This window comes from Mugil cephalus, chromosome 1 (genome assembly GCF_022458985.1).
Source record: "Mugil cephalus isolate CIBA_MC_2020 chromosome 1, CIBA_Mcephalus_1.1, whole genome shotgun sequence".
In the NCBI taxonomy this organism is placed as follows: Eukaryota; Metazoa; Chordata; class Actinopteri; order Mugiliformes; family Mugilidae; genus Mugil; species Mugil cephalus.
Window position 1 is genome coordinate 15,161,930 of NC_061770.1, and position 122,292 is coordinate 15,284,221.

The 122,292-nt window shown below is 43.7% G+C and overlaps 8 protein-coding genes across 12 annotated transcripts; 5 read left to right on the forward strand and 3 right to left on the reverse strand.

The window, feature by feature from the left end:
• Nucleotides 1-289: 289 nt before the first annotated feature.
• On the forward strand, nucleotides 290-2,908 carry LOC125011664 (potassium voltage-gated channel subfamily A member 3). The gene has a single exon (XM_047590905.1). It carries the CDS (start codon nucleotides 834-836, stop codon nucleotides 2,427-2,429), a length of 1,596 nt encoding a protein of 531 aa, XP_047446861.1. The 5' UTR covers nucleotides 290-833; the 3' UTR covers nucleotides 2,430-2,908.
• Nucleotides 2,909-14,799: 11,891 nt separating this feature from the next.
• Nucleotides 14,800-22,361, forward strand: kcna2b (potassium voltage-gated channel, shaker-related subfamily, member 2b). Of its 3 annotated transcripts, XM_047590977.1 has the most exons (3): nucleotides 14,801-15,123; nucleotides 15,997-16,146; nucleotides 16,817-22,361. In XM_047590977.1, the coding sequence occupies exon 3, from the start codon at nucleotides 16,923-16,925 to the stop codon at nucleotides 18,420-18,422; it is 1,500 nt and encodes a 499-aa protein (XP_047446933.1). In that variant the 5' UTR covers nucleotides 14,801-15,123; nucleotides 15,997-16,146; nucleotides 16,817-16,922; the 3' UTR covers nucleotides 18,423-22,361. The 3 variants fall into 3 exon arrangements, with proteins under 3 accessions (XP_047446942.1, XP_047446933.1, XP_047446925.1); XM_047590986.1 differs by lacking the exon at nucleotides 15,997-16,146 and having other exon boundaries at nucleotides 14,800-15,123; XM_047590969.1 differs by having other exon boundaries at nucleotides 14,801-16,146.
• Nucleotides 22,362-30,711: 8,350 nt separating this feature from the next.
• On the forward strand, nucleotides 30,712-44,180 carry kcna10a (potassium voltage-gated channel, shaker-related subfamily, member 10a). The gene is made up of 2 exons (XM_047590893.1): nucleotides 30,712-31,116; nucleotides 40,159-44,180. The coding sequence occupies exon 2, from the start codon at nucleotides 40,317-40,319 to the stop codon at nucleotides 42,045-42,047; it is 1,731 nt and encodes a 576-aa protein (XP_047446849.1). The 5' UTR covers nucleotides 30,712-31,116; nucleotides 40,159-40,316; the 3' UTR covers nucleotides 42,048-44,180.
• Nucleotides 44,181-50,267: 6,087 nt separating this feature from the next.
• pnpla1 (patatin-like phospholipase domain containing 1) lies at nucleotides 50,268-53,902 on the reverse strand. Its single transcript, XM_047591011.1, has 9 exons — nucleotides 53,421-53,902; nucleotides 53,116-53,348; nucleotides 52,978-53,043; nucleotides 52,681-52,893; nucleotides 52,173-52,233; nucleotides 51,854-52,102; nucleotides 51,576-51,693; nucleotides 51,064-51,186; nucleotides 50,268-50,931 (listed from the first exon to the last, which is right to left on the reverse strand). Exons 1-9 carry the CDS (start codon nucleotides 53,623-53,625, stop codon nucleotides 50,853-50,855), a joined length of 1,347 nt encoding a protein of 448 aa, XP_047446967.1. The 5' UTR covers nucleotides 53,626-53,902; the 3' UTR covers nucleotides 50,268-50,852.
• Nucleotides 53,903-55,915: 2,013 nt separating this feature from the next.
• Nucleotides 55,916-61,997, reverse strand: etv7 (ETS variant transcription factor 7). 2 transcript variants are annotated; one of them, XM_047591110.1, is made up of 9 exons: nucleotides 61,765-61,994; nucleotides 61,391-61,538; nucleotides 61,014-61,178; nucleotides 60,724-60,900; nucleotides 58,074-58,205; nucleotides 57,840-57,983; nucleotides 56,920-57,062; nucleotides 56,703-56,803; nucleotides 55,916-56,613 (listed from the first exon to the last, which is right to left on the reverse strand). In XM_047591110.1, the coding sequence occupies exons 1-9, from the start codon at nucleotides 61,795-61,797 to the stop codon at nucleotides 56,424-56,426; spliced, it is 1,233 nt and encodes a 410-aa protein (XP_047447066.1). In that variant the 5' UTR covers nucleotides 61,798-61,994; the 3' UTR covers nucleotides 55,916-56,423. The 2 variants fall into 2 exon arrangements, with proteins under 2 accessions (XP_047447066.1, XP_047447073.1); XM_047591117.1 differs by lacking the exon at nucleotides 58,074-58,205 and having other exon boundaries at nucleotides 61,765-61,997.
• Nucleotides 61,998-62,278: 281 nt separating this feature from the next.
• On the forward strand, nucleotides 62,279-63,996 carry zgc:194242 (uncharacterized protein LOC100005854 homolog). Its single transcript, XM_047591393.1, has 4 exons — nucleotides 62,279-62,440; nucleotides 62,856-63,112; nucleotides 63,324-63,504; nucleotides 63,630-63,996. Coding segments are annotated over exons 1-4 (636 nt in total). The 5' UTR covers nucleotides 62,279-62,439; the 3' UTR covers nucleotides 63,827-63,996.
• Nucleotides 63,997-64,634: 638 nt separating this feature from the next.
• Nucleotides 64,635-68,597, forward strand: ube2t (ubiquitin-conjugating enzyme E2T (putative)). The gene is made up of 7 exons (XM_047591403.1): nucleotides 64,635-64,805; nucleotides 65,378-65,521; nucleotides 67,229-67,298; nucleotides 67,379-67,484; nucleotides 67,607-67,705; nucleotides 68,019-68,102; nucleotides 68,332-68,597. The coding sequence occupies exons 2-7, from the start codon at nucleotides 65,413-65,415 to the stop codon at nucleotides 68,446-68,448; spliced, it is 585 nt and encodes a 194-aa protein (XP_047447359.1). The 5' UTR covers nucleotides 64,635-64,805; nucleotides 65,378-65,412; the 3' UTR covers nucleotides 68,449-68,597.
• A 54-nt stretch (nucleotides 68,598-68,651) lies between these two features.
• On the reverse strand, nucleotides 68,652-105,920 carry LOC125011611 (leucine-rich repeat-containing G-protein coupled receptor 6). Of its 2 annotated transcripts, XM_047590820.1 has the most exons (18): nucleotides 104,563-105,920; nucleotides 89,564-89,635; nucleotides 83,387-83,458; nucleotides 81,505-81,576; nucleotides 78,400-78,615; nucleotides 78,202-78,273; nucleotides 76,179-76,247; nucleotides 75,630-75,701; nucleotides 75,434-75,505; nucleotides 74,950-75,018; nucleotides 74,518-74,589; nucleotides 74,148-74,213; nucleotides 73,973-74,044; nucleotides 73,404-73,475; nucleotides 72,929-73,054; nucleotides 71,972-72,126; nucleotides 70,985-71,065; nucleotides 68,652-70,865 (listed from the first exon to the last, which is right to left on the reverse strand). In XM_047590820.1, exons 1-18 carry the CDS (start codon nucleotides 104,784-104,786, stop codon nucleotides 69,721-69,723), a joined length of 2,799 nt encoding a protein of 932 aa, XP_047446776.1. In that variant the 5' UTR covers nucleotides 104,787-105,920; the 3' UTR covers nucleotides 68,652-69,720. The 2 variants fall into 2 exon arrangements, with proteins under 2 accessions (XP_047446776.1, XP_047446784.1); XM_047590828.1 differs by lacking the exon at nucleotides 74,518-74,589.
• Nucleotides 105,921-122,292: the final 16,372 nt, after the last annotated feature.

Below are 122,292 nucleotides of genomic sequence, written 5' to 3' on the forward strand. Positions count from 1 at the left end.
GTGTATTGCTGCCTTCTGCATATTTCATATTATTTTCCACGCTGCTATTATTCAACAACACGCGTCTTTCTCTCACATCGAACAGTCGCCTCTGCTCCTCTTCACTTCAACACACATATCAGTTACACTTAAGCTTTCAGATGCAATGTCAATCATGTGTCTTATTGGGCCAATTAGAAAAACTGTTTATGTCAGAAGAGGGTGCAATCTCCCGTTTCCGGATGGGTACAAATTTGAGCATGGCACACCCAAGTTCATTCACATTGGAAAAACGTCTCCGTAGGCGATGTTCGTGTGTGTGTTAGAATGTCCCAGAAAAAAACAAAAAAAAGAAAGAAAAAGAAAAAACGTCTCTCTCGCCTTTGTGAGAAGCCCATTTGAAAATGTCCCCTCTGTGGACAATGACCTTGTTTAAAAAAAGAGACTGTTTGGACTCGGAGTGTGTTCTTTTATGTGGGAGTGTGTGCTTCAGCGCGTCTACAAGACGTGGAAAGGGGCTGGGACAGGCGGGCACGCCCAAACCATGGTGTTGAATGACGCCCGTCTGTTGCTTCTTCTATATATCGGTGCGTCCTGCGATTGGCGGACGACAGTGAAAGGTACCCAGCCCCGGCGCGCCGTGGGCGGGTAAAAGGCCTGTTTATAAACCCAGATCTCTCCCCGTGGGCGGGAACAGCAACAGTAGGGAGTGAAAGTGAAGCGAAGAAAGCGAATGAGGGAGAGAGAGAGAGAGAGAAAGAGAGAGAGAGAGAGAGACGTGGAGGGGAGACGAGGCTGTGGCGGCGGCTGTGGTTGACCAGGGTTCGCGGAGGGGGCGAGGCGGCCGCCCCTGTATGCGTCTTCAACCGCGCATGGACGACCACCTCAGCCTCCTGCAATCACCCCCACCGAGCGTAACCAAAACCCGGGGCGATAACCTGGTGAACCACGGATACACAGAGACTGAGGCCGACGTCATGACGGTTGTGGCGTGTGACAACATGCTGGAAGAGTCGGCGGCTCTCCCGGGCCACCACTCTCTGGACCGATATGAACCAGATCATGAGTGCTGCGAGCGGGTGGTCATCAACATCTCAGGGCTACGCTTCGAGACGCAGCTCAAGACTCTGTCACAGTTTCCAGAGACGCTGTTGGGTGACCCCAAGAAGAGGATGAGGTACTTCGATCCTCTTAGGAACGAATACTTTTTCGATCGGAACCGACCCAGCTTTGATGCCATTCTGTATTACTACCAGTCTGGAGGGCGCATCAGAAGACCCGTTAATGTGCCCATTGACATTTTTTCTGAGGAGATACGCTTCTATGAGCTGGGTGAGGAGGCTATGGAGAAGTTCAGGGAGGATGAGGGCTTCATAAAGGAAGAGGAGCGGCCGTTGCCAGAGAATGAATTTCAGAGACAGGTGTGGCTGCTTTTTGAATACCCAGAGAGCTCCGGTCCAGCCCGGGGAATAGCAATAGTGTCCGTCCTCGTCATTCTCATCTCCATTGTCATCTTCTGCTTAGAGACACTGCCGGAGTTCAGGGACGAGAACAGAGATCCGATCACAATTGCACCCGTGATAAACGGCACGCTCCCCTATTTCATCAGCCCGTTCTCAGACCCGTTCTTTGTGGTGGAGACGTTGTGTATCATCTGGTTCTCCTTCGAGCTGTTGGTGCGCTTCTTTGCATGTCCGAGTAAAGCCACGTTCTCCAAAAATATTATGAACATCATTGATATTGTGGCCATCATCCCCTATTTCATCACCCTGGGCACGGAGCTGGCGGAGAGGCAAGGGAACGGACAGCAGGCTATGTCGTTAGCCATTCTCCGCGTAATTAGGCTTGTTCGGGTGTTTCGCATCTTCAAACTCTCGCGTCACTCTAAGGGGCTTCAGATTTTAGGACAAACTCTAAAGGCCAGTATGCGCGAATTGGGCCTGCTCATCTTCTTCTTGTTCATAGGTGTCATTCTCTTCTCCAGTGCTGTCTACTTTGCCGAGGCAGACGACCCAGAATCCAGTTTCAGCAGCATCCCGGACGCATTCTGGTGGGCAGTTGTCACAATGACTACCGTGGGCTATGGGGACATGCACCCCGTGACAATTGGAGGGAAGATTGTTGGGTCTTTGTGCGCAATCGCCGGTGTGCTGACTATTGCCCTGCCTGTGCCCGTCATCGTCTCCAATTTCAACTACTTCTACCACAGAGAAACGGACGGCGAGGAGCAGGCGCAATACCTACACGTGGGCAGCTGTCAACCTCTGGCAGACGCCGAGGAACTGAGGAAGACTCGTTCCTCTTCCTCACTCAGCAAGAGCGAGTATATGGTGATAGAGGAGCATGGGATCAACAGCGCGTTCAAACAGCAGCCCAACTTCCCCACCACGACCCAGAACAACTCACAGAACTGCGTGAATATAAACAAAAAGATTTTCACTGACGTGTAGCCAACTTTAAAGTCATGACCCTGAACACAGGAAGTGGTGATGTGTCAACACACAGCTGGTTCTGTCGTTGCGCACCGTGGAAGCAGCGGTGGATCAGACGAGTAGGGAAAGGAAAAAAAAAAAAGACAGCGAAAGGGCAAACCCTGTCTGTTCAGAGATGCTGCTCCATTCACAGAATCAGGATTTTCTCATTTCAGTGGTATGAATTCATAAAATCTGTATGGTTCCATTCCCGCTTGCATAGAAAGAAAGTGCTCCTTTAAGTATTAGGCCTATTCTTCTCTGAGTGAGGGGAGTGACCTGTTGTGCGTTGTGCAATAGCCAGTATACTATCACAACAGGTAGATATAGAAGCTTTATAACTGTGACAGATGAGTAGAGATGTATGCTACTCAAAGGACACTCACATTGTATTAACATGCGTTATGAGTCGTGATCCGTCAGTCATAGCCTATGTATAATATTCAGAATCATTTAAATATGTGTGTGTGTTCTGAAAAACTCAGTTCAGCATATATTATCTCAATTAGACCGTTTTGTGCTATGCCTTTATTGTGCGTTAAAGTCTAGTCCAAATGCTACTGTCTTAAAAAAAAAAAAAAAGCAAAGGAAAAAAACAAAAACAATTCCCTGCGGTTCCTGGATATAGGCTGTCCCGGTAGTCTACTTAATGCGTAAACGACGCCATGTAAACACAGAGGCCTGGCGACTGTCAGCATCTCATTATCGTCGCAAGACAAACGTGAGGGAGAAGGAACACAGAGCTCTTTCGTGCGCACAAACGGCGATCAAAGATGGAGTGTGTTTCTCTTCGGATGCCTCAAATATAGCCCGCTGTGATGCAGTCTCCATGGCGACCGCCGTTTCCTCGGTAACCCCAGTCACCGTTGCCATGGAACCCTTGTTTCCACAGTAACCTCCCAGATGGCTTGGAAGCTTTATTGAAGATTCTCATCTAAATAGCTCGTCTCCAGTCTCTATTAAGGCCGTTTTTTTGTGTCGGCACGCGTTGCGTGCGTAAAACGCAAGCCCAAAACATGCGCAGCGCCACTACAGCTACTCAGCGAGCTCACCAACTGGCTTTAACACCGACACAAAAATAAACAGGACTAAGGAGGTCTGTTTATTATTTGCCACGATGAACTGACCCACATTAGACACAGGCACAACTCAGAAAGGTGCTAAGCCGGGAGAGGCGTCACGAGAAGCAGCGTGTAAGGAATTATGAATGGACTGGGAGCACATTGTCTGGCTGTCCTGGGTGCACTACTGTGGACGCTCAGCAGGGGCTGCTGCACTCCCACTGACAAAATTGGTAAGTTCTGAGCACATCCATGGTCCTCTCTCTCCCCTCTCCTTTTCTGTAAAGTCATGGAACCAGGGTTTATGGTGTTTGTAGATATTATCAATTACTTTACAGATGAGTCAGTCAAATCTGCAAAAATAGAAACAGGTGAAGGACACCCCACTGACATGGCATGAGCTCCCCCCACGAGACAAGATTTATTTAAAGTTAGTAGTAGTTAGTATTTACAGCAAATATCGCACAATGTCAGGGTGAGGATAGTGTTTGTCTTCCTTTCAGTAATTAAGTGAATATTACTAGTTGCGTCTATATCTATGCTTTACATGTACACCTTGATTAGTCTGAATGTGGAGGACTTCCTTTGGTACTGGGCATGATTCACATGCAGTGTACCCAGGTTGACTTTCACCTTCAGCTGACTTTGTCTATGAAAGAGGGCCACCAGCATGCCCACCCAGCTAGTCTGAGTGCTGCCCTCTGGTGGCCACCATCCGCTGCCAGATGAACAGGTGGCTCATGCCTGACCTCTGTCTTAGTTTGCCAACGAGATATCGGAGAGCAAAACCGAAAACAGAGCTGATCTTCCGACACTGGTATGACAGAATAAATACAGCTTTCTTACACAACTGTTCAATCTGTCTAGCAGTGGATTATCATTTAAGCCCTTGTAGTATTCATAAATATCGGTATGTGCAGCGTGTTTAAAAGGCTGTTGAAAATAATTTGCTCGTCCTCTGCACCACATTCTTGTCTTTAAAACAGCTGCACTGCGATCCTTGCAGATTTATGTCCACAGCTACGTTCACTTTCCTCCCTGACTACGGTTACTCTAGCTGAAACACAGAAGAGTTGTAAGGGAATAAAAAAAATCAAAAGACGTGATGTGACATCTGTCAGTGTTCTTATTATAGTGTCCCTGCGCGTGTACTTGAAACATAAGGCACATGTGAGTTGTAATACACAGTAACATGCATACATCTCATTTGGTGGCGTGCCCTCAAGGCAAAGTGGGAGTTGCCACAGAGTGACCTCCTCATCGATTATTCCGATCCAATTTGACCCTTGACATTGGCTTCATATGATCTGCTGTACCTCCATATTAGGCATCGGTTAAACGGCCTGCTCATTTCTCAGGGCTCATAAAAATCTCCACTGAGGAGAAACACTGGTCTATTGATCAGTAAGTGAGATATATTATAGAGGAGATGGGAGCTACTTGTTTATCGTCTAACTAGATTGGTGAGTCTGGAAGCTATTCTCCTGGGCACAGGCGTGATGGATTGTTGGAGAAAAAAACACAGACATCGTAGATTACCGCGCGCTCAATTCTTATTCTGTCCATCTCAGTCCACGTGAATCCCTGCAGATGACTGGAGACCAACATCTGTTACTGTCGGCTTTTAATTACCTTTCCTTTTCTCTGGAAAAGTCTTCTGTGAATGTGTCACAGTGTAGATGATTTATGTCGTACGGGTTGCAGTTAATAAAAAAAAAGAAAGCTTAATTGGAAACGTAGCCATCGGTGGGGGCACATATAAGAACACGTCGACCTTCTTGTCATAGGATAGTGTCTCTTGTCACAAAGCTGCCTGCTCCTCCCTTTTCACTTTCTGAACAAACAGTATTTACAGCTAGATTTTTGCATGAGCGGTAATGAGACAGCAGGGAGAAGAGGAGAGGCCTTACTTTGTTAACAAGACCACTGAACTGCATGATGGCCATGCTGTGTGGTTCTAACAATGTTTATCCATTCCCTCCTCCTCCTTCTCCTCCTCCTCCTCTCCTCTCTTTCAGATAAAAGTTTTTCCATTTTCCTGCTCAGACCTCCTGGAACTCCCAACAACCCCAAACAGACTGCGTCCCACTTAGGTAAACAGACTGTGTTTGATTAGGAGAGAAAACATGTGCGACCTACCAATAACATTTAACTAAAATGACTTAGACTAGTTTTTCCCAGTGTATAGATATAACCTGCAGTGACCCCTCTACGTCTTCCTTTTAGGGCTGCAGTGACTCCATGTTGAGTGAGATATGCCAAAGTAAAGAATTGAGAGAGAACCATCTGGGTCAGTTCTTCCTCTTCCCCCTCGCTCTCAACTACTGGTGCCCTCGGACGTGGACTCACACGTGTTGCCTAGCTGTTCTCCGACTCCGACTGGGGACGTCCTCTAAAACAGACATGCAACAAAACACAGTCGCAACAGACGTATTAAATGTTCCACGTGAAATTTTGTAGCTGCAGTTTTTCCACTGCTTTTATTCCGGAGTTAACACACTGTGAGTGGAACCATCACAGGAACAAAAGTGAATCGGACAGAATTCAGCTGGAACTGTGTTACGGACATTTCTCTTGCTCTGCTTTCTATACAAATATTCAGACGGACAGATTCGGGAAGCGGCCGGCATTTTTGCAAAGCACATTTCACACTCCTGGAATTTACAGGGATTTCTACATTCTGTATTCACATTTCTGGGAAGTGACATCCATCGCGGGCAATAAGCGACAAACGTCTTTAAGTGAAAACTGGCGAAAACAAAACGCAATTGATTCCGTCTGTGATTTACTGCTATGAAACTGTGACACAAATCAAAGACTGTTAGCCATATGCCTTTGTAGCTCTGTGTGCTCTGTGTTGCTAACGTGCGAAACACGCAGGTACGTGTGCTTGTTGCTGCTACCCCGCCCCCGCCCTGCCCCAGCCCGCCCCCACCCTCGACGTACGCACGGAGAACGATGTGAAGGCGTTCACGCAGAAACAGACACACAAACATTCACACGCACCTGTTTACACATGACTGTAGATTGTATCCCAGAGTGCACTCTTGATTTTTGGGATGGGGCAGAATGTTGTCGGGGGGTGGGGGGGTGGGGTGGCTGTGTACGCCAGTATTTGTTCTGTGTTGTTCTGTGATGTCTTAAACATGACGTATAAAGAGATTATGAATCGTGCTGTCTTTATTTGAGAAGAGGTGCAGTCCGTTTTCAGTTGATTACCGAGAGCGTCATGCTGCTTTACGTTTGAGAGAACGTCTAGGGTCCGGTTTCACATTATGTCACACTTAAAGGAAAGGAAGACGCACAAATGAAAACTTTCTGATGGATAGTTGTGTGTCTTTTCCCATTCAGTCCAATATATCCATTGTAAATCCGTGTTGTTCAGCATAAAAATGTGGTTTTGTGCCGTATATATATATATAAAAAAAAAAAAGCGACATGATTTGAAGGGTTCAATCATTCAGCGCTGCTTTAATTTTACCGAGTCAATTCGGGAAACAGGTATTCATATTTATGACACTGGCATACAGGAAATGCCGCTGCTTAATAAGTGCTCCTCATACAGCGTGTTGCACAGTGACAGGCTTTCAGTAATGAACCTGGCTCACAGCCTTTGGTTACGGAAAAACACGGGAGAAGACAGAACGAGGCATCCCCTCTGTAGTCACTTACATAAGAGAGAATACTACGTCTGTAAACACCAGAGAAACAGAAGGAAAAAATCCAAAAATAAAGGCACCGTTCTGTCACACAGATCTAAGAACCGCAACAACGCAAGCGCCTCGGATGTATATTTAGCTCGGAAAAAAAAAGGGGGGAAGGTGATTCCCAAATTGAACTCCTGCTTCCTGACCTGCAGTCAGACCTTTAAAGAGGAGCGAACTTTGTGTGAGCACAATGGAAAACTTCATTTCATCTCTGTGCCCAAGAGGTAAATATTAACATTCTAACAGAGGTTTACAGCAATCATACTGTCACGGTGTGTATGAGCAAGTGTGCTTTATTGCTTTCGTAAGCCTGCCACTACCACCACCAGTAACTCTACTCGACTACTCCCCTGGCTATGGCGTGGACATCTTTTCTGTGGTGCTCCCCTCATGTGATCCCCTTATGAGCACAGTTAAGAACAAACCGCTCCTTTTGATTTCTCTGTGCCTGTTTAATTTCTTTATATCTGCTTTCCTGTTAAACATGTCGGCGAAAGGTATAGCGCCGCGTCTCAGATCACCGCGACACCGTCGAAGCACTCCGCCAGCCGCGGCGCCACAAAAGGAAATCTCCATAGTAACAAGGGAGGGCTGGCTGGTAAGTAAAAGAGACAGATTCAGCCCTCTGCAGGTGTACTGAAGACCCCCCCGCCCCCCTCCCCTCCTCATTAGGCTGTTTGTATTAGTGTCAGCAATTAATGTGCAGACGGCTTCGGAGATGAGTGAAATGTATAATGTGTTTGCAGTATGTCATTTTGTGAGTCGTCGTGTTTGTGAGCTGTGTACACTGCGTTTGTGTGTGTTTGTGTGCCTCTGGCAGAAGATCAGTGAATTTATTCCACAGGCAGATTGGGTCTCACCATGCAGGGACTCCTTTTGGACAGCTCGCCCAAGCTGAGTGAAGGGGATGCCAACGCCGTGAGTCAACTTCAGATTGCACGCGCACACAGAGAACATTAAACTAAATGTCTCTAAATGTCAACTACTGATGAACCTAATTACTTAAAATTATTGTAAAGCTGCAAAAACATATATATATATTTATTGTTGCCTCTTGAGTTTAACATTGGATATTTGATTTCTATTTAATTATTTTTCTCTAAACATGTCTGTCTACAATTTGGTGCTGAGAAGGTCGTACAATGGGTTTCTTAAGCTTGTCACTGAAAACGGTGCTTTGAGAAGAACAGAGAGGTTGTGCCCCAGACCACTACATTTACATTCACACTTTACAGAATAATAATAATAATATTCACTCCTCACATTATGTTATGTCCCACTCATGTTGTCACTTGCAGGAAAAGCTACTATTTTTTGTTTTTGTTCTTTGTTAGGAACACATGCAAACAGAAGTAATACACAGGAGCACCAAAAAAAGCCACAAGCCTTTACACAAATCTACAAAAACAAAAATGCTCTTCATGTATGGATGCTATCAAAATATATATACATTTCGCTTATTAGTGGGTTTCTCCATAATATAAAAGTAGATCGTTAACTAGATCCGTCTGTTCATTTGAGCTTTATGTGCCCATCTTAATCACTGTTCTGCTCAGTACCTCATAAAGGTTATTCACCTTATTTTGCGCGATGAGATCACAGAGGCATCATTTTTTTCAAACGAGGTTTTCATCTTTAAACTTCCTCCAGAGTGCAGTTAGAGGTGCAATTTAATAAAAGCGATGACCACTTTAAAGGCCAGTTCATTATCGTCCAGTAGAGTAATGACCGAGTGTGTCAGGGTAAGACTATTACAACAATCAATTTCAATTTTTTCTAAAATTATGTGTTTCTTTAAAATTCTCATTTTTAAGTCTTCAAACCTCCCAGACCATTAACTACTGAATGTGTCACCTTTTTTTTTTTTTTTTTTTCTCTTAACAGTGTTCTCTGTAACTTTCACTTACGTGATATTCCTGTGTTCACCAGCAGAGCCACATCCTTGACAGCACGCAGCACTGGAAGCCCGGTTGCTAAGGGTGATGATGCTGTTGCTAGTGTCTCCACAGAAATCTGATTATATCTGGAAGCTGATTGGCTGTGCACCGTTCAGCCACAGGCACAGCAGACAAGGCAGGACTCCCTGTCCAGACATATGCTCTATATGCAAATGAAACCAAACCAGCCAAGACACACACTAACAAACGCACTCAGAATAATATCCGCAGCATATTAAGAACCAGATGTTAAGACACAAACTTGATTGTTACATTGATTTTTTTTTTTTTTCCCCTAGCTGTTGGAAGGGCTGTCAGTCATCTCAGCTTCTGCTGTCAAAACAAACAGACAGATGGCAGAGAGGGCGATAGTGTAACAGAGAAAGAGAGAGATGCTGCTGCTGGTTTCCAAGGGATGACTCATCACTTTGTCACTGTGACCTTTATCTACTACCCTCTCCACCTCTATTGTTCCATCCCGCCCCTTCATTTTCATTTTCTGCACGCCCCTAACTGCATTTCCTGCTGACTATGTCACTCTCTTCGCTACCCCTGCTACCCGCTCTCCCATATCTTCCTGACATAATTTTAACCTTGTCCTTCCTTTTTTTTTTCCTGACATTCCTCCTCCGGTCCCTTCATTCTTCTGAGGAGAGTTGTCTTTCCCATGGGGTGTAAGCTGTCTCTGAAACAGTGTTTCCACAAGTCTCAGTCCCATGAGAGACACGCGCGCACACACGCCAGACAGAATGGTTGCAGATGCTTGTGGCTGCCGGACTGTGACTTGTATACATTAACTGTTCATTTAACTGAACTGTCCAGACAAACAGCGCTTAATAGCTGCCTGCAGTGTAAGAAAAAAACAGTAGCCGAGCGAAATCTTCTGCACAGTCAGCTGACATTTTAAACTCGGGGAACCGAGCCTCAGTGGGAAGGTGACCTTTGCATTTATCTAATATATCCCGGCCTTCATATACATATTTATGCAAAATAGATGTCATGTCTATATAGTTTTTCAAGTAAGCCACGCCTCCTGACCACTGAAAAAACAAAAAACAACAGAACCTGAAACCAGGTCCAGAATCAATAGAGGAGTACTCTACTCTGTAGGTAAGGACGTGTCCCGTCATGAAAGCAGCGGTCGTGATCAGTCAGGCTGCTTTCAGCAGCCAGGTAGAGAACTTCCAAGGTCAGTCTCTAAATATAAAGAGACCCCAGAGGGAGGCGTGAGGTGAGAGTGAGGGGTGGAGGAGGGAGAGGGAACGAGGAAAGGAAAAAAAAAAAAGAGTGATGAAGGGTCAAAATGATGAGGCAATTCCAGTAAGTACCTTGGCTTTAACGGAGGGGGCATTGTCCTTTGTTGAGTGCTGTTTTAAAGCCCGTATGTCACAATGAAGGAATTTAAGGGTGTTCATGTGTTCAGCCGTTAGAATGACATGTGTCGTCATTTTATGCAGGTGTGTGCATCTGTGTGTGTACAGTACGGATTTGTTTCTCCTGCCTTCGTCAAAAGTGTGTGCAGTTTAATTAGAGGTTAAATTAGGATCACTTGCAGCCAGTTCAACACTGTCCACATTTGGATATATTTAAATGCATATTTTATTCATAAATATTACAGCTGCATGTGGCTTGTTGTCTCGAAGATACAAAGGCACGTGGAGTCAGCACTACTGTTTCTAAGCATGTGAAGCATGTGTTTCATTGTGTTCATCTGTTCCGGTTGTGTGGTCGGACGCATTCCGACACAGTTACAACCAAGCACGTTCGAGCTTTTAAGTGAGTGATTACCTGCTGCAGCGCCAGCAGAGGTCATTTGGGACAAAGCTCCTCCCCTGCAGTCGGCTGTCGTAAGTCGGCTCAACAGCATCCTCTTCTCTCCTTTAGGTTGTCTCCTTCTCACGCGCCGCCTCCCTCTGTCACGTCCACATGTTTTGCTGCATGCAGGAAAGGGCAAAGATTTTAGGCGTGCAGGTGCTGAGTCACACGCTGACACACAAACATCCCACAATCTAATGCGGCTGAACCCATTTTGTGACAGCGCAGTGAAACATGAATTTATTCCCTGAGTATAATGATTGTATATTAAGAGGCAGGATACACAGACGTTTTTGAGAACATTGAACTTGAATGCCTGCACCGGCTAACAAGTAGTGCCAACCAGAAAAAGAACAAAAAAAGAAGCTCAGACGTGGTTAGTGCAGCTATGTGGGATCAATAGTTTGAAACCTTTCTAAAGTTTCTCTATGAGGTTCCATCTGGTCTGCTTGGCTGAACACAAACCACGATCGATGGTCCTATTCTGTTCACACTTGGCACAACCTGAAGGTGAGAGGGAACTGATACAAAGGACTAAAGGGTGAGAGGTTCGGGGCGGTCAGAATGGTGTGGCAGCAATTTTTAACAATTTATGGTGGTTGTTACAGACTCTAAATAAACCTGTGGCAAAAGAAGACCCAGAGCATACAATATACAATATACAATACAATATGCAACACAGCTGTACTACAGAATAATCACTTTCCCAATGCTCACACTGTCTGGATAAGCAAGATGGGATTATGGGCCAAAATAAACAAAAAACTGTCTATTGTTTTGTGTATATACATCGATCAGTCACGACATTAAAATCAATGGCAGGTGAAGGGAATAACATTAATAATCTTGCTTCAGTACTATGTTCTGCAGAGAAATTAGGTCTTGGTATTCATGTAGATGTTATTAAGACATGTCCCACCCACCTGAACACTGTTGCTCACATGTCCAACCACATGTCTCTAGCAGGACAATGTGGCCTTCCACACAACAAAAACTGCATAAGAAAAGCTCCCAAAACATGAAAAATAGTCCAAGCTGTTGACTCTGCTTCCAAACTCCCTATACCAAAAAAACTAATCAGGTATATGTGGGATGCTCTGGAACAAGCCTGGCCTACGAATGCCCTTTCCCTCAATCCACAGGAACGAAAGACTCCCCTAACAACGCCCTGGTTAAAATGCCTCATTTGTTTTTTCACTTTAGTTTGTATCAGTTTGTAACGTGGCCAGTTGACTGTAATAGAAGTCCACCACTGACTATAACACTCTCAGAGGGGCCTTACAGTTATAAGATGTTGCAGAAGAGGATTTGGATGTGTGAACGCCTTGAGCAAACACCTGAACCCCCTTAAACAACTTCTCCTTAATACTACATTCATGACTCGATGGGTTAAATGCAGAGGACAGAGTTCCCCACGAGGGATCAATATAGGATAAAAATAAAAATGTTTTGGGCTCACACTTCCTACGGCACTTACATATAAGTGAGTAGTTTCAAGATGCTTCACAGTCGACAGAGCAGGAAGTGAGGGTGCCAGGGAAAAATTAACTTGACAGGAAGAAACAAAATGCAACTTCTATGGAGGAGGGACTCATGTGCTTAAGGCCTGCCAGGTACAAAGACAAAAAAAAAAAAGAAAGAAAGAAAAAAAAATCAGAAGTAAGCTGAGTAATTCATCCACCTGTATCCATGCTACATGATAAAAACATGATGTTAACTGGTAATGCATGATAGATGCACTATTGATGATGGATCAAAGGGATGGCTGGAGGCAGCAATCAAAGTATAAATTATAAAACAGCTTAGTGGGTCTACAGCATCCTCATTAAGTTCCTCTTATAAGGATAAACAAGAGGGCGAAACAAAGTTAATGACATGCAGTAGTGGTGCACGAAAGCACGAACACTGAAAGGGAGGAGAGGAGCTCAGTGCATCATGGGAGATCCCCCAGCAGCCTAGGTCGATAGCACTAAAACTATGACATGGTCCAGCGTAACCTAAGCCACTCATAACTATAAGATATACTGAAGTAAAAGCTTTAAGGATGAGCTTTGAAGTAGAAAGAGTGTTTGTCACCACAAGTAAACCCGACGAGCTCTGTTTTGGATGTAACCTGAGGTCTAAGAAAAAGGATGGAGCGCGGCTTTGCTTTGATGCCCTAGAATGGAAGGAGAGTAATTTTCTACCGTTCTCTTTTATATAAATATTGCATCTATCTTGTTTGTTGTGTTGTTGTTTTTTAGTAGTTTAGACTATCCCCGATATTTGTACAGTATTAAAAAAACAACCCAGTATTTTATTTTCTATATTGTTCCTAACCGTTACGTGAGCAGTGACCAAGCTTATAGGTGTGATAATGTTATGAGTGGCTTACTGTGCTGCTTATAGGATGTCGGTTAGTCAAAGAAAAAATATTTTCTTTGGCCAAAATGTGTTCATGCTTTAGAACGCTGGATCCCAATATGACACGTGGCCATACTGCAAATGTTAAATAAAATATTACAATCAATAGGTGACTGACCCACCCCTTTCTCAATCCCAGCAAACTCAATCTCATATCCCACAGCCTTCTCTAAGTGCCCTCTCTCCCATCCCTCGAGTAAAACTGCGTTATAGATAATTGCTGTGAATGGTGGTGGTAGAAGTTGAATCATTGCGCCGCTGACACTTAGCCCTGGATATTGGTGGCTGGGCTCTCAGCTGGGTCTGCATTTAGAAATGGGCCCCTCTTCATTAACACTTCCATGCGACGAGGATTTAAGAGTTCCTGGCCATCAATTAGCCTGCTTATGTAAAAGTGTCAATAGGCCCTCGTTGAGACCTTCAGCCCGAGCGGCAAACTGGTTATCAGCTCTGTGCAGAATGACCCGCGGCGGCAGTTTCTGCGGCCCCATGTCATCATCTTAATCATTATTTTGGCACTTTGATTGGAGAAGGATTGCATATCATGTTGAACCTGTCCTTGGGCACTGTAGACAATGGCAGATGAAGGAGAACACATGCTGGTGTGCTATTCCTTATGAACTGGAGTGTCTTTTTCTTTTCAGATACAAACTCTGCCTGGAGGAGACAGATCTAGGTTTTCACCTGGCCTATTTTCAAGTACTGGAGGAAAGAATGTCGGGAAGGTCTGGAGGAAAACTTCCGTTTACCGGTTAATATATAGCGTTATCGTTGGATGACTGTGAATTTCATCTTGTTTGTGGGTGCATTAGGAGCTTTTAGTACCAGTGCTTTGGGTGCGAGTGTGCACATACTTAACATGTCTTGACAGTAATTGGTGGATGGTGCAGTATGCGGTGGTATAAATGATCAGAACATAACCAACAACTCTAACTAGTGCCTACCTTTGAATGACCTCATAGATGACAACACACATATTTGAGCAGAACAGTAACATAATCTATGCCAACAAAGGCACAGGTCTGACAGCCATTCATCAACACCTAATCAAGTGTTTAAACTATAAAAAGAAGGAAGATATTGGGTTATGGCTCAGGTAGAGTGACCTGTGATATGGTTGTTCTCTGTACTGACTGATATCTGTCGCTGTCACATCATAACCCTTCATTCTCTCCATTCATTATAATTAATTTAGCGACACTCAAGAAAACAGTATTTTTAAATGTATATTTGCTATGTGTGCATGTGCTGTCAACTTCCATCTGATACACGGCACAAGTCGCTCACAGCATTTAAGGAAAATCTATATGTCTGTGTCAGTCTCTACCTCTAAATGTTGCCTTATTCTCCAGTCTCCCCTGAGACGCGCACGTTTTTTTTGAAAACGCTTCCACTTATTGGTGGGTGATGCTTCCTCTTTAATGTGCAACTGTGGGCACGGGAGTGTCGAGGAAGGGGGAGCGCAGAGGGATGGGGCGCGGCGCGCAAGAAGCTTTTAGTATGCGCTGCAATACCCAACTGCAGCCCACGCATCCCAACTATGGTGAATTATGGTGAAATATGAGAGACACGGGTAGAACCGGCAGCGCAAAAACAGTTAGTCGTGATGAGATGACACAGCCGCCGGACAGATTAGTCGAACAAAGGAAGGAGGACATGTATGAAGGAATAGACGAACAACCTCAAGGCGCCTTTTAAGAAGAGACAAACTGGATAAAAATACGCGCGTCTGCGCACCAAGAGAACCGCGGTGAATTCCTGCATGCCACTAGCCTATCTGAAATAATGCTGTAGTCCGACAGATAATGCTATGCTGCTTTGTTTAGTGCATGGAGGCTGTTGTGGCTGTCCACGATCCACACAGGATAGGGCTGCAAATGGCTTGAGCATGTCTGACACCTGCCCCTCCAAACTAACTCGCGCTTGCCAATCAACAACATTTCCATTTAGTGTTTGAGCATCCCCGTGCATGAACTTGGCTGCTTTGTCTTAAACAGATGAAACAGTTTTCCTCCTATCAAAGACGCCATCGGAGAACCGCGTTATTTCATGGAATTTGTTGTGAACATAAGCCTCCGTTTGTTATTAATGTGCACCACTGGTGTATTCCTATGGATATTTCCCATGAGGAAAAAAAAAATATTTAGGAATTTACGCGAAGGTGAATTAGACGATAATAATTCACTATTTCACACTTAAATGTGCGAAACCCATCAGGCGATGGGAACCTGTTTGCGGATCAAACAGGTGATTTCGCCTCAGATAAAATCTGCTGAAGCATGGGAGCTCACGAGTAGAAACACTGTTAGCAGCGCCGCCGGCAGCCTCCCTTCCTCAGTAAATCCCTGCAGATACCAGGCTACAAGACCACCTTTGCTTGTTGTTACTGGCACCGGCATATTGTCATATTGTCAATTTTTGCAGCTGTCAGCATTTTTAAGATTTGCGTTCACAAAAAAAAAAAAAAAAAAAAATCACTTTTCCCACCGACGCACTCAGCCAGCTTCAACCTGTAGAGTAGCCGCATCACAACATGTATCTGCTGGTCACTGAGATGAGGGAGGTAACTCCTGCATCCTCACACCTTGTCCCCTCTCACACTCCCACTGCCGCCTTGCTGCAGAGCCGGAGCTTCGGGTGATATATGACTGACAGCCAGGAGCTGCTTTGGCTGCGGGGACTGATTTTGAACCGGACACTTCTGCTGGGCCCTTTACGCACTGCCACTAGAGGACACGCTGTAAACAAGCCATACAAGTGCCAGTGCGAATAGGTAGGACTTATGCTTTTTATTCAGATATGGCTTCTTTTACTGCCTATGTCTCACCTGACATACCTGAATCCTGAAACAGCTCTGCAGCCATCTACCGGGCTATTCGTCAAGCAATAACAACATCCTATAAATATGTACACTGATAAACTATTAATTTGATGAGTAACTTGAGGAAGTTTTTTTCTGAGCTTTGCGGGAGAATGTTTGTCACATCACAAACACACAGAGAGGAAATTCATCTCAGAGACTGTATGGAGCACTCAGCATATAATCTGATTTGTTGGTTGTAATTACGCCCTGTGAGAGTGGATACAGTATTACTGGCTGGCATATTGATCCTGCAGTGTGCTCATACGAGAGGGAACTCATAACCTAATACACATAGACACAATGGAGCCAGTGCGCTCAAATGGTTCTGCCCCTCCTTGCTTGTTATTTTCAACTGCTCTGCTCTTTTGGTCTGTTTGCAGGAAGGCCTTGATATAAGACGGCGTTTCTGGGAAATGCTGGCAATTTTTATTCAGTGACGAGTGCTAGCTTTAATGAGATGAATGGATTAGAAATGTGTGTCAGTAAATACTTGCTGAATGTGCATGCTAAAAATCTAATTTATTAAGATCCTTGATCATCACTTCCCCTGACATCTGTCTTGTTCTGCTCCTCTTTGCAGGCAGAGTTGCCTGTACCGGAACCCACACGAGTGTGGAGCGTTATCTCCTTGTGGCCCAACGTGGCCCCACCCTGTCTGAAAGCTGCAGGTCCCGTCTACTTCCGCCATGACGGTTGCTACCAGCGACCCTGCGGATGAAGCAGCAGCACATCCAGGTCAGCCTCACGATCATTATGACCCAGAGCCGGATCACGAGTGCTGCGAGAGGGTCGTCATTAACATCTCAGGCTTGCGTTTTGAGACACAGCTGAAGACACTCTCTCAGTTCCCAGAGACGCTACTGGGTGATCCTAAGAAACGAATGAGGTATTTTGATCCTCTCCGGAACGAGTACTTTTTTGACAGGAATCGACCAAGTTTTGATGCCATTCTGTATTATTATCAATCCGGAGGGAGGCTGCGTCGACCAGTTAACGTGACCTTGGACATTTTTTCAGAGGAGATACGGTTTTATGAACTGGGTGAGGAGGCCATGGAAATCTTCAGAGAGGATGAAGGTTTCATAAAGGAAGAGGAACGGCCTCTGCCAGAGAATGAATTTCAGAGACAAGTGTGGCTTCTGTTTGAATACCCAGAGAGCTCGGGTCCGGCTCGCATCATTGCCATCATCTCTGTCATGGTGATTCTTATCTCTATTGTCAGCTTCTGTCTGGAGACACTGCCAGTTTTTCGAAATGAAGACGAGGAGAACTATTACCCATTCCAGTCTACGTCCAACACCACGTCTACCTTTGACAGCTCACCATATTTTACAGACCCTTTCTTCATTGTGGAGACTCTCTGCATCATCTGGTTCTCTTTTGAATTCCTAGTTAGGTTCTTTGCCTGTCCCAGCAAAGCTGGATTCTTTGGCAACATCATGAACATCATTGACATTGTGGCAATCATCCCTTACTTCATCACCTTGGGCACAGAGCTGGCAGAGAGGCCAGAAGACAGCCAGGCAGGTCAGCAGGCTATGTCTTTGGCTATTCTCCGTGTCATTCGCCTAGTGAGGGTGTTTCGTATCTTCAAACTCTCGCGTCACTCCAAGGGGCTTCAGATCTTAGGACAGACTCTAAAGGCCAGTATGCGGGAGCTGGGTCTCCTCATCTTCTTCCTGTTCATTGGCGTTATCCTCTTCTCTAGTGCTGTCTACTTTGCAGAAGCAGACGAGCCACAATCACAGTTCAGCAGCATTCCCGAGGCCTTTTGGTGGGCAGTGGTTTCTATGACCACCGTAGGCTATGGAGACATGGTCCCAACAACTATTGGAGGAAAGATTGTTGGGTCTCTCTGTGCAATTGCTGGTGTGCTAACTATTGCCCTGCCCGTGCCTGTCATTGTGTCAAACTTCAACTACTTCTACCACAGAGAAACAGAGGGTGAGGAACAGGCACAGTATCTGAATATCCCTAGTGTGCCTAAAGCCAGCTCAGCTGAGGATCTGAAGAAAAGCGGTCGAAGTGGCAGTGGATCTACTCTCAGTAAGTCTGACTATGTGGAGATTCAGGAGGCCGTGAACCACAGCACTGAGGACTTCAGGCCAGAGACCATGAAAACAGGAAACTGCACCCTGGCAAACACTAACTATGTAAACATCACTAAGATGCGTACAGATGTATAATATGAGCTATGCCATGAACATCTGCCGAGATCTACAGACACTGTAGCAAGAGGAGTAAGTTGCGACTCCCTGTACTAACGAGTATGTGGCGCCCAGTGTGGGAGTACAGTGCAGAGGGGTGAGATTAACTTAGAGAAAGAGTCAATAAAGAGGACCTTATGTTCTCCCACGTAATATAGACTTACCAGTGCATATCATAGAACTGCCAACCATCTTATTTAGGACATTGTTAGTGTCTGCATGGAGTTAACCTGTGTGACGATAGTTGTCCTGCTTGCATCAGTAGCCAAAATAGTAGCCTAACCAGTAATTATCAATATTAACAACATAGAGGGACCACTAGTTTCAAACTTCCTGCTCAAGCTGCTGCAGAGAAGATGAACAGTAACTAATTAAACCATCAAAACTTTTGAAAATGTAACTTATTTACTTGTGATTAAAAACAGGCCATATTTTTAGCATTAGCGTGCAACTTAAGCGCGCTGCTCTAACTGCCAAGGTCCTGACTCAGAGACAGAAAACAAAAAAAGACCACAGCTGATCGGTCAGGGTAACAACACAGAGTTGAGCAACTCAGAAAACAAGTAATATGCTTTTGGCCAAATGGCTATTTTTTGCTTTCTCTGTCAGAGAAGTCATTTAGCATTTGCCTCTTAGCCCTGACTAGATCGCGTATAGTACAAGACAGCAGACTCTGTCGAGATCAACACCTAAATGAATGTGCTGTGATGTAATCGTAGAACACAACAGTACAACATTCTTCTTTTCCTGCCATTTCTTCTTGATGAAGCTAAAGTGAATTTACAGTATGTATATAATATATAAATAACTGTGGAGCCTTTTACTCTCTGCAGACCAGTGCAGACTCGCAGGTGAACAAAAGAAACGTCTCTCGAAGCAGAGTGAATGTCCTGTTAGTTTACTGATGTGCATTCATTTGATTCATTGTGATAGATTTTTTTTTTAAGTACTATATGACAAGTGTGAATTTCTCCTCTATATTTTTATGGTTAATATAATATCAAAGAGAGAGAATATTTTCTTTGTAGTGTTCGGAGTGAGTGCCTATTCATCCATCCTCTTAACTGTTACTGTACCTTTAAGTGTCTCTTTAGTAGCCGCTCGGGTCTGACACATGCAATGAGAAGGGTTTGGTTAGACCCCACTGCCCAGCATCAGTGTTGCTGTTTTTGACTTCATAGCATTCCATGTTTTTTAGTAATAGACCAAAAATGAGATTCTAATGGGTTTTAGTGAGGTTGTATTTATGTCAGCACAGCTTAGGATGGCAGCAAAGTTAACTGGTCTGATGTGCAATTAAGTCTTTAAGGGTGTTAAACCTTAAAAAGAAAAAAAAAAGTTGGTTTTCATAATGCCTGCAACCCAAGAATGAATTTATGGTTAACTAAAATGAATTTATGTGACTTTTAAGTTAACCTGCTGGTTAAAAAGCAATGTGAATGTTTGGAAGCTTCCTACCAATGCCGCTAAAATTAACACAACAGACCGAATCAAAATTTTACTTTATTATTTTTTCCCAGTATTTAACACTGCATGCGATACACCAAAATTAGTGAATTTTGCCTGCCTCTGGATCAAGTTAAAAGTACCAAATGATATATTGCGGTAATTTTGCTGACATACTTATCTACTATGTGGTGCAACTTCAGGAGTTATTCCATCGGTCTGTTTTTGTTTCAACAAACATATTGTATTCTGCTTTTGTAGAGCTGCATGTTCTTTACAGTAGTCACTGTAGCATTGCATTAGTATGAATAATATTTAAAAAAGCAAACTGACTTGATCATATTCGTAAGTCTTTAGAGGAACCAGCGCCCCGTCACCATCAGCGTGGAGGACTTAGCCAGAGGGGGTTGCGTGTGCTTGACGTGTGTACTTGTGTAACTGTCTCTAGTGTGAGGAGGACTGCAGACGTAACGGCAGGTTAAACATAAGAAGAAATGGGAGGTTTGGCAGGGTTAGGAAACACATCATGTTGAGCTAGACTCCCAGTGCAGGATCCCTAAAGCAGTTTGGATGTTAACTAATACTTCGCTACCTTCAGTTTTATAGTCTACTGCAGTAACAGCCCAGTAACTGTGTCTCATAATGAAAGCACAACAACAACAACAGCTACAATCTGCTGCCAGCCCAATGGATGCGCAGAGATTCATAGTTGGTCAGTGAGAGATTTTGCTCAGCCAAGTGTATCATAATGCTCCAAGGAACTGTCTGAGTGCCCTTATCTCTGATATATAGGTCCATCAAACTCTGTGTTGTCTGTGCACGTGCGCAAGACAGACACGCACTGAGACAACAAGATTGGGAGAGACATGGAAAGCTTTTAGTAGCAGTTGTCTATAACGTGGCTCTTTGTGAATCCAGGCCTGAATGACAATAGTGCTCTGTGTGTTCTCTCCCATCTTGGCGCATTGTCGCAGCCTGTGCACTACATGCATTCAGCACATGAAGACAGCGAACACAAAATAAAAATTATAAATAATGTCCTGCTACACTCATGAGAGATGACATCTGCAAGTTATGAAATAAACTCCAGCATCGGCCACTTACTGTAAACTGAAGAGAGGGAATGGGAGCAAGGAGAAGAAACGCTGGAAAGGAAAATGTGGTAATGAAAGATAAGCCCTGCCCGCACCCTCCTGGGCGATGTGTACATGTATTTCCCTAAACTGTTTTTTGTGGACTGGAACACCTATGTAACTTAACGCTTGGCCCGGATTGCTGTCTTGTCTGCTTGTGTCTGCTAAGCGCACAACTGAAGTGACACTCCGTCAGGACAAAAACACTCTCTTGGACGAACCAACAAGGCGGCACATCAGGATCTAAACCATGGAAAATCTTTGCTGGACTCCACGACACAAACAAGTGGACATTAACACATATACAGGTGCGCTGGGTTTTGCTGAACACACACACATTGCTGGTGTACACACACACACAAATGCACACAGCCTATGAACAGTGACCTTTACGGACACATCAGGACAGACGCCTACCTGTGGCTTTATCAAACTCCAAAGCTACAGAGGACTTCAACCTGCTGCTGTTGGGTTTACACACCATGTAGCCATGTACATGTATACAGCTGCTTTCAATGATGTCTTAAAATGCCTATAGCTTCAGCTTTAAAAACAAGCTTCTGCCATGTGTAGATTCCTGTGTAGCAGGGGATCGAGGTGTATGCTTGCTCAGTTAATCAATGAAACTAAAGTTGTGTAGTAGATGAACTATCTCTTAGGTTATAGTACGCCACAGGGACAAATAAGGGATGTATATTAACAATTCATCAGTACATATAATTTCTGTGAGAACCATAACTTATTTGTGTCATCGGACACTGTAAAACTGATCAGTTGTGTGTATGTGTGTTTTCTTTTTTTGTTAGTTTTTTTTTATATATATATACATTTGAATGTCGTCATTGGTTTACCTTTGAGCCTCACACAGTGCAGGGACTGGGGTTTGACGAAAACACACACGCAGGCCTTGGTCAGATAGACGCTGTCATTAATGTCTTATTCCATATTTACCCCCGGACAAACACAGCCACTTTGCATTCTTTGCCTTGTTCAGCAGTCACAGTACGTGCGGACAAAGTTTAGATAATCCTCAAATAGCTTCTTGACTGCATCACTGTCTCTTTTTATGGTTGTCTGTGCTCAGCTATCCGTATTCTGATTGTTCTTATCTGTTATTGTACAGAAAAGACTGAACCAAGATGCAAACTGTATATCGCACAAGGGAAATATGGATCTTAATGCTTGCTATGCCCTTCACAAGGACAGCCCATGAATATAAACTGATCAGTAGAGAATATTTATAGAGGGGTACCTTCATTAAATATAATGGCTGTAAATGATATTATGAATAATGATGATGATCTTGATGAGAATAATAACATCTTTATGATAACCTCAAGCTTCTGTTGTGTTGTTTTCATGCGTATTTAGTGATGGCTTCAATTGGATGCAAGTCCAAAACAGCTGCGATTGCCGGAGAAAGGACTCCTCTCATGTCCATTACGGAAGGTGCGTCCGAATCGACTATAAACCCTCACCCCCTCGACAGTTTTGTGTTCTGCTTTTCTCCTTAAGTTAATTGTATGCCCTCTGTGGATCACAGAGAAAGTAAAGTGGTCTATTTATAAAACCAGCAAGGAGGGAAGTATGGAGGGGAGAGGCGAGCAAGCGGCCCTTGACTCCTGGTTCATCAGTGAGGAGCACAAACATTTGTGACATTTAATGAGTCCTCCAGTTTGTCTCTCTACACATTGTCTTCCCCTTCTGCTCTCGTCGCTGCCGCTGGAGCTTTTCCGTGCTTTATTATTTGGCCCTCTCACATTTCATTTCCCACAAATTCTCTCAGTCTCCAGCAGCTCGCGGCCCAAGTGTAATGTACAACTGGTGATCTGATTCTCCTCTCAGACATAACATTAGGAGTATAATGGTCCCTCTGCACGTCTCAGTTGACTGGGTTCCCGTATGTCAGCTGAGGACATCATCCGTCCACTCAGCCTCCCAGACAACTGATGGCGGGTGTTGTTCCATTGATTTCTCTTTGATTAGCTATGTACATGTATATATATAAATGAGCTCAAACCTAATTTAAGCCGCCCGGCAGCAAATATCCCCCTTTATCTATTCTCGGAAAGCATGTGACAGCTTGTTTTCCATAGTTTAGGAATAGATAAAATGGGTTTTAGTGAGTTTGTATTACGTCAGACGTTAATGTCAACACATTGTAGGATTTATGGCAGAAAAGCCAGTGGTGACAACTCTAAAAGCTTAAAATGTACAGGCTTTTTAAATAGATTTGCAGAATGTCTGCGGCCAGAGAAAGAGCTCTTACGGGTTAAGAGGTCACATAAATGTTTCAATTTGATGCGACTGAAAGCGATCTTTTCTCAGGTTTAATTTAAGGCAGGAACACAACCAACACTGTTAATCCCTTTTTAAAATGCGTGTGGTGTAAAGCGACACTTCAGGCTCTCGTTTATTTCCATTTGATTTAGTGGCTTAAAGAAAATAATAAAATGCAGCCGCTATATTACAAATTCATTTCACTGCCCAATTTCGGCCCTATAGCCTGTCATTGTGCGCATCCATCTGCTGCCTGAGGCAATAACCAATAAGCCAAGTGAATGCCTCACATGCTGGGAACATTTACCCTCTGCAGCAGATCTGATTTATAACCTAGTGCACTGCCCACTTAATAGCCTGTCAACCTGAACTTTCTTTATAGCACAGCGGGTTCCATAGGGGAAGCCTGTGTAGTACGCACATCTGTGCATTCATGTGCAATTGTGTGGAGGAGGGGAAGCCCCCATTTCATCACTCCCGTCTCTGCAGAGGAAGCCCCCTATATTTACCACCGCTATTAATAGCAGCGGGCTTCCCTTCTGTTCATTTGTTTGTGGTTAAAAAGCCAGGGAGAGGACTGCGCATCGCAGGAATGCGCAAATTGCACACTTAATACCTGGGATAAATGTGGACGACCAGATTTTTGTTCCATTTACACAACGGAACGTAAAGACATAAATATTTAGATCAGTCAAAAATATCGGATGCATGGTTGGTGTGTGTTTGGAACTGGGAGGGAATAATGGAGAAGGGTTAGATTTTGAGAGAGGAGATGGTGGACATATGAGAACGAGAAAAAAAAGGGGGATGCCACTAGGGAGCTTCAGTCTTTCAATGTGTTTAATGAACTGAATTGATTTACGGGTTTGGCCTACATCCTGTGAGCCGCTCTACATCATACACCTCTTCTTACAGGGGGAACACAGCACTGTCCTGATTTTTGGTGATCTCAGAAGATGTACTTCTACTAAGTGGAAAAGATTGTTTATAGTCACTGGATCAAAGTAGCTGTTGCTGGACATGATGATACTCACCACCCCGAAGATGGTAACTGATAAATTATTACATTAATTAAATAAGATAAGACTAATTTTGCATTGAGTTTGATCTAATTTCTGCACCTAACATGCAGAGACAACATCTGGTAAATTATACATATTTGGAGATTGCATAAACAAAGTACTCCATCTGTCTTTACGTCAGCCACCGCCAGTATGTGGAAGCAACGCAAGCACCGTGCACCAAGGACACTCCGAGAGTAACAGCAAGGTAAACAGCATAATCTAGGGCTGCAGTGATCTTCAGGGAGGAAAAAAAAAAGAATCTCCCAAGAATTATGCGTGACAAGATACATCAGTAAAGAGAGAGCCCTCGTGCCTCATGCTCCATTTTAGAATAACTGTCGCTGCATAGTAACAAGCGACAAACACTGTCAGTGATACCTGAGACAACCTCTGAAAGCTGCAGAAAGAAATCCTCCCGCTGTGTGTATACGAACTGACAAACAGCATGGCATCTGGAAGCCCTGGCGTGCGCAAGAACAACGTGAAGAGGTAGTGTACTTGCATCAGAGCACGGACACAAACACACACAGAGACAGACACACACACACACACATCAGGTCACCATGAGCTTTGAGACATTTGAACTGAAGCACACGTGACTGTAGGACCCCTCACTCAACGACTGGCTGAATGTGGATTTCTTTTTTTTGCGTGGACAGAGTTCCCTGCTTACAGTAGGCTCAGGTCATTGCTACACTGTCTGACCCCTAGTGTTCATACGGAGACATGACAATTTCCACACTGAACAGGGGTTGTTTGTTCTACAGTGGATGTCAGTTTCTACAGAAAACCTGTTATTTTCTGTCACAACTACTGCAAAAAGCAACTCTCATTTTAAATGTGTCAAATGGTACTAAACACATTTTAAAAAAAAAACAAAAAAAAGCATCTTTCCACTGAATATAAATAAAATTAAATAACTTAACTTACACACATTTCTTTAGTTTCTGTCATACTTGTCATGTTTCTTTAAGGTTAAAATGAGCCAGGCGTTCTGTAACAGAAAATAAGTCTATAAAAGACTATTAGCAGATTGAATGCAACTGTTTCAATATGTGGCAACAAGCCCACTGACAAGAGGAAAGAGTTGTTCTTCTCTGATGTTGGATTGCATTGATGAACATCAAAGATGGATTTTTTTACATTTCCAGATGGGGAAGTAAGATTGGGTTCATATCAGTGTGCGTGTGTGTGTTGCAAAGTACAATAACAGTCACTAGAGTAGAAATAGGCAAATCATATCCACTTCCTCTCCTCATCTCAGTACCTCCACCCACTCATTGCTCACAGACATGATATGGGGGATTAAAATATCCCACCCACATGAATAATTCATAAGCTCAAAACCCAAGCTCTGCCATCTCCCTCAGGTCTTCTGTCTCTGCCTTGTTCTTTGTTCCCTTTTGGTTTTCCCTGTCTTCCTGCAGGTGTGTTTTTCACTCATCTGTCTCACAGGTTCAAGTGGCCTTTATTAAAGGAATTACTTTCAAACGTTGTTATTTGCAAATGTGGTCTCACAGTCTGCAAACACACTAATTTTTCGCCTGTAGCGTTTTAATTCTTCGTGTCTCTCTGTGTATTGATCAAGCGTGCATTAGAAGTGGACTGCATAATGGGGTGCTGATTGGAAAGCATTAGCAGTTGATGGTTGCTTTGCATTAGCATGTCAAAGGGTTCATTTGCTTCCTTCCTCTGCCTGCTCTCCTGCATTCAAAGCCCCCATTCTAAATCATGTCGGGGAGGTTATACATTTAAAATAATAACTATTATTACATATTGACAAGTAACTACTGCAGATCCTTACTATTGATTTTGCACACTGCTCATAATTTTGCAATTAATGCAGTACACCTGGATCCCTGAATGAGGGATGTCTTCTAAAAGAAAAACAAAACATGGATAATTTGCATGTATTTGAAACATTAGAAGGACACTGTTGCTTAAATTACTTTATTTGCTCTCCTTAAGCTAGTCAGTGTATATACAGTACATGAATACTGACCTGTTTTTACAACTTCTAGCCATCTGTTTTTACAAAAATCTGTGTTTATTTCCCACTCTGCAATGTGAAAATAAAGCTAGTACTTTATGCATATCAAAACCTCTCAATCTCATCATGTCTCATCAACATGATTCTATTGAACTGACCATTTTCAAGGAGACTAGGACAGGACGTAGCCACATTATTATTATATATGATATAATTATATTATATTATATTATATTATATTATATTATATTATATTATATTATATTATATATTACTATTATATACAATTTATATGATTCATGATCTGATCAAATTAATATGTCATTTAATTAATATCATTAATATCATTGATCTCATATCTCACGTTTAGACAGACATTTTAAAACAGGCTTTGTATCATGCAATAAAATCCCACATGACGATCCCAGTAAACACCATTCAACACATAAATACCATTTTCTCCTCTGGATCATGCTCACCTGGCCGTACTGGCAACTCATTTCTGCAGCTATTGAGATGCATTTATTTTATTTATTGAATGCATGTTTTAATCGCCATGTCTTTTTGCAATGTGATGTCTACCATTACTCTTTGGTCGAATCAATAAACATTTTGAGGGGATCAACATAAGAGCAATACCCGAGCTCATTCAGTGAATTACCTTGAGTTTTCTGCCAAGTTTTTAAATCAGATCAGGAAGAAGCTCGGCGCGCGCCCAGTTCGCCTTCTTATTCTACTTTTCGGATTTCGAAAGCGTTAAAGCTTCTGGGCGCATTACCTCCCCCTGCAGGACAACATTATTTACGGCACCCGTTTAGGTTCCTTCTGGACGTGCGGTGGCAGTGCAAGTGTATATAGATCATAGGTCTTCAACAGGAGGTCCGCGACCCCTAGGGGTCCGTGGAGGTACTGCAGGGGGGGTCGAAAAATCTTTAGTTGATCGGACATTTTTTTATACATTTTCTTTAATTTTCCCACACAGTGTTCTGACACGGCCATGAAACACTACTGTTTTAATATTTTTATTTCAAACATGAAACAGTAGTGTTTCATGTTTGAAATAAAAATATTTAAACCTGTGTATTATTTGCTTATAATAATAATATATATTTACAAATAGCACTAGGCAGAATTGAATATAGAACACATATAGTAGGTAGGGGGTCCCTACTTAATCTCTCCATCAATTTGGTGGGGTAATACCTTAAGTCTCATTACCAGTTGCGGGCCTCAGCAATATCATAACACTACTCTTAGTATAATATAGCTCTGCATCATGCTTCAACTGTAAAACTGTGATTAAAACCAGATGGTGTTTTTTTATTGCTTTTTTTTTATCCTATAAAAGTTTTGTTTGTTTCTCCGTTTTTTGTCTACTGGAACAGACAACCCAGGAAAGGCATCTTTACTGTTTCAGGATGTCCACATTTGAATAAGGATTCTTTTTCCAACAGAGTGCAAATACTGATTTAGTCCCTGCCCCAGCAAGTTCAATTTCTCAAAATCCCTTCAGGCTCCCAGGAAACACAACAAGTGTGCTATAACAAATTGAAAAATAGTGCATTAATGCACGTGTCCTTCAACCTTGTGTAACACTTGACTTTCCCCCACCTTTGGATTTTGCAACTCACTTTGGCTATAAATGGCTTCTTTCTCAGACTGAGCATAATGATCCTCATGTGGCTAACAGTCTCCATCAACTGATCAGTCATCCCCAAATATTTTAAGTCTCGTCAACCTCCACTGATCAGAATGATGCGGATGGCTCTGAGCAAGAAAGAGGAGCCTTAAAACCCCAGTGCCCAAGGATGGGATTAGAAGATGTCACCAAGTTCTGGCTTGAGAATGAAATATGATGTGATAATAGGCAAGCATACGTTTTCCTGACCAGAAAAATAGTATAAGTCATCCAAGCTGAGGGCTTCATATACATACTTTCAGATTTCCTCCTTCTTTCCCCTCATGTCTCCGGTTTGCTCAGTAGTTGGCTACCACTGCTCTCTCTGACCTATTTTCATGACTCTATGGGGAAAACAGAGCAGAAACAGGGTGCTGATAGCACTGACAGATGTGGAATAAGAAAAACAGATACGCGTGCATAAGTGAGAGGAGAGCAGGAGATAGGGCCTGTTGAAACATGTAGTCTTCTTTCACTGGAAGAAGAAAGCAGTGCTCATGAATATGGACCGATGGGCTGCGCAGGCCAGATTGGCAGTGAGAAAACAAGAAGATACATGTTGTGGAGTATGTCTGATTTAGGGATAAGATAATGAGAGAATAAAGTTGTGTTTAAGACTGATTACATTTAAGGTTATGGCCTACGTATTTATTAATTAAGACGTTAATTGTACTTGATTAAAAGCACTGAAAATAGAAATACATTTGATGCTATTGGATGGAAACAATAAAACAAATACATGCATTCAAATACTGGGTTTATTGTCATCATGAGCATCACGAAGAGAGATTCTTTTGGATAAAATTGAAGGGAGTACTTCACAATAAAACAGTGTGTCTGAAGTCAGTATAAAATGGGTTTCTGTTGGGCATTAAACAGCAGTCCCGCTAGCAGACTGCAGAGGGAAGCCTATCCATACTGTGCAGCTCCCAACATGTGACTGCACACTGATCTCTGCTCAGTCACCCAGCAGTCAGGCAGTGGCTTCTACTCTCTAGCCTGAGGCAGTGTGCAGGTCCAGGGGTCACCGTATCACACATCCATTCAAACCAGTATGATGAGAGATCTACTTTACAGAAGGCAATTGAGGCAACTGAATCAATCTCGCTCGGTCATAGGGTGCATCCTTTTGACCTCAACGGTTCATGTGACCCGATATTCATCACTCCTAGAAAGATGACACGTGGTGTGGGGTGTGGGATGCCCAAATGCAAAAAGGCAAAATGAGAGAAATGCAGCACTAGAGAGGATTAAAGGAGATGTTTACATTTTTCAAGTGCACTTAAAAACAAGTCATGACCACAGTGTGCAAAAAAAATGTGAGTCTATTAGCATCTGTCAATCTGCCCAGTCTTCATGGCCTCTGGCATTTATCCACTCCTACCTGGATGAACAATTCCCCAACCTGCCCGTGAATCCTCTTATACTCTCAAACTGTCACATAAGATCATCAGCTATATCTTGTATTGTTAGATTATACGTGTTTTCTTCAGCCTGATGTATGTATCTATGACAGAAGTTTGTTTATCTCCTGTTCTTCTTTTTTCTTTATCCTCTTTGTTTCTACCCGGCCGGCCTTCGGCAGATGGGTCCCTCCATCCCTCCATCCTCCTCTGCTCAAGGTTTCTTCCTGTTAGAAAGCGAGTTTTTCCTTGCCATCATCACCTTCAGCCTTGCTCTGGAGGTTTCAGGCTCGCTGTTGTAAAGCGTCTTGAGACAATTTGTATTGTTATTGACAGCTATTGAAGCAACTGTCTGTATTGTGGTGTCCCTCCCTCTTTGCTTTGTTCGACTTCCTGGTTCAGGGGCCAGTGGAAAAAAAAGAGGGTAACATCAGAAAGACAACTTGTAGAGTGTCTTGGGATGTTTAGCCACTCATTCAAGTACCTACAGCCACGTATGTGGTTGTTAACATGTGAGATTCCGATTGGCAACACTCACAGATATTCCTATTTTAACCCAAACCCTGCACCAGTACGAAGAAGGTCCTTGGATGATATCTTCAGGAAACTCTATAAGTCCATTTGCCTTTGTTTCAGTTTGCTTTTTGGACATACCACAACCTGAATGAGTAGAACCTTCATGGAGAACAAGAAGACACCAGAGTAACATGGGCCTCAGCCTATATGGACACACCGAGATTTTTTTTTTCCTCTAGTCTTTTCAGTTCTTAAAAGCATCTGCAAAGTTTTGTTTTTTGGCCTACCTCCATAACACAGCAAGTTTTATTTTAGTTAAGTTATTAATAAGTTCATGCAGTATGTCCTTGTTCGTATCCCTGTCTTGTACACACATACAGTGATTATGTGATTATACACATACATATACACGTGTGTGTGTGTGCATAAGATGTAATACACTTTTCAACTTCTCAGCTCAGCAAGGAAGCAGTAAAGGGAGCTGCTGACTGACATCTTGGGAAGACTGCCCACTTGATTTCTCCAAATCCGATTGAAGCTACACATTCATTTAAGTGTGCTCTTGTTATGAAGAGGGACAGAAAGAACAGCTGACGGAAACACAACCCCTTGTATTCTGCAGTCTGCAATGAGCAGCTGGACTACAAAAGGACAATTAGGCGTGACAAAACAAACAAACAAAAAACATAATGTCCCCTTCTCCACCATTCTAGCGAGAAGTGAGAAGAGAAAGTTGCAGTCAAGAGAGCATAGAGCATGCTGGCAGGAGGTCAGGACACAAGCCTTTTTTAATCTCTCACTATCTCTCTCCCTCTCTGTCTTTCTCGCACACGCACTCACTCGTCCTCTCTCCTCCCCTCGAGATGGAGAGACAGCTTTGGTTGGAGGACGAAGAAAAACAGGGATTTTGCACGGTTTAGGGAATTGGCCAAATTAAACGTAACCATGCTGTTGTTATATCACTCTCACATCTGGCCCCCGGGTGATTGGCCGGGAGACCTCGGTCGCGCTTGTTGTCGGTGCGGTCAGGCTGGGGGGGACAGGAGACGCATTGTGGTCTGTCGATCCAGTGCGCACTGACCATGCCTCCGGCACGGCCCGGAGCAAGAAACTTCTGTCACCAACTACGCCCGGAAGTTTGCAGGATCTTCACGGCAGCGCGGGTAAGCGACCTGTGGCAACAAGTTTGTGGATCCGTGTGTGGTCGTTTAAGGTTTCTTTTTTAAATTATATTTTTATTCCACCAGTTCATAGTCGCGATACACGAGCTGTGCTTTATTTAAATGTGCCAACATCTTGTATCCATCCACCTTCATGACACTTTCTGTAGTCCTTCGATTTTAAAAAGGAAATACAACAAATGGGAGAAACTTACCAAATAAATGAATAAATAAATAAAAGGTTGCATGACGGCACATGTGTATTCACAGTAAGAACTTAACTCACAATACATGACAACTGTTTGAGAGCATGTTACACTAGGTCCTCCTCCTCATTGCCACTAATCTGCGAGATGTTTTAGATAAAAAAAAAAAAAAAAGGTAGGCCTGGTGCTATGAGTAACTGCTAGACCTAAGAAACCAAATGAATGTTTCTTCAGTTATTGATCTACACAGTGAAAAGTAATTTTTCACACACAAAACAAAAATAAAAATCTGAACGTTTAACATTTATCCATAAACAGACAAGTTTTGCAAATAGAAGTACTGCTGTTTAATAATATGATTGACAAAAGTGATTCCACCACCATTTATTGCTCTGCTCTGTTTTCCATTTCCATTTACAGCTGGCTCACACAGTTGGGTTGTGTTGTGTATACGTCTACTAGAGCTTTTTCTCCGTAAGAGAAGTTTCAGCTAGATCCAACACTGAAAACATACTGAGAAAGTGACGTTCACGACTAACTGTTTACCTCAAACGTTACAATTTATGTGACTGTCTTAATTAACTTCAGCTGTCATATTTCCGTATACAGTAGTCGACATGTCATGAGTCCAACCTCACTTTCTTTATGGATCAAAAGTATGTGTCATTTGTTAATTTCATAAGCAGATGTGGTGATTCGCCCAACATGCATGGTGTATTTTGGCATCTGCGTGTGCGTTTTTGTGCCTGCGTGTGCATGTCTGTTGCTTGTTTGTACGCCATCAGAGATTAGTTGAGATGTAATAGAGAGTCAGACCAGATGGCCATATTTTCCCCGTCTGGGTCTGGCACAAATAAAAGGTTTCTAAAAAAAATAATGTAATATTTCTGTAAATGAGAAGGGCTTAATCCTCACTGTGGAGGAAGAATGCCAGCAGGAAGAGGAGGAGGAGGAGGAGGAGGAGGAGGAGGAGGAGGAGGAAGTGGCGGGTGACCTGGCTGGATAGTGGGAGGGCTGAGAGTGTATAAATTTCATTGCTTTTTAGGTAAAGAGAAACCAAATGAGGTATATGAGGTAATGTGAGGTGTGGCACGCAGAGGATAATTCACATGGTTTAGAGTTGACCTTTTTTTGTGACAAAATCAAATTTATGATGTAGAGTAGTTAGTTCTTTGTCGCTTCGTCACATAAAAAATGACCTGGGAATGGGCACGTTAATCCTCAAACTAAAGTGGAACTGCAGCAAACCAAAAATATTTATTTTCTCAGTAAATGACCTGTTGTGGTCCTGGTATCCTAGCTGGGTTTCTGCACATGTGTGAAGGATGGTCATAGCAAACTTTTCGTCAGTTGAGGTGCACATCTCAATATTTTATTCGTTGCAGGCACGCCAAGTAGAAGCATTAATTATTCGTGTTTGCTAGAAATATGAGTAAGCATTTCTGCATTTACCTGCAGATATATAAGTTAGTGTTTGTTAAATTCATTTCAAGTGTTTGGTAGACAGTTGCACCAAGATGTGGGAAATACAATATTTTTGGAGACGCCTCCAACCATCGCAGCAGGTGAGCTGGTGTTTATTATTTATTTTTTTTAATAGCAAGTGAGTGACACATGGAAAACTCCCCTGTGTCTCTTTAATCTGTTTAATCTATTTGAGTGGATGATAGTAGTCTGCGGTATGCCTGTTGGCAAGTCCTCTTCTCTAGAGAGCCCTGGCTGCGTGTTAGATGCTCCACAGGAAGTTTTTAATTTATCATGGAGTGATATGTTCTGTTTTGATATTGGGTTATAGTTAGGGTTGTGTAGTGTGTGTGCGTGTGTGTCTTGTCAAAAGGCCAGGGGAGGATTTTGGTCCCAGCTGCTCTCCACTGAGACTTGGCCTGAAGCCTGCAAACACGCCCATGTCAGCATCAGCAGCTTACATCTTACGAATGTCTCGTGGAGTCTGCACGTAAAACCACAAATCTGCTCCAGACAGACATACGGAGTAGTAAAAACAAGGATAAAAATTAAGCAGTTTGTCAGGATAGCTCATCATCGTCAGCCGTAACAGGTCTGAACCCAGAATCCTGGTGTTTAACGCGTAGCAGTCATTAGAGCATGCACCCTCTTCGTCCGTGCTGGTCGTCGTTTGGGTCTTTGTATTTTTATACATCCGACTCTGTGTGTTTCAGCTATGTTCATTCTTCTGTTCAGATAGACTTAATAGACTGGCTTTAATGATCCACAAGGGAAATTACTTGGTCACAGTAGCTTAGTTGCACATAAAAGTATCACAAGTAAAAATAAAGATAAAATAAAATTAAATTAAAATAAATTTTTAAAAATAAGTATTATAGTGTAGTGAAAAAGTAATTGGCAAAACAGTGTCCATGTGTCCCACAAGTAAAAGATTGTCTTTGGAGCTTGGTGATCAGAAATGCAGTGCAGGGCCAAATTCACTGAGGGTCATTTTGCCTCCATTTTTAGCCCTGTTAATGAGAGGCAGCGTTTGGCTCTGGTCGTGAGAACTGCATTACCAAATGCACCTGTGTAATACAATATTTAGGAAGCGGTTTAAAGGATCAAGAGAGAGCGATACGGTTAATTAAAAAAAATGTGTGATGTAATGATGAAATAGATTAATTATATGCACCATCTGGGTCACTATCTGAAAAAAAAAAAAAACAACGACAACAACTGCACAGTATGTGTGACAGTTTGTGTGCCAAATACACATCTGCACTGTATGCGTGAGCTTATAAATGTTATATCTCTCCCTTTAAAAAAATAAATGAATGAATGCGGTGGATAAAATTCCTTTGTCTTTCAACCTAGGTACACTAGGCAGTGGGCATAACTATTCGCAAGCCTGGAAATCAGCCCAAACATCAGAACATTTCTGTGGAGGAATGTTGGTCTGGAGTTGCTCCGTTTGGATGTGCACCAGCAGATCAGCAAACTTTCTGTGGTGATGGACAGAAAAATGACAATGTTGTCATGAACGTCATCTGATTTCAATTTGACTTCAGACTATATTTGTCCCAGAAGGGAGATTTGTTTCCACAACGAAAAAATGGTTCAGGACTTTTCAGTTGCATGTAGAGATATTATTTTTCTCCATGCCTTGTTACCAGGTTTATATTCTAATAAGAGTTGAGTTGTGCCATGACTAGTATCATCTTTGGAGGCCTATAGTTGGTAATACAACTTTTACTTTACAAATTACAGATCAATAAAAAGGATTCAGCAATATTGCCAGCCAAAGTGTATTTAAATACCACGGCTACCATTAAAAAATACTTTAATCTTTTCATGCATACAGCAGAGGAGACAAATCTTCCTAGACTTGACAGCATGGAGCCAGCTGGAAAGAATTTTCATTAAGATAATATTCTAATTTCAAAATAAGTCCATGTAATGAGAGGAGTAACAATGATGAAATTAACTTCGGGAAGGCTATAGGAACAATTCAGGAGTTCTCAAGTTCTTTATTGTCAAATAAAATGAATAAACATGATTAAATGGAAACAGGTGCATTCAATCACCATTTGCAGAATGTGGCAACACAGGAGCGCTCCTGGCACGTAACAAAAGGATTAAAGCTGACTAAAAAAAAAAAAAAAATGAATTAATCACCGAAGTATTGCAACCATAATCGTTTTTTTGTTGTGACACTCTGTACTTAACCCTGTTAAGTCGTAAGCTCAGTCTTAAAGAGGGTGACCAGACATCCTCTTTTTCCCGGACATGTCCTCTTTTTGAGATCAAAGATGTGTCAAACCGAAACTTTAAAACAGTTTCAAAATTGTCTGGGATATTGTTCTGCTAGAGCCTCAGATACTTTTACATCGCATTTGCGTTTATTCTTTATCATGTGAAAAAAGGTTTTTGCAGGTCTAGTGAAAGTTTGACAAAAACCTGAAAAGCTTTGAGTGAAGCAAGTTTGAAAGTGACTAAACATCATTCCTGAGGTTCCTAACAAACCTGAATCTTTAGTCAGTGTGTCTGCATTCTGGGCAATACATGTGTGACAAGTTTTGACAAGGATGTAGAGTGGAATAAATGAGACAGATGCAACTTTAGGTTCTCCACTTATACTTGAAAAAAATAAAAAATAAAAAAAACAAGGTATATAACTTAAAAATGTTCTCATTCAATCTGAATTCTCTTCATTCAAACGCTTTAAAAGTGTAGGAATATCAGTGTGCATGTGTGCTTTCTGTGTTGGTGTGCCGATCTGTTATGACTCACTAGTATCTGTGTTGATCTGACGGAAGAGATCCTCCAGCTTATAGCACTGAGCTGCCCAGCCTGCATTAATCTTCTTAATAGGGTCAAAACTCTGATCCAAAAATATCAGCTCTACCAACCAATGCCGTCACACAAACACATCCCCACCGCACCCTGCCCGTTCCACCCAACCACCCACCTCACAGAAACAAGTACAAGATTAACCATGCAGCGCTCGCTGTGCTTTAAGGGGAGACTGTCCTTAATAGAAGTGCTCTACACAAAAATTAAAAGCCAACACTTACTTTTGTCCATTAAAAGAAAAGAGGCATAAAAATGACTTTAGCCCGGCTGGAGAGACACGGTGCTTGTGTGTGTTAATGAGCACGTTTTTACGTGGTTTTATCTTTTAGTGGTCACATCTTCACAGTGCTCAGGTGGCGTACATGACCAAGTCTCTGATATTCTTCTATCACGCCACATAAGGCCCACGTGAACAATTTAATTGACCCGGCAGATCTTTTTTTTCCTTTGGCATAATCAGTTTTTCTAACTTTCCTACGCAAACAACTTTTGGAAGGTCGGGCTGGCCTCCAGGCTTGTTCACGCCACACTGCTCTACTGAATAACTCAAACCTAGCTGTTAAAATTACAAAAACAATAGTTCACTAATATCCCTATTTGCATGCAGTAGGATTGTTTCCTTATTTTTGTGTTGTGTTTTTTCTTTGGGCAGCACAGTGATGCCTCATAGCAAGAGAGTTCGGTCCCGCCAGCCGCCTGGCCACATGGCTTCTCTCTTGGTATAGCCACTTCCTCACACAGTCCAAAGACTTTTATTTGATAAACTGGTGAACGGTGAGTTGTTTGTCACTTTGTGGTGACCTGTCCAGGATGTACCTCACCACTTACCCAATAACAGCTGGGATAGGCTCCAGCCCCAGTGCTTAATTCAGAAATTTCAATCAGAACATGCCATTTAATCTTAATATCAAATATGAATGTGCATGTAAGTAATGATATTATTATGGAAAGTGGAAAACATTACGAGTTAAATATTTGACATATAAATGCATTTCTTGCCAAACCGCTAGAGAAGGAGCGGGTGTAGTTAAGCTAGATCATCCCGAACATCTGTTTGCACACATGCGATCAAGTCAAAGGGGATAGCTTACTAAAATGTACAGCTCAGCGCAGCGTGCATTAGGCGCACATATTTTTGATGCAGATCCACCATTTTTTTTTTTTTTTTTTTGCCTCCCTGATGTCTTCATCGGTGCATCACATGTAGCAGGCCGTTATCTCTTGGGTTTCTCTCACCGTGACTCCCTGTGTATTAATAGCGGGGCGAGAATAGTTCCACCACCATGGGTGGGCCCCATGCGACACAACGGTTTTACCCTGTCCTGCCTCAAGTGAAGGTCACTCTGCATTTCATCCTCACGTGCTCTGTAGCAATTTAAAACATTATATTTATTATATGCAGTTTTTACTATTCCCGTTTACCTAATTTCCCTTTGAGGATGAATAAAATAATCTATCTATCTTAATGTATGTTGGTTTCAATATCATTATAATCAGAAGAACTTTGGAGTTTAGTTTTGTGCATCCGTTTACTTTCCTACTTTACTGCATATATTTTGGTTGTTTCCGTCCTTTAATTCTCATGTATTTACACACGTATTTATTTCCAATCAGTGCCAGTGTTGAGTTAGCATCTTAGAGTTCGCAGGAATCATCTAGCCTCATATTGTAGTGTCTATGTGTACGCAGAGAACAGAATATGAACATGGCATGATGATTCGTAAGCCGTGTGGCGATGCATTCTTTCTGCGAGCTTCACTGTGTTAATAATTTTGGACGTTGCTAATTATTGAGAACACATTTTGATAAGCGTCCTCGACAGGCTCCATTTGATATGGTTGCATGGGTAATTTTTTAATTCAGTGACAAGCGTGACGAGTCAAACTGAAGGACGTAAAAGAGAACGAGACGTGTTGATCGAACCGTGTTGACAAGGCTCCCCACACTAGCCGTTCACACGTACTCTTGGGATTGTGAAAGTAGAGTCGTGGATCCCGTGCATGCCTATGGGCAGAAATATATTTAACAGTGTGAGGACAGGGCGGTATGGAGACCGTGTGGCATGTGAACTAAGATTACATATGACCTCTGTGGTTGGCAGAGAAATGCCTGAGGACCCCTTAAGATCGTAAATGTCTGATTATTTCAGTTGGAATGGAGCAGATGTTAGACAGTAACTCAGGCTGAAAGTCATTCAGAGTTCATGTTTCTATGGTGTGCAGCGCTTAAAAACAATTTTTTTTTTCTAAACAGGTTAAAAGAGACACCAAAAGAGCTGAAAGTGAAAGGTAGGGGTGAGGAAGGAAAGGAGTTTTGGTTCCTCTTCCCATGTCGCTCTCTCATCATGTTTTCTACCCCACTGCGTTGAACATGTTAACGGAGTTGTTAAATATCAATTATTTAGCGTGATACTGTAAATAAGTTAGATATGGATACGACCTGTGTGTGTGTGTGTCTGTCTACGCTGAGTGCGCAGGGTAAGCGAGTCAATCGCGTTGACATCCGAGGATCTAATCACTCTGTTCCAGTCGAGGAGCCACTGACTACCCCACTCGGTTCCCTTAAAGGGAGCTTATGACACACATGCCTAAACACAGAAGTGCCTGCTCACACCTCTACGCACGCGCCTGCATCCAAAGTGGTCAACCTTTGGACTGGTTTACACAGTATTACGTCTGTAACACGCCTGTTCACATGCTTGTTTGCAGGTGTGTGCATGTGGCCTTTGCAACAGCTCTAGTTTCTACTCTAGCATAAGGTTACCCAGTGTAGTCCACGACTGATCAGTCATTCTGATCCCGGAGGAGAAGGTACCAGAAAGCTGCAGCTCAGGCAGAACTTGCGAGGACACTTGTCTCGTTCTCTCGTTGCTTATTAAGGGCACATTGTATACATGCAGTGTGAAAGCCTCCTGCAAGGTAAGATGTGACTATAAGGTGTTTGTTTCTTGTTTGTTATTATTCTGTCCTTGAGTCTGCTTGGGATGTTTTTAATGTTTCTGTTGCTTCCCATCTTCCTTTAAGGGTCAATGGAGCAAATTCTTCAGACACTGATTTCATGTGTCTCGAGTAGCACTGTAATTAAAGATAAATAGCTGAAGCGTCTGTCTTTTTGGATAGTCAGAGCTGTCCTTTGTGTTTCCATTACTTTTAAGAGACAAAACGTTAATGGTTCCATCTGTTTTAATTGAAATAAGACATTGGCGGCGTATGGAGTTATTGGAAAAAACATTAGCCAATATCATTGATTTCCTGATATTGATTGAAGTTGTGGTTGTGTCAAATGACTTCATTCCACTAATGTGATCTACGATGAGAATAGACGTTGATTCTGACTTAACTTGTTCACATTAAATATATTTACCAGTCACAGTTTTTATTCGCCTTTTCCCCTCCTTGTCGTGTTTCTCCCGCTCTCGATAAATCACTGTTCGTTCCCTGTCAGGGGTCCTCTCTCATCATGCTGTCTATCCATCCACCCACCTATCAACTCCCATTCTGTCTCATTGTCACTTTCCTTTTTTTGCAACTCTGTCCTCACTCCACCCACTCCATCCACCCACATCCGTCTTCCCAACAATTTTCATGTCATCCTACTTCTGTCTCGCTCCCTCTCTCCCTCTTTCTGTCCCTTTCTGTCTCCCTGCCCCCCACCAGGATTGGTATCACTGGCACTGGTTTTAGGTGGTGACTCATCTCTGGAGTCTTTAATTAAACATCTGCAGGCTTTAGCCAACACACACACACACACACACACAGATACACACACACACTCACATGCACGCATGTTAATCACATCCACACCTCGCAGATCAGTGTACGATTTCATGTGATCTCTATCACAGATATATTAATACAAATGCAAACACACACAAAATACCCTGAATAGAGAATAGAGGTGGCACAGTGTAGTGTAAATGTGAGCCACGGTGGGAGAAGCCAGCCACATGCTATCACTGCACAGCCAGTTAATTATGTACTAATGTATGCACAGCCCCAGTTACCCTGCATTAGGGTAATTACCGGGTGTCCACTGTGAGTGCCTTTCCCTTGACCGGGTTTTGAGTTGGGGGGTTGTTTTTGTGCATGAAAAAAATACTGTCAATTCCAGTATACGAAGACAAAGTGGTTTGATCAGAGATGTTTTAACTTTTGACAAATGAGACCAATCTGCACTCACGTCAAAATACTTACTTGCTGCTTTGTTTAATTGTCTGCTGTTTTCACAGTTACATGACTCATCGCAGTGCCTCCACAATCTCAGGCTGTGAAAACAAACTCTTTTCTTTCAAAAAGAGTCAAATATTCTCCAACTACTGTTGCAGTCTCTTCATTTTTCTTTCCAGTGTCTCATTCCGTCCACTTCTTTCCTCTCCTCTATTCCACATCTATTTTATTGCTGTTTGAGAGGAGATGGGTACCTAAAAAAACAAGGTGCCATGATAGTGTATGTCACATATCCTCGCCACCGGATGACAATTAACCCACAACAAGCAGAACTGACAGAAACACACTGACTCTGTTTCTCTCTGTCTCTGCAGGGATTTGAGGGAAAAAACACTCCTGTTGTTCTGTTACTGTGAGTTCTCCTGCAGACTGGATGCCCTGTTACGCTGCGCCTGATTCTGGTGACTGAGCCTACCATCTGTCAGTCTGTGTGTGTGTGACTGTCTGGCTTTGCACTGGCTGAACTAAAGCCATGGAGGTGGCCCTGGTAGACTTTGAGAGCTTGGATGGGCTTGATGGCAGCCTCGAGGATGAGGCGGACACCTACGCTGATGAGACCACAGCCCTCACAGTGGACATGCCCCCAGAGCACAACAGCCCAGACAGCAATTATCACCTGCGAGCCCCTCAGCTGTCCTCCACATCCTCCCACTACAGCCCTGTACCCTCCTGCATGTGGGAATCCACCTTGTCTCTGGCGATGCCCCAGACGCAGACACTGGGAGTACCCCAGTCTCCGACAATGCCAACTCCACGCAGACAAGGGCGCAGCAGCTGTGCAAGCATACTCTCTAACTGGAAGCTGCTGCTAAGCAGTGAGGCCACGAAGGAGAGTGAGACGATCTTCAACCGGCTCGCCAAGGAATGCTGTGAAGATCTCTTCGTAGACAAACGAGGGCTTGATGATGGAGACCAGAAAGTCATCATCAACATTGCCGGTCTACGTTTTGAGACACAACTCAAAACATTGGACCAGTTTCCCGAAACACTTCTGGGAGATCCACTGAAGAGGATGGACTACTTCGATCCAATGAGGAACGAGTACTTCTTTGATCGGAACAGGCCGAGCTTTGATGGGATCTTGTATTACTACCAGTCAGGGGGTAAGATAAGACGACCCGCAAACGTCCCCCTTGATGTGTTTGCCGATGAAATTGTGTTCTACGAGCTTGGAATAGAGGCCATGGAGCAGTTCAGAGAAGACGAAGGATTCATAAAAGATGTTGAGGTTCCTCTCCCTGATAACGACATTTACAGGCAGTTCTGGCTGCTGTTTGAGTACCCAGAGAGCTCCAATGCAGCAAGAGCTGTAGCACTGGTGTCTGTCTTTGTCATTGTCATATCTATTATTATCTTCTGCATGGAAACACTGCCAGAATTCAGAGATGACACCGACCCAATTGTCCCCACATCTGCACAACCTTTCAACCAGTCCATAGGCTTTGCTTCTGGGGTTCCACCTGGCGTGAAGCCCACAACTCTCACTGATCCTTTCTTCATCATTGAGACTGCCTGTATTGCTTGGTTCTTCTTTGAACTTTGTGTGCGATTCGTTGCCTGTCCAAGCAAAAGTGAGTTTTTCCACAACATCATGAACATCATTGACATCATATCCATCATGCCCTATTTTTTCACTCTGATTACAGAATTGTCCACAACGCCACAAGAGAACTCAGGACAGAACATGTCTTTGGCCATTCTGCGTATCATCCGTCTGGTCAGGGTGTTTCGTATATTCAAACTGTCACGTCACTCCAAGGGGCTGCAGATCCTGGGGCAGACTCTGAAGGCCAGCATGCGTGAGCTTGGTTTGCTCATCTTCTTCCTCTTCATTGGAGTCATTCTTTTCTCCAGTGCTATCTATTTCGCAGAGGTAGATGAGCCTAACACACAGTTTGTGAGCATACCTGATGGATTCTGGTGGGCTGTGGTTACCATGACCACAGTAGGCTACGGGGACATGTGTCCCATTACTATGGGGGGTAAGATGGTGGGCACCTTGTGCGCCATTGCAGGTGTGCTGACCATCGCTTTGCCTGTTCCCGTCATCGTTTCCAACTTCAACTACTTCTACCACAGAGAGACAGAAGCAGAGGAGAAGTTGCCCTTGACAAATGCTGCTGAGGAAACCATGAAGACTAATGCAGAAACCAGACAGGGTAGTACTATGTCTCTCAACAAGGCCAACGGCATCTGGCAGTGACAAAGGGAATCATTGATAGGAGAAAACTGTACGCAAGTAAAGGAAGTACTTTTACTCAGACTTAATTGTAATGGAAGTGTTACTGCCGAGTGTCCAAGGTTGCTGTAATGGGATCAATTAGACATTCACCTCACCTTGTAAAGATTTGTTTTATAATAATAATGATGTTGTACCACATTTACCTCTTTTGCGTCTAATATGAAGATGACACTTCATTTTCAGGAATTTATGTCAGCACATCTAACACCTACTTCATAATAGGAGATTTAGCTGCATCAATACAGACGAAAAAAATTCTCTGTTGTCATATAACAGACTTTATTGTAGCATAACTTTGCTCTTATTTGTATTGTTTTGGCCATGACTCCTATTGCGTGCGTTGGTCAAAACTACAACAGTTTCATTTGGTGTCATGCAATGCTTCAACTGAAGCACACATAACTCAGCTGCAGTGATGGTGGTAATGCGCTACGTAGTAACGCGTTACTCTAATCTGATCACTTTTTTCAGTAACAGTAAAAGTCACTTACGCTACAAGTCACGTTTTCAGCATGAGAACAAATCGCATGTAATACAACAATGGAGGGAGGACTGTGATGAGCATTTTTGAGTTGGAAATACCACCACTGGAGCAGTGGTTAGAAGCACAACTGGAGGCCGAAGCGTCTGAGGTGTGGCAACTTTTTAAATTTAAATGAATTTAATATTCAAAAATGTTGCACATGGAGATGATGCAGATATGCAAAACTGAAAGGAAAGATGGCCAGTACTCAACAAATAAGACCAAGGTTGTAAAAAAAGAAAAAAAGAACAGTCACAACTTATAGGAACAACTTGTGCATAGTGTCTAGAATCATATCTCTGCTGTATTTATTCAGTGTATCATGATAATAATGTATTTATCCATTTTGACTGACAAGTAGGACAGGAGAGAATTCTCCACTACTGACAGTCTGACTCCACATTATGTATTATAATGGAGTGCCTTAATTAATGTAATGTTGGGTTACTGTTGAATTTGCCATATATAATCATACTGTAATACTAAGTATCAATGTATCCGCAATATTTCTGATTTCAGATTGTTTGACAGTGTAGAAGTTGTAAGCATTCTGTCTTCATCTGGTATTTTCATGGGAAGAAGTATAGGTATATTGAACATTTTGAACGGGTAGTGAATCCTACTTATTTATGAGGGTGGGATGATCATCCCAAATCTGGAACATCAGTCAGTTTGGTGGATAACTTAATTTAGAAGTTGATGCTACAGTTATGAAACTGCACTTGAGGAAGAAGCCAATATGATTGTTTTGATAAGGAGAATAAAGGGAACTGAGAAAGAATCATATGACATTAGGCCAAAAATGTCACATGATCCAGGTTGTTTTACAGGAATACGTGTAGAATCAATGTAACATACTTCTGGTATGTTTTATGAGTGTTTTTTTTTACAGGTGGAATGTAAGTGTCACGTTCATCTGGCTCCAGGAAGACGATGTTACATCAAAATGGCTTAAGACTACTATAATATATGCATTTCTGGTTGAACATATGATCAGATCAACACTTTAGAGTGGCAAGAACCTATTGGAATTAGGTGGGGGCAGTTTGCTGTGATGGCAAGAGACAAGATGATGTTTTGTATGCAAAAGATCAAAGGTCAACGTCACTGTGACATCATAATGTTGTGCAAAAATACTTTTCTTCTAAGTCTGTATTGTATGAGTGTGGACAGTCATGGTTGTAAGTGTAACTAGTCCGTGGAAGCATACAACCACAAAGTGTTCATTTTAGTTTCAGCCTACACTTTGAAAGATGTATTTCATATTACGATTTGTGTGAAACCAGCTGAAATAGACTGATAGAGAGATAAAAGTTTAATACAGATTACTACATAAATTAGTTCCATATGGTTGGCCTGCTTTTTCTCTGTGTGTCTCCTGCGTGTTTGACAATCAGCTTCATGCCTTTTCGATATAGTCGGCCCCTTGGCTGTTCAGATATCATTAATGGCATCGTCATGGCTACAGCAGACCAGAGTTTATTACACCAAGAAGACCACTTCACTGTACTTGTATGTATGATAATGACGACTTACTGTGATGTAGATGCAATACACTCTGGAATTTTAAATCGATGTCTTCTCATGCTTTATGTGCTCTAACGTATCTGTAGGAAAGTGCGTGTCTGTGAGTGTGTGGGTATGTGTGTGTCTGTGACCGAGAGAGAGAAAGATAAACGAGGTGTAAGCGGTGTTCCCCGTCAGGTAAGAAAATCCCCCGTGTTATATAAGATTCCATCATTACTTTCATTAACCTGTCTCTGCTTTCACTGTAATGCTAGTGCCATAGGGGCACTCACAAAGGTAGAGGTCACGTGAACGGGGCATGCAGGCCACCGTATCACTGGAAGTCTCTCAGACGTCAACAGGATGTCAGATTCTGGTTGACATGGAGAGGCATGTTTCTGACAATGGTTGCTGGCTTCACTTGATACCCCCTACTCCCTGAACTCAACTCAACACCTCATCTGAGACGGAATAAAGCTTGTGTCACCTGAACAGATCGTAAATGTGGTGCATCTTTATTTATCGATCCGTTTCTCGCAGTCACCAGCATGACGCTAACGTGAGCTATTGCTTTCTTCAAGTGTGATGGTGTAGAGACATGAGACGTACCAATGGTGATGAGAATAGTTATTTATAAGGAATAATAATTAAATAATAAAAATCTTTGTTGATCAAGTCAAGTCTAGATGCTTCTTCACCATGAAGAAACGCATACTGTGTTCATATAAATTGATGAAAACACATTCTAATTATGTGACGGGAAATTATTTTCAGGTTAAACGTATATAATTTAAAATCCAAGATATTGTGTGTAATGCACTTTTTACAGTGACTTGTTACACTGAATGTCTGTGCAGAGGCAGAAAATATGGTGAATATGACAATATTTCTGAGATATCATAAGTGACCATGTGCTTTTCTTTGTTAATGCTGAAAATGAGCCACAAATATTGAGTGATATGATATTAAACTTCCGATTTGCCGGAAAAGTTTTAATTAGCAATGTAAATTAAAACATTCTCACAGACAACTTTAGAGCCGAATTTTATTCTGTGTCGCAGCTGTTAAGTCATTATGCAGGGACCAATAACACGGACAGTGTTTGCCACATATCGGACAGAACGCTGCTGAAAAGAGCAGATGAGCATTATCTGACAAAGCTTGCCCCTAAAATTACTTTCTAGCCGCAACAGCAAAGCAGTGATTGTGTATTCTCCTGAAAACCTTCACAGTGGAAGGCCAAACTGAATGGATGCGACATCAGAGATGAAATGTGCCTCAAAAACGAGGGATATTTAAGGTCAGCGAAGGAAAACGGAGCTGTGAATGATAAGGGAGAAAGGAGGCATGAATGACACTCGGGAGGAGACGAGACTGGGGAGTTCACACGCTACCTGGTCAGTGATAATGGGCTGTCCTGCACATAGATAAGTTACCAGCGTGCACGGAAATAGGTTGTAAGGGAAACAGATCTCTGGCTGACACATAAATCTGTAACACTCACATGCTCACACACACACACACACACACACACACACACACGTTGTTAAAGTTTAAATAGAACTTAGTTTGTCAGTAAATTAGTGTAGTTTGTGAAAGTCTGATAATACAGTGTGATATATTCTGATAAGACTTGATCAGGCTAAGCAAACATTGGAGATTGGACATTCGAGAAACTGCGGTGTCAACATCTGGCATATACAAAAAAGTAGTTTTACTTACTTGACACAACATGCCACATTTCGCACATGCCATTAGAGAAGCATGCAGTCACAGTCCTGGTATGCATTAAACTGCCTCCACTTTCTCTCTGTCACTTACAATACACATGTACATCTACACACAGTATGTAGTCCTTAATCTCCATTAAGCAAAGCGTTTATGTATGTCAACTAATTGAGAGCCGGTGGGACTATTATGCTGTGCGATAAAAACAAGTGTTTAAGGAATTAGTTAAGTCTCTTACTGTTTCTGTTACACCAATTCAATTGTGTGCGTGCGTGTGCTCATGGGGGCAGTGTTTGTGTGTATCTGATACTGGCATGTGTGTGGTTTTAGCATCCAGTCAATCTGACTGCAACCATGCCTGAGTAGGTCACTAAAATTGTATTCCATTACAAGCCACTAGATACCTCATCAAAATTGTAATTGGTAATGTAATCCAAGGGGTTACCCAAACTCAGTAACAGAGACTTCCATGTTACTTTTTGCATAACCCAATAAGGTATGATACTGATTTATATCTAAAGCTACGAATGCACGCAGCAACTTTCTTTTTTTTCTTTTTTTTTTTATCTGGTAATAAAACAAATTGTATGTTGCATGTTTTGGAGGTTTCTAAAGACGTAGGAGTCTCCCTTATTTTTATTTATTTTTTTTTTTTTGAGGTTCAGGAGTGTTCCCCTAAAATATCCCGCAAATAATCCGTTATGATTTTTAACATAATCCCAGTTAATCATTTATTTTGATGGAAGCAACATAAATTGAACCGCATTCAATTTTCCTGGACTGGAGGTTTGTCTGTCACTTAACTTCAGTGTGACTAGACATTAATAAACATAATTACTCCATATATGTGCACAGCACTCCCACACAAACATGTTAAATATGAACACATTGAAATATAACCACATAATGGGATTGACAGCAATAGCCCAGGACAGTTTTAGTGAGTGTATGTCATATATGTTTTTTTTCCTGAACAAAAATCACCTTGTTTGCGGAGGTGACTGCAGGAGTGTTATCTTATGCGTGCAGTGTGTGAAGTTAATCTGCTGGGAGAAATAAGCTTGAACTGCTGAGGCATCCAAGGACCCACACATACCTCACATCAACTGACACACACAAGAATAAAAAAATAAAAAAATAGACTTCACACATTTCCGCCTTAGATAAATGCAAATTTAAGCCAAAATAAGATTTTTTTTCCTGCTGCCACTCATACAGCTGGCTTCCCTGCATGTAATAAGCACTCTTTTTATCGTTTAACTTCAAATGACCTCACTGCATAGTTGACCTTTGAAAAAAAAACAAAATAGAAGTGGACATGAGCGTGAGCTGATTGTGTGATCAACGGGCTGAAGCTGCCCAGTGGAAGATCCCTGTCAAGCGCTTAAAGATGCATGAGAGTGCTCCATCATTAACGAGCTGCTTTGATGGAAAGTTCCACAACTGAGTGAGAGATATCGGGAACGGCAGACCTGCCAGGAGACGGGGGAGGGCAGAGGCTGTGTGACACATGGGGAAGAACCAGCGAACAGCCCTTTTTTGTTCGAGCCGGGGCCTTCCTCCTACTGAATGTGTGTTTGTGTGCTCGTTTATAATTAAATACGTCTGGCGATAATGACCTCATGCCACAGAGGCACAGAGACCCAGACAGATTTTAGTGAGCAAAACACTCAGATTTCACCAGAAAATATATATGATATATGTTTTCTTCTAAACTGCTTTAATTAGATTGGAGTGTTAAAGAAATGGCAAAAAGAAACACTCTTTTGTGTACTGCCTGGCTCAGCAAGAGCTACTGTGGAAAACGAGAAACAACATCTGGTACCAGTTCAAATAAATGCAGGCATGAAACAAACTGATGTGTTGTGGCTCCTCTTATGTGGCTCTTCTTATTCAAAAATACTGACAGCTGATACGGACCGAATTAAATGAAAGTAATGTAACAAAGTACACGAGAGGTGCAGTCTTCATCCATTTCCAAGCTGCATGGAGGGACTGATGCGTTTCAGCTTGCAGACTTTTTTGCAGGATTTTTGGCCACTTTAGGACCAGAGGAGTCCATCTGCCAAGTGGACATTTGAAATAGATGTCTCAGCTCTGGAAAGCTATACAGGATCATCTTAGGCCAGGGGGGAAACGGCACTATATAATTTTCAGGTTAAAAGAAAATAAAAACAAGTATGGATACAATCGTCTCAACTGTGCGCTGGAATGTTTTTGCGCCATGCTTATGTACTTATCTGCCAGTCATGAGAGGATTAGGAAACAGTGGTGGTTTAACCATCTTCTTGTGCAACCAATTCAGAACAAAACTGTGTTTCATTGCAGCCAGTCATGAGATACATGAGAGCGGCTACCTCTGACTCTTTATATTTCTTTCAGAAGGGCAAAGCGGGCTGTAGATGATTAACATTTCTTTGGTTGATTGTTCTTTCTGCTCCAGGGTTATGGCAAATGAAGATTAGTCATTATTTCTACAAACTTATACAACAATTTTTAATTGTTTTTATTGGGAAACAGCCAAATCAAGACATGGGTCTGACTTAGTATTTCTCGAAAGACTCATAAACTAATTAAAATGGTTGAATAACTAGATTACTCTTGATGCAGTGAACTGATATGAGAAATTTGGAACTGCAAGCTGATGTACGTGATCATTGCGATGCCTCCCAATACCTACAAAAATAAAATTCACTCATCAGAAGCACCCTTGTTACAAGAAACACACATTTCTTTTATGTTGTATGCATAAGACACTTTCTTCTCAGTCTAATCAACTGAGCTCTAACTACGGAGAACCGGCAGAAATGGAAGAAAAGATCAGAAACAAATAAATAAATAAACAGTCAATCTGGTCCTGGTTAATACTGCCAGGTCGGGTCGCGGAGTCCTGCAGACAGACTGAGAGTTCACACGACTCATTCATTAAAACATGGTAAGTTCTCCCCAGTGAAACCTGACAACATCTGTCCGCTGATTGCGTCAACTGAATTAATTTAAATCATCCCATCCAGATGCCCCAGATTACCCTCCTTCAGGGCAGATAGTGAATGAACCTCATTTGTGGCCTGTGCCTCTGAAAGGATTTTCTTGAAGTTGCATATCTGTGCCGTGTTTGTTAGGATGACAAGAAAGTAAAAGCGAGCGCAATAAGAAACTGCGGTGGTAATGCCAGTGAAACAGATACGCACAGCTTCACTTTGGCAATTCTTTGAGCTAATTGCTAACACGCTCAGGATTTCTTACCCATTGTGATGTTTACCAACTTAATATTGTACTATTCGCTGGTCAGCCACAACATTAAAACCACCAACAGCAGAAGTGAATGACACTGGTCATCTTATGACAATACAATGTTCTGCTGGGAAACTTTTGGACCTGGCATTTGAGTGGATCTCTAATGGTGTGTAAATAAACACTAACAATAAAGAACAGCCGAGTCAGATGGGAATTAGTTTTGCAGATATTTCTTCATAAAGGACTACATCAAATTTTGATCAGCTTGTGGATGGTTAACGAACGAGATTGACATTTTTCAACGTACTAGTGTATGCAAGCACGTAAATGGACTGTATTGATACGGAGCTTTGGGTGTCATCCATTTACACACATCCATGCATAAATTAGTCTTCAGGCTTCCTACTGCACAGTTTTGTGGCATTCTTGGTTTTGCTCTTTTAAGAGGAGCACGAGAGAGTCAGATGGAGACCGTCTTGACAGGGCTTGTCAGGCAGTAAACATCCCGGGTCATGCTCATCTCCTCAAGGTGCGGCAAGGTGGCAACACGCTGACAATATAAAATCACCAGACCTCCTTGTATTTCTCTCCTCGAAGTCTAAAAAAATGACCAGAAAATAAATAAAATAAAATACACCCACAAAGAACTCTCCATCTGCTCACGTGTCACTACAAATACTCTGTGTTCACCGTGTTGCCGGGCGGATTAGTGCAAAGGTCGCGTCCTTTTAGAGGAGACGAAAGGTTTCAGATACCACCGCGTGTCTCCGCTCTGTCTTTACGAAGCCAGCTGGTTGCCAGCTGAGTGGCAGGATCAGCGGCAGATGTGGAACAGCGGCAGATGCGTGTGTTATCTGTATGATCCATCCACACTCAGTTATATAAGAGGATGCCTCCACAGGTAACAGGAAATCTGCATAAAAAAAGGGGACATGGAGTACAGGGCGCAAAATAGTCTGTTGTCAACACATGTTACCATTCAGGGAGTAAAGGTGGATTAGCTCAAGTGAGTGTGTGTTGCAACTGAGTCAACACATCCGTGGAGATAACTAAAACTTTTGTTTTATTTTTCTCTTTCTCTGTGACTGGGGACTATTAGCTTTGCAAACAGCTGATTAAGTGAATGTGGAAAGTATATATCTATATATATATATGAACTGTAAATGAGACAAAAATCACAAATAAGATGTTGTATTGTTGTTGTTTTTAATCACAATATTTCACTGAAACAGTAGCAGCAAGCACATGCTGTCAAAAGCGAAAACACTTAAATGCAGAATACAAGGCACGTACAGTAAGAGCAGCAATATTTGTTCATCAAAAATCCAAATGCACTTTTATCTCAGTTACAGTTTGTCACAGTGGGGCAAAAGAAAGTCAAAGTTTTTACTCAGTCAACATCAAAAGTGTATGTCATGATGGCAGCTGTGAAAGGAAAATGTGGAACGTGCCGGAGGGCCCTGACACTTACCGCCCGCACTGATGTACGGCCACAGTGAGGTATCAGTGCTCACACTGAAGGGGATGAGAAATGAAAGAGTGCAGTGTTGAAACAACACATCATAGGACAAGTTGTCACCTTTTGTGTGAAAATTAAATTAGGAACACTCCCTGGAGCTCGACTCATCAAAATGGTCGTGGATGCATGAAGGCTGTTTTACACACAAGTCAGCTGATGAACTACTGACTGTTTTTTTGTTTTGTTTCGTGTAACAGAAATAGCAGTGCAGCCTCCCACACCTGACATCTTTTGAATGCTTATCACAAGGCGATCAGTCCTTCTGTCTTTGTGAAGGCTCATACAGTGTCTGATCCTTCAGCCACTTCAGCACCAGGATGACGGGCATGACCCTAAAATACAGACATGATTTAACCCTAGAATAGAATCTATTGAAAGGGCATAAGTACAAAATGGTCGAGTAAGGATAAAATCTATTGTAAAATGAGTAGGTGGTGATCATCCACTAATGGGCGTCATCTTACCTATCATTTAGGTTCTTCTGGAAGCTATAGACAAATACGCTGAAGAAGAAGACGGAAGAATGTTTCACGCAGTACCACATCCAGACAATCAACTCAGGCGCCAGCCTGAACACCACCTCCAGTCTGAGGGAAACAGAGGAGATGCACTTGAACGCACCATGTCAAACTGTCATGCGTTACTGTACAATAGCATTACCAAACCATCAGTGTAATCATATAGGACGAGTGATGTATTATGTGGATCATGGTGGTCAGCAGTATGTGTTTGTGCATTTCAAGCAATACATTTGGGAAATAAACGAATCTGGCGAAGGAAAAAGACGCTAAATGAGAAACTACAGCCAGAGTTTCTTTATTATTTAAGATTGTGGATTTGTATGTGTATCTGTCAGTCTGTTTCTTGAACATGCACGGTAACTGGCAACTTCTAGATCATAGAAACATTGTTGTATTTTGCTGCTGCTGTGTACTTTCTGCTGGCTTATCTGTGCTGCCTTCACTTTGTCTATTACCTGTGCTGAGTCTGGTGCAGGGAATTATACAACAGCATGAGAGGAAGGAGCAGCAAGGACAGGATCCTCGCCAGGAGTCCAAACATGCTCAGGTAAGTGACCACATTGCTGAGCAGAACTGAAACACAAAGATATGAAGATATGCTCAAATTTAAGTGACAGTAAAGCCAGTTTTATATTGTAGGAATGAGGATTTCTAAATCGGAAGAAATTAGAGCAGGCTGTATAACGTTAGATATTTTTGTTCTGTACATAATTGTGTGTGTGCCCAACATTACCATTCTTTACTACGTCAAAATGGAGAAGAGGTTCTCTAACTTGAAATCTAGTGGGTTCCTGCTCAGCAGAGTTCCTCGTCAGCATGGATCTTTTGCTTATAAAAGATGTCAGAGTGGTGGTCTGATTTTCCAGCTTCATCTCCGCTTCCACTTCTTCTTTTTTGTTCTCCAAATGCCTCAGTTCATTATTTTGGTCATAGCTGAGCTTTCCTTGGTACACTTTAGGCATCAGCAAATATGGTGAGAGATCTGCAGGAGGGGGAAAAAAACATGAGAACACAAAATTGAACGGTATCTTGTATCTGTGCAGTTGACCCACCGTTGCTCATGAGGAACTGAATGGCATCTTTGTAGCCACTTTGGAAGGCTTGTTCCAGACTCTGCGGAGAGAATCAACAACACTGAACACTGAAACAGAATTGAATATTGCCCTTTATTCAGACTGTTTTATCATCCAGTGTATAAGGACGAATCCTCCTATCTAGGCTTTGCTATGTTATTTACTGAGGAAGAATTACCTTAAACATGTAGCTTGACAGACATGTTATTGGTTATTGTGAGATATCATTAGACAAAAAAAAAAAAAAAAAAAATTCAAGCTTCATTTGTACAGAAGAAGATTGGGGCCACTGAAAATGCTGACTTTAATCTCAGAATTCTGACCTTTTTCTCAGAACTCAGTTTTTTTTCCCAGTGGCCCTAATCCTTTTCCACACATTTGCTACACTGCATTTGCAAAAAAAATAACTATTACACTGTAAAAGGTATTTAGTAAACTAAATATTGGATAAGGAATATTTATCGGTGAGATACATCCGGGAACTGACCTCCAAAGCCATGGGGTAAAGAGCATTGATGATCCTGAAGCCGTTCGCCATATTGCCCTTGAGCGTGGTCCCACTCACCACCATGTCCAACATGGAATGAGTGTCTGCAGGGCAGATGTCAGTGTCTCCAGAGAAAGGACATATGGTCAGTATGGGGCTGGAGGGTAATGGAAGTAGGGGCTGCATGCTGCTGAAACCGCCATCCATATAGTGCTGTCAGATAAAACGACATACATTATGAAGCCCGCCTAACAAGGTGCCTGGAGTGAGTTTGCGAGAATGGGAGAAAATACTCACTACTCCTCTGAAAGATGGAGGCAGAAAGCCACAGTAACCAGGGACAAAGCAGCTACAGAGCAGAGCCTAGGGACAACGTAGTGATTACCATATTTAAAAGTATAAGTAGCGACTGTAGAACCATTAGTCCAAACATACCTGGACCACATCTTCTTTGGAGTGAAATTCAGTAACGGCTATGTGCTTTCCATCAGTCAGGCGGGTCATAGAAACAGCCAGGCGACCACTTGCCAGTTGGTGCGCATCAGAAGGAAGGTGTTTGTGTAAAATAAACTCTAACCAGTGGAAAACATTGATTGAAGGGTTAAATGGTCCGAATGCAAAAGCCTTCATCTGTTTGGCAAAATGAATCATCTCGTCCCGAATGGCAACTGCGAAACAGATACGTTTAAGTCAGGAATAAGAATTACATTCAACAGAGATACATTTATAGATTCACTTACTCAGGTTCATTTCACAGACCACGGCAGCTGCTACCAGGGATCCGGCAGATGCTCCAAGGACACAAGGCGCCATGTACAATAACGAGGGGGCATTATTTAGGAAACACTGCGCGACCCCTAACTGGTAGGTGGCCAAGAATCCAGATCCAGAGAAGGAGATGGACAAAGGAACTTCACGATGACAATTGGAAACACCAGGGGCCATTTTGTAAACGTTAAGTTAAGAGTTCCACAAAAAAAAAATACAGTCAAAAGTAGACCAAGTTAAGGCACGATGCGAGAAACTGCTCCATGAAAACTGAATGAGGGTTTCAAAGTCAGCGTTTTTAAATGGTCCACATCACAATTAGACATAGCGTATTGGTCATGGCTATGTAACAAAGCCTCTCAGTATCTTTTTCTTATCATGTGTTACGGGCCTGTGTGTGTGTGGCCTTGTCTTTTTGTTCTCATTTCAGGTACCCCCCCCACATCAATCAGCTGATTAGCTGATTGCCAGCTGTAGTCCATAAAGATCCGACCTGTGTGCGTCATTAGAGGAGTGATCCTGCAGCCAGCGTGTGCAGCGTGTTTGTTTCTGGCTGGCATTGTGGTGTCTGAAAAGGCTTCTTCTTGGTTTAAATTAAATTTTTTTGTTTTTCAATTAGACTCATGGATTGGTATCCAAGGTGAGCCCAATTAAGTAAAAAACAGTACATTTGATGGTTGAAGCTTGGTGTGTGTGTGTGTGTGTGTGTGTGTGTGTTCTTGTACAGCTATCTTTCTGAGAACCAGTTTAAGTTTTATACAAACAGATTGAGGACATTTGTGTGAAGTGAGGACATTTTGTCCGGTCCTCACTTTTTTGGCCTCACTTTTTGGCTGTTTTGAAGGTTGAAACTCAGTTTTAGGGGAAAGGTTACAATAAGGGTTATGGTTAGGGGCTAGGGAATGCATTATGCCAATGAGTGTCCTCACAAAGATGGCCATGCAAGAATGTGTGTGTGTGCACGCGTGAGGGTAGTGTGTGTGTGTGTGTTACCTGTGTGTTTATTGATAATAATTAAATGAAATCATCAAAAAATATGTATATCTTTGTGGTTCCTTAAAGGGAGTAAAGTGACTAACTTAAATTACAAAAAAAAAAAATTTAAAAATGGGCCAAATCCCATTAAAATTCCTTTTTATTCTGAAAGGAATGTGTTGAAATTACATTGCGTCCTAAAATGACACGTCTTTTCTCAAGATAATGCTTGTTTATGACATTTTGTTTAAATACATTTGCAGGGTTATATGAGGGACATTATATCGCTAAGAAAATGTAAATTTTATAACAGCTGCGCAGTCAAATAATTTTTTAACAGAAATGAGAATGTCCCATAACAGGGTGGACATTTGGCCAATGTTAGGTGTGAAGAATTTGGTCAAAAGTATTAAAATATAATATCCTGAGCTGGACCAATATATGTCTTATAATTATAGAGGCAATGCAACGCGTTGCTTCTATATTGTTATTGCCCGCGTCTATTCTTTTTAAACTTCTTCCATAACTTTTTTTGGCGCGCTACTAGTCCCAGAGTTTTGGAGCGATATGTACAATGTTATATTCAAATGTGCGTCTCGATCGGGAAGGGTGTGGAATGTATTTTAAAAGCGATTGCTGAAACTGGGTGAGACATAGACATGAATGGAAAAGCCAAAAAAAACAAAACAAAAAAAAACCCGCAAACATTTCGAAATTGCCTCGCTCGCTTTGCTGAATGATTACTCGGCCATGCTTTGGAGTAGAGAAATTCTAAAAAGTTTGTATGAGGCACGACAAGTATAGCTTTCTTTTCCACCAAACGGCCTTTTTTACCCGCCTACTATTTTCTGATTGGCTGATTGGTCGGGGATGTTTTCTCATTGGCTGATTGGTCGGGGATGTTTTCTCATTGGCTGATTGGTCGAGGATATCTTCCGATTGGTCAATGGTGAAGCAGAGAAGTCTGCCGTCGCCTCATCTATTCATAGATTAGTAATATCTTTTAAAGTCTATTTGCGCCGAGTTTCATCATTCGGCGTGAGAAATATTTTGTGTGGCGTGAGAACGGATGAACTTATTGAAATGCGCATGTCTCAAGCTGCGCGAAACTTGAGAGCCCTGCCTAAACACATGTAAACTGCTATGCCTGTAATGTAATGTAATGCTATGCCCCCTAACAATTGGGGGGCAAGTCATGTGTGTCTACAAACCCACAAGACAGGATGTAGTTGCTCCCCTGATGCTCTAGTGCCCCCTGCAGGTACAACTGTGACACTTCATTTGCCTTTCACATGTCTCTGCAGTGACAGTGCCAAAATTCATTGATATGTTTCACATGATGAGCAAAGTAATAAATATTTAAAATTTTAAAAAATACACAGATGACTTGAATTCAGCCTATAATTTGGGTAGCAGGGTCTTGATGATTACTTGTAAGAACGGTAATAAAAAAAAAGAGAAAAGAAAAAAAAGCACAATTGGATACAACCACTTCCTATAACACATCAAATATTTATTTTACAATGCAGAAAAACAAGTCACAAAAAAAGCAAATACCTCGTATTTACCATCTAATACACCATCTTTTGGCTAATAATGCTAATTATTTGTGAAATAACACAAAGAACATGGACATTTAATAATAAAACTGGAGCCTGCAAGGCTTGTGAGCTGCAGTTATGCTGAGACTTTTGACTTTTGATAGCTGGTTGAACATTGGTGTATTTCCTTTCACAGTTTTCCACGTCTCTTAACGCTAGTGTTGCCCCAGATCCCACTTAAACACACATTGATTCACAACAAAATGAAAAGCGATCTCATAGTGCAAAACTTGAGCAATACATATTAATAGTGCATTTTGGTAACCTTGTACATGCTTGGATTATTTCTGGAAGCTGAAACCGCAAGATACAGTAAATGCCCACAATTTCCTATTTAGTTTGTTATAATCTGTGCTGTTGTACATGTTGGACGTTCCGCCCACTGTTTTCCTATTTTTTCTATCTCACTGGAGCACCAGCAAGAGGAGGTGGTGGAGAAGACCGATCAGGAGACACCTCAAAATGGTCCTCACTGATGTCACGTATGGGACTGCTCTCTGGAAAGTCTCCATCCTGAGGTGGACTGTGTTCTGGGGACACGGCAGCATCGACCTGCTGTTTCTTGATGTCTTGGGGGAGTTTCAGAAACCTTAAGGGAGCCAGAGAAGAGGAAGTGAGGACCAATTTGCTTTGGGGGAAACAACAGAAAGCAAGGGGCAACGAGAAACGGGCAGAGACCTGAAGAGGAGTTTTTGTCCTCGCTCTTTTTTGATGATGTTGAGCTTGTAGTAGTGCCGCAAAGCACGGGACATCTTCTCATAGGTCATGTTTTCCCTGTTCTGTAAAAAGAGACAGCATTTACCCCGCTCCTATGTTCACTGTTCATGTTGTTTTTTCCTCTCCACCAGTATGTTCATCTTCCCTGTCCAGTTAACGCGTGGGCCTGGTAGCTCACCTTGTGGTTTCCCCAGAGGCGGGCCAGTCCATTTGGGTCCACCACCCTGAACACCAGGCTCTCCGGGTCTTCCCACCGAATGTATTCTTGGTAACGGTCATCACACAGCAATTGATACACGTAGTCCCAAAGCAGTCTGCATTCTGTCCAGGATTAAAAGAGCACTTTTAGAATGAAAAGGAAACTTTAAGCCAACTATTAGATATAATAACAAAATTAAATGACTGCATGAGTTCTTCCTTGGTGTTTCTTGTCTTGTCTTGTTTTACTGTGGTGGGTTGGTTCATTTATTTAATTCTTGCTGATATGTATTAGTTTAATTAGCTACAAGAGCTAAATATATTTCACAATAGGCCACAAGTTTTTTCCTCAGGAGGTTCAGGGTAGCAAGTCAGTGTTTCGTTTTGCGATCACCTGAGGCTTTCCAATATTTCCTAAGTAAGATGAGAAACTGAACCGCAAAATGAATGAGGAAAAACTGAGCTTAGAAAGAGGGTGTCAGTGTCGCTGCTACTCAAAGAATGTGGTGATGATGAGGTCTAAGGGAGCAGACTTGAAATTCATCCTGAAAGCGTCAAAGGTGCGGTCGCACCTTTACTTAAATCTATACACTTGTGATCATATCAGCCAAGGTGCATGTTAAAAAGGCCTCAGGATTTCTGTATTACTGTTTGTGAAACAGAGGATTGATAAAGTAAAATGTGAATGTTATCATAGGAAATGAAATGAATATACTGCTTTACTTTTCTTATTATTAATGTAGCCAAACCAGGGCCTCATTAACAATGGACATTCGAGTTTTTACCTTGCAAGGAAGTGAAATTTACCCATGAAAATGCTATGGCTCTGTTGGGTCTTACACATAAGTGTATAATCTTTCAGTCAGTCGCACAACTATCAACAAGTGAATGCAAAGATACCTGGGATGCGACCATTGGCTTTTTGCAATGGACTCCTCGGCTTCTCCCGACTGGACAGGTTGAGCGGCTCACTGAGGATGCTCTCTGTTTGGGGAGGAGCTTGGTCTTTATTCTGGGGCAATGCTGAAACCACTGTTGATCCGTCTATGAGAAATCGAGAGATATGTGAAACAGGAACAGAAATAACAATTGAATAAATCAAACTGCAAGGCGCTGTTTTTCTAGTATACCCACTATTGTGTGTGACTGGAGCAGGGTAAGTGTGAAAGGTGGGCTTATCTGTGAGGGGTGACCTTAGATCCGGCTGGCTGCTCACAGTGGCTACGACAATTGTCGGCACTGCAGCAGTGACAAAAGTGTGGGAAACTGTGAGAGAGAAGTATGAGGAAATGTGAAAAGCTGAACCAAAAGCAAAAGTGGTTTTCACAACTGCTTAGACATTTTACAACAGCAGGTCTTAGAGACTCTTAGAGTCTAATGTAATGTTTAACAGAGACAACAATTTACGACTTGAATAGTCACTGTTATGGACTCTGAGTTGTGAGATCTGCAACCGCACCCTACTTCCTACATAGTTTTTTATGACAGGGAAAGATTTGGAATGTATGTCCGTTCATTGCAGATTACTGCAGAAAATGCTCTTTGCTCCTACACATATTTGATCTGCGGAGCTGTACTGAACTTTTAACGAAACATCTCACATTAAAATCATGCACTTCAGTCCTTTGAATTTATCCAGCATGTTGTGCAGTGAGGTTTCACAAGAACTGGAGAAACAAGTCCATGCATGTTTAAAAAAAAAACAGACAGCCAACAAAGAAAAACTACCAAAAAAGCGACAGGTAGGCGTGCAGTGGTACTTTTTTCCCTCAATAGTTGAGAAAGTGAAATGAAACTAGGAGAGGGCATGAATTCCTGTATATGACCTGCTTGCATATGTGGCTGATCAGGAAGTGTTTTTCCGCCTGTGATCTAACCACGATAAACAAGTTTGGTCTGATACGCAACAAACTCAAACAATCAGTGTGTGTGTGGTCATTACATATACAGTATGTGTGTGCGTACCTACAGTACATGTGTGTTGATTGAAGAGTTGACTGTCTAGATTTTGCTAGCTCGGTGTCTTTGTACAGGCCTGTATCTGTATGTGTGCTCTGAATTATGTTTGATCATTTAAAGTGTAACTCATTCCTCCATCTGCACTGCGGCAGGGTGGACTATTCTCACAGTCACCTATAAGGACTTCCCAAAAGATAAATTCACCACATTCGGAGCTTGTTCTAACAATAACAAGGAGAGCTTCAGCAGGAAGAACCAGAGGGAGTGCGTCGTGAGAAGTGCTTTGGAGACCTGGGTTCCTACGAAGCACAGCCTTTGCCCAGAAAAACTCCAACACTCAGGAGACAAGCTCTGAATGTTCATCCCTCCCTCAGCGGACAAGAAAACAGCGTTTGTCACGAGCCAAGCCACTGTTGCTATGCAACTGACCAAACAACCAAATCACCTTGGACACTCTTTTGCAAACTGCTTTTCCGTAATTTTGTGATTACACTATTTTTTTATTTTACCAGATAACATTTTAATCTAATCTTTTCTATCTTATGTTATCTTTCTTCTTATTTGTCATTTTTAACAGTGTTACTTTTATGTGCAACTAAGCTTCTGGGACCAAGTAATTTGCCTCGTGGATCATTAAAGTCTGTCCATGTCTAAGTCTTAAATGTTTGCACTGGCTTCCAGTTATGTTGATGCAAATGCTTTTTACTTAACCAGATAGGGTCAAAACCCATTTCCAGCAGTGTGCTTGAACAAAATAATGACGATGTGCGTCTTTGTTTGGACAAAGAACAAAAGTCCGATAAGGCAGGGCTGCTCACGCATTCTTTCTCTATCCAACTACAGTCAACATGGAGGAGTTTCTGCTGCTTCATTCACATCACTTCTGCTTTCTTATGCTGTCAGAAAGAAGTTTCATCATCACTATGCTTGTCTGCGTCCTCAGAGCCAATCTGTCTCAAGTCCCTCTGACGTTCAGTCTGGCACGCACCACTCCCAGGGTCCACCTCTGAAGTCTCCCTCAGCCTAACTGCTCCACCACCACCAGGTTTGAGACTCCACGGGTGCTGCCCCTTTCTTCTACCTCCATCTAGGACTCTGCTCTATGATGTCGCTTCTTATTGGAATCTACCGGCCAAAACAATTAGTCTCACAAGTTTTGCTCTTCACTCTGAAAAAGTCTTTCCTTAATAAACTGTCAGATGATTCTAAACTACAAACTATACTGGTCTCCTGAATTTTGTTTCACAACCCTATTTCTTTTATAAGAGCTTGGCGCCTCTTCACAGTTCTCTAACGGCACTGCTTCATCATTTATCTCATTTTATTTGATTTTCCATCATTCTATGTTTAAAAGATCTCCATTGGCTTCTTGCATGCTATAGGATTGATTTCAAAATTCTGCTGTTTGCTATCAAGTGCCTTAACGGCTTGGCACCCATCTATCTCTCCGACATGCTGGAACCCCATGTCCCGCAGGTCCTACAATCAGCTCATCCGTCCACCATCCCTAAATCCAGGGTGGAGTTCAGGGGAAACCAGGCTTTTGCACTGACAGCCCCAAAGCTCTGGATGTTAGGCAAGCCCCCACTCTGCTATTTATGAGTTGTGATTGTGAGTTATCCGTTTTGTACTTACTTATAAAGCACTTTGGTCTCAGCTCTGTTGTTTTAAATGTGCTATATGAATAAACTGGTATGGTAAAATATGTTTTAATGTAATTCTTATGTAAAGCAGGTTGAGTTAGCTGCATGTGTGCTTGCAAACAATTTGCCTGCGCACGTCAACACACCAGTAAAACAGTACATACTCCAAAATGTCTCCTGACCTGTGGCGTCATTGCCTTTAAGTGACTGCGGCTCCTGGATGGTGAAAGTGGGAATCTGGCTGCTGACTGGACCCTGAGTGTGTCCAGTTGCCACAGAGGGAGACGTAACAGGGGGGTCACAGACAACAATCCTCCTTTGCTGTTTTACACACTGAAGGATCTCGTACAGAACATCGCCTATAGACAAAAGAACAAGAAAGTGGAGCGTACGTAAACACAAAAACAAGACTGGATACTGGACGATGTCTTTCCTCACACACACACACACACACACACACACTCGTCCCTACCTGAGCTGGGGCAGCGGCGTCTGAAGTCTTCCTTGGTGAGCAGGCACAAGGCTCTGCCGTTCATCTCAAAGCGTCCCTTCTCTGGCTTTCGCAGTGAGTACTCCTTCTGGGCCCAGTGAAGCCAGTGGGCGACATCCTCCTTATCCCACAGAGATGGGTTTATCCCTAGAAAACACATTACTCATCTCACTGGCACCGTTTGTAAATGTGGAATTTGCTTGGATTCTGTTATTACTGGTAAAAGAAAATAAGTTACAAACTGAATGCAATGTAACCAACAAAATTCCTACATTTATTTATTTTTTATTTATTTATGTTAGCTGATTCTTCACTTCCAGACTGAAACACTTCTGTTACTGCAGGGGAATTTGACTCACGCAAACGTCCAGGTAGATGCCACAAGTCTTCCTGACTGGGAGGACTGACCAAAGGGGCCTGGATTGGAGGGGAGTGATGTCCGATGGGAGGATCAGGGATCTGTCTTCCCGGCATCGTGGGTGAAAGACTGCTTTCTCTGTTCTCTTGCTGCAGAACATTGTCACACTCCATAAGCACACATACTTAAGTTTTAATAAACAACAGAGCAGCACGAAGAGATGAGTTCTCAGTAAACGGCAATAGGCCATGAGCCAAAATTTCATACTCTTTAACTAAAAAAAACAAAAACGAAAGAAACGCATTTAGTCTCGTCTCTGTTTATATCTGAACACCAGTCTTTGTTGAGCGCTTTGTCCCTCAGATCATAACTTACCTTGATCAAAGGTGACGGGGAAATGTCCTCCATGTATTTTATCTATTCGATTGCACACAGAAGTAAAAATGATCTCCCCATAAGCAGACGCATAACGTGTGCAAAAGCTGGAGTGAACCTCAGGTCAAAACTCCCCGATTTGAACTGATGATTTAAATAAAAGTCGCGAAGGAATAAAAAGTCTATTTTCACATTCGACCCTTCCGGGAAATGAAAACGAAAGGAACATAATCCTTACAAGGGGTGTGCGCAAGATAGGCTGATTGGGGGAAGCGACGGCTGAGGACGTTTCCCAAATATGTTTGTATATTAATATATCTCTCTATATATATATGTCTGACTGATTAGATGCGATCCAAAATTTGAGCCTTTGCGTAAATTCATTAGAAATCAGAGAAATAGTGACTTTTACGCCCTTGCGCGTGAGATATATGAATGTACATTTATTGTGGTGTGAAAATATTTTTTTTTAAAAATCCAGGAAGTGAGACTTGAAACATATTGGACTGGGGGAAAAAAAAGAAAAAAAAAAGTGAATGACACTGCAGACCGAGAAACGCTTGTGCCTTTAACGCACAAACTGTCCTCAGAGCTCCTCCTCCTCTCCTCCTGCTGCTGCTGCATACAGGAAGACCAAACAGCCGTGAAGTAGCCGAGCGTCTTTTCACAAGAGAAAGTAGGTACCGAAGAAGTGACATTGAGCAGAAACATATTCAATAGCGCACCACATTTTTTTAAATTAGTCTTTTACTGTAATATGACGCCCAATTCTGTCAAACACAGCCGAGAAAAACCTGCAGGAATATTAAAGGCTAGCGTCCCCAGAATAAAATCTCTCCAACTAGTGATAAACACAACCTATTTGGCTGCAATATTTTGTTGTATATGTGCAAAGAAGTGAAACGAATGCCCAGCTTGCATACTGGCTCATGGCTTTACAAGACTTGTTATTTGTACAGTAGATTAAACATTAACTCGATGATGAAGTAAACAAAGTCCAACTCCAAGCTTTCCTTATCACATTTTTTTGAAAGATTTAATTTGATAGTTTGCAGCCATCTATATCTGCCTTTTATGTCATATCCATCCAGTGACGTGGGCTGAAAGACTGGGGAAACAGCTGGGCCGCCCGACCCGATCAGTGGCAGGGTGGCTGGTCAGCAAGATGCTCACGGCTCGCAACCAGGTCCTCGAGGAGAACGCCGTGCAGCTGTGTGGCATCCAGCCAGGGGACACGGTGCTGGAGCTGGGTCACGGCCCCGGTCTGGGTCTGCAGTCAGCGGCCAGGCTCCTCACGGGGCCCACGGGCCGCCTTATAGGGGTGGATTACTCTGAGTACATGCATCAGGTGAATAAGCGCTACATAAAGTATCGCAGAAAAGACACAGAGCTTTTTGTAGATGTAAGAAGACACATTCTGTCAGACTCTGTTACACTGATCAAGACCCAGTGGAACAGAAACATTAGCAAAAGAGCAGACAGAAGCTGAAAAAACTCTGGTACAAAGTTGCATTTGAAAAGGGAACATCTGGAGGATTATTATTTTCTTTGTCTGGCAGATGGCAAAGGAAAGAGTGAAGGAACTTATAGCCAGTGGAAAAGTGACCTTACACCACTGTGACGTAGCTGCCATGCCCCTGGCAGACAGCACCGTGGATAAAGTATTTCACTGTAATTGCTACTATTTCTGGCCCGACCTTGGGAAGGGAGCCAGAGAGATACACCGCGTAATGAAACCAGGTAATGTTGTAGCAGTGTAAGACAGACTTTACTGTCAAGATGTATTTGTCATCTAGTTCAAAACTTGTCACACACACACTTGACACTATCTCGCTCTTAATTTTCTTCCCTTTGAACCCACTCAGGAGCTCTGATGGTGACCACGCTGAGGCATAATCATTTGGCTACTTTGGCAGCAAAGCGAGTGATGCCAGGGGAGAACTGGCGTCCAGAGGCCTACATGGCAGCTTTGAGAGACTCAGGCTTCACTGACGTTCGAATGGAAGACAAACAGGACAAAAACATTACCTTTCAGGCTATATATGCCACTGCCTTAAACTGAGACGAGTGTTCAGCCTCACTTTGAAGATGAATTCTGATGTGCCATAATGATATAGGAATGCATTCTGTTTTCTATGGTTGTTTTTTAACGTTTGATTCTCCCTCAGGTTGCACCACACTATATGTGAACATGCATTCTGTTGTGAATAAAATTAAATATCAGAACTTTAATAGGAATGTCTTCTGTTATAAATTTATATCTCAGTGTGATAAATAATGCTGTTTTGTGTGACTATAAATTCTTCTTGTGTAGAAAATCAAAAACATAAAAAATAAAATTAAGCAGTTTGTTTTGGAACATTAGTATAATATATAATATTAAGTACTAGAAGATCTGTTACAACTTTTTTTTCATCTTAATAGACATTCTGTGACAACATTCTTTACATACATGGTAGAAATAATGTGCAGTAAAATTAAAGTAAAAATTAATCAAAAAATATGAGCTGTGTGCTTCTTCTGAATTTGGGGTTCTGAATTGTAAACATTGTCCATTTAAAATGCTGTTCAGCCTTTTGCAGAGGTGTGTCAGTAATAGTTATAAATAGTGTTATAAAAGATTCCTAAACGAATGACATGTGAAAGATGTTTTTTTTTTATGTTGTTGGTTTTTTTTTTTACATGTAACCACAACAGTCCAGGACTCGCGCACAATATTCATTCATTCATTCATTTATTCATTCGTTCATTCATTGTTTTTGTATTTGCAGCCCAGACGGTGTAGTCATGTGGTGGTTAAAAGCAATACTAGAAATACAACGACAGGTGGCGGTCTTGCTGCGGTTCGGTGTGTCACTGCCGCCTTTATAATGCACGAAGAAGAAGGTGAACGCGGGAGGTGCAGATGACGTAGGAAGAGGGAAATCCAAAACACAGAGCCAGCGACGAGCCTTTTCTGAGTGAAGCTGTGAACTTTTAAGTTAGATTAAAGCTAGATATCCAGCTAATAAGTGGACCGCAGCTGTCAAACCGACTACAAAGTAAGCGAAACAACACTTTAATGTATTATTACAATTGTTGCCCGGGCACTTAGAAGCTATGCTAGCATCCTTTTCAGCCTTAGCGTCAGTAGGGAAAGATGGTAGCTTGAGACTGTTCAATAACAACAATAATAGTAAATAAACACAGTGCCATTAATCCCCAGTTATCATGGTAAATCAAAAAAGAAGGCTTTTCACATTCTCCTTAAATACGTTTTAGGTGGCTTCTTCAGTTAACATAACCAAACAGAAGTTTTTCAGTTTTTCATTAGGAATTTCTGGCTTGTGCCTAATAGGATAACTGGGGCAACAACGCAATATTCAACCCCAAAATTAAGTGTTGACTGAGCCAGGTTTTCCATTTTTTTGATGGATGGCTTACATTAGTCTATGTTTAGATGGATGTCATGTTAGTTTCAATTGGGCACCATCCACAGATGATCTTAATTATGTGAAGAACACATAAAAAAATTTTTTTTTTTTGGATTACGTGAGTTAACATTGATTTTCATGTGTTTCACGTAAATAATCATCCGTCTGGCTCTAATGTTGGTTACATTAATCATGCACAGGTCCAGTCCGTTTGCCCCTTTCTCCACGTTGCAAGATGCAGAAGGCTTCCCGTTTGAAGCGTGAACTTCAGATGCTGAGCACCGAACCACCTCCAGGCATAACATGCTGGCAGAGCGAGGAACAGATGGATGACCTTCGGGCACGTAAGTACTAAATGTAAAATAACAAAACATACCTCTCCTGCTACCATCACAGGCTAATCCAACTTTCTTTTATTTTTCGTGGCGTGACAAAGATCATTAAAATTGTTCCTATTGCAGTGATGCGATACATAAAATGTGCATCACACACCCAGTTACTGTCTTACTAAGTACTCAGTGAGGTTAGACTAAACAACCACAGTAACTAAACATTTTGAGAATAAATATCCTTGAAGGATTGTAATTGGGCTTTGGAAACTGGAGAGTAAAGGTGTAAGATAATAACAGCTTATGTCATCCTCTTGAACTGCTGTCCTCTTGGAAGCTGATCTATGGATTATAGGTCCGCCTATTTAAAGATGGGATTATTAACAGGACAAAATAAATGATTGAAGCATTTTACTTCATTCAGTATAATGGTGTGGTTGCCACATTAACTAGCTGTATATATTTGTGAGAAAAGATATCTGGAAGAATATGTCTATTTAGATACTTATAATGTAATACAGTATTGTTGCAATAAATAGAACAAAATATGTTTTGTGTGTGTGTCTGTTAAAACATAACCAGTTCTTAGTGTGGGATGTTTTTTCAAGATAGTTGCTTAAAATAAGCAACTATCAGAATGAAACTGAGAACAAGGCTCTGTGTCACTGGACTTCTTGTTCTTTTTGTCACTAGTGTTAATCCTTTGTCACTGTCACTCTCTGGTTGGCGCTGTTGTCATGTGTTGCAATATGTATTTTAGACCCAATCTATAAATACTAGTGCTGTCAAACGATTAAAAAATTTAATCAGATTAATCACAAAGTTGCTGTGGATTCATTTAGATTAATCACAATTAAATATCATTAATTCTTAATCTATATTAATCACGTTTCATTTTGCATGAGCAAACAGATTCAAGAAAGAAGGGGATATATCTGCACTTAACATGCTGATTAAACAGTTTCAACAAAACAATTTGAAACAACTAAATTTCTTTTTGTCTTTTTTAAAGCAACATTTGTCCACATTAATGTGTCCCTGTTGCTACTAAGACAAACCAACTTGTTGACATTGTCCAACGAGAGGAGAACTGACCGCTTCTTATTTCCAATGTTGCTGCAGCTGAGAACATTCTCTCCCAGGGAACAGTGGTTGCAGGAGTGGACACATATTTGCAAGACAGCATTGCCAGCTTGTCTTTGTCTTGGTTTGTTTTGGTTTGTCTCCGTGAAGCTGGATGATGCATTAGCCAAAGTGCTAGCTGAATCCCTGACTAACATATGCTTGGTGTTAATGTGCTATTTTAAGATGGAAGTGCTTCGGTGAAAAGAAAACTCCTTCCTGTAGAGTGTGCATAATACTTTATGTTGGTCCACTTTTTTTTGTACTCAAATTTCCCATGTGGAGGATGAGTGTGCTGTTTATCGTCTTCCATCTTTATTGGATGATTCTGTTGCCTGTCACTCCCGGATCAATTGCACATTTGCACATGCGTGATGGTAACTCTGCCTGGAAAAACTGCCTGAAATGAGTTGGTCAGAATCATTCTGAGCTGCAGATGGATTAATTGAGTTAAAGTTTTTAATCAGATTAATCGTGACGACGGGTTAATCTGAGTTAACGCGTTAATTTCCACAGCCCTAATAAATACATGAACCTACGTGTGTTTTGGGGAAGTTTTCATACATGATGAGAATGTTTCCCCTTTCTCCCTTATTGCAGAGATTGTGGGTGGTACAGGAACTCCTTATGAAGGTGGACTCTTCTCCCTGGAGGTCAAGATTCCTGACAGGTACCTTGTTTCTCTGCCAGTTACCAGCAACAGGTTCCTACTGCACTCTAGGAGGCCTGACCTGCTTTTGTCCCTCGCAGGTACCCATTTGAACCTCCCAAAATACGATTCCTGACACCAATCTACCACCCAAACATTGACAATTCAGGACGAATCTGCCACGACGCTCTGAAACTCCCACCAAAGGTAGCAAGCTTTTTCAAGCAAAAACAACCATTTTCTCCTCCTGTCAAACAAATCAGTTTATGCACTATACTAGCTTACATTTCTTACACATAATGGTTCTGGTGATTTCTATTTTTCTCCAGGGTGCCTGGAAGCCATCTCTAAACATCTCCACAGTCCTCACTTCCATTCAGCTCCTCATGGCTGAGCCCAATCCCGATGACCCCCTAATGGCCGACATAGTGAGTCTCACCTAATATTTAATCCAACAACACATCAGATGCTCTCCGATAAGAGTGATGATGATGGCTTTAATATATAGTCCCACAATGGTAATTTTAGTAGTTTTTAATAAATTATTTGATACAAGAATGGATATGTGCCAAGCTTTATTAAAACAGCTTTGGGACAATTTCACAGCATGAAAAAATGTTCCAGTATCTAAACTAGAGGATAATGACCCCCTCTGTTTTGAGTGCAGTGCAATTAATGATTGTGCAAGCCAACCCAATATGCCTGTCACAAGATACTTACTTTTTTTTTGCTGAAACGTAGTCATCAGAGTTCAAATACAACAAGCAGCTGTTCATGGAGAAGGCCAGGAAGTGGACAAAGGAACATGCTGTGCAGAAGATCACTGTAAGTCTCTCTGGTTTGTCTGTGATAAAAAATAATCTCATTAAATTTTGCCTTGACTTCTCTAACTTTACGTGTTAGTTGCATGCAGTGCCTTATTTGAGCCACAAGGATGTGCTGTGCTTCCTCGACAGAGTTTTGCATCCTCATTTCATGCTTTCATATGTGCCGTTTTGCTGGTATGTGGTGGCACTATGATTGTCTAAAACAGTTTCTCTCTGTCTTTGTTCAGGGAGATGTAGAAGACGACAAAGAAAATGCATCAGATCAGAAAGCAGCGTCCAGAAAAAGAGAGGCGCTCGGTGCACAGAAGGAGGTGGGGGAACCAGCAAAAAGAACCTGTGTGTAGTTTCCACCAAACTCTTTAGAGCCACGGGTATCTCTTCTGGTATCTCTGAATGCCTAGAGAAACTGCTAATACCATCTTTCATATTATGTATCTATATGTATAATATGTATGTTTGTGTTGTGATATTAAAGTTTAATTTTATGAATGTATCACGCACCTTCTCATGTAGTGTGTTCCAGAATAATCAGAGCACTTGATGTATATACAATATGAAGTTTATAATTTTATTCAAACATATGCTTATCAGTTGTATACAAAGTATGTACATCCTAAATGGTACAAGTTTTGTTTTTGTTTTTACAAACTAAGGATTTGTTTCTTAATATATAAAATTATATATTTGCCGTTTATAAAAAGGGAGACAAACATCATAAGGCTGTAGTGAGTCAATACCATGCTAGTTCAGAGGTAGTTACATTGTATGTACATATCGCTAGCCTAATCTAAAGTCTGTAGAAAGATAGCTACATCCCATTCAGTCTGTATGACCGCTTGCCGCCTGTTGGGCAGAGTTGCAAAAATTTTAGACCGAACCATGTAAACCGTGTGAAGTTGTATGTGCGACCCATTTTCCTGTTTGCTGCCACGTAGAGCGTTTTTATAATAGCTGTTGCATTTGAAAAGTACTATATCTCACAATAACATTTCTGAGATGTGTCTGGAGATGAGTCCCTTTTTTTATAGGATTGATTTTAAAAAAACAAAACAAAAAAACACTTAAAATATAACCAAACGACTTCTAAGTTCCATTTCTCGTGATCACATTTCAGTATAAACATTTACACTTCTAACTTTGCCACCTAAATTCCCCTGCGGTAAAACCACTGATTTGTCTGATGCTTATATCTCCTGTGTAGTTAACAGCTTTTATTTGCATTTTCTTTTCGTCACTGACAAGTCCGCGACTGACGATGTCCGCTGGATCTGAAATTGTCCTTGTTTCAACAGTAATGGCGTGTCCTTGAATAGTCTTTTCCGTGAAAGGAACTTTTAGGTTCCCACTCCAGAGGCACTTTGTGGTTTCCTCATCAACTTCTCCATAGTCCTCAACAGTTTCTGTGTTTACTCATTTTGAGGAGCTTAAAGACTGATAACCCAGAGATGGTCTTGCTGCTGCAGTACGGTGATGGTCCTTGGGTGTCCGTAGCGTCCTTGCTTTTTATTTTATTTATTTATTTTTTTTTTTTAAAGACAGCTAGCTCGGAGGCTCATGGGTGAGAGGCGACAGAGAGGGAAGTCATGGTAGAGTGACAGACGGATTAATCCAGACATTCACCGTCCCTCGGCCTCTCTCTCTCTGGCTGTGGAAGTGGGTATTTGGCAAGGGATGAGTGGAACAGAGGACGTGGAGGAGCAGTGGGAAAACCTGACTGGATCCAGCCGGGGTTGGAGTGAAGACCCCCCGCCGTACGTGGCGTCAGCCTCAGTGAGTGACACCTGCGTTGACGAATCCGAGCAGGAGCTCTTCTCCGTCTCCACGGACACCAGCGAGTCCAGGGTGCGATCCCGGCGTAGCTGCGGTCGTGCTTTGGGGCGGGGCCAGAAGAAAAACTGGGAGTGGTCTCTTGTGAAGAGGAGGAAGAGGAGAGGATTGAGGCAGGCAGGCAAGGGCTGGAGGAGCAGGAGGACTGATTTTAGCACCTCTTCCCCCAGAGAGAGGAGACCCAGCAGGGAGCAGAGTGAGAGGAAAGCTACTGGTACATAGAGGAGGCCGTTGGTGAATATAAGCCAGGCGACGTGTTTGATCATAGCGCAGTCCCACAGGCCCTCACATTCCCCTCTAAGTAACTCCCAGTAAAGGCGGATGTATGAGCCTGTGACTATAAGCAAGCACAGGGTGTTCATCATGATGAGTGCCAGGGGGAAGCCCAGGGAGGATGGTAGTCGGGAGGACGGGGGTGGCAGGGGCGAGGGAAGGCAGAAAGGTGAGGACCCGTACTCCCCGACTCCTACCAGCGGGAGGGTAGCGAGTATGAGGGAAAGGGTGAGGCAGAAAAGCGCACATGTGCGTACACTCCCGAGCGACGGGGACTTCCCGTAGGCGCGGGCGCACGTCACGCTCACGCCGCACTGCACCGCTGCAAGCGTCAGCAACAGCACACTGGCTTCGGATGCAAACACCCACACCCATCCCGTGGCCTGACAACCGGGACCCCCCTCCCAGCGGGCCCCGTGGTGACCGAACTCCCCCAGCGTGAGGGCGTCCACGAGGGCCAGGGTGCACGTGCACACACCGGTCAGCAGGTTGGAGCCGCCCATGCAGGCCACGGTGAAGCGAAGCGGCGACAGGGAGCCGGGCGAGCCGAAGAGGGACAGAAGCAGGATGGAGTTCCCCAGCAGAGACACCAGGGAGATGGACCACAGGCCGACACGAACCAGCCAGCTGCCCAGCAGAGATTCGCATGGACGGAAAGGACCTGCAACAGAGCAGACGCAAAACTCAGTCGCTGAAAATCAAGTGCATTTTGTGTATTCGTGGTTCGGTTTTCTCATATTAGTTGCCACTGCTTCATCACATCATTAACTGTGTATTTACCAGGAGTGGGCGTGCACTGGACACTGGTCTGCAGTTTGGATTCTTCTATTTCTAGCTGGAACTCCTCCAGGTCAGGGTCATCTGGAAGAAAACACAGTTAGGGCTGCAAATCAGATCTGTTATATTAGCTTCATCTTGTCTGAGGTGCCTTGACAGCTTATTGTGCACGATTAGGCATAACATTATGACCACATTGTGTACGTTTGAGTTGTGACTCTGTCTTTCTGAGGGCGTCCTGTGGTGACCTCTGTGGATCAGGCTTGTTCCAGTATATCCCACAGATACTTGGTCCTATTAGGATCTTTGAGTTTGAGTTGTTCTTAAACTGTGTTTGTGTGTGTGCCTGGTTTGGTCTAGGTTTGTGGTACATGTCTAAGTAACATCCACACGAATGCTAGGCCCAAAAGTTTCCCATGCAGAACCTTGAGTAGTCTCAAGATGGTCATAACGTTACACATGATCAGTGCATGTGTGGATCATATGCGTAGGAGACTGTTGTAACAGTAACATGAGGTGAGCTAGCATTCTTTTGCAGTGACAGAAATATAATTTCCAGAAGCTAATTGGCACTTGCATGAAATATGATTATCGCGATGTGTTGTTCTAACAATTAAATGGGAATAAATTTTAATCAGCGATATGTCACAGTATAATCATCTTCTGTTATCGTTACCTCTTACTAGACATAACCATTGTTTATTTTCACTTTTAATGACACATATTTAATGGTTTTAATTTCAACTTAATTTTTGGTTTATTTGTGTTTCTGTTCCATGCCAGCCGCAGGAATCCGCGGAGGGGTCAACGTGGAAGCGCGAGCACTTGCGCGCTAGGTGCCAGCAGCCGACTGTGGTTTCAGCTAAGCTGCGACATGTTGCAGGTAGGTTTGAAACACTGTGCGCAGACATGTGGGGCTCGCGTTTGCATCTGCTCCCTCTCAGATGTGCGCCATGTGTGTTGTACGTCGTGCCGTGTGTGCGGACTTACAGTGCGTGTCTGCGTGCATGGGGTACATGGCCATGGTCCTCTTGTGTAGGTCTTCATTTGTGCTGCTTTGCTCTGTGTCCCACTGGCTGGCTGGCTTGTAACTATCGCAGGAGCCGTACACACAGCACTGGTAGGCGTACGGCATCTCTATCACCCTGTAGCAAAGAGACGGGAACAGTTTTGACAGTGGAACATGAGAGCATAGCCACAGCAGGTGTATATGACAAAAGCAACAAATAAAAAACGAATCAGGACAAAATCCTTAGTCTTGTTTTGTGTAAAAGGGCAGGTTTTTTGCTATACTGCACAGAAAAATGACTGTGAGTTCTTACATTGGAAAGCATGTTGGAAAAAGATATATTCATTGTAAACAGAAGGAATGATTACTTCATGAATCATTCAAAAAAAGAAGAAAGCGTACTTTTTTTTTTTCTTTTTTTTTTTGGATTAGCGGATATTTATGTGGAAGCTGTTCCTGTACCCAGATTGCACTTCTGAAATGGTTTCCTGCCAGTAGTTCTATTTTGGAGGTTGTTCTACAGTAATGCTGACACTGCACCTTGATCGCATGCCATCCCCGGTGTCTTTGAAACTCGCTCTTTATTTGTACTCCACCGCACCTTTCCAGGCCCTCTGGGATCTTTGTAACAAGAATTAACTTGCTGCTGCTTTACAAACGCTTCCTCATTGTCGAAATTCGGCTCAGGAATGGCTTGCAGGGGTGCGCTGTAATTAGTCAGTTGCCAGACGTGGCTGCTTTCGGTAAATTGACAATATATTATTAGAAAATTGTGAGAGGATGGATCATTTAAGGGACGCATTGTTCCTCACAGCCACGGGACACACACCTGGATCTTTTCATCTCAACTTCGGTTTTGTTTTTAAAATAAAACACAAAAGTTCATGTCGGGGACCAGGTTAATTAAGAAAGCACTGAAGGGTGTATTTGTGTGTTACCTCATGTGGGGGAAGTGGTCGGGGCTGAAGGCCTCGTATAATTCTGTGTTCCCCCTCAGCTTGAGATGGGTCAGACCCCCCAATCCTGCAAACGGGACTGAGCTGAGGCGGTTCTCCGTCAGGTCCCTGAGGAAGATCAAGGGTGTTAAATCAGGCCACACTGACATTTGCAACATGTGTTTTTATTTCAGTCATTCTCAAGGATTCTGATTGGCAATGAAAACATTAAATCTTATTTTAAACAAGGCTGTCAGTCAGGTTCCCGCCACATAATGCGAGCTGTCAGGAGTAGAGCATATGTTTGTTTAGTTGGGCAAACGTCAACCGGTCTTCACACAATGAAGCAATTTTATATTGGCATGACCTGAGATGAAGGTCCAAGCCTTTTTTGTGGCTGTTTGTGGAAGCCCAATGCGCTGCGATACTAGAGTACTTTAATTAAATATGCACACATTATGTATCTCTGTTTACTCACAGTTTGATCAAAGAGTGAAGTGAGACGAATGCATCCGGGTGGATCCACTCGATCATATTCCAGCTCAGATCGCTGACAGAAAGAAAAGAAACAAAGTGAAATGGGCTAAAACTAATCACAATTACACACGGAATTTTCTCCTCGTCCCCTTGTCGTGTGCCACCACTAGATGTCAGTAATTCGCCACACGCGTGCGTAGCTTCGTCCGGAGTGATGCTTCCCAAACGTCTTGGCTCGCGTCTCCTTGAAATGAAGCAGTGTCTACTTGGGACACCTCATCATGCCATGAGTGATTTTCCCTCCGCAGATTGTTTCATTTAAATGCTTTTAGAGCTAAACCATGCCGCAGTTCTCAAGTCAAAAGTTCAGCAATAAAGCAAAATTGTTTTGTTTTTCTTGCTTGCTCTTAAGTTAATTAAACCTCAAACATATATACGTATATCTTCTGACTCCTTGGTGGAGTCCTGACTTGACTCCAAAGTTGGGAACGGCCGACTTCGAAAATGAATTTTAAAGAAAATAACGAGAGACAAAAAAAAAAAAAAGAAAAAGAAAAAAGAAACACTCACAGTGCTCTCAGAGAGTTGAGCTGCTTGAAGGTGCTCGAGTCTATCCTCCTGATCTGATTATGCTGCAGGCCTCTGTTGAGAAAAATATACACGCTTACAAATATGAAACGCAAGATGTGCAGAGGTGAAAGAAAGACTTGATTCGAGTGTTTGTCTTGGATGCCAGAGCACTCACATCTCCTGGAGTGCAGAGCAGTGGTAAAAGCTGGGCAGATCCTCGATCTGGTTGTACGACAGCTCCCTGCAACAGTACACAAAGCATAATATACTCACGCAAAGCGCACATAAACACCAGCTGGTGGATTTACAGTGTGGGAAATTACGGGGGTGACAGGATTATTTGAGTGTCGACTCTGTGAGCAAGGCGATACAGCAAGACAGTATTTTGTTATTTAATTTTTACGAGGGAGGGGAGGGGGGGGGTGATTGGATTTCGTTGCAAAGTAATTGTATGTGCGACTGGTCGGAGGCACAGAGGCTCTCCACAGTGTGGGTTTGTGTGTCAACTTTTGTCCTCTTGCCCTCCCGTTCGTGTGTGCACTTACAGGACTCTGAGGTGAGGCAGCTGCTCGCACAGATCCAGAGGGAGGGCTGAGAGGCCAGCGCGCGTCAGCGTCCTATAGAGAAAACGAGGATCCTCTGATCATTGTTGAAGTGCAAGCAAGCGAAAGGATCTCCCAGCCCCGTGAGCCTAACTTGGTCAGACAGGCAGCTGAGTAGGTTTGCCAAACCTGTCGCTGGCTGGCATAACTATCCTACCCCTCCCTGTCCTTCTCTAGTGGGTCTCTCGTAGAATCTCAAAACGCACATGTTCTCAGTTGTCGTTCTCTGAGCTGTGTGTCTCTCCTGCTGAGCCTTATCTCTGTCTCCACTCCTTCCCTTGCATTCTCTGTTGCAGAGTGTGGTGAGGCGTTCATGAATTAACATGCGTGATCATGTGTGGCGGCAGCGTGCGGCGTGTTAAAGCAGACACTCACAAAATTTCCAGGCTGGTGGTTCCTTTCAGGTCGGGGAACTCTCGGATCTGCGTCGCCCCGTTAAGAGAGCTGCAGTCAAACAAGAAAAGAAAAATGCGTCAGACGACCGTCTTTTTATTTCTTTCTCTCTGTGTCTCTTCCACACACACACGCACGCACACACATGCACGCACACACACACGCGTGCACGCGCCTGTACACAGACCCTGTCTAACAGCTCATTTCAGCCATCAGACTTTTCCTCCAACATCAACACAAGCTGTTTTGGCTGTCTCACCAGACATCATAAGTCACACCATTCAACATGTTCTTACAACTCACTCTCTCTTACCACATCAGCACGCAGCGCGGCAATACGCTAACACAACATCATTCAGTAGGCCATTACACATGTCCACTCAACTCTCACTGAGAGGGACAGAGGATGATTTAAACAGTGTTTGGGCTAACTCGCTGGAATGGTTTCTGCTGACCGCATACTTACAGTGTGTGCAGCTTAGGCAGGAACTGGAAGGCGGATTTCCCTACAAACTGGATGGGGTTCTCGTAGAAATGGCTGCAAGAGAAGGCGATTCAGATCAGATGTATGTGGATTAGTTTGTTTTTGGGAATGAGTACGCAACGTCGACATGAAATCCACGTGTTTATCTAATATGCTGAGGAAAAAGCATCATGCTTACATGGTTTGGAGCTGAGGGTTTCCCACAAAGGCCCTCTCGGGGATGGCTTTGATATTGTTATTATGGAAGCCCCTAAAGGTACAGATAAAAAAAAAAAAAAGAAAAAGAAAAATGCTCTTAGTTAATCAGTGTGTTTCTGATTTTGTGTTTGGAAGAGCGGCAGAGTGTGTTAGAGAGAGGGAGAGAGAGGCAAGTCATGTGTCCTCATGCTGCACCTGCCGCTGCACAGCTGAAAAACATTTTTGGATACATGAGATGTAAACACGCACACATACGCTGTATCCGAGACACATATGCACGGCCGCGGAACATCTGCTGAAGCGGAGGGAAAACACGGCTAGAGTGTGTGCGTGCGCGCGCGTGCTCGTATGTGTGTACGTGCGGGGAAGCGGCTGCGTGGGTGTGTAGCCAGCACCTGCTTGGGGCGAGAGAGATTGTATCCGAGTGCCACATTAAATTCACTTAACGGGATTACTTGGGATAACGCAACCACGATAGTCATGTCAGGCAGGTGTGCTTTTGTGTATGTGCGTCCGCGTGCGTACTCACAGTTCCTGAAGTTTGCTGAGCGTCCTGATGGCCACGGGGAACTCCTGCAGATCATTGTAGTTTAAATCCCTACGGGAGAAACCATAATGGCGATGAAATAAGTTGTCAGAGTCACGACGGAGGTTTTATATCCCTGCAAAGGAAACCATAATTCATCCATATATGATATTCTATGTTTCTGTGTGTGAGAAAGTGTCTGATTACACGTGTATGCTCGGCCACTTCCTCTCCAGCCACGGAGGCAGACAGCTGCAGAGTGTGAAGTTTGGATGCGACCTTTAACCTTTGCTGGTCTGACCTGATTATTTAGGACTTTTTCTCATTAGTTACCCAGGAAACACTATATCAAAACAACCGTTGCTACAGTCCACACAGTTTATTTGCAGGTGGCAGGAAATGTACTCGACTGTATATGTACTTTTCCCATAGCTGTGTGCACGGGAAACGTTTTGTGTGCATCTCTCCGCGAGTATGTATACACTTCTCCTGATTGCAGCGTGTGTACGTATGCGCCGCCTTTGGAAAGTCTCGGCCATCCCATCCAGATCGGAGGGCATCTCAGAGTCCCCATTGAAATAGCCGGAGGTTTTTGATTGAGCACTTTGAGGCGCATGTTTTTCAGCGGCTGTTGTGAAATGTTTGGCCGTCTGTGTCCGTTCTGCCTTGTTTGCATATGCTATAGCTTTTTCCAGCAGGCCCCTGGACGGCTCCTCGTAGTAATGATTTTATAATACACACTAGGGGTTGGGGAGGGTGATGGTGATGCAGATGGTCTCTCGTATTTCTCATAAGCGGGGCCGCTGTGAGAGATTAACCCCTCATACCAGCGCAATCCTCACGTCAATGACACCTGTCATCTTATCCCGCTGAATCATCCGTCTCCCCCCGCCGCTGACGGCCCAAACACTTTAACACACACTATTCTGGTCCAGAGAGCGCCATCCCTCTTTTTCACATTCTCTAGTTTCCCTTCATCCCCTTAACCGTGGCTCCCCTGACTTACGCCCCGTTTCTTCACATTTCCTTGCATGCGTAATGGCTTTCAAGTCGAGTGTAAAGCTGGCCATACGTGTGCGATTGCAGAGGCTGGAGTGCTTGCTTCTGCACACGCTCGCATGTGCCCACACACACGCTCATAAAAAGAAACGCATAATTTTTTACACTTCAACAGGTTGTTAAGCGGCATGCCAGAGACCGTGTTTTCATCAGACCACCATGAATCTTACAGGAGACGCAGTTGCAACTGCCCCCATTCCTCTTGCTTTCTTTCTCCACCTCTTTTATTAGACTGTGTCAATTTTCTGCGGTTTCTATATTGGTGCGTGGTTAGGGTCCAGCTATTGAAGCTACGGCACGTACTCTCCAAAAACACATTCCCGTGGCCACATCGTGCTATTCTTGACCTTAGCACTGCTTAGCAATTACTTATACAATACACAGAGGACTGTATTGACGATGCTTCAAAGTAATCAAAAAGTATCTTTTCATCTTCACATTCCTGTCGTTCATTTGTTGGTTGCGGTTTTGACAAACGTTCAAGCACCTGCTGAAATTACCAAGACATTAATCATTATGACTTTACAATTTACTGCAACACTTCATTATTCTTTGGCACACATGTTGCGTATGATTTCTAAAAGCACAAATTTAAAGTGTTCCAAGAAATACTACCTTTACACACACATGAAAAAAAAAAAAAAAAAAAAAAAACAGGACTGTAGTCAGACACACAGTGTGAGTTAGTCTCGCTTTTGTTACCTCTTTATATTTCAGGGAGCTCCTCATATATCTTATTATTCAAAGGCAATGTGCTTGCTGTAAACACTACCATACAAAATGAATGTTGATACTTTGTCATCACAAAGCCTACATTATTGTTTGGAGGAAACAAGGAGGTATTCATTTAGGCTGATGATATGAAATCACTTCATGGTGCGTGCATGTGAGCATGTGTAAGGTTGCGAAAAAGTGTCCGATATATAATTTCGAATAGCGTGCGTGTGTGTGTGAGAGAGATACTCACAGTGTCTCCAGACTGTGTAAACCTTCAAAGCATCTTGAGCCCATGCTCTGGATGCGATTGTTGTGGAGATGCCTGAAAAAAAAAAAAAAAAGGCAGAAATTACTGCAAACATCATCTCTTTGCTCTCCATCACCGGAACAAATCGGGTCTCGGGTGAATTGAGACGCTCAGCAAACACAACGAGACGCCACCACTTACAACACGACGAGGGCCGAGAGGTTGGTAAACGCGTAATCTGGGATGTGCGCGATCTGGTTGAGGGCCAGCGTCATGGCCTGCAAGGAGGGCAGTGAGTCCAGGGCCATCACTGGGATCTCCGTTAGCGAGTTGTCGTCCAGCCACAGGTGCCTTAGAGAGCGCACGCCTCTGAAGGCCTCCGCCGGAATCGCAGACAGCAGGTTAGCATCAAGACGCCTGCAGGGTGAGAGGAACTGAGCTTAGCGAGATAATCACCGTGTACAGTTTGATCGCTCCTGTGCAGTTGTGCCTGTGCTTATGTGTGCATTAGTGGTTGAGTGTCGTGGCGCTGAAACACTTGGGCTTACGGGAAGGTTATTATGAGAATTACAAGTGCTTTATACTCCTTCTTTCATCTTCGCTGCAGCTTCTTAGAAGCTCCTCATTATGATTTATTCCCATGCTAAATAAGCCATGTCAAGCTTTACCAGCACAGACATGTATAAAATGTAGGATGAGAAAAACTCAGACGCAAACACGCAGGAACGACTGAGGCGAGTCTGCTTTATCAGTCTTCTTCCTTTTACGTTGTAAAGCTTTCTTCCTCTCCTCCACCTTCATTCTTTCTTGTAGCTAATGAAGCTATGACAGTGGACAGACACACATGTGCTCTCGAACATGCACTTTCGGCTCTTCAACCATACAGAACCTAACAAACCTTTGTCCCCTCTCTCCCCCAGTTCCCTAAACCCACGGGCGATGAGTGTGGACACACACCTCACGTAAATACACACATGCATACACACTGTCGATAGTGATGAATGATCCCCTCAGGGCAGAGTTGACAAGCTGAGACCACTTCCTCTTGCTATTCTTCTTTCCTTGGCCCTTCATACTCATTCATTAATCTCCTTTTCCTCCCTCTGGCCCCTCTCACACTCACATTTTGTTTCTTGCGTCTTCATTGATGCACTCCCAGCCGCTGCGAGCCCCCTTCGCATCTCAGTCCTTAACTCTTGTTCGTCTTTCAAACATCCTCCCGTATCAATCTTCCCCCGAGGTTCTTTGATTCTAGCGCTACGGCTCCTCCTCACCCTCCTCGCCCCTCGGAGGCTTCACCAAACAAAGAGCATCATCAAAGTAAAATCTGAACTTGAACTCTGGACTTGTCTCCTCGGGGGGAAATTTCCATCAGGAAAAACAACTGTATACACTGGCAGATGCTCGCACACAGAGAGACCCCCCCCCCAAGCGCACACGTACGTAAATACTTGTGAATGTGTGCACGCGCGCGCACACGTGCACATTTTTGCGATCCCTCCTAAGCATTCTCTTTTTACTGTGTTAAACATCGTCCCTGGGCATCCTGTTTTCCAAGTGTGGACATTGTTTGTCCATGACCCGAATCGCAGGATGAAAGCTGCGGAAGGCCCTTCAGCTTTCTGGGTTTCTTCTCCAGGGCAGAATAATAATTGCTCCTTTGGGTGGACCTGCCAGATCTCTAGAAGGTCCAGACAGGAGCCAATAAAGCAGACTATTTCCTGTCCGTCACAACATCAAAGTCCGACGTACGATTACTGGAGTGAGAAGTAGAGGCAGAAAGAGGAAGACTCCTAAATGATCCAGGAGGTCTCGGGGCCTGCCTCTACTGGCTCAGTTCTCCAGATGGCAGAAATCTGAAATAACGGGGGAACTCAGAGCACCACGATTCACTGCCAATGAGTCAAATCTCTTAAAAACAGGTTTACTCGGATTAAAAGCTGTTTGTGGAACTCATCCGCGGTGATTATGCTTCCTTACCAATGGGTTGGGTTCCCAAAACACGGTTGTCTGTTTAGGATGGCACCAATCTCAAAAACAGCACTCGCACTGTGTTGTAATCATCCTCTTCCAAAGGGTGAGACTAATTTCTTTAATCAGTTCCTCAACTGACAAAATGATTGGTGTCTGAGATTTACTCACGATTTATTTAGGATAATCGCTTCCTTTATGCATTTATACCAATTTGAGATCCGTGTGCTGACTCAGTTGCCGCGTCTCCTTGTTTTTAACCTGGTGTGTTTTAATGTCGGTGAGAGGCGCCGACGAGCTTCGCTCTCCAAAGCCTTTCCAGTTATCTCTCTCCACTGAGCTTATCATTACTATAATGACAAGGTGCGTTCCCGTGCACCGGCTCTGTGTGGACGTGCGCGCGTGTTTTTCATTTCACGAGAGGATCTCTATCTGGGAAAAAAAAGCTTGAGAGGACCACACATATGCTGTTGGCTGATCACACACACACACACACACACACACACACACACACACACAGACTGAAGACAGCCGTCATCATGACAGTTGTTAATTCAGACATGAGGACAGCCCGAGCCGGAGCCGGAGCGCCTGCCCGTATGTACATTACATGTGCACAGATGTGTGCGAGCAGGGCTTGCCTTATACCAGACGGGGGAAAACGCTGTAGGTGGTAGAGGAGCTACATGTGCGCGGGCCTGCTACGCTACGGCTCCAGCAATTTCTGCGTGATGAAGGGAACGGCTTTATGGATATTTACAAAGAGTTATTAATTCGGAAAGCAGAGATGTGGAGTGCGTGTGCGGTAGAGGCTTGGGGAGAGGAGTGCGGGAATTAAAGATGAGGTGGTCCACACGCACACACATATGCACGCATACGTACGCTGACCCCCACAGATTAGACAATTAAGCCACCAAACACTCTCATTAGCCAGAGGGATATCGGTGTGGGTGGTGGGAGAAGAGTGGAGGAGTAGGAGTGGAGGAGGAAGAGAGGGGGAATTGATGGAAAATGGGGTTGTTTCACAGCTCATTGGAGATGCTCTCCCTGGCCTGCAGTGTCTGCTGTTTCCCTCATGGCTTCCAGATGCTACCATGAACTACGCTGACACAATCAGGCTGTGACTCTTACCGTCAGGCAGTGCGGCGCTGAACGCAGAGCTATTGCAGCCAGAGTTGGGGTCTGGTCTGTAATTTGTCAGCGGTACACTATACCTGCACTGCGGTCAGAGCCGCGATGCGTGGGTGGCCACGGGGATGTTTCATTCCCCCCGCTGGATGAGGTAGCATGAGTAGCATGATTAGTGTGTGTACAGCATGTGCGTTAAAGACTCACAAGGACAGGAGGTTGGGTAGGTCCCACGGAGCATCATCAGGAAGTCTCTCCAGCTGGTTGTTCTGCAGCATCCTAGAAGGCATACATAGAAGCAGTCGATTACGAGTGTCGGAGCCTATAGCTGATTTAGTGTATGCGGTGTGTGTGTGTGTGTGTGTGTGTGAGTGCACGTCAGGCAGAACAAATAATTCCGCAGTGAGGGAAATCCGACACAAGGAAGGAAAGGGCCAGTGAAAGCTTGAAGAGAAGCAGAGAATGAAGGGCAGAGGGAAAGAGAAAGAGAAGCTCCTTGGGTGGGCTGCTGATGTCATTTTCAGGAGAATGGAGCAAAAACAAAGAGGAAGTGCGGAACAAACAATAGTCCTCTCTTTCTTCGCCCTCCTTTGCATCTCTCTATCTTTCTCTCTTTCTTTAAAGATTTTTATCAAGAACAGTCGACTGAAATTAACTCACTGGGCGTGTAGTACCCAGTGTGGCGCTCAGCGGCACCGTTATGCCTTCATTATCACATATTGCGGCCCTCGCGTCAGAACAGTGGCTAAATATCTGTAATGGCTATACCATGCAATAATCTTTGGTCTCTTCTTTGCAAGTGTAAAATGCTCTGTGGCCAAGTTTCAAGATGGAAACTTTATTTCCTATGTTTATTTACGTGGCTCAGTGTATCAAATGCTTCCATAGTGCAGCGCATTTCATAATGGACCTCCGTATGATTGATTGTTTTAATGCAAAAACGTGCCTCTCTGTTTTGAAAGGAACAGAGGGAAGTTTCCACTGTGGTGGAGATGCCATGATAAATACACTGAACTGAATCTTTTCCTGTTTTAAAGAAATTCCCACCGGGGAGCTTCGCTGCGCTGCACTCCGGGTTCATAACCTTCTCTGTGCTCATGTGTGACTGTGTGTATGAGAATCAGCGGGGGACCTTACGGTTACCCTGCACGAGATCGGCGGTACGGTTTCTGATTGACAGGGCCCGACTTTCACCGATACATTAAGAAAGGAAACCGACAGCTCGGCTGCTCTGTGGTCAAAGAGACCATCCGACGTCTACTGTGTTGCAACAGTATGAGGTATGAATACATTCAGACGTGCATTACTTTTGGATTTGTGCGTCCTTCCGCAGCGGTGACACAATATCCCGCGACTGTCTGTGAAGATTAAGTCGTGTTCTTGGTAATTCCCCGGATTCCCTCAAATTGCAAACCACAGTTTGCTAGCTGAGTTTATGTTCTGTGGCATTGCTGCCCAAGTGTTTCTCAGCCAGAGTCCAAAGGGATTTCAGTCCATTGCCAGTGGTCACAAAAATACTCCTTGAAACCCTTGTCTTGCACCCACGTGAAATGTGACGCCGCGCTCGCAAAGTCAGAAGGTACCATGTTTTTTTTGGGGTTTTTTTACGGTTGCTTTACACCTTTTTGTAATTTAACACTTCACGGCAGCTCTGACAGTTGGTGGCCGTGGATCGTAAGGCCGTGAACACAGTTCGAGGAGTGGGGGCGTTAAGAGAACAGCTTTGCATGTGGTTCTTAAGTGACTTTTTGTCACTTGCTGTAATCTCGGTGGGTGGTGTGGCTGGGAGGTCCCTCGCGCGTTACACCTGTGAGTGTGTGCACATGTGTGTGTGTGTGTATCATGCAACCGAAACAGGGCATGTTTAGGAATGAGGGAGCTGCAAGCAGTGCACGTCTCCCCCAGCCCCATAAACTTTAACTGCAGTTAATGATGCATAGCGTGTGTGTTTTATTCAAGACGAGAGGACAACTCCACCCCCCCGACCCCCACCGAAACATTGGAGTGGAACAACCCACAGTTGCTGAGCCGGGGTGAGGACTAAACCACCGGAGTGGGATAGGTGAGAGGGAAAGGGGAGGTTACTCACAGAACTTTGAGGTTGTGGAGACCTTGAAGAGCGTGGCCCGAGATATACCTCAGCTGATTCCCCGAGATACGCCTGAAAGAGAAACATAGACTGTAAGAGCATGAAAACATAAAAAAAATAAAAATAATAATTAAATATGGTCACACACATAAAAAATGTACAAGCCTCATAGGAGAATCATTGCCTCTTACTTTATTCAAAGTTTTTGGATTAAGATGAGGTATGACTTCATCCTGGAGTCACTGCTTTGGGGTTACTTTTGGGGCAGTATGCAAATAACAATATTCTATTCCCTTCAGTGTGGTTACTATTGGCCCAGAGCACACCCTGAAACCTTAACCAGTCCTGGGAGCCCTGATGAGTGAGTAAAGACTGAATTGAATGAGACTGAGAGTGGGTCAACAAGTGCAGTGCGTTAGCGTATGCGCACATGTGAGCGTGTTTATATGCATACGGTAAGGTGTATACTATATACGTGCACACAAACACATGTGTGCGGCGCGAATGCGTGCGCTAATTTCCATGTCCTTGAGGTAAATTGGACCCAATCTGAGGGGCCTTGAGGACAGCAACGGAGAGAAACCACACACATTCACACAGGCAATCCAATCAGTTTGTTTATCAAACACAGCACCTAATGGTCATTTGTGAGTGTGTATAAGATGTCCAAATAAATAACATTCTGTCCAACAGCCCTAACTCTCAAGGTCACAAGCTGGAAGCACAGTTTAAACACAGATTTGCTCTTCACTGCTCAAGACCACCCACTTTTATTAAACACACACACAAGTTAAAAGTTAGTCATTGGCACCCTCCTCCACCTCGCACTGTTGCTGTCTAGGTGACATTCTCCTGACATTTTGGCTTTATGCTAATCAGCCTCCCTCTGGCAAACTTGTGCTACCAGTGCCAGGATATTGAAATATTAATATAGAGCGCAGTCAGCCTTTTCCAAGCCACGATCATCCAGATGGTAATGGACGAGGGCTCCCCGCAAACTCCCTCTGACATCCGATACTCATCATGTCTCAGTCATATTACTGCGCAGTGGCAAACCGCGCTACCCTGCCCACGCCTGCCAAATCTCACACTCAATTCCGTTTAGAAATCTTATGGAGCTCGTATTTATCAACACAAACACACACACACACACACACACACACACACACAGAAGAACGCCCACATCAGCATACTAGACTCAAAACGCACTGATCGTTATCCAAGCTATCGTGGGGCCATTTAGTCGTGTCTCTCAAACCGCAGTCAAAACTCATTGACACACACACACACACACACACACACACACACACACACACACACTGCCTCAATATCGATTTCACGAAATGAAAGACATGTGACGGACAGCTGCTCCGTAGTGACTGAAGCTGACCCTGCAAATCATTTCCTGTTTCAAGGTAAATGAGGTTTGCCCTTCGATCTGATTTTCACTCACATAGAAGCTTGTGCCCACTTGCTTTTTCTCTCCGGGACAATGGGTCTGATACTTCAATACTGCTTCGGGTTTCCACTATTGCACAAGTTGCTCACTTGGGACCGTTTCAATAGCTACTTTTCCAGATGTAACAGTTTCAGTAGGCTTTGCTGAGGTAGTGACACCAGTACAATACATCTAAGTCAATTTCTCCAAACACCTCTAAGTGCCTTCTTTTGATTTCTTTTCAGGCGCAGTGATTAGTTACAGACGCTGTGGAAAAAAAAAGATATAGGTAGCAATTAAGAAAAATAAATGTCTTTTCTATGAGGGGATTAGCAGCGCCAGTAATCCAGAGTTTTAGAAAACAAACTTTGTAGTTAAGGCATGGCATGATGTACATGTCCTATTGCCAACCCAGCCTTTCTCTATTAACTGCACCAATGGAGCCAAAGCACCATTAGAGGGAAATCTTGTTTTGTTTTGTTTTTTTTTCTCGCAGTCTTCATTTGTCAGATGGATAATTATGTTGAAAGTGAAGATGGATATTGAAAAAGGAAAAAAAGCTCTTGATAGACATCAACAGAGCCCCGGCAGTTGCCATTGACCAACTGTTTCCATGATATCAGTGCGTGTCTTTGTGTGTAAATGATTGTACGTATGAGTGAATGTTCCACACTTAGTCTCCTATTCGTTCCACATCAATCTCATTCTAATGAAAGGCGCCTTGCTCTTGTCAAACCATGGCTCCAACTGTTTTTTCTTTTAATTTGATTTGGGGATTGTCAGAATTGTTCTTGGCCCCCGTGCTGCACAGATAAAAATTCCACCTCGACATAATTCAGCTCTATTGAAATGATTCATAGGTAAAACAACAGAGGCCTGCGTGGTTCCAACGCATGAAGACGAGAAATGGGAGGAAGGTGAGACCACCCTGTTATCGGTGCTGATCAGTGAGGGCTTTACTGAAGCATACCAACTGCTGATTATCCTATGTATCACTATGTTCTATTGCCGCGAAATCATAAACAAGACGAGAGATTAAAGACCCGGAGAACAAAGACGGCATCATATTTTCGGGATCCTATCTCAGGTAGTGATAGCCATAGTGGCAGCAGGGCCGGGGTGCCTGATAGGCGTCAGTGATGAAAGGAGCAGGAGAGGATAAACAGGTCTTATCAGAGAGAAAAAGATTTGTGCGTGGGTTTTTTTCCGCAAGTACATGTGCATGTATGACCTTGTACACCCTCGGCCCATCAATAGAAATGTTCCGGGGCTGAGTGATTGACACTCCCGGTTCCTCCTGGATCTGAGGACCCACCACTTAACCTGCCATTAACCTCTGGGAATGAAGGCGTAAAATAAAGACATGTGGAGCCTTTGTGTGTGTGGCTACGTGTTTGGGGGAGTGAAATAGACATGCACGCAAAAACAATTTTGGCAGCGCTAGAAAGAAAAGCCTTAATTGACCTAGATAGTCCCAGCTGTGTGGTGCACCTGGAGCATCAAGACAGCCAATATTCTAACCTCTTAGCACTCACCTACGTCATACTCCTGGCCTATCAGGAGACAATCTTATCACAGAGAGGTAGACAAGCAGGGCAGCATTAGCTCCCACTCACCACTTCTCTCCTCATACATTTGGGTTTAATTTGCGTGATAGTCAGAGAGCGCTGGAGAAGCCTGGGTAGATGGATATTCCAGAGCTGGGGGAAATTACCGAAGATGAGCTTGGAGTTAGTGTATTGGAATTTCAGTTTTTAGCTGATAGCAGGAGCTAGCACCGTACTCTCATTTGCTTAAGATGTCAATTCCGTACCTCAAAAGAGGCCAAGCCAGCCACGATAAGGCGTCAAATTGTTACGCCTGTCGGGCCACTTGGAAAGGTCTCATTTCCTCTCTGTAATTTGGTAGTGATTGACGGCTGCAGATAATGATGAGTATCAGAGACTCGACCCAAAACGGCTGATTACGAGTCAAAGGCACGAGGTAGAGTGAAATGTGATCTCTGGAGGTACAAACGGCACGGACTTTGATAATGATGATGATAGGCTGGAAGCACTGTCGCCTTCTAAAGTGGTTTCCGGGAAGAACTTCTCAGGGAGTAGTTTCACCTGATACCATCCTGTGCTGGTTCCAAGTTTGAAATTTGACCACAAATAGATAGCGCATCTTTGATATCAGAGCGGAACATCTGAAGAGAGGGGATGTCTTTGATATGCCAGGTAGTTGAGTAACCAGTCTTGGACTGTGTACCGGAGTGTGGCCGTTGCTGCCCTCTCATTAATCCGTAGACACGCTGTCTGGCTCTCAGGCGCTTCTCTTTGCGCTGCTTCTGGCATGGCGTCCGCTCGCAGGTTTACGTGTTTGAATTAAGAGGCAATTCACTGATCAAAGTGTTAAATGAGAGCTTAATAAGAGGGACCTTAGATCAATGGAATAAAGTATAGAAATAAAGAGTTAAAGAAAGGGCTGGAGGGAGGGGCAATTACACTTATATCTCATTATCGATATCAATGCCGTGGTGAATCAAAGCGAGGTTCAGCCAGGCGAGATTTGCTACCTGCTTTGCGAGTGTTCGTGCCTTTGTGTGTCCTCACTCGAGGTTCAAAGAGATTAGCCGTTTGCACTCTGAAACCACGGAGGCGAGAGGTGAGGCTCAGATTGACACATTTTAAGGGCTTCTCAGGGATACTCTGTCGCTCGTAAGAGTTTACTCCTTCTCTTCCCTATAGTGTAAACCAAGATGAAAGTTGGACCACTGCCACAAGCGGATTTGTTTTGGTTCGTAAGAACACAGAGAGCACAGAGAGGGGGGAAAAAGTCAGAAAACTATCAAAGGCGGCGACTGCAGCTTTGCAATAGCCTGCAGAAATATGGAGATGGGGGGCTGTAGAAATGAATTGGAAGGGAGGGAGACGGGAGGAGGGGGAGGAGGAGGAGGAGGAGGAAGGGCAGGCGGTGAAGTTGAGCCCAACATCAAACAATTTATCACTCTACCAGTCACAACATGCCTGTCTCCTGCCTTTCCCTGTGCTACCAACCAGCGCCATGGACCCACATCAAAAGCTGCCTCTCTCAAACCAACACTGTTTGTGTTTAGAGCCTCCGTTTGTTTTTCTAAGTTGTTGTAATTATTATCTGTTCGCCATAACCTGCTATGCTCCATCTCGCTAAACCTTCCGGACAGGAACGGATGATAGAATGTGCTTTTCCCCCGCCTTGGAACGTCATTCTCATCTCAGCACATCTCCAGAAATGGTCAGCAGGCTACAGAAATTGGCTTTAAGGCAAGAACATCCTCCTTGGAAGGGTTACAAAGCGGCAGAATGTCTCCATAAAGTGTCTGAACTTGAGAGCGATGCAGGCGAAGCGAGATCAATGGGGCCGTAAAACACTGGGAGGATTGTCTCCTGACAAACACCGAAGGTGGAACTGCATCCAAGACCCCCACCTCCCATTTCCCCAGTGTAGGCAAATGTCAGCCTCAATGTTCAGCATCACTCTGTACTGTATGGTTCTCATTATTAGGCCGATAGCAATATCTGACCTTTTATAGTTGTTGTTTTTTTTATGACAGCAAAGGTTGAGATCAGCAGTTCAATAAACTACAGCAAATCAAAGGCTGGAATTCAATGTTCAGGCGTCAGGGTGTCACAAAATTTCATTGCTCGGCTCCGTCCTGCTATTCAGACTCAGTCGGAGCGCGACTGAGAGCGAACCGAGCTGTTACCCGGCTAACCTTTTGCTTTCACCGTCATTAGCTCATGCCTCACAGGCCGCAGCTGCGAGAATTAGCAAAGAAAACAGCGGCCCGTTCAAAAACACTCCGAGCAGACGCGTGCATTTCAGGGTCCAGAGGTAAAATAATCACGCGAAGACTGACACGAAGACTGACACGCGCACGCAAAAACCCGGAGGGCAAATCTGCGGGCGGCTTTTGTCAGACCGAGACTTAGCCAAATTCTGCTGGATGGTCAGATCGGATAATGGTGAGGTTGAGTCACGGTGCGTTCGAAATATTTTGCAAACGTGCCGTGCCGTGTCCTGTTTCATCAGCACTTGTAGAACGAAACCAGGACTTCCCTGATTGCCGAGCGAACTGTATCTGTAGCGCATTTTTATTTCCACGGAGATATTTCATATGTCGTCATATGTTGTTTGCACATTTGCACAATTATATTTTTTACCAGCCATGAGATGTTTATTAGAATTGTTGTTTTATGGCACCAACATGAAAATGTTTTCGTTGACAGGACTCCTTAATTTTATATATATATATGTGTATATATATATGAAAAGAAAAACTGCATTTTTCCCTGTGGGCCCATCCTGAAGTTCTCCTATAGCCACCGTTTGTGTTGGCAATGGTTCGTGTCTACGTGTGCACCGCTCCTGCTGAGCTGTCCAGCTGAGCTGAAGTCAGGGAGGGCAAGGAAGCAGAGTCTTGGATGCTGAGCAGAGAACCTGCTCCGTAAATACTTTAAAGACCGTATATTCGCTCTCTGAGAGAATATCGGGTTGCGTTCGCTTCCCTCTTTTGTGCAGCCGTCCCGGGATCTCCTAGCGTATTGCTGCAGGCAGTTTCTTGGTAGGAGAGATCAGAGGGAGGCCAGAAACATCAACCCCGCCGCTGAGGTCTGTGCGTATCACCCACTCGGGGAATTGCTGTTTCTTTTCGTGTGTGAGCTGTGACAATAGAGGTTCGTTTGCCGAGTGTGGGCCGACGTTTTTTTTGTACTCACAGTTCCGATAACAGGTGCAGGCGGTGGAAGGCTCTGGGCTGGATCTCACTGATGTTGTTCATGCTCAGGTCCCTTGAGAGAGAAAATGGAGAGCGTTAAAGTATAAATCAACGTATGGGCCGTTGATGCTTTTTGAAGGTGCTCGGCACACGTAAAGTTACAAATGTTTAGAATGCATTTTTCACATGGCAATCTATCATGGAGAGCATAGGGAGTAGGACGCAGGAAGAGGTTAGAGGGTTAGGTAGAGAGGTTGGAGGACGAAAGGGAGGAGAGGGAGATGTAGAGAATTTTCCCCAATGAATCATTGTTGGGCAGCTGTAATTTCCTCCTCGTCCCAGTGACTCGTTCTCTTTTCCAGATGTCTCACTAAACTTTCTCTCAGATCTGACCCCTTCATATCTCTCCCTCTCCCTCTCTCTCTCTCTCCTCCTTCTTCCCCCCGCGGTCTCTTGTCTTCTCTTTTTCTTACTCAGGTTTCTCAGGAGACCTCCTCCTTCCCTCTTTTGTTCATCGCCTCAGCGTAGACACAGTCCATTTCACTGCCTCTCTGACACACACACTCTGACGTGAGAGGGTGTGTTGGGGGGGTGGGGGGGGGGGTGAGTGTTGACGCAGCTGCGATGCAGTGAAACGGGGAGAGGTGCAGGATGCTGGGACGCGAGCACGCACGGACACACACACGCACACGCACATGTTCAACACACCTAACTTTTTTCTTTTTTAACACTTAGGAACAACTTATGTGTCAGTCTCTGGTAGAAAACATATATAACCTTGTGGCCTCAGTCATGTAAGGTCATCTCTTTGATAAACACAATGAAAGCAAGGAGGTGTTGCGTCACCCCTGCTTCGCTTTCACGGCCCTTGGGGTCTTGCATGACTCTTCAAGAGCGGGGCTTGCATCTGCATGTGTGCCTGTGTGTGTGCATGTGTGTGTGCATGTGTGTGTGTGTGTGTGTACATGACACTAACCATTGCTCATAAAGCCAGACCACCGGGCTAGCAAGTGTAAACTGTGCTCTCAGAAGCCCTTCGCAGTTGGGAGTTTTGACACACGGGTTGTTTGTTTGTCAAGTCAGCCAAGCTGACAGGGGGGCTGGACTGATCTGTCCTCAGGCACGATCCATATCCAGCTTCGGGGAGATGTGGAAAAAACTCTGCATGGCAATGCTCTGGTTCAAAAAAAAAAAAAAAAATGGGTAGGCTGTCATAATCAGCAGACCAGACAAATTCAGGATGCCAGGAGCTTGGTACCACTTCAAGGATAACATTTAGCATCGGGCGATGGGATGTGGTCAGAAAACTGTCACTTGGAGTGGGGAGGTGTGTTCTCACCATGTGGTGAGCTTGCGAATGCAGCCGCTGCCTTTCGCCAAGAAATTTAGTAGGTCAGATAATTATGTATCCCTTTTACAGCATGTGCTGACATTGAATATTTTGTTATGAGAGCATAATAATGGTAAGTTAGTTTCCTTGCACGGTAATTTGCTGTTACAATTGCCCCCCTCTTGGGAGGTCTGACTGCAGAGAGAGGGGTTCAAACTGTTACCCAAGGACACACGCGGGGCGGATGCTTTCGATCCGTGATTTAGATGTAAACGGCTGATACTTTACTGACACTTACTGTAACTATAGAGAACTTTTACATTACATTTGTGTTTTGTTCTTGCATTTGATGAACATGTTTCTTTATTGTTTGGATTGCACATCATATATTGCTTGCCGCAGAGGAATTATTAGCAGCTGATAATGAAACTTCAGCAACACACAGTGCATAGAGCAAATTTATTCCTAGACCTGCGTGTTTCAGCTTGTGGCATTCATCGAGGTCACTCTAAAACATTTTAATAAAAAGAAACAGATGTCCTTGCTAAAATATTATAAGGTAGCGAATAACATTGGAGAATAAGGTGAATAAGACAAGGTGTCACTAAATGTTTAAGGATATTTATCCCGTGTGTGTATAAACCACGCCATGCTGTGCTTACAGTGAAAACCAAACACCCTAAATATAACGGCTTCATTACAAGCTCTTATCAGCTGATAGAGTTATACATCAATTTATATTCAAAATACACACGTGAACTAACAAATGAGTAGTAAATACAACATTTTAACCGTGAACACCGCAGGACTTATTACTCATCGTAAATAACAGGTGGACTAGTTCAGTAAATTTAAACAACTTTTGTTTTTTCTTACTTTTCCCAAACACTACTGATCAGACATATGAGAAATGTTTTTTATCGCACCTTCAAACCCATGAAAATAAAATCAGGAATTCCAGATCAGCAGTGATTAGTTGAAGCTGAACATGTCTTACTTGAACTACAGCATCTATTGCTATTAAAGTATGCGGCGTCACCATGCCAAGACAAAAAAGAACTCCCTGAAATCTCGAGATAAAAAAAAGGATCAGCTAGTTCATAACTCTTTCAGCTCTTAAGGTCAAAAACGTATTTTATGTATGCTATCGAAAAGAGATTAGACAAATTTGACTTTCATGGCAGGCGTTCCTTTCGCAGTCCTAAGATCGAAAGTGCAGTTCGCCAGCAAACATATAAACAAGCCTGTTATAATAATGTGTTCTGGGCAGACGGATCAAAGGTAGCTGTTAGGACACAGTAACAGAAGGCATTTTTGGCACGGGCCAAAAGCGGCTTTTACGGTGAATAACCCTTATACCAACTGTGAAACGTGGTGGTGGAAATGTTATGGTTTGGGGTCGCTTCGCTGCCTCTGGGCAGACTGCAGTCACTGATTTAATTCTGTATCATATCAAAGAATGTTTGAAGATAGTGTGAGGCCATCTGTCTGAAAGTTGAAGCTGAACAGAAATTGGACCTTTCAGTGGGACAATGATCCTAAACACACAAGCAAATCCACAAAGGACTGGCTCACAAAGAATAAATGGTGGGTAGATTTGAATCTCATCAAAATGTTGTTGGGGGATTTGAAACGGACAGTGCATGCAAGCAAACCCTCAAACATCTTGCAACCGAATGCATTTTGCATGGAAGAGCGGTCAAAAATGTCAGCAAGCAGGCTGGTCACGGACCGGTGGACAATTATGTAAAATGGATACAAGAAGTTATTTCTGCAATATTACATCTATTTACATTCCTGTTAAACGACTGGAAAATCTGCCTTTATGTGTGGGCATAGTATCCAAAGGAACAAATGTTATGGTTATCCAAGTATGTTTAAAAAAAAAAAGCCAACTATTTCCATGGGATGTGCTTTCTCACTTCTCTGCATGCTTCATGTTTGTCATGTTATTTGCTTTGGCGTGCGGGGCTCAAACTGTAATTTTTAAAATGAACAAACAATTAGCGCCAGATTAAAGGCAGAGGTAAATAGGAGCGACATCAAGGTTGCCGTGGGGATGACGCAGCAAGCGGCAACAGCAAACCGGTTGACGTAATCAGGATTGGGTGACATCATGCGCCACGCGGGGAGCGTGTGAGGGGCCTCGGCGAACAATAGACATACACACCTTAATCCTACTCAGTGTCAGTGTACCGATATTATGCTGAGAAAAATATTTATTGGAACATTCGGGAGGGGTCATTAAAACATCGCACACACACACACACACGCGCTCCCAGCTTCTGGGGATGCGCCCACAGATGGAGACAGCTCTCCATTATCTGGTCCTGATTAAAGAAGCCATAAACAAACGTTGTGTGAAGTCCATAACAGCGGGCTCACTCAGACAGAATAAACACGTAGCAATGGAGAGAGAAAATGTTTAAAAATAAAGACACACACTGGTGAGTCATGGGGAAAGGTTGAATGCAGCTCAACTCGGCTGTGCTCTCCAACGAGCTCATTGGGAAGCCGGCGAAGGCAGGGGGAGAGAGAGAGAAAGAGAAGGAGAGAGAGACATTTCTGCTGCGCAGGCCAAGGCCTCCGCTGACAACTTGACGTATCGTTGGAAGGCACTGTGCTATGGCTTGTTTTTAAAATCAAATAACAGCTGTGGCTTTTTTAAACCATGATAATTATGATTGATGACTACCACATGTGCATTGTGTCGGCTGGCGCTGTGACGTGCAGATATTTTCAGCGCAAATAAACGGCCGCAAAAAAAGAAATGAGAAAGGGAGCGCTTAAAGATTTCGCAGGCTCCGCGGCGAATGGGAGTTTCACAATTAGGACCGGGCTCTCTGTGCCCCCCGTTTTATGGGCATCTCTAATGTGTGTGTGTGTGTGTGTGTTTGGAGCAAGAGAAAGGGGGAAGACGGAGTGCAAGTGCCTCGGTATCTGTGTGGCTATATTTTTCGCCATTTATAGGTGGCTGCGGTGCGTGTGGTGAGATGTCTGTCGCTCATTTTCACACCCCTATTGTTTTCCAGTGAGCCTGCAGATGTGGCGGGCACAGTCCCCGGTCGCGCTTCTCACCACATCACACGCGGGACGCCGTTGGGGCACGGAGACGAGCTGCAGCGCGGCTCCGCGTGTTTGTGTGTGGGCGACTGCAGGGTGGGAGTCTGCACGGTTTCTTTCTCTTTACTTTGTCACGCGGCCGATCAACAGGGAGCTGCCCCGTCTCGGCCTCCTTGGCGGCGTCAGGGGAAGCGGCCCAACGCATCTCCGCCGGGCGAGGCGCGCAGGCCGTCGCCTCCCCTCAGATCTCCTCCCCGGTGCTGAGTGATGAATTAAAGAGTCATCAGCAGCGTTTGGAGCAGGCGAAGCCGACACAGAGAGCCGCGCTCATCAACAAACACACTCACAAATGTGCCTCTTAACAGTTCCTTTTATCCCCCCCTCCCCGGTTTCTCCGGATCTGCAGAATGACGGACAAAGCCCCCAGTGATCCCTTTCTGTTTCCCTGAGGAGGAATTAAATTTTCATGTGCGTGCGTGCAGTTTTTGTGTCTTCAGCACAGTAGCGTGTGTAAAATCGCGGCCAGCGTTGCAGCAATTTGAGGGGAGGGGAGAAAAAAAAGAGAAAGAAATTGACATTTTTCCATTCCTCTATGGTTCTGCGATTTGCTGATACACAATGTGCTCTGATAGATCGCTCAGTTGTTGCTCTCCAGAGTGTGTATCTGTATCCCCGTGTGCATGTGAATGTAAGAGAGGAGGGTTTGGCATGGGAAGAAAGGTAAAGCGCTGGGTATTCAACTGCTTTACGCTGTGATTGATAGAGTAACCATGGCAAGGAGCATGTCTTAAGGGAGGAACGGAAGCATGAAGAAGCAGAGGTACATTTCCATTCATCAGCCTTGGCCCTTTCACTCCCCTCTGTCTTATGCCACTCTATCGCTCCTTCTCTCCCCATCTCTGTTTCAAATTTCAATCGGAGCGTAGGCTTACACAGTCCTGTACTTACAATAATGTGATTTATCATATTTCCTCCTCGCCGTCAACAGAACTACTGAAGTATGTTATCGGCTCTGTGATCAAAGGCAGCGTGTGAGGGGGTGTGAATGTGCCCCTAGCTCCATTGTAGCCAATATCAAACTGGAAGCGTTTCCGACAAGAGCTGGTGATTTAGCACGGCAAAACAACTAGCCACATCATATGAAAACCTCCCCTGTTTATGCTGGGAGTTATACACAAACACGCACCGGCTCAACATCAACACACACTCCGGGTGTTTTCGATGGACCACCCTGGTGAGTGAATGCACCCTCAGACCCTTAGACAGATGCGATCGTTTGTCAGGTGTCTGTTTGTAGCTTCAGTGCCGAAGTGTGTCAGTCACACAAAGCTGAGCGGAGAAGAGATGATTCGATACATTTCATTTTGGGGAAGTGCATTGTCCCGAGGTAACAAAGAAACTTGTAAAGAAATGCTTCAGCTGGCGCGCTGCAGGTACGGCACATGAAAACGTTGGCGTGTAAACACGCTCGCGCCGTTGCCCTTGAGAGTAGGGCCGGGCGTTATTCCGGCTCAAACCGAACACTGGTATTTCTTTTCATTATGATATGAACTTTTAATATACGGGCATACCGGTGTATTTGTATATAGGGTTCAGAAGGCCACGTCGCGAGACACTGTTTCAGACCGGACAGTTTTAAATGTAGCGCTTCTAAACGCACTGCGTCACTGCAAGGCGTGGTGAAGAAGACGGAAAGGTCTGAAAATTTTCTGGGGACAGACCCCGTCTTGGATGACCTGTCCCCCGGCTAAAGCCGTCCACGAAAATGTCCCCAATTTTAGCTTTTTATGAATGAGAAAAAAAAACTTGTTGCGCACAGACTCTCTTCCTCTTGATAAGATTCATTTTTTATTTTTTTTTTTTCCTCTGAAGTGAACATGTCCACATTTCCATTCCAGCAGTCAGTGCTAAAGCGAGGCCATGCAAACCTGTTTTACTTCTAGTGTGGGATTATTCTACAATATTTACTCATCATCACAGTAAAATAGCCCGCCCTTAATCACCCCTTCAACCAGTAGAAAATGTTGTGAACACGTCATTATGCGTGGAGAAAAATAAATAAATACCGTGATATCCCGTCAGAATTTTGAAAAATACCATGATCTACATTTTTCGTCATACCACCCAGCGCTACTCGAGAGTGATGTTTTTCTTGACTCTCTCGGTTCACCAGAGCCGTACCCTGAGGTCTTCCTCCTCACTTCCTCCTCGGCTCTCTCGCGCTTTCTCTCTTTTTGTCTTTCTTCTTTCCTCCGTGCCGATACCTTTCTCCCATGCTCAGGTGGAGACTCTTAGCAAACAGCCAATAATGCCGGTAAACTCTGCGCCTTTGAAGGCGGCTTATCCGAGAGGAACATTAGAGTAATAGATCTTTAGTGGAAATCAACAACCAGAGCCTTGCCCAGAGGGCAGGAGTTCCGCATTAGGGGTGCTTGGGCCACACCTTGACTGTCTTTGACTGTAACTATGACAGTAATGTCTTCAGTCGGATTCAGCCAGTCTGATCCTCTCCGCTTAGTTCTTTGAAACAGTTAAGGCATGATGAAAGAGGCTCTTTTATTCCACACAATGCAACTGGTAGTCAGTGCTTGGGCGCCGCCTTAAAGAGGGTCTAAATGGTTGTGTGCACTTTCTGTGTGTGTGTGTGTCAGAGAGAGAGCGCAGTGTGTGTGAATTGTATGCAAGGGTGAGGTCTAAGTGTGTTTGCTTTTTTTCTATCTGAATAGACTGACTGCTTTGGCATTCAGTTTCTCTCTCGGTCACACATGAGCTTGCACACACGCACGCACGCACACACACACACACATGCACACAAAGAGTCAGGAAGGAGGGCACAATGCCTCCTCCTTCCTCTAAAGATGTGTTTTTTTTTCTCCCTCTCTCCCAGACTTCCTGGGAGGGGTACACTGCCCTTTGTGTCCGAAGGCACTCTCTCTTTATCTTTCCCTCTCTTATTCTCTCGTTCTCTCATTCATGGGGCACAAAGAGTGAGGGAGAGGGCGAGGAGAAGTCTTTCACCTGGACAAGGAGGGCCACGGGGAGGACTTGGCCACAAAAGTGCAGAGAAACGGAGAGGGAGGGATGAAGAGAAAAGAGGAGATAATGAGACACACACAAAAAGAAAAAAAAAAAAACGGGGAGATGCTTCCATGTTGTGTGCTCTTTTCTGCTTGCTGCGGTTTAGGGGAGAATGACAGGCGGATGTCTGGGTGGAGAGAGCGGCTGTTTAGTCTGAGGCCATGTCATGGGAAACATGCTCATGCCCTCTGGGACTTATTCATACCCCCATATACTGCACACGCACACACACACGTGCACGCACACACTTCATGTCCGCTCCTTGTCCTCCCACACACACCCTGTCATGAGACAGAGGGGAGGGGGGTGAAAGGTCAAGCACTTCAGTAATGGAACAGGAAGTGTTGGAACAGTCGGCGCTACACAACATAGAACTGCCTCCAACATGTGGACAGGACTGACAGGCAGCTGTTGCGGGTAGGCCGTAGCTGTGGAAGGCAGAAAGGCATTCGCTGCTCTGCCTATACTCCACTAATCCCTTGTTTTGCCTGTTTATTTTGTCTGGTTTTCATATTTGTTTGTTACCTGACATGTGCTTGAGATCATTTTTGTTACTTTCTAAACCAAAGCCGTAGTTTTTTGGGGGGAGTTTTTGTTTTTTTCTTTTCTCCATTAAATGACAAACACATGCCAATGAGGTCCATTGAAATAATGGCACAGACGTGTGGTGAAGGGTTACAAATTTCCCCACTTTTCCACACATCCTGAAAGGGTATCTCTTACAGAGGTGTTTTTTCCTGCACGCTGATTTGAGGCAGATTCTCAGCAGTGGATACAACAGTAAATGAAACCCGATGAGTATTAGTGTCAGGCTCTATTATGACTTCATTTGGTTGAATGGCAGAAACAGGAGGACACTGGATCTAGTTAGGCGACCGCTCAACTCCGCTGCCGCCTCATTCCCCCTTTACTGTTGCACCCGCAGATCTATGATCAGTTCATCTGCTGCGTGTATTTAACAGTACCCGTGGATAACATCTAGAACTGAACTTAGATCAGCACTTGATGAAATCTTACCCCATACCAATGAAGACATGTGGCTGCCGTCGGTTTAAAGAGATTTAGTTTGGCCCCTTGCCATGCATGTAAAAAGTCCAGATTTCCTCTTTTGTTCCTTCTCAGACATGTAATAGAGACTTGAGTAATTCTGGCTGCAGTTGGAGAGGCTCTGCAGCGGCACAATTCCCTCCAGCCTCCCTTTACAGCAGATGGAAAATTCACCTGTGAGGCTCAGTCATAGGAAGAGTAATGCAGCAGTCTTAGCCATAATTAAGTCATCCCAGTGTGCTGTTTCTGCAGTCAGATAGTTTAACTAACCCACCAAAAGTCCTTAAAAAGATTTACTCATTCAAAACCTCCTTCTGTTTTCTGCATTCCCCTTTTAATTTCTTGGACATTCCTGCGCACTATTCCTGTTTGGCTATGCTATGCGCATGTGCGCGTTTGTGTGCGTCCCTTTAGCTAGCTCCCATCCCAGCGGTCCGTTCTTCTGACCAGATCCCAACCAGCAACATCACGACTCGCTTTGATATATTAGCCGTCTTTAAGTGTGTGCGTGCGCACATAATCCGCTCTTGTGCAATGTGCTTTCTTATGTGGATTGTGTACTTTTAGGGTCTGTGTGTGTGTGTGGCGTGCGTGTACACTGTCGGAGAAGGGGCATTAAGTATCATTAGCTCTTACTAGTCATCACCTGCACACTGCCAGCCCCACATGAGCCACTTTGCTCAGCAGGCCTGGCCAGCGATCACACAGATAGGCAGACAGAGACAGACAGATTCATGCTGAGGTATAGAAAACTATGTTGTACACACACTGCTGTCAGCACTCGTGTAAACACTCTCCTCGTTATAGGACTCCTTATTTCTGTTCTGTGTTAAAAAAGAAAAATGGAAGTTAATTTCAGTTATTTAAACTGGTGAAAACCACCAGATTTTTTTTTATTTTTTTTAAAAAAATACAAATTTCACAGTGTGGTGAAACATTTTTTTATGCTACACACGTTTTTCTCCTTTTAAACTGTTTCAAAACAGATATCACAAAGTACAAAACTAGTTTGTCAAAGCCTCGTCTATAACTTGAGTATTTACTTTGAACTGCTAGACTCAATTCTTATCAGAGTATGATTCTGGCATCGTGCCATTTGGATTTCATTATGAGGCATGCTTCAACTGATACGGAGTAAAAATACCTCTGCGTGCAATTTCACAGTCCTGCAACCAATCACAGCCATTGTGTTGTAAACACATCGAGCTCTGCTGCGCTCGCATGACGCGAAACGCTAGGTTGCTGTTACCCTTTTGTCCATCACCGCATAAAGTGTACTCAAACCACTGGACTGGCCCGGCAGATCTTTGAAAGAGCAAAATCAGATCCCAGAGGAGCAGTTTCCAGAACAGGTTTGGAAGTGGGTCTGGCTTCCAGGCTTTTGGACTGCGCCTTTTCGTGGAAGGCAACCAACTGCGGCTGCGATTTTGAGAAATTCGTGCACATGTACTCGCAAAAATCCGTCCGTGCGTGTGTGTCCCAAAAACTTGCAAAGTCACAAGTCACGGACGCACATGTGTTACGTTCGGACATCCAGATCCCCATATGCATGTATACACGCTGTCCCTGGCCAGGACAATGCCTTCTCTGTGGTGGAAAAGAGAGTGCTAGTGCACATTTTTATGCACATACACACACAAACAAACATTCCCATGGATTCCCAGGGTTGTAAAGGGGTTTGAGCAGGAATCTGGGCCACGCAGGCATTCTGAAATCTCTCAGTCAGAAGCAGCCCTTTACCCCACAACCACACATCACAGGGAGCACATTCCTTGCCCCCGTGTCATGCTTGCGTCACACCGCCATCACACGAAACGTACCGTTTCACATAGTCAATCGGCGGGCGATGGTCCAACACCAGTTTTGAGTCCACCCCAACTCACTATATGTAGACTTATGTATACAAAATACATAATACTTCCCTGATCTCTACAGCCTCCACCCTGGTTCCCTTCAAGATCTTGTATCGTGATTGCTTTCTACTTTTTTCTAAAGGACACGATATGGAGCGGTAGAGCACACTATGGCCTCTGTGTCTTCCCTGTCTGCCTGCTCCTGGGGGAATGGTCATTGTTTCCATTGTTGTCCTGTACCTGCCTACCTGCCGTCTGTCCCTGAACGACATTTGAAAGCCTCCCAGGTTGGTTTCAGGAAACCACAAACCGGTGAACTATCCGGTGCTAACTGCCCATCCCTTCTCTCCAACACCCTTCTGGCACAAATACCACCTTTGTAACTAGCGGAAGTGGCTTCTTCTGCCGGTGTTAAATGCAAGGCCTCCAGGGAATCTAGGGGAGAGCTGATGAATTGACACTTTGAGGTAAAGTCTGTGTTAAGGGGGGGGGGGGTGGATGGGAGAAAGGAAAGAGTAAAGTCAGCACGAAGGAATGAATGAATAAAAAAAAGAACGTGTCACATCTTTTTCTTCTTTTTAGGCGTGCTGCTGAATGCCACCAATTTCTGCCTTTGTACAACCAGAGGTGCGCAGCTCTCTGATCTCAGCTGACAGTTGTTTGGCCCGCGTCCAAAGCACCTCCTCCCGCCAGCCCGACACACACACACATTGAAAACATTTGCACTATTAGACTTGGGGACACGCCCTTCACTTTTCTCATTCCACTGCCCTGAGCTGTGTGCATTCATTTTGATTTTCAAAGAATCACTCCGCACACCGGTGATCATACATTTACACTTAGTGCCGCCCGAGCGGCTCCAACACCTGCTCTGAAGATACTCGAGCTCCAAATGTATGGATTTCTGTTCAGTCTGATGGAGGCCGGGGGAAACAGGTGAGGAAAGGAGAATAGGTGGCGGCGACGGCGGTGGAGGGGGCGGGGGGTAAACAGAGCGAGCGAAGGGAGGGGAGTGTAGTTGAGGCGAGGGGCTACCATAGACGTCTGGAGCCAGGACACTGATGCTGCAGCTGATAGCTGCTGCACAGAGGACCCTCCACTGTCAGTACGCACACACTCAAACACACTTTTTAGATTCCCTTATTTTTGCTTATTCCCCCCTGTTTCTTTCTCCTTTATCACATACAGTTTCTATCTCCATTCTCTCTCTCTCTCTCTCAGACATGATGTTTACAGTGTGACCCCCGGTCACTCATGATAGGAATCGTTCCATCAACATAATGGCTAAATGACACGCACACGACTGTTACTGTCACGGCCACCACACAGAGACAGGATGTTGTCCCCTGCTTTGTGTATGTGTGTACACGGCATGTGCTCAACCTGAACTGAATCTTCAAACTCCTCCAAATACACATTCCCGTGCCACCAATTTCTAATCCTCACCTTGTGTATTTTCTTCCTTTTTCTTTATAATCCATCTCTTCGTTACATTCTTGCTTCAGCTCCACTGGCTAGAAAAAAAAAAAAATCCCCATTGCAGTCTGGGTGGTCTTCACACACACACACACACGCACACATGCTCACACACTCCTTGGTTTGCCTCTGTCTGGTAATGCGCTAGCTGTGGTTTCCTGGCCTCGGCCAAAACACCGTTAGAAGTTCACCGCACTCAACCGCTACCGCAAAGCTTCACCTAAATGCTGCAGTCCCAGACCCACATACTGCACACTCTTTCCCTCTCGCGCACACCTCTCGACTAAGTGTGAGATGTGCGAACACTTGACAGCCGTAGAATCCGACAGTCAATTTGCAGGCTATCGACCAGCCAGATGACAAGGGTATTATTCGGTGTCGGTGTTTGATTTGTGCGGGTATAACTCAATCAGGGTGACAGCTGACTAATTCATCACCCGCTCCCAGCTGACGTCTGTGACGGACAAGCTGCTCACTGCGTCACCGGGGAGCCATCTGAACTGGCTCGCAGCTACGCATAAAACATCACAGATACCTGAGCTACTGCGCTGTGCGCGGCGTTCTGCGCTCCGAGCTCAACACGCATCCACGACACAGACACACACCCCTGGGCAGCGTCTTTCCTTCCTAATCTGATATCAAAGAGAAGGCCTTTCAAAGCATCTCACATGACAGCTCATTTTGTGCATTGCCCACGGAAACGATTATTGTCATAAATCTCAACGCGCTCTGCTCTGCTCGGCGCACCGTGGCGCGCAGTTTCTCCGTGCACCTTTGCCTCCCAGTAGTTAAATTCCTTTGTGGAGTCGGGGCCGCGTTCGCCCTGCTGTCGGTGATACAACAGTTTTTTTTTGTCATTGCGGCTCAACTGAACCTATACGCAGCCGCGCCGTCCAAGTGCGCGAGCACGCTCGAGAAAAGAGAGTGAATCATGCATTGCCTGGATTGCCCTCTCAGCCGCCGTAGCATGTACACTTCGGCTCACTTTGAAGAGCTCTCCGATGACACGGGTGAATGATGTCATATACTTTCACAGTGTTGTGTGGATGTGGTTTGTAATGTGGACCGTTCCCAAGCAAATCCCTGTGACCTCGGCAGCCTAGCAGTGTGTGCTTGGAGGCTAATCCTGCCTGCACTGCACAGCGGGGCGTGCTGGACAGTTCGACAGATCCTGGTGGGGCTTGGACTGGCTCGCCTCTGTTGTAACCTTTTATACGCCGGCACGAAATGAGAAACTGGAGCCCGCTGCGCTAGCCGCAGTCATGTTCTCGGGTTGTGTATGTATATATGTATGTGGGCATGCGAGCTGTTTCGTTTGGAGATCTTTATCAGAAAGGCCGAAGAGGAACCTGTGATTCCTGCGTGTAGTATCTTAATTTGTTGCGGCATCTCTCCTGCCGCCCCCCCTCCTTCTCTATTCTCCCCGCTGCAAGTAATGTGTGTGACTGTGTGTGTGGGCGTGTGCGGTTGGTCGCTGAGTTTATTTATCTTATTCTAAATCAGCCCTCAAACTCACTAATTGGTCCAGTTCCACCGTTAGGTAACGAGGGGAAATGAACAATTAAGCTTGTGTTTGTAAGGAATGATGTGTATTTGTGTGTATATCTGCGTGTTTGTGTGTGGCTGCAGCGGAGCGGTCTGGAGCAGCGCAGATTTCCACAGAGGGAGTCTCAGGTCATCGCGGTTTTTATTTTAGAGGAGGACCGAGGGGCTTAACACTCGGCGTCAGGCCGCCTTGGGCTGCGTACGTATATCCATTGTTCGGGCCAAGAGCCTGATGTTCTCATAGGTAGATTCCTGGATGGAGCTGGAGCCCATATTTCACCACCATAAACTCTACATGTGTTTTAACTTTCAAATGAACACAGTGAAATCTGGCCGCCACAGGCTCCCATGACAGCCGAAGAGTCGGGCATCATTCAAGTAGAGTTGTTTTATGTGTCTCTTTTAAAGTCGTTTGCTACATAAACTGTTGATCTTTCCTTACTCCCTCTGAATTCTGCCCCTCCACTGTAATACTTGCGGAGCCCCTAGTGAGATCTGTTCCATCACACCCTGTTTCCTGGATTCGACTTCTATCACTTCAATATCAGTTATCACAAAGTGTCCGTAATCTGTCCTCTGAGGGCCTACGCAGGGAAGCAGTTGGGAAAATCTGGCCTCGAGCCACAGCGGGGAGACGTAAGAAACAGCCCAGATCAAGTATTTAATGTAATAATTCTTAAGCGTCTGTTTAAAACGTCTGGTTTATTAAGTTTTTAATTGTTTTCGCAGCCTGAAGCCATCACAGGAGTGATATAAACCTTTCTCCAGTCTTTACATATTAAGCCTTTCAAAGCAGTCAATCAAAAAAAAAATGAATAAATCGAATTAAATGACCTTTTCCACATCACGTGCCAACTATTTCTGTCTGCTTTGCCATCATGTTTTTATCACAGAACAGTGTGATACAGAGCAGCGGCAAAGCATTTCTTACATTTGGACATGTGTGCAAACATTTCCTCGATCACACACACAAATGCATGCTTGGGTCAAGTGCTTGCAGCTTGCACGCACGCACGCACACACACACACGCAAGCACACACACTTGCATACATACATACATACACACACACACACACAAAAGCATTGCCTACGCATGTGTGCACACACACTCTCATGGCGCGTCTCCAGTTGGTGCTCAGAAACCTGACACTGAAAGTGGTCCAGTTATTTTGCCATAGTGGCCGGCACACACACACACACACACACACACACACACACACACACACACACACACACACACACTCTGTCTCTCCACATGTTCCCACTTGGCCCTGTCCATTTTTATCTACATGTGGACCATGCCAGTGTTTCCCAGTCACACATCCAACCAACTGTTGCTCTATTTTTACAAATCTCCGAAATACCAGCTACGATTTCGAGGCATTAATTCATTTTTCAAGCATTTTGAAACAGGTTGGCAGTCGACCGCGATGCCCAGGAGGAGATGTGAGGAGGTTTTGTAAGGGTGAGATACAAAGTGGAAACACATGATTATTGGGGTCAAGGAAACGCTCAGGACACAGGGAGAGGCCCGATGTGGAGAGGTTAGAAAGGGTAAAGCAGGACATGATAACACAGCCAGAAACTCTAGTAACGTAACTACTCACAGGTATGTGGTGAGAGGGCTGAGGCTTGCTGGTACAGTCGATAGTCCCATCTCTGAGCAGTCCACCATGATAAAGATCCCATCCTCTTCGCACTGGCACGGAGACGGGCACAGGGGTGCTTCTGGCCCAAGTCTGTCCTGGATCCGTCCGTACCCCCAAACTCCTCCAGCCACGCAGAGAACCAGAAGCACAAGCAGCATGTCTGACTGTCCACCTGCCTGCATCTACACCTGTGGGCTTCTCTTCTGTCTTCTCTCTGTGATGTCTCAGGAGACCTCTGTTAGAAATGAGGAGTGTCTTCTTCAGCAGACACTCTTGTCTGACTGCCTCTTTTCTCCCGTGCAGGTTGTCCACACTGTAAATCTGCCCTGTCACGAGCTCTACCTCCTCATCTCTCTGGATCTGCCTATCTCTCAGACACTACTTCATTCCCAGGGGCTCGAGGTTGCTGTAGCTTCTTTCCCCCCCTTTTTTTTTTCTCCCTGTCCTCCCTCACACTCTGGCCTTTGCTTTTCACCGTCTTTCTCCCCCCAAACACACTCACTTTTACTCCCCCTCTCTCCCTCTTTCGTCTCCTTGCATATATCTCTTGCTCTCTCTGTCTCTCTCTCCTTACCTATTGTAGAAGGAGCGCATGAGTTGTGAATGAGCCACCCTCATTGGCCCACAATTTAGGGATGGGCTGGAGCATCTCCGGAAAGTGGGAGGGGCCCGGCAATTCTCAAACTCTTCCCTCTCTTTCTCCCTCTCTTCCTTTCCCCCCTGTTTGAGTGAGCCCAGAAGCTCTGTGCGAGGAGAAAGTGTTTAGTTCGGCGAAAGCGAAAAGGGGGGAAGGTTAAGGTGGTGGCAACGCAGCGCAGTACAGTGGTGTGAGACAAGACTTGTCCTTGTTGGGCTTCATGAATGGAAGTGAGTGAAAATGAGAGACAGTGTTTACAGCTGAAAGAGAGAGAGGAGGAAAAAAGGCAAGCTCTGGAGGATAAGAATGAAGGCGGCAGAGTGTGTTTGGCTGTGTGAGAGAGACGCAGAGGGTCAGAGTGTGTGACTGGGAGTGACTGTTTGGAGGAAATTGGAATTCTGACACTTCAGCACCCCTCAGTCCCCAGAAAGAGCTGAATCCAGTGTCTCGTAAGTCACACCTTCTCAGGTTTCTGCTCCTGGAATGTCGCTATCGCACGCGCTGCAGCGCACGCATGCATGCACACACGCACACGGATGCCAATAGATAAATAACAGATTATGAGTGACCGGTGCAAAGGAACTCACGTATCCATTTCACATACACACACTCCAGTCTATAGAGAGGAGAGTGTGGATTTGTGAAGAAGTGTCAGCTGCCCCGGGCTAAAGCCTATCTTTATTTCACAGTCTGTCTGTGCTCGCTCACGGTTTTTCCACGGAACCTCGACAGTCTCGCTTTCTTTTATTACAACACATAATTCTTATTGTATCTCAAGATCAGAACCTTTTCCACTGAGCGCAAGTTTGCGCAGACCAGGGCCTGGAAAGCTAGAAAATAAGAATAGTAGGTACACAAGACACCGTTTGAGACGTTGCACAACAAAGTTTAACACACTGTGCACCTGTAAGTACAGGACGTTGCATAACGGTCGAATGAGGCATTCTATAATTGTGACAAATCAAAGAAAGAATAAGTGGTTTACTTTTTAAAGCGGCTCCTTCTTAACTGTGTCATTTTGTTAAAATTTAGGCGTATCTCCATTCATTGTTCCACAAAGCGTTAATACTTCAATAAAACAGTTCCCCAATTATTCATAATTGTCATAATCACTCGTGGGTTTATATGTTCCTCCGTGACCTGATAAAACCAGCGGCCTCTCAGACTTACGAATTCTTTTCAGATGTTGGTGGATTAACTCAGAAATGTATGGTAGTCAGTGTGGAAAATGCGGCCGTCTTCTTAGTTCTTGGAAAGCCGGGGCTTGAGGAAATGAGGCTTTGACAGCGGCAGTATGTTCCGCGCATTCGAATGCGCACACGCTCACAAGGGTGCAACGCGTCAATTTACGGCACGCCAACTCCCCGGAGAGAGACCGGAGCGATTGCACGACTTTCTGTTTAAAATCTAAAACTGCGCAGATAAAAGTATTATAGCACGCGGGCCGGAATTTATCTACCCCTCCAGCCTGCCTGTCTCTACGTCTTTCTCCTCCGTCTTTCTTTCCCCACCATCCTCTGTAGGCTGAATAGTTTCTCATTAATTAATTAACATTCCTATGCCACTGTGTTTTCTGAGGGGCCTTTGTTACGGCCCCACAAAAACTCTTTCAGAGCCGTTCTTCACAATGTCCCTCTCTCTTTCTCTCTCTCTCTCTCTCTCTCACTCTCATGCTCCCTCTCTCTCTCTCTTTTCTTCGTCTTTGTCGTGCGATGCCTGTTGTGGCTCCGTCCGCCTTTTGTCAGTTTGAAAATGTTGCGTGATCTGCCACCATGATGTGATGTTTTATGTGATCTTTGCCTCAATGCCTCAACTGCGCATAGGCATTTATATAGAGACTATTTACAGGCACACCTTGCATGATAACACAGTGCGCTCACGTAAAGCGAGTTCCCATGGGCACGCTCATTTATACGTACTGTACATACAAAAATAAAAAAATAAATAAAGAAAGAAACACACGCTATTCATACACCTGCAAACTTCTCCACTCCCTGGGCTCCCCACCTCTCCCCTTCTTGCACACTGAGCTCTGTCATCTTTTTAAATGCTCTTTAATTGTCTGGCCCCGGGGGAGCCCTAAAACACACACACACTGTAAAAACCTGCATGTCTGGTCTCCTGCCTGCATCTGTCTCTCTTTCTGACTGTCTTTTTTTACGGCTCTTTCTTATCTTCTCATTTTTTATCCTTCCCTTGAATCGCAAATGTGCAGACACGCACGCACGGTGCTCCTCACCGATACAAAAATAGACTAGGTATTTGTTCAAATTGCACCTGCTCTGACAGCGCCGGTGGATTTGTGCCAGGTTCAGTGTGAGGCAGCGTGATCCAGATTTCAGCGCAGCAGTAGAATTCACTCGACGCCGAACTGTTCACACTTGTAGGAGCGGGAGATTGTTTAAAATTAGGTCATTTGTTAGATAATAGGCATATACGTTATGTCGGTAAAGAAGCTGCAGTGCATCCTAAAGCAAATAAAAATGAGTGGTGAAACATTGTTAAGAAAACATTTCCAGTTATACTCTGTTGGAGGCTCCACTTAAAAGTCATAATTAAATAAATTTTTTAACTTTACTAAACTTCCAACCACTAGTCAGACCCGTTGTGTTGTAAACAGCTCCATTGTGTTCAGATGACGTGGATGACTACGTTTTTCTTCTGACCATCACCACATGAAGCTCATTTAAATGATTGGATTGGCCCAGGAGATCGGATCAGTTCCCAACGATGTGTTTCCAGAATATAAATCTTTAGCCCTATTTGCACGGGATTAATTTCACCTGAGACGCCCTGTGATTCAAATATTATCCCCCCCTACGTCTGTGTTTCATGTGGGATAAGCAAACTCGAATTTACGGTCTGTCGTTGCTGCTCTGCTACTTTCCGTCTCGCTCAACTGCATGTCAGAGATGGTTTAAATTACCTTGCACATTATAACAGATAATAAAAATATATTTTTGATCCTATTTATCCTGGGGAAAGAAATTACCAACGACCTGACGGTATTAAAATCAGACCCACCTATGGCCATGAACACATTAACGGTTTATTTAAAGGGTTTCATCCGTCTAAAAGGATGAATAGTTCAGCGGCATCTCAACCTCCGTGATTATTAGAAATTACCGGAAGTCCTCAGGTAAAACTAATCCCGTGCGAAAAAGGCTTTTGCGGGCAGGAAAAGTTGGACTAGTAATGTTATTTTTCCATAGCCTCTTGAGTAATCACTTATTACCGGATCTCATTCACCTCTGTATATGCAAATAAATATTTACATCTTTTCTGTTTGTCAAAGACCAGCAACCTTGTTTTTTTCTCAGCTGGCAAGAGGCAGGAAGGCCCTTCCCGTCTCCTGGTACACTGGAAACTAAAACAAGAAGAGGAAGAAAGGACGAAGTTGATTATTTGACGTGTTAGGAGAAGCAAACCAAATCGCTCACACAATTTATTTATGTGAGCTTTTACAAATACCTTCTTCCCCCTTACCCAGACCACCTCAGAATGTGGTCAGAACAATCAGGTTTTAGTGCATTCCTGCATGCACTCAGCTGCCACTCAACTGTCCATTTGTGATTGGATCACCCAAGATGTACAGCATGTTGATGCCGGTTGTGAACAGGGTGAGAATGTATTAAGGCTGAATAATGGAGTCAGAAAGCTGGTGCTAACGGTGTTGTCTGGTGATATTGAGTCATATTATGTGTGTGACTAATGTGTGATGACAGTTAGTTATCGCATTATTTGTGAGCTGGCTTATGAACAGAGACAAGCTGAAGAGAAATATCCCATGATATCCTATAAAATCCTTTATATCCTTTATATCCTGTCCTACCTTTTTTTTTTTTAAAGCCTGCCACTGAAGCTTGTATTTAAGTTCACTCTGCAACAACATGTAGCCACAGAGGCACTTTTGTTTGACACTGGGGCATGCAAAATGACATTAAACTTCACAGAGTTGGAAACCACAGTGTAAATGCAGGTAACAAAAGCCCGAAGAGACATTTAGTTCCCTTTTGGAAAGCTTCCAGACACTGGGGCCAAAACACACTGCAGTTTAACCGCACACGTAAAAACAGCCTATTATTTTGTAGATTCACACCTTTCACGGGAGCTATGCACTCACCAGTGTGTTTCCACACTTTTTCCTTCCCAGTCGCTTCCTGGCAGTGCAGCGCCGCTCCCGTAGCATCTCCATCACCTTTTGCTCTCGCGTGTGTAGAGCTAATAACTGGTTGTTGAGGCTGAAAGATATCCTGAGCTCTGGAGTCTGGCTCCTCAACATTTAAGTAGTGGGTGTCCACACGTGATTTTTAGTTGCAGTGCAGCACGAGGCTTCCATCTTGACAACTCATCGCTAAACATTCGCATTAGCACGTCCAGCTTCCATGTATATCTCCCGCGTTCAGTGTGTGATAAATCTGTCATAGGACATGGCGTGAGTCTCTGCTCTGTGGCCGGTGCATGTTGCACTTCAGTGATTAATGAGCTCTGTGAGTCACTAATGTACAATTGACACATTCCAGATAGAAGGTAACATCAAACTCTCCTGACGGCTCCAGGAAGGCCCGGCCCGGCCCGAACACTCACACACACGCACGGTCGTGAGCTTGGGTGTAAACACTCGTACTCTACTTGCCACTCAAACGGCATTTGTGCTCTTTTATCCTCCCTCTATATCTCTCACTTCTCTTTCTTGCATTCAATCTCTCGCTCACACACACGCTATCAAACAGTCTGCATCAGATCAAAGCCAGGGCTCCCTCCCCCTTCTCCACCGTGCTCTCTGGGCTGTAAACACTATCCAAGCAACGGCAGCCTTGAAGACACAAAGACAAGTAGCTACCTGACACCTGACACTAACTTGAGAGCACTCACCGTGGGCTACCCGAGAATAAAACACACACACACACACACACACACACACACACACACACACACACACACACACACACACACACACACACACACACACACACACACACACACACACACACACACACACACACAAGGCTACCTGAGCTGCTTGCAGCAAGAGGAGTCCATTCAGGAGAGAACAGAGAAAGTAGCCGCGCAATCAAACCCCCCAACACACACACACACTCCACACCAGCTCGCCCTCCTCGCTCACGTCCATCGCCCCACCTACGCTTCAGATCACCTCTTCCTCCACCAGGCTCCTACAAATCCAACATCTACCCTTCCCTCTCCAGTTTAAGCCACTCACAAAAAGTTGATAAATGTTTGTATTTCTGCACACTTCCCACGGCTGCATGTCCTCACCGTGCCTTTGTCTGTATCCGAGCATGCCTGAGTTGCACGGAGACAATTGAAGGCTAACTCAGGTATACTCAGCGGAAGCAAGTGAGACGCCGTGGGTCGCCGGTGGCGGCAACCTAGGTGTGTACTCTGGCTTTTCATGTGAAACCACCTGAAAGCCAACAAAAGGTCCCTCTCCTTCCCTTCAACCCCCACTTCCCTCTCTTCCTCTCTGCATCTCACAGTACAAAGGGGAGGAATGAATGAAAGAAAGAGCTGCAGCGAGGGAAGGGGGATGAGGTAAGGGGCCGAGGATGCGAGGGTGGGGCGGGGGGCCTGGAGGAGAGGGGGTGCTGATGAGTGGGCAAAACAGGCTGCTGGAGGTATTTTCCTGTGTGTGTGTGTGTGTGTGTGTGTGTGTGTGTGTGTGTGTGTGTGTGTGTGTGTGTGTGTGTGTTTGTAGGAGACGATCATAAGCCTCAAGGGACTTGTTCAGTCATGGAGCTCAGCAAAGCTCTCCGTCAGAGAGAAAGAGTTTGTTACCTTGGCTCGAGGGCCTGTGGTTTGTGAAATTTCTGGAGCGCCCTTCCAGAACTTGTATCAATAAGGCATTTTTATTTTTATGGTTAATTAAAAAAGGTCATTGAAAAGTTAGCAGTTTAGATTCTTTAAGATTTTCTACGCATCAATTCCATTATGTAAACCTTGACGGCCACCTTTAGAAGAGGTTAAAATGACCTTGCACTCTATAACGTATATTTGGTCATTTCAACAGCCCGGACGCGACTGCACATCTAATGTCAAGTCCTCGCCGCCCAGAAAGACAGCGTTAATGTGTTGACGCTTTAATTGTGTTTACTCTCTCGGTTTAACATCTCTGCATGCTAACAATTTGGATTTTGCTCACTGACGTACAGCCGGAGACTGATGGCGGGTCATTACGGTTTGCCTTGAGGGTGACGCATGTGCGTCCATTAGCTTTGGAAACATTTTTCTCGACATCACAAATTCGAACCTCCTGTTCTTTCTGGGGGAATAGTCAGGGGATCAACAGAAGTCTCAAAGATTCATCATCTGGACGACGGGAGTGTCTGCTTGAGGGCAATCCGCGAAATAGATGTTTCAGTCAGGGCCAAAGCGCCGGGCTGACAGATGTTGCCCCGCCAGCATGGTTAACAGGAACAGCCAGTAGTTACGGAGGTTAAGAAGCTCTTGGGACGCTCAGATGGACTGCAACAAAGGGGGTAAATAAAGATAAAGACAAATTAAATAAAGATAGAATTATTTATGAGGATTTGACAGTGTTTGTTTAAATGAAAGCAACAGAGGTCAAAAGAACTGTGAATATCCTCTAAAACCTAGACAAAATTGCGTTTATTATAATAAATCCATTTGATATAATCACATTAATGTAAAATTTGCATCACATGTCACATTCATATCGCAGTGGTGTAAACTAATATCTGCATTAGAGGCTTCAACTGAGGATTTAAAAGTTCTGTTCCCTTTTAGTGCAATTACTGACAGCATACATAGGAGGGAGCCCTCCCCACACGCCAAACTGTACGCTGTTAACCGTAAGCTATTTATTAGCAGTGACAGAAAATGACACAGAATAACTTATGCCTCCTCTGAGAGATGATTTAATTGATATGAGTCACTCTTGGAAAAAAGCTGCTTATGAAAAACCGCTGCCTCGAAAACTGCAACGCAGCAACACAGCAGCTATAAAGCAAAGCCATTTAGAAAATGTTTGTTTTTTCATGATTATTAACAGTGTTAGTATTGAGCACCACAATACTACTGGTTAAGATTATCATGCTATGACTTTTTTATTCATATGTGTTAAGTCACAGGTGTCAAACATATGGCACGTGGGCCAAAAGCGGCCCGCCAGAGGGTCTGATCTGGTCCGGATTTGCAAAGTGCAAAAATGACACTGAAGACATTGACTGCAATGTTTGCAATAAAAGTAACTGCTATTCCTAGTGTTCACACGCCGCTGAGACCAGACCTGTGCAGACACTGCACTTCTTTTTCTCAAGAGACGTCCGGTTGCTCATTGCATGTTTTGCAATAGTGCATTTCACTGGATTTAAACACTTTTACAATGCACTCTTTGCATTAAAGCAAAGGGAAACGTTTGGATTTGTTGTTATTTATAGATTAATGTGCTCTTGTATTACTGGACCCACCCCTTTGAGATCAAAGTGGGCTGTTACATCATGTTATGTAAACATGACCTAATTGGCTAAATAAAACTATTTAAAAAGTATACTCTTTATCTTAATCCACGTAACGTTGTAGGCACGCCTGTGGTGCCGTGTGTGAGACAAAGCTTACTTGTGTTTCCATCTCCACTTTGCTTGTTTTCTCTGCAGTGACAGTGTGATATACGAGGGGTAATATGGTGAAATAAGCTGACTAAAGCAGGCAGGTCCACACATGCACGCTGCCAAAGAAAGAGGCTCCCCACTCTGTTTGATGCTATTCTGAGCGACGCGCCTGGCGCTGCACTGACGGCCTTGTGTTTTTGAGGGAGTGTGTGTGTTTGTCTGTGTGGCGGCTGTTCCACCCGTAAACTCTATCTGAGAAAGAGACGATTGACTTAGAAAGTGATCGGGCCTATGTGTGCGCATTTTTTTTTTTTTTTTTGCGTGCATACGCCAGTGATGAATGTCTTTGAGCCCTCTTTGTAGTCGCACCCAAGTCTGCATGATAGCATCGGCCGTGTCACTGAGGACGGAGACTGACGTGGAATGTTAACACTCACTGAAAGTGTCGGGCTGTCTCCTTAGAGCCTCGTTCATGCGGAACATATATAGGGCCGGCAGGAGTCTCAACACATTAAAGTGAGAGATGAAGAGAGGAGCTTTGTTAAAGGAGAGGTTTCACACCGGTGTCAGAGAAGTACAGAGCAGTTGAAACATTGCAGCTATTAAAACTAAAATTAGACACCCGGGAGGTATGAAACTTATCATCACTTTGAGCGTGGTTACAATCATCTTATTAAATCATGCAATTATGCTATTCGAGCTGCTCTTTATGGCAGCTGGAGTTGATTTTTTGAAATAGGTGGCGAAATGGTGCCATCTTCTGCCTAGAAACAAAACTGCATCAGTTCTGCAGGTGAAGAGCGACCAGATGATGGCACATGTTGATGCTCCAGTATTATCCGGTTTATGTGATTTATAATCAGACATGTATAAAGTACTGGAGACTAAAACAACATCAAAAAAGTGACTTGAGTAGGAGTTGAAGTGATCTTTAAGCACCACACTTAAGTGGAAGTACTAAAGTATTCAACATTTTCTTGTATTGCAAGTAGTTTATATTAATATTACCAGTACCACTAAAAAATGTAGTGAAGTAAAAGTGGAAGTAGGAGAAGAAGATATATACTCCAGTAGAGATACAGCATTTTAGTACTCAAGTACAATAGTGAAGTAGTTCTACTTCACTACTATACATCTCTGTTTATAATACACTCTAGATAAAATTAATTAAGCATTACTTATGATGGCTTACAATTAAATTTACCGGTGTGAGATAAACCAGCTGTACTCTTCTTCCAGACACTAACACTTGCGTCAAAGGCTTTGATGTTTACTGCACATCATTATGCTGTTACATTATTGGAAAGAGGCTCAATGAGCTAATCTTCTGAGGGTGTCCTGACAGGTGAAGTAAATAACGCTGACCATCTTGTGACAATAAAACGTTCTGCTGGGAAATGTTTGGACCTGACATTCGTTGCGGATGCTACTTAGGCATGTACCACCCACCTAGACCGGACCAGACACCCCCGCCCCATAACAATGACACAGGCACACACACAAAAATGGTTTAGGAACAACTCAAAAAAAGATGAAAAACAGCACAAGGTGTTGACCTGACCTCTAAATTCACTAGATCCCAAACTGATCAAGTATCTGTGGGGTGAACTGCGACAAGTCTGATCCACAGAGGCCCCTCCCCTCAACCCATAGGACCCAAAGGCCCCCACTAACAACATCTTGGTACCAGACACCACAGGAAACCCTCAGAAGGCCCATTTCCATTCTCTGATGAGCCACAACTGTTTTGAAGGCACAAGGGTGAACTACACAATGTTAGGCAATTGATCATAATGTTATACCTGATCGGTATAGACCAGGGGTTCGGCAACCGCAACCATGCAGCTCTTTCGGTCCTTTGCTGCAGCTCTCCGTGGCAAGAGGTGCAGAGCAAAGACGCTGACCAAGGTTGTTTACTTTGTCACGCTAACTGCTTCAGAAAAGCAGCAACTGTTCACTCAATAGTAATTAAGCAAAACCCACGCAACAACTGAATTACACTGAATGCCACACTACTCACACTCATGGTTGTAACATCCACCAAAAACACACAGTGCATATAGTCTACTCCTTGCTGTCGAGTATTTAATTCAAATGTATTTTATTTCAGTTCGTTAGTTTTTAAAATATAATTCTAAATTTGAATTTATAGTGATCTTGTAACATTAAAATAAAATGTGTTTAATTTTTTGTCGCTCACAATATACGTCATGGTTGCCGATGTGCGACACCCGCCGGCATGTCCAGCCCGCTGTTTATTGAACTTTTCCCCTGCAGGTAAGCCAACCAGGGATAAATCCCTGTTATGTATGCATAAATACAATTTTGTTTTCACTGTGGCAGTTCTTTCATTCCCTAAATGCAACCCACTATAGTTTTTTTTATACATAGGATAGAGGTAAGACGCCATATATGCGGTGTTACGTTCAACCTGCTTTTTTTTCGGAGTTCAAAATGTATTCGTATGCATAAACAAAATTGCTCTGTTGCAGTTCTTTCACTTCACTTTCACTTTTTTATACATAGGCTAGTGTTACCTTCATTTTAGATGTCAAAGGGGTTTTGTGGCTCCCAGTGTTTTCTTTTCTATGGGAAACGGGTCCAAATGGCTTTTTAAGTGTTGAAGGTTGCCGACCCCTTGTATAGACATAAAAGTGCTGTCAATATGTTGTCTTCTAGTCTTGAATTATAGCTTTGATTCTAAAATATCATATAGATATTGGTATTTATATTTAGATTTTTATTAGACCATAGATCTTCAACAGGTGGTCCGCGACCCCTAGGAGGTCTTTGGTAAATTCGTTTTTTTTTTATTGAATTGTTTTTTTAATTTTCCCTCACAAATTTAAATTTCTTCAAATACTCATTAACGTGAATCCAACATATTTTAGTAAAGGGTTAAATGGAGGCAGAAGACGTTATCTTTCAGTCAGCACTTCACTCATTCAGCGATACAGGAGCTGTCGCAACAACGCACCGTTTCACTCTGGACCTGTCAATCTAAGCCTCCTGTACACAGTAGGCCCCGCCCCCCGTCGCTGCTGAGCCAATCACGAAGCCGTATATTACACGCTGACTGTTCCTAGGAAAAATGCCAGAGGCATGCTGCAATATTAGCAGAAGAAATGCTAACAGTGCAGTTTGAACTTGAACGAAAAATAGATGAATATTTGAACCCGTGTATTATTTCAGTATCTTAATATTGAATGCAGAATGATAATAATAATGTGTGTTTATAATTTGCACTAGTCCGAGTTTAATATAGAACACATATAGTAGTTAGGGGCTCCCTTCTTAATCTCTCCATCAGTTTTGGGGTCCTTGACCTGAAAAATGTTGAAGACCCCTGTATTAGACACAATCTCAGAACTCTGTAAAGTAGTGAATGTTCATTGGCTTTGATTTGACATTTGGTATTTCTTTGTTAACTGCAGTATTCAGACTATTTTAAAAGACAAGATAACTTCCTCACAAAGAATGTGTGTTTTCTCTTCTTCCCCTTTTGACCACCGGTGACTGTCCTCTGGTCAGAACCTTCCTTCCTGCAGGCCTGAGAACCTTCTTTCTGCTGAGGCTGCACTTTAGTGTGCAACGTGATTGGTGTTTTTTTCTCTGGAAAACAACAAACAGTTGATGTTCATGATGTGTGCACTTGGACAGCCCCTTACAACTTCCAGCTTGCAGCGCGTGTTTACACTTCGCTCTTCATGTAGTGTAACTCTTGAAAGCTCTTTAATACGGTTTCATTTCCTTCATTAACGAGTTTGTCATTTTAGTTCGTGAACTAAATCCCCTGCCATTCAGCCTCAGGAGTGTAATTGCTCAGTAATTACGTTACTGCGCTGTCAGCACAAATCCTCAAACCACAACAACCGCCTTGTGCGCTTCGCAACGCAGACTGTCCTGTCATTTGTTCTACTGACCGCGGTCTGGCCTTTGAACATTTCAGCAAACGAGAAGTGATAAATACCCGGCCGTCACTCTCACCACGACATGCTCTTCTGTGGAAAGAGGAAGCCTTTCCTTTGCCACAACAACACAAACCCTCAGTACATCACACACATTGCTGGCACGATTATCCTGACTCCACTGGGCACTCCTAAAGTTGCAGAAATCACAGCAGAGAAATACCCAGCTGGATTTAGTTCCCATGGATCCAAACATAACCTAATAAAACTGCTGTGTTATTGATGTACTATGTCCCTTTTGGAATTTCTACGTTGCCCTTCTGATAAATGTTTCACAAGGTGTATTTTGTGCAGATTTGAGTGGTGAACATTCATGTTGTGACTCCCCTTCAGCCTAGAGATATTGATGGTGATGTAGGAGGTTATTTGAGGCCGTTGAACTCATTGTCATGTCCGGATATCATTCTGAAATGATGGCACGTCCAGAAAACATTCTCCACGTTATTATTACACTGTCATCGCCAGCCTGGACGACTGGTCCTGTAGATTCATGCCGTTGACACCAAATTCTGACCCGTCCATCCATTTGTCCTTTTTCCTAGTCTTCGGTTAGTAAGGTGTGTTCTGTTCAGCAGCCCATCGACTTTCACACAGGTACATGGATACATGTCCTCAGAATAAGATAAGATGATTATCTAATCCTTTAGCAGAGTCAATAAAACTGACTTATTTGTACTTTAGTTTAGCCAAAAAAAAACCGACAATGCTTGGTGTCTAGAACACAATCCGAGTCTGCGATCGAGACACCATGACTAATTTATCAAACACCTGCATCAGATCAAGCAGGACAAAAACTGGCAAATACACTATCCCCATCAGCCTCACCAACGTTTCAGTATATTGATAATTACAAAATGTTAAAATACTAAATGCAACCCCCTAGGGGATACACAGAGGTATTGCAAGGGGGTCGCAAAATCTTTGATTGATTAGACATTCTTTATATATATGTATTTTTTTCCCCACATTTTTTAAAATACACATTAACATGAGTGCAACATTGTTTAGTAAAGGGAGAAATGGAGGCAGATGACGTTACCAGCACCCTACTGTTGCACATGTTTGAAATAAAAAAATATTTATGTATTATTTGAATAGTTTAGTACTGAATGCAAAATGATAATTAGAATGTATATTGTTTGATGTTTAACACCATGACAAACTGAACACGTATTAGATGATTATTGAGATCATTTTACTTTTACTTTCGTCTCAAGAGAGACAGAAGCATGAAAATGAAAAGTGAAAATCAGGACTAACAGGAGTAACAACAACTCAGACAAGTCATCAACATCGTGCATCAATGGAAAGCAGTCAAAATAAAGATCGGAGACAGCAAGGTGGGCGGCAGTAGCTCAGGAGGTAGAGCGAAAGTTTGGCGGTTCGATTCCGCCCTATCCCTAGTATGTCCGTTGTGTCCTTGGGCAAGACAATTAACCCACCTTGCCCCCAGGTGTGTGCTCCCTGGTGTATGATTGCGAGTGAGTGATGTTGATGATTGGAGAGGCCGTAGGCGCACATTGGCAGCCACGTTTCCGTCAGCCTGTCCTAGGGCAGCTGTGACTACTGAGGTCGTTTACCAGCACCAGGGTGTGACTGTGTGAGCGATGCATTCAATGTAAAGCAACTTTGGGTGTCTATGATAAAGTGCCATATGAAACCAATGCATTATTATAATTATTATTATTATTAAGTCCTTTAAAATAGTTTAGATTTGTTTAGCAACACCAGAATCCTAAGGTCAGTTTGCTGACCTTTGCTGATTCCAAACAGGATATTTACATCAACTGGTGTAGGAGCAGAGCAGCCCGCATCGTGGGTGACTCCACCCACCCAGCACTATTCAGCCTCCTCCTCTCAGGCAAATGCATGCATCAGGGCCAAAGCATCAAGGCTCCAGTACAGCTTCTTTCCGGAAGCTGTGAGACCGATGAACAATATGCCTAATACCTGACGTGGCCTCCGCCATCTACTGTTCTTGTCTTGTTAGTGTGTTTTTTTTTTTTTTTGTACGCACTCCATTTTCTGCATTTTTATTGCACAATTCAGTTTTCTGCACTATTTTTATAAATGTTTATGCACGTATGATCATGTGCAAGCATATAAATGACAATAAAAAACCTTGAACCAAACAGGAAAACTGGAAGCTTGGAGGATAGTAAGCTTGGAAAGGCTATAAACTGTCGGATGGAGCTGGCCTTCTTCAAATCTTGTTGATCAGTTGAAAGTAAATCATGAGTTTATTCACTCTCTTTGATAATGATGTGAAAACATTTGTGTATTATGTGTCGATGAAAAACGAGAAGAGAATTTCATCATTTTGCTTCTGTTTCTTGTGAACTAGTTCACTATGTTGATAAGCCAATGAGATCATCAGTCTGACCGACTCCTTCCCACCGTACGTTAAAAAAACTCAAAATCAGCTGTAAAAACAAGCAGCAGATACCCAACACTGACCAATGACTGGCTGTCGTTGTGGTGTGTCATTGTCCTAAGTGTTTTTAGAAGATTTCCCAATTCAATACAGATTTTCACAATAGGCGGTATTAAGTAAATCCCTAGTGTCAGGACAATAACTTCTTTTTTTTTTTGGAGCCTCATCAGCGTTTTTTTTCCATTTTGGACTTACTGGCAGGCTAGCACATTAAACGCGACATATTTAACATCTAAAACAATAGACTGCACCTCCTAACTTTCCTGTGTAAGTATGTGATGCTAATGGTTGAATGGACTAGACTAGACTAGTCAGATCGTCGACTTCACTGCTGTACCGCTTTAAGCATCATGTCAATGCATGACCATGAGACAATAACAATGAGGAGGAGCTCGATGAGGAGCTTGGTGACATATTGATTCATCAAGTGTGTGGAAATACTCCACTAAAGATGAAGGCCATTATACCATGACATGAAAAATGCAATGCACACTCGTCTGAAGAGGCGACTTCACTAAACAACTAAACATCAATATGAGAGCCTGTTTTTGTACAGGCTGTACATATCTGCTGCAAACAGTATGTAGCACATGAGCGGTTTGATCTCCGCACATGTACTCAGGTCAAGAAGATGGTAGCATCATCAGCGACTGGTCAGTGTCCACTGACTTTCATCTCATAATAGCCAACTTTAAAATCTCCGAAGTCGTGCAACCGCCGGTTGACACAAATTTTTTTTTTCCACTAACTTTTTTTTTCACTAACTGCTTAAGCTTGGTCCCTGCGGAGTTGCCTGCGTAGATGCAGACTCTTAAGTAGTATATTTGAAATTTCTTGATGCGTAACCAGCCCCTTATGCCACAGTGTAACCGTCAACGTTCTGTCCTCTAATACTAAAATCATGAGAACACTGGCCACCACCACCTTCTGAAAGATTCATATACCATACAAACAGGAAAAAAAAGACAGATGTTACATGCGCCTCTGTTGCTAATGAGGCGACAAGTTCAGATGTGGGATAGAAAAGACAGCTATTGTTTTCTCCCTACCCTGCCCTTATGACAGCTGTGGAGTGGAGGTGTGAGGCTCCAGCAGGGGAATACATTATGATCTGGTCAAGCTGTGCTAACAGTCAAATACGCATGATTTCTCTGTGACTGTGGTGTGTGTGCATGTGTGGTGTGGGGGGAGCTTTTATTCTGTGCAACAGGGACTGCATTCAGAAATAGCTCATCAAGGAACCTCGGGCCCTTTATCGTGTTCTTTGGAAAATCTCACCGCGATGTTTTATTTTGCTCTCTGAGCCCAGATAAAAATTTCACTCTCCCACTCTGGCTTTCTTTGCTCGTGCTTATCTCGCTTCGAAAACAGATGATTTATGTACAGTCTTCGCACTCGAGTTTATGTGTTATTCCGATAAGGCTCGGTGGGGTTGTGTGCGTGTCTGTGTGGTTTATGAGTGTTTATTGAGACCACAGATTGCAGGACTGTCTACTGGAGGACACAAACAATCTTCCGTGGGAATGCAAAGTCCCACCAGTTCCCAATCCCGTTCCTTATCTCCAACATTCCCATATGAGCAATGCATATTGTCCCCTGGAAGCATCCCCAGGATCATTTGATCGATGCGCTGCAGGCGACCTTATGCAAATGGAATGTGCAAGTATTCAAAAATAGGCACAAATTATAACCAAAACTAAAATTAGCACAAAATAAATATGTCAAATAAATAAAGGCACTGTTCATTTTTGCACTGATGCAAATGGAAAGAGACACAAAGAAAACAGAAAAGGCAGGAAAGACAGAAATGTGTGTGAGTGACACCGAGGCGGAGGAGGTTGCACTCTTGCTGGGGGGTGGTCAACCTCAGGTTTTGCATACTTTCCACTGCACATACACGGCACATATGCCAACACCACGGTGTGCCCAACTGCCTCCTCACCTGCCTGACTCACCTGGCCTCCGTCTGCGGCCCTGCCCATGGGTGTGAACATCAAACGGACTTAAATCTAAAAGCTGTTGCTCCTCACACCGCAAATATACATATAACGGCAATAAAGAATATATGAAAAAAAAAAATAGAAAAGAAAGAGAAGCAATTATGTCTGTGACGTGGCTACAATTAATGCGATTAAATCTATTGGATCTATGGAGCATCCACAAAGCTGAATTAATTACTCGGCTCCGTTATTCACCTGTATGCCTTGCTTGCTTGTATATGGAAGGATTATTTACCTCACTGTGAACACCTACTAGCACTTATCACATGACACAAACATACACAAGCACAAACACACACACACACACACTTTTTTGTGCGAGCGTTGGGGGAATTCCCAGTAACCTGCATGTGTACAGGTGATTTGCGTATATTCACTAATCTAAGGGGTTTGGCTTTAACTGTAAACTCCCTACACCTGGACACACACACACACACACATAGCCCCTTACTCATCAGCAACCGATGGGCGCGATAAGCCCACGACGGACTTCGATTGCCCCACGACCTCAAACACTATTGGTCAACAGTGTTTCACACGTGCCTCTCACAAGTCGGTTTAACAATTCACCTGCCGCTCTGTGACCGTTGAACATTGCGAGCGACTTGGGTTTTAATACAAGCAGACAGCTGATCACATCTCTCACACACAGACACAAGACGTACACCGTTATACACGCTCAGGAAGCAAGGTGACAAAAAGCATGATTTAAAATTTCACACACATTAGTGTGCTACAAAATTACAACCGTTGCATTTCCCGTTGTGTGTTGCGAGATTAGCCCGCAACTCTCGTGAGGATGAGCAGTTACGGAAAACGAATTAATGTTAAAGTGATTAATGCAGTGAAATAAGATCACGCTGGTGATCGCTATCACGGTGATTTCTGTTTTGATAAAAGAGAGAGATCTAATGTCTCTTTTTACCCGTATCTTTCTTTCAGTCATCCTCCCCTTCCTCCCCCATCAGTCTTTTATTGCCTCTGGTTTATTTTTAGAAACTTTTATTTTTAGCCCAGATTTCCCCCCCACTCATTCTCATGAAAGGTCAATGGTGGT

Bases quoted from the DNA above. Each gene is read 5' to 3' on its own strand.
- LOC125011664 (XM_047590905.1), top strand. From the start codon at position 834: ATGCGTCTTCAACCGCGCATGGACGACCACCTCAGCCTCCTGCAATCA.
- kcna2b (XM_047590986.1), top strand. From the start codon at position 16,923: ATGACGGTTGCTACCAGCGACCCTGCGGATGAAGCAGCAGCACATCCA.
- kcna10a (XM_047590893.1), top strand. From the start codon at position 40,317: ATGGAGGTGGCCCTGGTAGACTTTGAGAGCTTGGATGGGCTTGATGGC.
- pnpla1 (XM_047591011.1), bottom strand. From the start codon at position 53,625: ATGGCCCCTGGTGTTTCCAATTGTCATCGTGAAGTTCCTTTGTCCATC. The intron at 52,894-52,977 runs GTGAGTATTTTC...TTTATCTGACAG, and splicing joins CTCCATCTTTCAGAGGAGTA to CACTATATGGATGGCGGTTT. The intron at 51,187-51,575 runs GTAATAGACAAA...TGTTTCCCTCAG, and splicing joins CTGCACCAGACTCAGCACAG to ACTGGAGGTGGTGTTCAGGC.
- etv7 (XM_047591110.1), bottom strand. From the start codon at position 61,797: ATGGAGGACATTTCCCCGTCACCTTTGATCAAG. The intron at 57,984-58,073 runs GTGGGTATACTA...GATTTCTCATAG, and splicing joins TGCTCCAGTCACACACAATA to ACGGATCAACAGTGGTTTCA. The intron at 56,804-56,919 runs GTGAGCTACCAG...CTCTTTTTACAG, and splicing joins GCCTCTGGGGAAACCACAAG to AACAGGGAAAACATGACCTA.
- zgc:194242 (XM_047591393.1), top strand. The intron at 63,113-63,323 runs GTGAATAAGCGC...TTTGTCTGGCAG, and splicing joins ACTCTGAGTACATGCATCAG to ATGGCAAAGGAAAGAGTGAA. The intron at 63,505-63,629 runs GTAATGTTGTAG...GAACCCACTCAG, and splicing joins ACACCGCGTAATGAAACCAG to GAGCTCTGATGGTGACCACG.
- ube2t (XM_047591403.1), top strand. From the start codon at position 65,413: ATGCAGAAGGCTTCCCGTTTGAAGCGTGAACTTCAGATGCTGAGCACC. The intron at 67,485-67,606 runs GTAGCAAGCTTT...ATTTTTCTCCAG, and splicing joins CTCTGAAACTCCCACCAAAG to GGTGCCTGGAAGCCATCTCT. The intron at 67,706-68,018 runs GTGAGTCTCACC...GCTGAAACGTAG, and splicing joins ACCCCCTAATGGCCGACATA to TCATCAGAGTTCAAATACAA.
- LOC125011611 (XM_047590820.1), bottom strand. From the start codon at position 104,786: ATGCAGGCAGGTGGACAGTCAGACATGCTGCTTGTGCTTCTGGTTCTC. The intron at 75,702-76,178 runs GTGAGTACGCAC...CTGTACCTTTAG, and splicing joins CTCAGCAAACTTCAGGAACT to GGGCTTCCATAATAACAATA. The intron at 74,214-74,517 runs GTAAGTGCACAC...GTACTGTTGCAG, and splicing joins CTGCCTCACCTCAGAGTCCT to GGAGCTGTCGTACAACCAGA.